Genomic DNA, 135,396 nt, shown 5'->3' with positions numbered 1-135,396 from the left:
GAACTTGTGGCTGGGCTTGAAAAGGGGTTGTCAACTCTTGATCCCCATACAATCTGACAGAGCTTGAGCAGTTTTGTAAGGAAGAATGGGGATAAATTGCAGTGTCCCGATGTGCAAAGCCGATGGAGACCTATCCACATAGACTCAAGGGTATAAGTGCTGCCAAAAGGTGTAATCTACTAAATACTGACTTGAAGAGGGTGAATACTTATGCAATCAATTAGTTTGTGCTTTATATTTGTAATTAATTTAGATCACTTCGTAGAGATCTGTTTTCACTTTGACACGTCTTTTTCTGTTGATCAGTGTCAAAAAAGCCAAATTCACTGTGAGTTAATGTTAAACGATAAAACATGAAAACTTCCAAGGGGGATGAATACTTTTTATAGGCATTTTATATTAAATAGTTAATTAAAAATAGTAGTACAAAACAGAAATAATAAAGTGAGGTAATGTTCAGGGGATCGATATCCATTTAGAAATCGGATGGCAGAGGAGAAGGAGCGGATCCTGAATCACTGAGTGTGTGCCTTTAGGCTCTTGTACCTCCCGCCTGATGGTAATAATGAGAAGAGGGCATGCCCTAGGTGCTGGAGGTCCTTAATTATGGATGCTGCCTTTCTGAGGCACCGCTCCTTGAAGATGTCTTGGTTGCTATGGAGGCTAGCACCCATCATTGGAGGTGACTAATCTTACAACTTTCGGTAGCCCCTTTCGACCCTTATGTATTTCCATTTTTGTGTCTTTTTTCTGTCCTTGTCCTTCTGAAGAACAGGGATCTGATTGAAGTATTTAAAATGAGAGTTGCAGGAGGAGGAGATGGAACAAAACATAGAATCGTGAACATAAAATTCAAATGATCTGAGAATTTTATTTTTATGATGTTAGGGTTTGTAATGGATTGTGAGAAGTCATAGTAGAATTCTTTCAGTTGTACTGTTCATAACAGTGTCTTATTAATATTTGAAAGAAAATAAAATTACAAGGCTGTGGGTAGGGGGCAAGGAAGTATCATTGGTTTGACTGATCAGCAAGGGGTGAGGGTGTGGTTGAGGGGCTGCACTGTAACCATGCATTTTTTTGTGTGTGTGTGATCTATGGTTCCTCCAGATATCCGTCTAGCTCTTTAACATTCAAGAATCAGATTGCTAGCGATGCTCCAATTTCCAAACTTAAGGTTGAAAAGCTTAATAAACATGAGAAAACTGCAGTTGCTTTAAATGTGAAATGAAGTGGTAATCCGTGCCTGGTGCTCACATGGAATTCCATGCTGAAGAACAGCACTTGATCTTAGACCTGACAAAATGTCCCAAGGTGCTGATTTAACTGTCAGATTTAATCCTGAGACACTAGGAAGTTACTTTTTTTTTAAAAAGGCATGGTCCAAAACTCCAATTTACTCTGCATTACTTTCCTTCCTTTAAAGGAGGAGCAGAATTATGGAACTTTGGGTTGCAACATGCTAGTACAACAGTGCTACTTCACTGTTCCTAAGCCTGGGTTTTGAACCTGGCTGTGTAGAGTCTACATATCTTCCCTGTGACTGTGTGGGTTTCTTCTGGGCGCTTGGAATTCCTCTCCCATCTCAGAGATATGCTTGTAGGTTTATTGGTTGTGTGTTTTCCTTGGTGTAACCACATAGTAAATGAAACAGAAAGAGAGAATTTGCTGGATACATGAGAGGGAATAGTATGCAGAGCCACAGAGAAATAAAACAATGGGAATTCACTGATTGGACTGCTTTACTGTTGGCAGGAAGTCGATGGGCTGAATGGCCACTTGTCATCAAGTATGAGTGATAATGCTGAAATGAAATTCAGAGGGCGGGCGTGCTGGAGAATTTGTGTAAATATGACTGTAAAGGGAGGGGTTTGAAAATGATTTAAAATATGAACTGGTATGTTTGTGATGGCAAATGTAATTGGTCAGTTTAGGATTTTAGGGAAAAGAGTTTTGGATGGGCTGCAGGGCACAAAGGACTGGAAAAATTGTCCGTAGTTTACATGGTTAAAGGATTCAACAGCAGATGAACTAAAGCAGAGCAGATTGGACAGCGTTATTTTTACTTTATTTAGAGATGTAGCCCATGTGACCAATTAACCTAATAACCCATACATCTTCAGATTGTGGGAGGCAACCAACAGAGTCACAGGGAGAGTGTACAAACTTCTTGCAGACAGAATTGAAACCTGGCTGCTGGTGCTTTAGTAGTGTTATGCTAACTGCTATGTTACTATGCCACTATAGGGCTGGAAATAGCCAGTGTTAGTGAGGCTTGTCTGTGGTTTTTTAAAAAACACCACAAAGTCTGCAGATGCTGGAAATCCAAATGCTGAAGCAGATGAAGGCAGAATCTATGGAAAAGAGTAAACAGTCAATGTTTCGGGCTAAGACCCTCCTTCAAAGTCTTTAAAACTCCTGAAGAAGGGTCTCGGCCCGAAACATCAACTGTTTATTCTTTCCTATGGATGCTGCCTGACCTGTTTAGTTCCTCCAGCGTTTTTTTGTGTGCTCCTGTGGTTTGAAAACTTGTCCTACTTCAAGGACACTTTTGACAGTACAATTAAACATAATTAATTGCTGCTCTACCTAGTAACATATAGCACACTCCATGCTTTTATTTCCCCGAAATAATATAACAAAGAACTAATTAGAGATTAATGTTTCTTTTATAAACAAACACAGCATCTATAAAATTATAGTGGTCTTTTGAATGTTATACTTATTAACACAGGAGATTCTGCAGAATCTGGAAGTCTTAAGCAAATGCTGGAGGAACTCAACAAGTCAGTCAGCATCTATGGGTGAGAATAGTCTTTGTTTTGGGCTGAGACCCTTCATCAGGACTGGACAAGAAGGGAGCATTCTACTCAGTGAAAGCTTTGAGAAGCTCTCACAATACCGTGGCATAGTTGCATATTGCTATTACTGTGCTAGCAAACTGCGTTCAATTCCTGCTGCTGTCTGTAAGGGGTTTGTATGTTCTCCCCATAACTGCTTGGGATTTTCTCCCACATTCCAAAGATGTATGGGTTAGTAGGTTAATTGGTCACATGGTGGAATAGGGCGCACCAGGTTCATTGGGCCGAAAAGGTCTGTTCCCGTACTGTATCTTGAAACAAAAGTAAATATCAGAACCTATTGCCACAGACCATTTAGGGAAGAGTATTATAAACTTCTGTACATTGTTATATTTCTCAAATAAAATGCAAGTTTGAATTGTTGCATCGTGCAGACAGATAAGGAATTAGCCAAAGCAAATGTGTCCCATTTCAACACAAAAGCAGTCTCCAAGTGTATAATTCTGACAATGCCCCAACAGCTGAATGCAGAAAAGATGTCTGACTTACAACAGGATCCCCTGCAGAAGATCTGAAGACGATTTTGATGCAGATGACCTTGTCAGTTCAAATAAAATCTATACTGTAGCCTCCTTCCATAATGCTCCATTAAACAAGAATGAATGGGTCATTCAAACTCTAAATCCGGATGTATTTTCTTAATGCTTTCCCCAACAAAGAATTAGAAGAATGTCCCAAGGAAACAGAAATCTGATTGTTCATTTTGGCAAAAATAGACTTTCATTGTCTACAGTGCCTTTCACAACTTTGGATCATCCCAGAGCACGTCGCAGTCGATGAAATACCTTTTAAAGTGTGATCACTGCTGTAACATGACATGTCCTAGCCAACTTGTGCACAGCAAGAGCCTGTTGGACATAGGTAATGTAAAATGCTGCAAGTGTAATTCATCTGGAAGCTACATGGCCCCATTTTGTTGCGTGGACCAGGCCCTTGTGCTGCTCCATTGTCTGTTACAGCCACTCAGAAAAGGAGGCACTAGAAGTGATGTTGAAGAGAACAGTGATATGGCAAGTGCGCTGAAATCTATACTGGCTTGGGGACTGGCCCCTCTCTTCAGTGCGGTCTCTGGTGTTTGCACCCTGACAAACTGGATTGCCTTAATCTGCAGTTCCAGGAGATGAACTGCTGCATCTTTGTTCTTGCAGAACTGTGGCTCCAGGATAATATCTCATGCACCATCAATCTTCAGGGGCTTGTGCTAATATTTTTTGTGACTCTATGTGCTACTGTAACTGTACTGGCAGTGTGTGACTGTATGTGCTGTGATTTTCTCTTTGGCCCTGGAGGAATGCTGTTTTGTTGAATGACAATTGAATTTGAATAAACTCCTACAAGCAACATGATAATGACTAGCTAACACACCCAAAATGTTGGAGGAACTCCGCAGGCCAGACAGCATCTATGTAAAAGAGGAAACAGTCGACGTCTCAGGCTAAGGCCTTTCATCAGGACGAAGAGTCTGCAGATTTTGTGTTAACGAATAGATCATCTCTGTATGCTTTGTTGTGATTTAGCAGGGAAGCTGTCTGTTTGCCAGGGTACAGGTTCTTGTCTACTGGAATAAACCCTTCTCAAACATAGGAAAGTCTGCAGATGCTGGAAATCCAAAAGCAAAACATACAAAATACTGGAGAAACTCAGCAGGCCAGGTAGCATCTATGGAAATGAGTAAACAATGTTTTGGAGACTCTTCTGATAGTATTTTCCTTATTTTCTTTCCTGTGAAATGTAGGTTTTGTATGGCAAAGCAAGGTCATAGTAAGTTGAAACAAGGGACTAGGAGAGCTGTCATATGTGACACCTTTCATATCTAGCAGAGAGGCTAACTTCTCAGTGATGGGTTTACTTTGAATTTACAGCACTGATATCATGAGCTCTGCATCAGACGCCTCCCAACCTCTAAACCCACCAACGTACTACATCCATTTCTCATGTTCAAAGTAAATTTATCAAAGTACATATATGTCACCATATACAACCCTGAGATTCATTTCAATGATGGGGCAAGTGAAGTTATCCTCTTTTGTTCAAGAGCCTGATGGTTGAGGGGTAGTAACTGCTTTTGAACCTGGTGGTGCGAGTCCTTGAGGCTCTTGTACCTTCCTGATGGCAGTAGTGAGAAGGGAGAATGACCTGGGTGGTGGGGATCCCTGACGATAGATGCTGCAGGCATATACAGTAAATTCAGGAAATATAATAGCATTACTGAAAGGCCATAACCAACAGGAGATACAAACAACCAGTGTGCAAATACAAAAGATAATAATAATAATAATAAATAGGTAAGCAATAAATATTGTATTTCACTATCTTTCCCTTTTATCACTTTGGCCACTTCCTCTGGTGACAGTTACGTATCCCCACTACTCTCTGAATGACTAAATATCTGCTGAATGTATTTGTGGATGGATAAGTGACTACCTGTTTATAGTCTCTAGCTTGGTCTTGTCCACATGGAAGCAAATTGTAATCTCCCTTGAACTTGCTGGTACAGAAAAAGTGGGGTGGATTGGTGAGGCTGGAAATTCTATTGTCCATGAGACATAGGACTGGAAATAGGCCATTCAGCCCATTGAGTCTACCCCACCAATCATGTCTAGTTTATGAAGCTCCCCACCAGGTTCGTATGGAAACTTGGCTTATTGCCAGCCCCGCCAACAGCCACAGGACACAGCGGCAAGAATGCTGCTTTTCATAAACCATAGGCGTCATGGGTCAGTGTGATTTGGGGCTCAAGCAAAGAGGAATGTTGCAATGTTCCAATTCAAGAAACCTTGATTTGAGCGAGTGCTGCATAAATCCAGTCCGTAAGCAATTGTTGGCCAGCAAGAAATAACAAATCGTACACTGCATATAAGTATAAAGAAAGTATATTTACAAATTTCAGCTTTATCAAACAGTTAATCAGAAAATGAAAAGGGGGAAAAAAAAGGGAAAACCTGCAAATGCTGGAAATCCAAGCAACACACACAAAATGCCAGAGGAACTCAGCAGGCCAGGCAGCATCTGGAAAAGAGTACAGTCGATGTTTCGGGCTGAGACCCTTCAGCAGTCCTGTATTCCTTTCGATAGATGTTGCCTGGCCTGCTGAGTTCCTCCAGCATGTTGTGTGTGTTGCCCAAAAAAAAGGGCCTATTACATTAACCCAGTCCAAATGTCCTCTGAAGTTGGAACTCATACTGGAATTGCCTTTAACTTGCACGCTGGATCCACAGTCTGCGTGAAAGCACACACATTCCGAACTTCAAAATCCATTTTGAAGAGGAGTATTGGCCCTTTTTTCTTTGAGCCATTCATCTGCACAAAGCTCTTTGTGCAACAGGGATGCTCTTTCCCATAGCATCCTCAGCCATCTTTCCTCCTGTCCTCTCTGTAGCTCCCGCCAAAAAAACTGCAAACCACACTGTCGCCACAAATCTCTCTCCATCCTGCTCTCTTGTTCCGCTGATTTCACCATCTTGAATGGCTGACACGATATTCCTAAGTTGAAGATCATAGCCCCTTCAAGCTGAAACCAAACATCTTAAAAGCAGAACACACTGCTTTTGCAGAACTACTAAAGTGAAATGCCTGTAGCATAGCAGTAGAAATCTCAACCAGGGCATTGCATTTATTATCTGCACAACCCCATTTTCCTGCCTTCCCCATAACCTTTGACACCTACTAATCAAGAATCTGTCAATCTCCACTTCAAACATATCCATTGACTTGGCCTCCACAACCATCTGTGGCAGTGAATTGCACAGGTTCACCAGCCTCTGGCAAAAGTTATTCCTCCTCTCTGAAAGGGTCGTTCTTCTATTCTGAGATCGAGCCCTAGATTCCACAATTGGAAACATCCTCCACATCCACTCTTTCTAGGTCTTTCAATATTCATCCATTGTCCACCCAGGGGGTGATGGGCATTGAACTTTTCACCACATTGTCATCAAGATAATACTTTGTTTACTCCTAAAGTGTTGTAATCGACAAGTCCTCAGGCCTGGAGTTCCATGTTGGAAAGGGGATTCAGTGGTCCCTACCTAACATCCCATTGAACTCTTTCATAAACTTAAAGACTTTGATTGGATTTCCTCCAGCCCTGTCTTTCTGATAGAACAAATGATAGGCTGAATGGTCTTGGACATGTAATCCAAGCTGCCAGTATGTGGACTGGGATTAGAGCAATCAATTGTATTAAAACACTATGCAGAGGTGGATTAGGAGCCTGAGCTTCCCACATGTCACTCTGCTTTTTACAGAGGTACTGAAAGGAAATTGGGGGAAAATTATCAGTGGATCCATCCTGGGTGACAGCTACAGACACCTGGAGATGCCGTCACTTATCCCTGCAAGCGTGACAAGTGCTACAACTCCTCCCTCATTACCTTTAAACAGGTCTGTTGGGGTCATCCATCGTACGTACATCGGTGAAGCCTGATGCAGATTAGGGAACCACTTTGTTGAGCTCCTTTGCTCTGTCTGCTACAAAAGGTAGGATCTCCTTGTGGCTATTCATTTCAAAATCATCTTCCCATTACTATTTTGACATGTCTCACCATAGCCACTTCTACTGCCAGAGTGAGGACAAATTCAGGTTGGAGGAGCAACACCCCCATATTTATCTGGATAGCCTCCAACCTGAGGGCATGGATCAATTTCTCCAACTTCTAGTAACTTCTTCCCCTGTATCTCCTCTCTTTTATCATTCCCCATTCTGGTTACCCTCTCACTCCTCACCTGTCCATCATTTCCCTCTGGTTTCCTTCCTTTCCTTTCTTCTATGATACACCCTTTCACCTTTTAGATTCCTTCCTCAGCTCTTTAACTCATTCACCTCTGCTCGCCCAGCTTCTCACTTCATCCCCACCTCCCCCACACACCCACCTTCCCCCTAACCTGGTCTCATCTGTCACCTGCCAGTTTGTAATCCTTCTCCTCTTTCCAACCTTCTTATTCTACTCTTTATTTATTTACTTATTGAGATAAAGCACGGAATAGGCCCATATGGGCCTTCAAGCCGCACTGCCTAGCAACCCCTCATTTAACCCTAGACTAATCAAGGGATAATTTACAATGACCAATTAACCTACCAACTGCTATGCCTTTGGACTGTGGGAAGAAATCGGAGCACCCGGAGGAAACCCATGTTTCATCCTCCTCCCTTTCCAGTCCTGATGAATGATCTCCGCCCGAAACATAGACTGTTTATTTCCCTCCATAGATGCTGCCGGACTTGCTGAGCATTTTGTGCGCGTAGCTTTGGAAATGCCTTCCTGGTTTAGTTAAAAGCGAAGCAGAGGAGCTCAATCTGTGTTTTGGTTATTGGGTATTATAAGACTATAAGACCTAGATGCAGCATTAGGCCATTTGGCCCATCGAGTTTGCTCCACCATTCCATCATGGCTGATTTATTATCCCTCTCAACCCCATTCTCCTACCTTCTCCCTGTAACCTTTGGCCCCCTTACTCATCATGGATCAATCAACCTCTGCTCTAAATATACCCAATGACTTATGACCTATTATAGGAAGCTGAATGTCGTTTATTACAGTCTGCAGTTATCCAAACTCTCAGCTAACTCTCTTCAAGCCTCTGTGACTCTGTGTGTCTGTATGGTTCAACCATTCACTAGCTAAAGTCTGCAGCAATGAAGGCTGCACACCCTGAGCCAAAATCAAGATGTATTGATTTCAGGAATTAGTTCATATTTGGCCAAGGTTGTGGTGTGAAATGAGTTTGGAAGAAGGGCTTTGATTTAAAGTGTAAAGATACCTCATTTAAAAAAAATATCGACTGTAAAGAGCAATGGGCATCTGAGGATGGGGAGGACACTGCAGAAATGCAAATCTTTGTACAACTGCAGACATGGGAACCAGAGAAATGTTCCCCTGGGTTCTGCCCTTGACTATAGAAGTACAGAGAGATCTATGGTCTGAAGCCATACCATATTGGGCTTGAATCTATTATCTGTCTGGATTTGGAAATGGCCCAAACTCTGGCACTGACACCCTTCATCCTGACATGTATAAATACCACACATAATAAAATGTGGATCTGGAAAGCTTTTTAGTATAAAAATGGCTTTTATACTATTAATAATTTAGTGTGACATTCATTGGTTAACCAGTGAGGAAATTTAGGATTATATCACTGTCACCATGGAATATATTTACACCTTGCTGCCAGGATATATTTTATTTAAATTTAGAGATACAGCGTGGAACAGCCTTTCTGGTTTAATAAGCTGCATCGCCCAGCGACCCCCCCCCCCCCCACCCAATTAGACTGTAGCCTAATCGCAAGACAATTTACAATGACCAAGTAACCTACTAACTGGTAGGTCTTTGGAATGTGGAAGGAAACCGGAGCATCAGGATAAAACACATACATTTGTGGCAAGAAATGTACAAACTCCATACAGACAGCCTTGGAACTGAGCTCCAAACTCTGACGCTCTGAGCTGTAATATGCGACTCTGACACCCAGTATAGATCCATGGTCTTTTGACAAAATAGAGATTTCTATAATAGGGAGCTGATATCAATGGGAAATTTACAGACAGGCTTAGAGCTGAAAATCCAATTTTGTACTTGAAATCAGGAGAGCCAGCAGCTGCAGACAATACTCCTGGAATGTACTATTAAATAATATATGTTGGACAAGCGGATATGTGCAAGGAGATTTGAAGTGCTTACATTTAATCAGCTGTCCTAATACATCCTCCTATGGCTTGACATTAATTTTTTTTGCCAAATTCTTATGATATATCTTGGGGTGTTTTACTGTGTCAGAAGTGCTGTATAAATACGGATCATTGTTGTGGGCCTGAATAAGTGGTGCATTAAGGAGATGTCAGTGAGGTACAAGGACCAGTTGATAACAAGACTAAATTCATGTGCTCTTGTTCAAAATTAAATAACCCTTTATCCTGCCTTGGAAAACTGAAAACATAAAATCCTGAACACCGTAAGGTATAGGAGTAGAATTATGTTATTCAGCTCCTCAAGTCTGCTACACTATTCCACCATGACTGATTTATTATCTCATGCAATCCCATTCTCTTGCCTTCTCCTCATAACCTTTGATACCCTCACTAATCAGGAATCTATGAATGGTAATCCATTATATTAAGTAAAAAGCAACACACACACAGAATGCTGGAGGAAATCAGCAGGCCAGGCAGCATCTATGGAAAAGAGTAAACAGTCGATATTTTGGGCCGAGACCCATCATTCGAGCTTCTGCAGATAGTCTCATATTAAGTAAAAAGTTGGGCTAATATTTCCAGCCAATATTACTGAGGATAAATATAAGACCCATAGACTGGGAACATAAAAGTCCCTTTCTACTCATCTCAAATTTGATAATTGTAGCAATATTTGTCATATTGCTTCCACTCGGCTTTTCTTTTGAATAGGCAGAGGTCCAGGTTGCACTTCACAAGTGAACAAGAACTGATAATATCTTTTAAAACCATATAATCCACAGTCCCCATCAGAGCTGTGAGACTTCCTCAGCACACTGAAAACGTTTCAGAAGTCAGGCTTAAGGTTTCGTATCATGTCCCAAGGACATACAGATTGATTTAGGGTAATTCTTCACTATAACTTGCTCCTAGTACATAGGAGAGTAGCAGAATCTGGGTGGTGTTGAAGGGAATATAAGAAGATAATAGGATTAGGGTAAATAGGTGATTGATAGTTAGCATTGGTTCTTTCTTTCTTTATTTGTACAATTTGTCTTCTTTAGCATGTTGATTGTTTATGAGTCTTTGCTTATGTGTAGTTTTAAAATAAATTCTACGATATTTCTTTCCTGCAAATGTCTGCAAGAAAATGAACCTCAGGGTAGTGTATGGTGATATAGACATATTTTGATAACAAATTTACTTTGACTCTTTTCCTCTGTGCTCAATGTCAGTAAGACCAAAGAGCTGGTTGTGGATTTCAGAAAGGGTAAGTCAAGGAAACACACGCCAGTCCTCACAGAGGGATCGGAAGTAGGCAGAGTGAGCAATTTCAAGTTCCTGGGTGTTAATATATCTGAGGCCCTAACCTGGTCCCAACATATCGTGCAGCTATAAAGAAGGGAAGACAGCGGCTAAATTTCATTAGGAGTTTGAGGAGAATTGCTATAGTTGTACCGTTGGGACAGGCTGCATCACTGCCTGGTATGGAGGGGCTACTGCACAGGACCGAAAGCAGCTACAGAAAGTTGTAAATCTAGTCAGCTCCATCTTGGGCACTATCCTACAAAGTACCCAGGACACCTTTAGGGAGCGGTGTCTCAGAAAGGCAGCGTCCATTATTAAGGACCTCCAGCACCCAGGGGATGCCCTTTTCTCACTGTTACCATCAGGATGGAGGTACAGAAGCCTGAAGGCACACACTCAGTGATTCAGGAACAGCTTCTTCCTCTCTGCCATCAGGATGGAGGTACAGAAGCCTGAAGGCACACACTCAGTGATTCAGGAACAGCTTCTTCCCCTCTGCCATCCGATTCCTGAATGGACATTGAAGCTTTGGTCACTACTTTTTTTAATATACAGTATTTCTGTTTTGGCACTTTTTAAAAAGTCTGTTCAATATACGGAATTGATTTGTTTATTTATTATTCTTTTTCTCTCTCTGCTAGATTATGTATTGCATTGAACTGCTGCTGCTAAGTTAACAAATTTTACATCACATGCCGGTGATAATAAACCTGATTCTGATTCTGATTCACTCAAATTTCTACAGCTATATTATATGTTGTAAAATTAGTCAGCCCCATCATGGGTACTAACCTCCATAGTATCCAAGGCATCTTCGAAGAGTGGTGCCTCAGAAAGGCGTTGTGCATCATTTAGGACCCGACTACCCAGGACATGCCCTCTTCTCATCAGGTAGGAGGTACAGAAGCCTGAAGACACCTACTCAGTGATTCAGGAACAGCTGCTTCCCCTCTTCCATCCGATTTCTGAATGGACATTGAACACTACCTCACTACTTTTTAATCTTAGGTTTTTTTTGCAGTACTTATTTAATTTAACTATTTAATATGCATATATACTTACTGTAATTCAGTTTTTTTCTACATAATTTAACTTGTATTGCAATATACTGCCGGTAAAGTTAACTCGTTTCACGACATATGCCGGTGATATTAAACCTGATTCTGATTCTGCCGTACTGTCCTACGTCCTAAAATAAACTTGGGATTCAAAGCTAAGTTTTACTGTTAGTTGTCACAAATCAGCGAATATGGGGATGGTGGCGAGCAAGTCTGATTCACGCCATCTTAACTATTTCTTCCCCCAGTCTAGTTAGCCCCCCACTCACCCCCTCTATTACCTAAGTCACTGCACTGTAAACACTTTAAACCACTTTTTATAATATTGTTTATATTGTAAATAGTGTTGTTATTTATCTATTTATGTACATTTTATTCTATATCCGTACTTTAACCTCTAAATTTATTATTTACATAATTGCTTAGAATTGATTTTTTGTTACCTGTCGCCCCAACACACTACAGCAAATTCCTAATACATGTACATGTATATGGCGAATAAAGTTGATGCTTGATCGTGAGAGATAAGAGTTTTTAATTTTCACTCGCATTGTTTTGAGGAGCGGCACCCGCAGAGGGGTCTGTTAGCAAGGAACGGGCCTTCGAAACGGCAGCAGCTCTTCCCTGCGGCCGCAACACTCGGTGAACAGCATTCCAGCGGGTCTGCACCAGCGTCAAACACAGGTCGCCAACTTTTTACTTAAAATAAACTAAACTTTAACCATAAGATGCAGAGAGCTGTAAACTCAGTCAGCTCCATCATGTGCACTAGCCTCCGCAGTATCCAGGACATCTTCAAGGAGAGATGCCTCAAAAGGGCGACATTCACCATTAAGGACCCCCATCACCCAGGACATGCCCTCTTCTCATTGCTACCACCATGGAGAATTTTACCGGAGCCTGAAGACACACACTCAACGATTCAAGAACAGCTTCTTCCCCTCTGCCATCTGATTTCTGATGGACGTTGAATACAACTTAACTACTTTAAATGTCTCTTTTGCACTACTGATTTAACTATTTGATATATATGCTTACTGTAATTCACAGTTCCTCTCTATTATCATATATTGCATTGTACTGCTGCCGCTAGGTTAACAAATTTCACGGCATATGCCTGTGATATTAAACTTGATTATGAGATGTGTGGGCAGTTTTTTTTTAAATACAGTGGTATGAGCCTGGAGTGTTTGCCAAGGATAAAGCGCAAGTATGGGGTGGTACACTTCTACAATAGTCGAAGGGCTTCCACACCCAACCTGGCCACCCCTCCCCAGTAGCGGAAGAACCCTTTTTGGTGGTCCTGTCCCATCGAGCCCTTGTGGTGGCTTCAGAACGTCCCTCAGCCCGAATGTCTGCTCCAACTACATCATTCAAGACCTTTCTCCGAAAGCCAGACTGGAAACTTCAATCAAATTTAAAAGAGAGGGCAGACCTTCAACTGGGGACCAATCACAGAAGGAGAGCTCGCCTAAACGCAAGAGGTTCTACATTTTTTGATTGGGTGGCTCTGGTGTTCTGATGTTCTCCTGCAGGCTGATTGGCTGGTTCAATGTCATGACAACTGGTCTCTCCTATTAACAAAATGTATGCGCCTGTTAGCAATAGGGTGCAATTAATAATATGTTTGGCACGAGACACTGCTTTTAAACAGAAATGTGCAGCTTGATATGATTTCCAGCTTTCAATATTAATAATTAATATCGATCTGTGCCCTTTCCCCTGCTATATGCAATGAAAGAAAAAACTCAATCAGCCTTTCTGCACTTTTCCAGGCAACGGCTGAAAATACAGCAGATTATGGAAATAATATTCCCTGAAATGTTTAAGAGATTTTTTCTCCTTCTAGAGCTGTGTCATGAGGAACAGCTACATGCTGTCGATTCATCTGGGCTGTCGTTGCTGTGAATTCAGACAGAATGCTTGATTAAGGATTAGCTTTATCTGTAACATATACATCAAAACATACAGTGAAATGCCTCATTTGCATTAATGACCAACACAGTCCAAATGTGTGTTGGGGTAGTCCGCAAGCGTCTAGTGCCAACATACCACGCTCAACAACCAGAATCAGAATCAGATTTATTACCATCGGCATGTGTCGTGAAATTTGTTAACTTCGCAGCAGCTGTTCAATGCAACACATAATATAGAAGGAAAAAAATAAAGTAATAGTAATAATAAATAAGTAAATCAATTACAGTATACGTATATTGAATAGATTAAAAATCATGCAAAAAAACAAATAATATATATGAATTGCTGAGTGTGTGTACCTCCTACCTGATGATAACAGTGAGAAAAGGGCATGCCCTGGGTGCTGGAGGCATGTCTTTCTTTCGCAATGGACACTGTCTTTCTGAGACACTGCTTCCTGAAGATGTCCTGGGTACTTTGTAGGCTAGCACCCAAGATGGAGCGGACTAAATTTACAACCCTCTGCAGCTTCTTTTAGTCCTGTGTAGTAGCTCTCCCACACCAGACAGTGATGCAGCTTGTCAGAATGCTCTCCACAGTACATCTATAGAAGGTTTTTAGTGTATTTGTTGACATACCAAATCTCTTCAAACTCCTGATGAAGAATAGTCGCTGTCTTTATTACTGCATCGATATGTTGGGACCAGGTCAGAGATCTTGACACACAGGAACTTGAAACTGCTCGCTCTCTCTACTTCTGATTCCTCTATGAGGATTGGTATGTGTTCCTTCGTCTTACCCTTCCGGAAGTCCACAATCAGCTCTTCCATCTTACTGAAGTTGAGTGCCAGGTTGTTGCTACAACACCACTCCACTAGTTGGCATCTCTCACTCCTGTATGCCCTCTCGTCACCATCTGAGATTCTGCCAACAATGATTGTGTCATCAGCAAATTTATAGATGGTATTTGAGCTATGCCTAGCCACACAGTCATGGGTATAGAGAGAGTAGAGCAGTGGGCTAAGCACACACTCCTGAGGTGCACCAAAGTTGATTGTCAGAGAGGAGGAGATGTTATCACCAATCCACACAGATTGTGGTCTTCTGGTTAGGAAGTTGAGGATTCAATTGCAGAGGGAGGTACAGAGGTCCAGGTTCTGCAGCTTCTCAATCAGGATTGTGGGAATGATGGTATTAAATGCTGAGCTATAGTCATTGAACAGCATCTTGACGTAGGTGCTTGTGTTGTCCAGGTGGTCTAAAGCCGTGTGAAGAGCTTATGAACCCTAACACATAAATCCTTGGAATGTGGGAGGAAAGTGGAGCTCCTGGAGGAGACCCATGTGGTCACGGAGAGAATGCAAAAAATCCCTTACAGACAAAGGCAGGAATTGAACCTGGGTCACCAGTGTGGTAATAGTGTTACTCTAACCACTTCCTACAGTGCTGCCCCCCTCCCCCCCCTTGAGTCTTGTGGGCAGCTCATCCTGGGCCATTTTCCTCCTCAACTACCCCAGTAGAAACAAAATCCTGTCATGCCCGCAGCATCTACTGTCCCTGCCATCCTGTCGCACGTCCCTCAGCCATCAGACTGGCTCAGACCAGGATCTGAACCTGGTCACTGAAACCTACAAATGGATCTGAGCAGGGAGGACATTCACCCAGATGTGGCGTACTGAACCAGGGGGTCGCAAGCTCCGGATAAGGAGGACTGAGACGAGAATTGTATTTAGTTAGAGGGTGGTGACAGTTTGAGGATCCCTACCCCTAAGGCCTGTGGGAGATCAGTCATTCAGTCCATTGAAAACATTTCTCAATCAATAATCAACTTTTCACCATATGCAATACATTTACATGTGTTAGGGATTTTCTAATACAAGTTCCTAATATATGTACTGCATTAAGGATGTTAAGGAGCTAAGGTAGAAGATCAGACATGATCTTGATGAATGCACTGCATATTCAAAGTACCAGATGGCCTAATCCTGGTTTTCATTATATTCTTGTTCTGCTTTGTACATTACGAAACCATCTTGTGTGGTACTCTTTGACGGCAAGCAATTGAGAAGACTTCCTGGCTCTTTGGAGTTCCTTGGTATAGAAATGATGGAGGATGTGGTTTCGGCTTGATTTTCTTTTTGAGGTAAAATGCGCTAAATCGAGAAAAATCTGGAGGTTTTTTTTTGGTGGTGGATAAGATAGGGGAAGTATACCTGCGATAAGAGTTCTGAGCCCCCAGTTGTCGGAAGGACCTTTTCCCAAGGTGATGTAACTTTAACTTTGAAACGAATAAACTTTTAGCACTAGATTATAAACACAAGAGGATTTTGTAGATGCTGGAAACCTTGAGCAACACACACTAAGTGCTGAAGGAAGTTAACAAGTCAGGCAGCATCTATGGAGGGGAATGAACAATCAATGCTTAGGGCTAAGTCCGCAGGTCCAAACTTCTCATCCTGGTTTCCAGATCTTTCCATGTTCTCACCCCTTCGTACAATCCTCTCTAAGCTTCTAGAAACCCGCCCTTTATATTAACTACTGTGCTATTTATGACCTTGCTTTGAGAGCTGTAAAATTCCCTTCCCAACATGGGTAACACCCTCCCAACCATTGAGCACATCTACACGGAGGCTTGTCTCAGAAAAGCAGCATCCATCATCAGGAGACCCCCATCTCCCAGGTCAGGCTCTCTTCTCGCTGCTGCCATGGGGAAAAAGGTAAAGGAGACTCAGGACTCCCACCACCAGGTTCAGAGACAGTTATTACCCCTCAACCCCTCACTCACTCCATCATTGAAATATTCCCATGAACTATGGACTCACTTTCAAGGACCCTTCATCACACGTTTTCAGTATGTATTGCTTATTTATTTATTATTATTATTTCTTTTTGTATTTGCACAGTTTGCTGTCTTTTGCACACAGGTTGAACACTCAAGTTGGTGCGACCTTTCATTAATTCTATTATGGTTATTATTCAATTATGGATTTATTGAGTATTGTTCATTCATTATGTGCCATGTCTTATGACATAGGCAATCATGGTCTTTCTGTGACCATGACTGTCCTTGGCAAATTTTTGAACAGAAGTAGTTTGTCATTGCCTTCTTCTGGGCAGTGTCTTTACAAGAAAGGTGACCCTAACCCCTGCCAGCCTTTATCAATACTCTTCAGAGATTGTCTGCCTGGCATGAGTGGTCCCTTAACCAGGACTTGTGATATGCACCAGCTGCTCATACGACCATCCACCACCTGATTCCATGACCCTGATCTGGGGGACTAAGCAGATGCTACACCTTGCCCAAGGGTGACCTATAGGCTAGTGGAGGGAAGGGGGACCTTACACTTCCTTTAGTAGAGATGTATCGCCACCCTGCCACTCAGTTGTTAGATATCCTATACATTCAAATCATTGTTTTGAAATTTAAAAAATGTTGACTGGGAAGGGAAATGGAGGGGAAGGATAGAATAAGGACAGGGTTCACTTTACTGCACTTCCTCTGTGACATTACAGTATGTACTGTGCAAAAGTCTTAGGCACCTATATATAGCTATTTGTCTACGTGGAGCAGACAGTGAGTTTGTAAATCTGGCGAGAGCAAAGGAGTTGTGAATGGCAAAGGTGGAGCGTCGCAGCAGGTGTGTGGGACAGGTGGCAGAGAAGGAGTGCCAGGGGCAGGGAGTGGCACGGTTGCAGACACACCCAGCCCTGAGACACCAGGCACGGTCATTTGATTCCAAACAATTGGCTTATTGATCATTACGGAATGTCTCTCTGATGCTTCCCGCTCCCTCCCCTCTCTCTTCCCCTTTTCCCAACCATGATTCCCCTTTCTCGGCCCCCTTCCCACTCTCAACCCACAACAGAGACCAATATCAGAATCAAGTTTATCATCACTCAGAAGTGTCATGAAATTTGATTTCTTTGCGGCAGCAGTACGGTGCAATATATTAAAATTATTACAGTATTGTATTTTCCGCATTTGTTTGCCTTGTTACTTTCTCAATGTACGTGTGTGTGGGATGTCACAAAAACAAGCTCATTAGCTTTATTTGTCACATGTACATCAAAACATACTTTGAAATGCATCATTTGCATCAAGACAAATCAGTGAGGACTGTGCTAGGCAGCCTGCAAGTGTTGCCATGCTTTCAGTGCCCACCACTCACTAGCTTAACCCTATTTATATGTCTTCGGAAAGTGGGAGGACACCAGAGCACCCGGAGGGAACACACATGGTCACGGGGAGAACGTAGGAACTCCTTAGAGGCAGCAGCAGGAATTGATCCCCAATCTTACAGCGGGTGCTGTGAAGTGTTGCACTGTTGCTACAATACTGTGCCCCCCCCCCCAAACAAAAGCTTTTCACTGTATCTCAGTACATGTGACAATAATAAACCAACTCCATTTCCAGGGGATGTTGAGGGAGAGAAGTTGAGGCAGAGGCAAAAGAGAAACAGACCACTAAAGAATGGGCTGATGACTTAAACGAGGAACATCAGTAAGATGGCAGTACTGCTATGACCCCTAGATGGAAGAGATGGGGCTGACAGGGAGGGTGCAGGCAGAAATGGTGTTCATGAAAACCCCAGGGAAAGAATTGGGGAAGTTGGGATATGAGTTGAGATTGTACAGAAATGTGAGATCATGGCCTTCCCTAGAATCAGCATCAGGTTTATTGTTGTTCTATGCAGTAGAACATTGCATAAAAATTACTATAAATTACAATAAGAAATAATACAAAATAAATGGTACAAAAAGAGTGCAAAATAGTGAAATAGTGTTCATGGGTTCATGAGCCATTTAGAAAACTGATGGTGGAGAGAAAGAAGTTCTTCCCAAAATGGTGGGTGAGCATCTTTTCCTTCAGTGGTTCCATTTAATATGAGAGAATGTATATAGTATACAACCTGAAATTCTACTCTTCACAGACATCCACAAAACTCAAGAAAAACCCCAAAGAATGAATGACAGAAAAGCGTTAGAACCCCAAAACCTCCTGTGTTCCACCCATAAGCAGCAGCAAAGCATCAACTCTCCCCTCTCTCCCTCAGCCCACCTGTCTCTGCAAAAGCATCAGCGCCCCCACCACTTGCCATGCAAACAATAGCAAAGCTCCCAAAGAGACCACGATCTAGACTCCGTCAAAAAAACTACTGTTCATTCTAATACTTTGTCATGCCACAATATCTCTCCCTCACTGATCAAGGAGAGAGCTGAATCACTTCTGCCACAGTGAGAGGGAGAGCAACATCGCAATGTTCAACGTTTCGATGTTATAGTCTGCAGCGTCTCTTATTTTGACAGCAGTGTACGCTGCTGTCTTGATTTTCCGATCTTCAGTGAAATTTCAGTCTGTGACACCGGCAAGGAATCAGGTCATCCACAGGCTGCACCCAGAAGGTGCACATCCTCCAGGCCTCCTTGACAATAGTAATGAGAAGAGAGCACGTTCTGCGTGGTGAGTGTCCTTAATGATGGTTGCCAACTTCTTGAGGCATTGCCTTTTGAAGATGCCCTCAGTGGTGAATAGTCTGGTGCCCGTGATGGAGTCTACAACCCTTTGCAGTTTTTTCAACCCAGTGCAGTGCCCCCCACCCCCACACCAGACGGTGATGTAACCAGTTAGAATGCTGTCCTTGGTGCATCTGTAAAAATTTGCAAGAGTCTTTGGTGACATGCCAAATCTCCTAATGAAATATAGCTGCTGCCCTGCCTTCTTTGTGATTGCACCAATATTCTTTCCTTTACCTAATCCATTAGTACAAAGACCTTAGCTAATGGCTGCAATGTGCTTGTGTGTTACATACTCTTAATATTGATCTCAGTGTTGGCTGCATGCTCCATCTGCATTTCAGCACTGATTTGGACACCTCTGAATTAGCAGCTGGTTGTCCTCCTTGAGGGCAGAATTAACTGGACGTGCTTTTTTCTTCACTTGCTGCCAATCCAAGCTTAAACACACCCGCAGCCCACCGCCCTCCCCCTCCCCAACAGCTGAGAGTCCACACTCGGCAGTCCTCCAAACTCCCACAACGATGGTGATAAGAAAGGGGAGGGGTGGAGGGTCAAAGGTCAGCCTGCCATCCTGTTGCCAGGATATTAGGGATCAGAGAGCAGGGGGCTTCTGGATCTGCAAAGACAAAGGAAAAATGTGACCTGTTAGCGTGACACTGAGATGTTCCCTATCACCAGAGTTAACGTGTAACCTGCACTTCCTTCAGAGATTGGATGTGTAACCTATTCTCAGTGGCCAATTTATTAGGTACCTCTGTACCTAATAAAGGGTTCACTGATTGTATGTTTGTGATCTTCTGCTGCTGTAGCCTATCCACTTCATGGTCCGACATGTTGTGTGTTCAGAGATGCTCTTCTGCACATCACTGTTGTACCATGTGGTTGTTTGTGTTACTGTCTCCTTCCTGTCATTTTGAACCAAGCTGGCTATTCTCCCCTGACTGCTCTCATCTATTTATTTATACTGAGATATAATGCTGAATAGGTCCTACTGGAATCTTCCATTTGCACCACCCAGCAATCCCCTGATTTAACCCTAGCCTAATCATGGGACAATTTACAACGACCAATTTACCTACCAACTGGTACATCTTTGGACTGTGGGAGAAAACCAGAGCATCCGGTGGAAACCTAGTCATGGGGAGAATGTACAAACTCCTTACAGGCAGCGATGGGAATTGAACCCCGGTCACTGGTACTGTAAAGGGTTGTGCTAACCACTGTGTTACAGTACCACCCTACATAACAAGATACTTTCATCCACAGAACTACTGCTCACTGGATGTTTTCTTTTAGTTTTTTGCACCATTCTCTAAACTCTAGTCCAGAAGATCCCAAAGGGTCAGTAGTTTCTGAGATACTCGAACCACTTTGTCTGACACCAACAGCAATTCCACGGTCAAAATCACTTTGATCACATTTCTTTTCCTTTCTGATGTTTTGTCTGAACAACCACTGAACCTCTTGGCCATGTCTGCATGCTTTTATACATTGAGCTGCTGCTGCATGATTGGCTGATTAGATATTTGCATTAACAAGCAGGTGTACAGATGTATGTAATCAAGTGGCTACTGAGTGTATTTTTATTTCTGTTAACACATAAAAAGGATGATGAATGATTCTATGGCTGTCATTGCAGGCATTGGCTAAGAGGAGAGGGTAGAAATAGAAGAGAAGCACGTAAGTTGTTTTTGAAAACTGAGTCAAAAGCTATTCAAAAATGGAACAGCCACAGTTATTCGGTTAAAGTTAAAAAAACTAAGGGGTGCAAAGGGACTTGGGAGTCCATGTGCAGGATACCATAAAAGTTAATTTGTAGGTTGAAGAAGCAAGGTTAGCATTAATTTTGAGAGGACTAGAATAGAAAAGCAAAGTAGTAATGTTGAGGCTTCAGGAGGCACTGGTGGGGCCTCACTTGGAGTATTGTGAGCAGTTTTGGATTCCTTATCTAAGAAAGGATGTGCTGACATTGGAAAGGGTTCGAAGGACATTCACCAAAATGATTCTGGGATTGAACGGCTTATCATATGAAAAGTGTTTGATGGCTCTGGGCCTGTACTCTCTGGAATTCAGAAGAATGAAACCTATCAAATGTTGAAAGCCCTTGATAGAGTGGATGTGGAGAGTATGTTTCCTATGTTTCCTAGACCAGAGGACAGAGCCTCAGAATAGGGGGATGTCCATTAGAACACAGATGAGGAGGTATTTCTTTAGCCAGAGAGTGGTGAATCTGTGAAATTTTTTACCCCAGGTGGCTGTGGAAGCAAGTCATTGGGTATATTTAAGGCATAGGTTGATAGATTCTTGATTAGTCAGGGCATGAAGATTTACAGGCAGAAGGCAGGAGATATGGGCTGGGAGGGAAAATGGATCAGTCATGATGAAATGGTAGAGCAGACTCGATGGGCCAGATGGCTTAATTCTACTCCTATGCCTTATGGTCTTACGCAATTTTTGAAAACATTTCATCTATCTAGCATCTGCTTTGTTCAATGTCTCATGCTTTCTGCATTGTTTTTAATCCTCTGTTTTTGTTCATCTCCTCTTGTCCATTTCCTCCTGACAGATCGACCACAATAAACAAACCATAGCCACATCTCTCCGCTGGTATTAACTCCGACAATATGTTGGTGAATGAAAACCAAAAGAGTTGCAGATGCTGAAAATCTGAAACAAAACCAAAACTGTTACAAACAGGCGACAGGTTAGACAGCATCAGTGGAAGGAGACAGAAAGTTAATATTTCAACACGGCAATATGCTGTGGTTTTTCTTGGTTGTCCGCCTATCACAGATACTCCATTTGTTTTCTCCGCTGTTCCCCTTTCAATGCAATTTAAATTTTCCAATTCTGAAGAAGTGTTGTCTCTTTCTCTCTCCTAAGGTGCTGCCCGATCAACTGAGCAGTTAAGATTAAATCAAGAGTGATTTAGAAAGAAAATGAATGGATATTTGTCTTTCAATATTCAGAATGAACAAGGCAAGTCCCGGAGTGGGTTCATCAGACAAACTCCTGAGCCTCATTAGTGGAACTTCTTGAGAAATAGAGTCAGAGTCCTGGTGGGCAAACCTGCTAGAAGGTTCTGGCAGGTATGCAGGAGTCCTGAACTTGTTGGAATTTACTCAATCTGGCTTTAAAAAATCCAGTTAATTTTAGAGATAATGGTACTGCTGTCATACATGGAATTTTACCTAGTCCTGCAGTAATTGTCCTGGACTGACCATTTTGAATCAACCAGATGCGGGTATGGAATCTCATATGAACCAAATTGGGTATGGAAGGCAGATATCCTCTCCTGACAGATATTAGAGGACTTGCTGAATTTCACAACAAAATGACTCGTGTTTTACAGAGGAAATGCATTCTAGAAAACCGTCTGTATCTCAATTTTCCATAATGTGAAAACTTGATAGAAATGGACATTTGCAGTTTATTTTGAACTTTGGATTGAGTTATATTTTCCTCAATAAACTCCAAGAGTGAATTTTTATTCTGTAGCTCAATTTTTTAAAAAAACCAATTTGTGAACATCTTTAAGTGCAATTTCTCATTGCCGAGCTGTCATAGAACATGGATACTCTGTAATTTGTGACAATCATCCACGGGACTCTAAGATTTAGGAGCAGAATTGGGCCTTTTGGCTCATTAACTCTGCTATGCCATTGAATTATGGCTGATTTTTCACAACTCTATTCTCCTACATTTTCCCCTTATTAGTCAAAAACCTACCAATTTCTACCTTAAAAACACCAATGACTTAGCCTCAACAGCCCTTCATGGCAATGAATTCCACAGATTCACTACCTCTGGCTGAAGAAATTCCTCCTCATCTCAGTTTCAAAGGGACATCCCTTTATTCTAAGTCTGAGCCCTCAGATCCTAGTCTCTCTTACTAATGCAAATGTCCTTTCCACATCCCATCTATCCAGGCATTACAGTATTCTAAAGGCTAATGATTCTATTTTTAAAATTAGTATTAAGTTAATTTAATCTTACAGCTCCTTTGATCATGTTTGAATTTGAGCTTCCAGGTCATTAGTGTTGACCTTGGGTTATACCTCAGGGACCACTACTCCACCATTATATTCTGCTGACTTTTCCATTCTCCAAACTTGTTCCCCTCATCTGGATTCCTGACAAAACTTCCTTGTTGTTTTTTTAAAAACAGGTTTCTGTGCATGTTGCAAAACAAAAATTAAAAAGGACAAAGGAAATTGAAAAGACTTCTGAATTTATGGAAGACATTCAAAAGATGAAATCTCATTGATAGATAATCTATTTTATTAAAAAATCTCACATTTCTTAAAAGATTTAGAAATATTTTGAAGGTGCAATACACGATCAAAGCAATAACCAGAGACAATGAACAGTTAGTGTTTTGAAGTTATATTCAGATAAAAGCTTGCAGAAAGAGAATGGAGTAACACACACAAAATGCTGGAGGAACTCAACAGGTCAGGGAGCATCTGTGGCAATGAATAAACAGTCGACATTTCACCTGAGACGTACAAAAAAGCTGGATGAACTCAGCAGGTCGGGCAGCATCCGTTGAACAGATTTTTCAACGGAAGCTGCCCGACCTGCTGAGTTCATCCAGCTTTTTTGTACGTCTTGATTTGACCACAGCATCTGCAGTGTACTTTGTGTCGACATTTCACCTGAGACGCTTCTTCAGGACTGAGAAGGAAGGGGGAAGAGGCCAGAATAAAAAGGTGGGGCAAGGGGATTGAGGCTAGCTGGAAGGTGATAGGCGAAGCCAGGTGTGTGGGAAAGGTCAAGTGGTGGAATGGAGAATGGAGTTGAACACAAGAAGCTCATTTGCTAGAAAAATTTGTATATAACTATACACACCCCTTTCAGTTTCAGATTTATTTCTCACATGCTCATGCAAACATACAATGAAATGTATCATTTGCTTCAACAACCGATGCCCCTAGCCTAGGGATGTGCAGGAGGCAGGCTGCAAATGTCATCACACATTCCAGTGCCAACTTATCATGTCCACAATGCTCAACAGAACAACGCAGACCACAACAAAACAGAACACAACGAGCACTGAAACAACACAAGCAAAAAAAAAAAATGCCCCCATTCCTCCCTCTCACCCACGCACACACACAGTCCTCCAACACCTGGAGAGGCCTGTCTTCTCCACCGTCAGATCTCTGAATGGTCCATGAACACCTCCTTACTATAAACGTGAGAAAGTCTGAAGATGCTGGAAGTCCATAGCTACATACCGTACACACAAAATGCTGGAGGAACTCAGCAGGTCAGACAGCATCTATGAAAATGAATAAACAGTTGATGTTTTGGGCCAAGACCCTTCTTCAGTCCTGAAGGAGAACCTTGCCCTAAAACGTTGACGGTTTATTCATTTCCATAGATGCTGCCTGACATGCTGACTACATTACTATTCCTTTTTTTTCAGAACTGTTTATTTATTTTTAAAATTATAACTTATAGTGAATTTTTTGTCTGGCATTATATGTACAAACACCACTGTATGTGTGTCAGTGATAATAAGCCTGATTGATTCTGATTCAGAGATGAACTTACTTCCACACAAAGAATGAGTGGGGCGGGTCCAATGGGCAGAGATGGTGTCTTTGGAACAGCACCCGTGAGGGAGGATAGAAATTACACTGGAAAATTAGGAGACCAGCTTTTGACATCTACCACCCCTCTTCAAGTGCTACACAATGCTCTGTGGCTGCAAAGGTTAGGTTAAGTCCATCGCCCTTACTGGGGCATAGGCAGCCAACAGCAGCTCGCCAGAGTCCTCTATCCTGAGCCAATCTTTCAGATTGTCCCTGGATGTAGCCCGTCCTCCTTAAAGATCTTTCCCCTCAGGGGTGTGGTCTTTGGAACTTTTATTAGCATTTCTGTAGCTCCGAATTTTTATGGGATGGGTTTGCTAGTCCCAAGCCCAACCCTCCTCCTTTTGCAGATGGGCTTGGGACCGTCCATGGTGGAGTTTGGCTGCTAAGGGGCGCTAGTAATTCCCTGCTTTAGACTATAAGACCATAAGATATAGGAGCAGAATTACACCATTTGGCCCATTGAGGCTGCTCCACCATTCCATCATGGTTAATTTAATATCCCCCTTAACCCCATTCTCCTGCCTTCTCCCTGTAACCTTTGACACCCTCGCTAATCAAGAACCTGCCACCCTCCGCTTTAAATATACCCAATAACTTGGCCTCCACAACCAACTGCAGCAGTGAATTCTACAGATTCATCTCTCTCTGGCTGAAGAAGTTCAAGGTTCAAATTTAATATCAAAGTACATATGTCATTATATATGTACTACCCTGAGATTCACTTCATTGTAGGCACTTACATGCAAATAAAGAAATACAACATAACCGAGACAAACAAACATCCAATGTGCAAAAGAAGACAAATCGTGCCAGTGATAAATTCCTCCTCACCTCTGTTATAAAGGGACATTCTTCTGTTCTGAGGCTGTGACTCTCCCACTATTGAAAAGATCCTCACCACATCCACTCTGTCTAAGCCTTTCAATATTTGATAGGTTTAAATGAGATCCACCGTCATTCTTCTAAACTCCAATGAGCAGAGGCCCAGAGCCATCAAACACCCCTCATACACGGACGCTTTCATTCCCAGGACCTCGACAGCCTTCATCATGCATTCATCAGAGAAGCGATTTGAAGGGATACAATTAAAAAGTAGAAGGGGAGCAAGTGAAGAAGCTTAAAGAGAGATTCCAGAGTTTTTTTTAAAAAGTTTCCTTCTTTGAGACCCAGTTTCCTGGAGGAAGCTTTTCTGTTCTGAAGGCATGAATATTGAGTGCTGGTTATTTTCAAGGCTTGTGAGAGGCCAGAATTGGAGGGGTGATAAATGCTTGGAGGTTGTGGAGCTGGAGGAGGTTACAGAAATAGAAAGCAGCAGGAGGTAGGTGCTGTCGTGCGTTAGTAATCCAGGTGCCTAAACCAAAATCCTTACTGTGGTAGTCATGGGATCAGGAACAATGACCGCAATACAGCACTGAAATTTTATAAGAACAACATCTTATTCACTCACAACCTTCAAGGAAGGCAATGTGCCATCCTTTTCTTCATACAGCAGGGAAACAGACTTTTCAGCCCACTAAGTCATGTCTTGGCCATTAAGGATCCTTCCGAAACAATCCTTCCATTTTATTCTACCCTCCCCCCCCCCCGCCATCCCATCAATTTACTGCAGATATACAAATCACAGCAGCCTAATAACTTGCACGTCTTTAGAAAGTGAGAGGAAACCCCTCCAATCACAGGGAGAACGTGCAAATTCCACACACGCACAGCAGCTGCAGTCAGGACTGAATATATCACTGCACCCGTGAGGCAGCATCCCTACAAGCTGCACCCTTGCCCTTACCTGGCCTGACCTACATTTATGTGACTCCAGACGCATCCCATGTGGTTGATGCTTAATATCCGGCAAGTGACTCACAGTTGTTTGCTCAAATAGAGAAGCACATCGAGTATTTCACTGGTGACCAACAAAAAGTAGTGGATACAGCCCGGTCCAACACAGCTAAAGCCTGTGAGCAGATTTACATGGAGCTCTGCTACAAGAAAGCATTATCTATCATCAAGGACCCCTACTATCCAGGCCATGCTCTCTCCTCACTGCTGCCACCAGGAAGAAGGTACAGGAGCCTCAGGACTCACACCACCAAGTTCGGGAACAGTTTTTACCCCTTAACCATCAGGCTCTTGAGGGGATAACTTTATTCATTCCAACACCAAATGCTTCCACAACCTCTGGACTCACTTTGATATTTATTGCTTGTTTGTTTGTTTGTTGGTTAATTTATTATTATTATTATTTAAATTTTTTTGGATTTGTAGAGTTCGCTGTGTTTGCACATTGGTTGTTTGTCCGTCTTTGTCATTTGGGGTTTTTCATTTATTCTATTGTGTTTACTGCGAATGCCTGCAGAATCTGAATCTCAGGGTAGTACAAGGTGACGTAGATGTACTTCGATAATAAATTCACTTTCAACATTGAACTTTGGAAGGTGACTAACCATCAGCGTCTCGGGGACAAATGGGGGTTTGCAATAAAAGATGAAGATGACAGATGTCATGTCTGTATTGGTGGGTCTGTGAGTGAGTGAACAAGTGCCTCTGTTTGGGCAGCTGTGGGTGAATCCATGGGTACGTGTGTATCCGGCTAGGTGTCTGTGAGGGGGGAAATGTCTGTCTGTCAATTTGGATGAGTGTGGGGTGAATGTGCGTCTGCTTGTTAGGAATTGTGCGGGGTGTCAGAGCCGTCTCTATTTCCTGAGGAGACTGAGGTCCTTTAACATCTGCCGGACGATGCTGAGGATGTTCTACGAGGCTGTGGTGGCCAGTGCTATCATGTTTGCTGTTGTGTGCTGGGGCAGCAGGCTGAGGGTAGCACACACTAACAGAATCAACAAACTCATTTGTAAGGCCAGTGATGTTGTAGGGGTGGAACTGGACTCTCTGACAGTGGTGTCTGAAAAGAGGATGCTGTCCAAGTTGCATGCCATCTTGTACAATGACTCCCATCCACTCCATAATGTATTGGTTAGGCACAGGAGTACATTCAGCCAGAGACTCATTCCACCGAGATGTAACACTGAGCGTCATAGGAAGTCATTCCTACCTGTGGCCATCAAACTTTACAACTCCTCCCTCGGAGTGTCAGACACCCTGTGCCAGTAGGCTGGTCCTGGACTTATTCCCACTTGGCATGATTAACTTATTATTATTTAATTATTTATGGTTTTATATTGCTGTATTTCTTCACTATTCTTGGTTGGTGCGGCTGTAATGAAACCCAGTTTCCCTCGGGATCAATAAAGTATGTCTGTCTGTCTGTGTGTATGTGTGCACGTGCGTGTGTGTATGTGTGTGTAGGAGGGAAGGGGGGTGAATCTGTGTGTGTGTGTGTGTCTCTCTCTCTCTCTGAGTGGCTGGGTGTGGGGTGTGCATGTGTCCCTTTGTGTGAGTGGGTGTGGGGTGCGTTGTGTGTCTTTGTGTGGATGGGTGTGTGTGTGTGTGTGACTGTGTGGGGTGTGGGTCTATCTGGGTGTGTGTGTCTATCTGTGAGGGTGGGTGTGTGTATGTGTGTGTGTGTGTGTGTGTGTGTGTGTGTGTGTGTGTGTGTGTGTGTGTGTGTGTGTGTCTGAGTGTGTGGGTGTGTGTGTGTGTGTGGGGGGGTATGTGTGTGTGGGGTATGTGTGTGTGGGGTATGAGTGTGTCCCTTTGTGTGAGTGGATGTGGGCTGCGTTTTGCATGTCTTTGTGAGGGTGGCTGTGTGTAAGCGTGTGTGTGTGAGATTGTGTGGGGTAGGGTGTGTGTGTCCCTCTTTGTGTGAGTGGGTGTGCGGTTTGTGTGTATCTGTGTGTGTGTGTGAGACTGTGTGGGTGGGTGTGGGGAGTGTATCTCTCTGAGTGGGTGGGTGGGGAGTGTGTATCTGTGAGTGTCTCTCTGAGTGTGTGGATGTGGGGTGTGTGTGCCTCACTGTGCAGGTGTGTGTGGTGTGTGTATGTCTCTGAGTGTGTGGGTGTGGGGTGTGTGTGTCTTTTTGTTTGGGTGGGTGTGGGGAGTGTATCTCTCTGAGTGGGTGGGTGGGGAGTGTGTATCTGTGTGTGTCTCTCTGAGTGTGTGGATGTGGGGTGTGTGTATGTCTCTGAGTGTGTGGGTGTGGGGTGTGTGTGTCTTTTTGTTTGGGTGGGTGTGGGGAGTGTGTGCCTCACTGTGCAGGTGGGTCTGTGAGTGAGTGAACGAGTGCCTTTGTTCAGGCAGCTGTGGGTGAATCCATGGGTACTTGTGTGTCCAGCTAGGTGTCTGTGTGGGGGAAATGTCTGTCTGTCAACGTGGATGGGTGTGGGGGTGAATGTGCGTCTGCTTGTTAGGGATTGTGCGGGGGGTGTGTGTGTGTGTTGGGGGTTAGGGAGTGAATCTGTGTCTGCGGTTGTGGGGGAGGATTGTGTGTGTCTGTCTGTGTGTGGGTGTGGGGTGAACTTGTGTCTGTGTGGGTGTGGGGAGTGTGTGTCTCCGTGTGGATGTGTGTGGGGTGTGTGTGTCTCTGTGCGTGTGTGGGGTGGGTGTGGGGAGTGTGTGTCCCTCACTGTGTGGGTGGGTATGGGGTGTGTATCTCTCTGAGTGGGTGTGCGGTGTGTGTGGGTGAGTGTGTGGTGTGTGTGTGTGTGTCATTGTGTGGCTGGGTGTGTGTGTGTGTGTGTGTGTGTGTGTGTGTGTGTGTGTGTGTGTGTGTGTGTGTGTGTGTGTGATTGTGTGGGTGGGTATGGGGTGTGTATGTCTGTCTGAGTGGGTGGGTGTAATTGTGTGGGTGGGTGTGGTGTGTGTGTGTGTGTGTGACTGTGTGGGGTGTGGGTCTATCTGGGTGTGTGTGTCTCTCTGTGTGGGTGGCTGTATGGGTGAACATGTGGGTCTGAATGTGTGTGTGTGTGTGTGTGTGTGTGTGTATGTGTGTGTGTGTGTGTGTGTGTGTGTGTGTGTGTGTCTTTGCGATGTGAATTGAAAATGCCAGAAGGTCCATTTACCTCCAAGTCCAGCCCTGCTTGATTGATTGATTGGTTTCAATGCTGTATCACTGGTGTGCTGGGAAATCATAACATCACTGCCCATTTGGAAGCAGTGAGTGCTATTCCTGCGGTTAACAGTATCAGCCTCTGCAAAGTTATAGCACGCAAACCTTTTAGATGCTTCACGAACGGAGAGAGAGAAAAAGAATCTGATTATGGCTCAGAGAGCGGTGGGGCAGACAGACACACCAGCTTGGTTTGCCTGCATGGGATCTGGCAGCCCGAAAACCCAGCAGAAATTCGGTGAGACGGTTGATGGTGCCTTGGAGAATAAACCTCTGAATCTGGCTACTTTGGGTTGTGGCTGGTGCATGCAAGGAACGAGCAGGAAAGAAACAGAGGCTTCTCGATACATAGCATCTGCAGGCAGCAGTGTGCAGAAGTCAGATATTAGCAGAGCAGCTCGTCAGAATAAACGTTTTCAAAATGCAGACTTAAAGGTGAGAAAACCCATTCCCTTTTTCTGCACGGCATATTATTATTGCAGTACCTTTGATATTTTGGATGCTGAATCATTGCTGTCTGAGTTAATGCTGACAGTGAGTATTCGCAGCCTTAAATATTAAGTATTTTAAGCAAAGAACTGTGCTTACAAATATCCTGACACTGGTTGATTCGCAACTCTCTTTAACTAGTCTTGTCTAACATGATTGGTACATATGCCATGTCAATTGACACTCCCTTTACCAGGAAGACAAAATTGATAAGTTGGATCAATGGGGTGTCTATCTCATAACTTTGGAATATATTTATTGTTCAGTCTTTTGAAGGCTGCTGTCACCAATTATTGTAACCAACTGGTTCCCATGATGTCCATGGCAGTCTGTTAGTATTGGCCATGGTTCTTGTCTCCAGTTAGGTTCAATGTCAGATGACTTGTTATAAAACCATAAGGCATAGGAGCGGAGTTAGGTTATTCAGCTATTGAGGCTGCTCCAACATTCTTTAATGGCTGATTTATTTTCCCTCTCAACCCTATTCTTTTTCCTTCTCCTCATAATCCTTGATGCCCCAACTAGTCAAGAACCTATCAACCCCTGCTGTAAATATACCCAATGACTTGGCCCCACATTTGTCTATGGCAATTAATTCACCACCCTCTGGTGAAAGGAATTCCTCCTCATCTTTGTTCAGGATTTACATTAAAGGCTGGGACAAATGCTAGGGGCCATGTTTAAGAAGATTGATGCTACAAAAATTGGCACTGCGTTTGATAGTGGGGAGATAGATTTGGGCTTCAGGAAGATTTGGAGAGGTGTCAGATATTGCATTTAGGATGGAAAACTGCAACTGAACAGAGCAGAAGAGATTCTACAGATGCTGGAAATCCACAGCAACACACACAAAATGCTGGTGGAACCTCGGCAGGTCAGGGAGCATCAATGGATAGGAATAAATAGTCGATGTTTTGGGCTGAGACCTTCCATCAGAACTGAAAAAGAAGAGAAGAAGAAACCAGAACAAGACGGTGGGGAGAGAGGGGAAGGAGTACAAACTGGCAGGTGATAGGTGAAACCAGGTGGGGGAAGGTGGTGGGCGAGGGAGGGGGGATGAAGTAGGAAGCCGGGAGGTGATAGCTGGAAGAGGTAAAAAGCTGAAGAAGAAGGAATCTGATGAAGATAGTGGACCATGGGAGAAAGTGGGCCACCAGAGGGAGGTGGTGGGCAGGTGAGGAGAAGAGAAGGGGTGGCAGGGAGCCAGAATGGGGAATGGAAAAAGAGAGAAAGGGGAGGAGGAGAAATTACTGGAAGTTAGACAAATTAGTGTTTCTGTCATCAGGTTGGAGGCTCCCCATATGGAATATGAGGTGTTGCTCCTCCTCTGCGTTCTACATAATATTGCTTTAATGTTTATATTTACTGCAATATTATCCATGTAGCTTACCGCAAATAAAAAAAAGAGTTTTTAGCCTGCCTTTTAGGAGCTTCTGAGGCAGTTTTCAGTCAATACAATCATACACCCAGCGGCTATTTTATTAGGTACACCTGTTTATTCAATAATACAAATATCTAATCAGCCAATCATGTGGCAGTAATTGAATGCATTAAAGCATACAGACATGGTCAAGAGGTTCAGTTGTTGTTCAGACCAAACATCAGAATGGGGAAGAAATGTGAATGAAGTGACTTTGACCATGAAATAATTGTTAGTGACAGACAAGGTGGTTTGAGTATCTCAGAAACTGCTAATTTCCTGGGATTTTCACTCACACCAAACTCTAGATTTTACAGAGAACGGTGCAAAAGTATTACTTCAGTGAGCAGCACTTCTGTGGGTGAAAATGCCTTGCTAATGAGGGAGGTCAGAGGAGAATGGCCAGACTGGTTCAGGCTGACAGGAAGGCGACAGTAACTCAAATAAGCACACATTACAATAGTAGTGTGCAGAAGAGCATCTCTGAATGCATAACACATCGAACCTACAGAAGGTACTTAATAAAGTGGCTTCTAAGTGTATGTATTAATAGTAGGAGTAGGCACTTGGACCTCTTGATAGTATAGGATGGGCCAAATGGTTTTCTCCTGTACAGTGCTGTTGCAATAATTCTGCAACACAGGCTATTTAAAATTCTTATTTCGTAGCTCTGGCTTAGAGCTTTGCTTTCCTCTCCCATTCTCTATAGCATTAATTCCTAATTAATTTCCTTTCACAGTGCGGGCTGCGTCACTAAATGGTTTAGTTGGCAAAGATTTTTTTTAATAGAGGGCCATTAAGGCCTTTTCCCTGGGCACATTAGCCACATCCATTAGTCGTTAGGGTTATACAACATGGAATCAGGGATTCTGGCTCAATTTGTCCATGCGGACTAAAGTGCCTTTCTGAGCTAGACCCATTTGTCTCCTTTTGACCCACATCCCTTTAAACCAGGGGTTCCCAGCCTGGGTCCACGGACCCCTCAGTTAATGATAGGGGTACATGGCATAAAAAAAATAGGGAACCCCTGTTCTAAACCTTACCTAAACGTACTTATTCAAACTGTTTTTGAACATTGTCATTATACCCTCCACAGGAGACAGCCTCAGTCTATCCGGCCTCTCCTTAGAACTCAAGCTGTCCAATCCCAACAACATCCTCATGAATCTTTTCTGTGCCATCTCTACTCAATTATATCCACAGTATGCTAACCAGAATTGTGTGCCTTATCCAAATGCAGGCTCAAAAGATTATTGCACTTCATGGTATTGTATGCTTGAAAACCATGTTGTCAACCAGCTCTACATAAGTTGATGCTCTGTAGTTGCCAAGAAAATTTTCAGCAACATCCTTGAATGCCTTTCATGTGATTTTTTCTGGACCCACCTGAAGATCTTTGAATTGCCTGTCATTGATGACCTGTTTGATTTGTGGGCCAACAAAAATGTCTTCCTTTCTCTTGGCATCAAATATTCTGACGTGAATTATGAATTGAAATAACAAATAAAGGTGATTTCAAAAATAGTGCATGATAGGGAAATTTCATGGTGATTTTCATGATAAGCAACCCAAAATCCATCAGATACACCCAAAAGTATTCAGGAAGTAAAATCTTCGTTGTCCAGTGTATTCAAAAACTCTGTTGAGGGATTGGGTTACTGTGAAAGTTAAAGGGAAATGGGATCTTCTGTGAGCTAGAATTGACTTGACGCCTGAAGTGGCCTCACTCTATCCTTTAAGGAAATATGGTGTTATCTGTTCCACTGACTTTTCAGGAAGAGAGTTCCAAATACTGTCATCCCATTGAGAGAAAGCGATTCTGAATTTAATATGATGGGAGATCCCTTGTCTAATTTTGACAAACCAAAGTCAAACTTTCAGACTGGATATTGTTCAAGATGAGGCAGAGGAGATTTACCAGGATATTGCCTGGATTAGAGAGCATGTCTTATGAAGAAAGTTTGAGAATGCTAGGGCTCTTTTCTTTGGAGTGAAGGAGGATGAGTGGTGACTTGATAGGGGTGTACAAGATGATAAGACACACAGATTAAATGGACTGCCAGTGCCTTTTTCCTAGAGTGGAAATGGCAAATACGAGGGAACATAATTTTATGTTGATTGGAGGAAAGTATGGGGGGGGGGGGGATGTCAGAGTTAGTTTTGGGCCGAAGGGCCTGTACTGTGCTGTAATGCTCTATGTTCTATTTAACTTAACCATTTTGCTTTTATTTATATTTCTGATTATTGCCCCTTCACATTCTCCCTTAACTTGCTAGCTGACTTGATCACCTTGTTGGGTTGAGTCATGCAGAGGTAGGGCAGATCAAATAAGGATGGCAAATGTTCTCAAATGGTTGCATCATCGTCTGGCATGGGGGGTTGAGAGTGTGGAACAAGTTCCCAGCACAGGTGGTGCATGTGAGCTCGATTTCAACGTTTAAGAGAAGTTTGGATTGGTACAGTACATGGATGGTAGGGGCATGGAGGGCTATGGTCCTGGTGCAGGTTGATGGGAGCAGGCATTCTAAATGGTTTGGCACAGACTAGATGGGCCAAAGGGCCTGTTTCTTGGCAGTACTCTTCTATGACTCTATAACTCTATATGACTCTAGTGCTTTCCAGAAGGGAATAGATGATTAGGTCCACCAATTGCTACAAGTGTGCAGGTTGGCCAGATTTGTAGTCTGTTTCAAACATTGATGTCAGGTTTGATCCCAGCCAGTGGTAGTTTGGAGTTACTCTGCCTCTACAGTACACAAGGGGGGCAGTTGTAAGATCAGTTTCTGCCCTTCTTCCAGTTATTCCTAATTTAAAGTGACTCCATGAAGAGCAGGAGCTGTCCATGGTGATATCTATTAATATTCACCACCAAAGCAGGAAGAGGCACTGTTTTTAACCCTCTTTTACCCAGGGAGCCTGGGCCAAATGCCCCCATCTTGGCTGGCAATATCTTTACCATAACGACAGTGGTGGTTCAGGAGGTTCAAGAGGGCAGCTTACAGCCATTATGTCGAGAGCATTCACTAATGAGCAATACGTTCCTGAGACACCAGATGTGGCTGGTGCTGATGGAGCTTTATGTTGTCTGAAATAAATTCAGAGTTATGATCTGGAATCCCAACATAGTAGCTAAGGACATTAAATTCACAATTCTTCCCCATTCTGATGTTTGGTCTGATTGACAAATGAACCTATTGACCATATCTGCATGTTTTTACGCATTGAGTTGCTGCCACATGATTGGCTGGTTAGATATTTGCATTAATGAGCTCGTGTACAGGTGTACCTAATAAAGTGACCACTGAGTATACATTTACCATGTAGTAGGAATTTGTTATGTTGGCGCGACATGCAAGAAAAACAAATGACATTCAACAACTATAAACAATAAAGAATTATATAAAAATAAAATTAAAGGTTGAAGTACCGATATGGAATAAAATGTGCAAAAATACCAGCATGTATTGTCAATGCTTGTGTACAGCTCTGTCCCTTTACGACTCTTTCTGAGGTCTACCACTTGATTACATCTCCCATTATATCACCTCAAGGGGGCATGGCCGTTCTGTCACGGTAAAACTACCACTGTGGACTGAGGCGAAAATGGAAAAACCTTGTTGAAAATGTGCATGATTCTTGGGAATCCCAGCTCACGGCTGCTGGGAGTGGAGGGTCCTTTGGTCCAGGACCCATGATCAGGTTCACTCCTAACCTCAGCTGCTATTTGTGCGGAGTTTTCATGCTCCCCCTGTGACTACATAAGCATCCCATGTAAGCAGCACAGGGAGCTCATCATCTACTTAAGGCACCCATCTGCTCTGTATTCAAAAGCTTCTAAGGGTCCTGCATTGGCTTTCAAAGTTCAAAGAAAATTTTATCATCAAAGTACATATACGCCACTATATAAAACGCTGAGATTCATTTTCCTGAGGGCAAATCTATAGAATAGTAGCTATACAGGATCAATGAATGATCAACCATAGTGCATAAGACAACAAACTGTGCAAATGTAAATATAAATAAATAGCTATAAATAACGAGAACTCGAGATAATGAGATATAGAGTCCTTAAAGGAAGATCATTGGTTGTAGGAACATTTCAATGATGCGGCAAGTGAGTGTTATTATCCTCTTCTATTCAAGAGCCTGATGGTTCAGGGGTAGTAACTGTTCTTGAACCTATTGGTGCGAGTCTTGAGCCTTCCTGTACATTCTATCTGATGGCAGCAGTGAGAAGAGAGCATGACCTAGGAGATGGGGGTCTCTTAAGATGGATGCTGCTTTCCTCTGATTGTGTTTCATACAGATGTGCTCAATGGTTGGGAGGTCTTCACCCGTGATGTATTGGGCCAAACCCATTACCTTTTGTAGGATTTTCCGTTCAAAGGCATTGGTGTTTCCACATCAGGCTGTGGTCCAGCCAGGCTTTCAGTGGTCACCTCAGGACACACAGAACCAAGGGGAATCAAATTGTCTTCCATGCCTTGGAACTGCTTCAGAAGAAGGGGTGTGGTGCTGGATTAACAGACCCCTGTGGACACCATACCGAGGTTATGGGTGCTGGGTAATATTGGTTGTTGTTGCATCAGGTTGCTTAGGCGCCATTTGCACATAGGTCCCAAGCTTGGAGGTCTGGTGAAAGAGGACCATATTGACAAGGGTTAAACAGTCAAAGGTCAAACCCTGGACTCTGCTCCCATTGTGTCTGCAGTTTTCAATTCGCCTGTCATTTACAGTGATGCTGTCATTTTGATTTCTGTGAGAGCAAAGTCGATGTGTGCAACAGAAGGATGCAAGAAAAACTACCCGGATAAGAGGAACCCCACCCTTATTCCGTTGGGGCAGCGATCTGTCTGCGCCTTTGTGGGCTGGAAGATCTCGCTTCCACACAATGCTGGGGGCGAAGCAAGTACTCGCGCTCACGTCCCGTTGATTGAAACCAATCGCAGTGGCGGGGAGGCTGGGCTTGCGTTGGTGCTGGGTGCGGCAGGGCGCATGCTTGCAGCCGCAGCCTGGGCTAATTGCATTTTTGCTGTTGCCTCTCCCAGCTGGAAGCGGCTCGGCATTAAAAAGGGGGAGGCTGCAGAGAGGGGGGGAAAAAAAAAGAAAGGAGAACAGGAATAAAGGCGTGCAATTTTTTAGAAATATATATTTAAAAGCAAAAAAAAAAATAATTGGAAAAGTCGTGAAGCTGCGGCGACAATCGGAGCTTGCAACACAGGAAAACCTGCATTGAATTGCAAGTAATCACAGCCATGTCTTACCAAGGGAAGAAAAATATACCGCGTATCACGGTGAGGAATCGGAGGGCTTTTGTGAAATCTGTTGTCTCGCTTCCTTTTTTTGTGTATTTTCCACGCTGAAGCTCTTCAGTGCTTGCAGAGCCTGGGGGTGGTTTAAAGGGACGGTCCGACCCGCACGGTTTCAGCGCAGTTAAATTTTTTTTTTCACGTCCTGGAACCAAGGACAGCGACTGTGTAATGCTTTGAAGCGATAATGGCGGTGTCTGGAAGTTTTTTTCCCTCCCCCCCTCTCTGTCTACCCTTCCCTACAGTTGTGAATTAATAATCGGAGAAAAATATTCCCTGGGCTCCGTCAAATCGCAGACAATCCTTCTGAGAGAAAGAACTGAAAATGTCTATTGTGCAAAATTATATATTTTGAGTCATTCTCCCGTTCTCCTCCTCAAATGCATTGCAACAAAGGTATTGAGTGGGACCTATTTATATTGGAAATTTTAATTTTTTTCCGAAAAATAAATTAGTGCGGCTGTATTTTGAATTTTAAGAGCGCTGGATCATTTGTTATGTCTGTTGTAAATATGAAGGTGTGGAATATTCTGGATTGGGACTATATGCCAATTTTTCTGCATTGAATGTCCCCTCATTCAGTACAAATGCATGGTAGGCTTGAATAGCCACACATGGAATATAATAGAAACTGGTGAACAGAGGCAATTTGCTAGATCTTTTCTTAATATGGAAATATTTTGGCTTATTTTTAAGTGAATTCGAATCTGTTCCATTATTATAATATGTCAGGAGCCAGAATCAATATTAAAATTTGTTTCAAATGAATGGTTATTAATTGATCTCTTTCAGAGTGAGCGTATGCTGGTGAAGGGTGGAAAAATCGTAAATGACGACCAGTCATTCTTTGCTGACATTTATGTAGAAGATGGATTGGTCAAGTAAGCTGGCTTTATTCTGCTCCAGTAGGAATTCAGTGTGATAAATCAGTCCTTTATTAGAAAATTGATTATATTTAAAAAAAAGAACTTTCTTTTTGTGTGCCTTAGGCAAATTGGTGAGAATCTGATAGTGCCCGGCGGGGTGAAAATTGTCGATGCCCACGGAAGGATGGTTATACCAGGGGGGATTGATGTCCACACCCGCCTACAGATGCCCAGCAAAGGGATGACGGCTGCTGATGACTTTGCCCAGGGAACAAAGGCAGCCCTGGCTGGAGGCACGACCATGATTTGTAAGCTTTGATTTCTATTTTCTTCCAAAATTTGCTATCTTTAAGAAAAAGCGTGATCCCTTTAATGAGTTAAATGCACTTTGAGCAAATGTTTGAAGTCGTTACCCAATTGCATTAAATAAATTAGCAAACAGCTTGGAGAGTGTAACAATGGATCAAATATGGTGTAAGTGGGGAGCGTGCACTGTGTAAATACATGGTTTGTAAAATGCACCTGTGCTCATCTCCTGCAGATCACCGCTCACTGTGCCCCGCATGATAATTGCATTCAGAAAAATAAACAGTCTAGATTGACTAATGTTTCTCTTCCAGAGATTTTATATCTACATTTTAAAAATAAAGTCATTCCTCTGTGGTTTGCATCCTTTCCCATCGCTCTGGAAGCTAAATGTGAGATGGGAACAATCAGTTGGAGCTGCCAAACTTCTTGATTGTATAACTTGGAGTTCAGATGATTTAGGGCAGTCTTATTGGAGCTTAAGAAATTGGGAGGGGATTTCAGTATGAATGGAGCAAAACTATTTCTGTTGGTTGGTGAACGTAGGACTTGGGGATGGAATCCATACGTTCATCATCATTATGTGCCGTGTCGTATGACGTGGGCGATCGTGGTCCCATGAGCATGATAGTACTTGCCAGATTTTTCTCCGGAATTGGTTTGCTATTACCTTCTTCTGGGCATTGTCTTTGCAAGACGGGTGACCCCAGCCATCTAATGAGGTTGTCTGCTTGGTGCCAGTGGTCACAGAACCAGGACTTGTGATGTGCACCCAGTTGATCATACGACCACCCACCACCTGCTCTTATGGCTTCACGTGAACCTGATCAGGGGTGGGGGGTAGGGAGCTTGCTAAGCAGATGCTACACCTTGCCCAAGGGTGACCTGCAGGCTAGTGGAGGGAAGGAGTGCCTTACATCTCTGATAGGGAAGTACCTCCACCCAAGATCCATAGGTTAGAACCAGTTATTCGGGAATGGAATGAGAAGAACACACATGCAGGTAGAAATTTGGAACTCCTCTTCTGCCAAAGACCAACGACACAACACTATTAAAGTGCCTGCAATCCAGGTTCAATTCCCACTGCTGTCTGTAAGGAATTTGCACATTCTCCCTGTGATAGTTTGGGCTTTCTTTAGGTGCTTTGGTTTCCTCCCTCATCCCAAAGACGTATGGGTTAGAAGGTTAATTGATCACACGGGTGCAATTTGGCGGTGTGGGCTCACTGGTGCTATGATATCGTGCTGTATCTCTAAATAAATAAAATACTTTGCAGTTGCTAATTTACAATTTGGGACAAGTTATTGCTGACCAAAGACACTAAAGTAAATCAGGAAGAGGAGGGTAGCATTAGGTTTTAAGAACAGCTTACATGATTGAACAGTCTCCAGTTCCCAGATTCCATTCCAGCTGATGTGCAAACGTAGGGAGAGTTAGGTGCGCTAAATTCCTGGGAGTTAACGTCATGGACGACCTCACCTGGTCCCTTGATATCAGCTCCCTGAATAAGAATGCACAACAGTGACTCCCACTTCTTGAGGAGATTGAAGCAAGTGAGCCTTTGTGCAACCCACCTCCCCCACTCCATCTTAACTGAATGTTACAGGAGCACCATTGAGAGCATCCTGACAAACTGCATCTCCATCCGGTATGGGAACAGCAGAGCATCGGACTGGAAGTCCCAACAAAAGACTGCGAGAATGGTCGAGAGGATCATGAGGGTCTATCGACCATCTGTTAGGGGCATTTATCAGGAGCGCTGCATACACAGGGCCCTTAGTATTATCAAGGACTCCCCCCCCCCCCATTCCATTCAGCATCCTCTTTGACTTTCTACCATCAGGCAGGAGATTTGATGCGTCAGAACGGTCAGGATGTGAACCAGCTTCTTTCCTCAGGCCATTAGGCTTCTGAACTTCCTGCTGCATGTCATTCGAAATGTCACTGGATGATTTGCACTGTGCCCTGCAATATTTAATTTATTCACTTTACTTGTTTATCTATGAGTAATTCTAACTTGCCTAAGTCATTGTTTGTTATGTATACTACTGTGCTTTACACCCTGTACTGGAGAACCATTGTCTCATTTGGCAAGACACTTGTATATAGTTAACTGACAATAAATGTGACTTAACTAAATATTGAACGGTTAGCAAACCATTTTGGATCTGTGTAACCAAATGTAATCCTGACTTGTGTGTATGAATGTCACGTCTGCTGGCTATAGTGTTGGCGTTCAGTTCCTGAACAGGATACTCCACAATAAAATAAGCATAAAATACTGGAAGTGCTCTGCCGCTTGGGCCACAAATTTGGAAAAGAGAAACGCTTAACGTTTCAGGTTGCGGACCCTTTGTCACGTGGGGGAAGGGGATTCGGGATGAATCTTGGCTGTCAATGGAAGACAGCAAATTACGCACTCTGTGCAGAGGTTAACTTTGTGGACTGTGAGAAGGTGCGAAGTACAAGGTGGAATTAACGTCAGAGGTGTGGATAGTCTTGTGAGCACAGACTAGATGGGCCGAAGGACCTACTTCTGTGCTGTAGTGTTGTGTGACTCTTGGAAGAGCAGCCTATCTGAAAGTCCTGTTCAGAATGGACTCTTTGCTGTCCTCAGAATCCCCTCTCATTGTATTTGCTTGATTGATGGAGGGGAGATGGGAGGCTGTGGAAAGGCCTGTGTTTAGTATAAATGTCTCTGAGAAAATGGCGACCTTCCACCTTCTTCGGTCGCTGCAGTCCACTTGGTGAAGAAGATGCAGTGGTGCACATTCTTTTGCTACTTGGCACAACTGACTAATGTGCTGAACCATTTCAGAGTGCAGTTACAATTCATCCATGTTTGTCCAAGGCCCCCATTGTGCATAGACTAGATGGGGAAGGAAGGCTGAAAGAGCTTGGCAGGTCAGGCAGAGTCTGTGGAGGGGAATAAACAGTTGATGTCTTGGGCTGAGATCCTTCAACAAGGCTTGATCATCAGGCCCTGATGAAGCATCTTTGCCTCAAACATCAACTGTTTATTCCACTCCCTGCTGGCGGGTTCCTCCAGCATTTTGTGTATATATGGGTTGTTTTGGATTTCCAGCATCTGCAGGTTTTTTTTTGTGTTTATGAGAAGGAAGGGAAGCTTCCTTCCCTTGGAGGATGGTGGTCCAAAAACCCAGCAGGTTCACCAGTCTGCCTGAGGGTTTCAGGCCACCATTAGGAGCAGCGATCTGTTCATTTCAGATTCATTCAGCTTGCTGAACTTACTCCAGCTAGTCAACGAGTTTTCTTCTTTTTTTCCCCCCAGTACAGTGGTATAATGACTAGGCTAGCATAGCCCTTGACTAACTGTGCTAGTAATCATCTGGGAGCATGGCCCCAGGTGGTAGGGTCTGTCAGAGATGCCACTTAGAATCAGGATCTGAGACTTGAACACTGATGAAAAACTGAGCCAGGGATTTGGATGCAGGGATGGGAGCTGAGGTTTTTAAAAAAAAAGTTCAATTACTTTTTGACGCTGAGAATGTTATTGACAATAAGTAGCCTAAAGCTCACTGAATTCAGTCAAGAGTTGCTTTCCCCTAATGTAATCAAAACTTTGGAAACCAGACAATATATCACCTCTGGTGTGGTGGCATTGTAGCATTTTTTCCCCCTCATTGGCTCTGAGGGTTTTGCCAGGGATAACTTAGAACTATGATGGACCGAATGGCCATTTATCTCATGGAACTGCGGACACTGCAGGGCCACCTTGGCCATCTGCGGTTGGGCAGCAAGGGGTTTGAGCGAAAGGTCTTGGATGGTCAAGTGGGTATGAGAGTTAGCTTCTGCTGTATGTGTCAGCTTTGACCCTAAGCCTGAGTTGTCTTTCAACGAGACAGGGTACTGTACTATACAAGCAGCTGGAGGAGCTCAGCAGATCAGGCAACATCTATGGAGAGAGATGGACAGTTGATGTTTCAGGTCAAGATTCTTCATCTGGAAAAGCAGTGCAAAGAAAGGGTCATAGACCAAAACCTCAGCCATCCATTTCCCTCCATAGATGCTGCCTGACCTCCTGAATTCCTCTAGCACTTTGTGTGTTGTCCCAGAGCCAAGCATCTGCGGTCTGTTCTGTATCCAAGCAGTCAGGGCAGCAGGTGGTTCTAATGTCTCTTGTGTTAAAGAGAGGCGAATATTGGAAGTCAATGCTCCCTCTAGTTCTTGTTACAGTTGTGGAGGCCAACCATTGCTCAGAGCAGGAAGTTTTTTCCTGGCCTGAAAACTGCTCGGCACTTAATATTAACATTACATAAAAGAGAACTCCAGCTGTGTGGTGACAAAGGCTATGTGCATGAGAACATTTCAGCCATTGTTCCTGCAGAGCTGAGAGGGAACAGTGTTGGATGTAACTGCAGTTTAGTAGCAAGGTTGGGTGAACTAGGGCTTTCTCTTTGAAGAAGGAAGAGGGGTGACCCGATAGAGGTGTATGAGATAATAAAAGGCATAGTTAGATTGGACACCCAGTGCCTTTTCCCTAGAAATGATTAATATGAAAGGGATGATTTTTAAGGGGATTGGAGGAAAGTATAGGAGGGATGTCAGGCGTAGGTTTTGTATATATGTCATGGTTGGGGAAAAGGAGAGGGGAGGGAGTGGGAAGCACCAGAGAGATATTCTGTAATGATCAATAAACTAATTGTTTGGAATCAAAGGACCTTGCCTGGCGTCTGCACCCACGCCACCCCTTGCCCCTGGCACTCCTTCTCTGCCACCTGTCCCACACTCCTCCACCCTCACCATTCCTATCATCCCTTGCTCCCACCAGATTTACAAGCTCACTGTCTGCCTCACGTTGACAAATGTAGTACTGTGTAAAAGTCTTGGGCACCCGAGTGATATAAATATTTCCTCAGGACTTTTACACAGTACTGTAGATTGGGAGCATAAACACATAGATGGCATAAAAATGGGGGCTGTGTGGGGGGAAGTGTCCAGTTGATCTTGGCATAGGTTAAAAGGTTGGCACAACAACGTAGGCAGAAGGGCCTGTACTGTGTTGTAATGTTCTTTGTTCTTCATGACAATGAAGCCTAAATGGCCGTCAAGGTCTAACAGCCTCTCAATTTTGTACAGTGGGTGAGAATGTATAGCTACTTGTGCACATGGAATAGAACCTCAGCAACAGTAAATGCCTCTGTCAAAGAGCGGGAGAAAAGGTTATAGTCCAGAATTAATTTCAGTTAGTTTGAGTAAAGATCATCCATTGGCTATTTCCAGTTGTCTGATTGGTGGGTTGCTATCAATGGCTGGAGTGGTGGTTACCTATGGGTTTGGTTACCCTCTGGTTTGAGCCATTCCAGTGGCTTCTGTAGAGAGGAAGCACATTTCAAGTTCAAGTTTATTGTCATTTTTATTATTGAAGTATTTACGCATAATAGAACTCTGAGATTTGTCTTCTCCAGATTGCCATGAAATAGAGTAAAAAAAAACACCTGGAAGTCATTGAAAGAAGACATCACCCCTCCCCACACAAAAAAAGAAAATGGAACAAAACTCAAACCCATCACAGAAAAACTAATAGACTGCCCACCCGGAAAATGGTGACTAGAACATTAAACCCTTTCCAATGCCAAAAAAAACTCAGTGACAATAACATTTAATCCCCAAACCCCACTCTCTCACACAAAAAACTGACAGATTGCCCACACGGAAAAACACAGACAAAGACATTAGCCCTTAAATACTCAAGCCATCACTCGCACAAAAACTAACATATCACTCGCTGGGAAAACGGCAACAAGAAAGAAATCACAGAAAATATGGTCACTCAACCGTACAAATGTGTATCACCAAATGAAACAACATTTCTCTGGACCAAGGTACACAAAGCAGTGCATGTAACTTGTATGCAACCACGGATATCTCAAAGTTTGTTTGGGGAGCTTTTAACCTTCTTCCCTTTGTTCCTAGTTCTACTGTCCTTTCTTATAAGATTCCTTCAGATCTTTACCTCTTCCACTTATCATCTCCCAGCTTCTAACTTCATTCCCCCTCCCTCACCCACCACACCTTCCCCCTCATCTGGTTTCACCTATCACATTCCAGCTCATACTCCTGCTCCTTGTCCCACCTTCTGTAAAGAAAAATTATTTTAAAGTTTGTTATGTGTCTTTTCCTGGTTCAGCTCAGGATATTTGCAAACAAAAGCAACAAGCATGCTTAAGGCACCAGAGAAACACTTTATTAGATGTGGCTCAAATGCAAGATAGAAAGAAAAAAAAACCAAGTCTCTATCATAGTAGCAGTACAGAAGTCAAAGTAATTCTTACCATTCAATAAGCAAGACGATCTGGAGGGGGCCACAGATCCGACAACCTCATACGTAGTTTGTGTGTGTCTCTGTCTCTCTGTCGACGTACATTCCCAATCTTCACACTAACTGCCAGCTGTGACTCTTCTAGCACCAAGCAGGTGCCCCTTTTATATCCTGCAAAACCCCTTACACTGGTACTGTTCCATGCATTTGGCACCTGCATGATAACCTTGCCTTCCTGTGAAAAACATGTTTTTCGCCATTTTCCACTGTTATGGCTGTAGACCTGTCCTCCCTTAACTTTCTCAAAGCACTGCTGTGGGCGTATTCTCTTGTACTTTGTCAAAACAGTCCCTCTCAAAGGTTACAGCACTTTGTCTTTCAGGCTTCTGTTTTATTTTGGCGTATACCAAGCAGGAATCACATTTAACATTTCCTTAATTTATCATTGGTACATTGACAAAAATTGCAGTAAGTACAAATCGGCTGGAGTTACTATAATATAATTAAGCAGTGGGATTGTAATTCGAATTCTGAATAAGCAATAAGCTACAATAAACTGCATTTTAAGTACAACTAGATAGATAGATAGATACAACTAATATTATGATTAGTTCACGTCCACTATTCGCCAGTCCCCAAACTTTATTTTGAATAATACGAACCCAAAAGCAGTTAATCCTGGTTAAATTTCACAGATGTGTTGGAGGCATTGTTGCACTGGAGGACGTCTTCTCTTTCCGTAGCCGGTCTTTGTGTGTTCTTTTTCATAGTTCAGACGGTGACCTCTGCTTGGCAGGGAGGGACCATTGGCCAGATTAATTCCAGGGCTGTTATTTCACCTGAAAGGAAGCAAAATATCTGTTATTATCGAGTCTTCACAAAATTTGAATAATTTTCGACTGGCCAGTATATCTCCCTGTTCAAACACACCAGATGGTCTTGTACCGATACCCTATAAGTGTTACTGTCTCTGTTTTTTTCACAATCGTCCCCCCTTGGAAACTGGGAAGTTTGAAATGTGCATCCATCTTTTCCTTTGCAACGTGGGAGCCCTCTTTTCAGTATCTGTTTCCTCCTCCGGTTGTGGGGTACACTTCATCATTCTGGCCTTTGGTGATTCTTGGGGTAAAGGTCTGTTGTTTAGATTGCACAAGGCTTGGGATAGTATAGTCAGTCAGTGAGTTGGTGTGAATAAACAAAGTTGTTGTTTTAAAAGTCCATTCATTCGTTCGATTAGCCCTGATGCTTGGGGAGGGGAGGGTGTATCAGGGCATGTCTTATACCCAATGAATTCCTCTACTGACAGCCCAATCTTTCGTGGCCTGCCCCAAGAACTGAGGCCTGTTATCTGACTGTATTTCTTGAGGGTCCCTAGATCAACCAGTTAACTTCTGCAATCCCTTCAGCTTATGAATCTGGCCAGTTATTGTGCAAGGAATTACCATTAACAGCCCTGAATAGATGTCAGCCATGGTCAGCGAATACTTGCTACTGTGGCAAGGGTTTGATGTAATCAATCCGTGATTCTAGGGCTGGACCAGCCTTAAGCAGTCAGCTTCTCGGGAAGTGCTCTTTTAACCTGCCGACAAATATTACATACAGTAATAACTTCTGTCGTGTCTACCAGTAGTCGTATACCTTATTGTCCAGCCCACTCGATGCACTCCCAAATTACCAGCCATGTTATGTGCTCGCTGTCCCACCGCACGGAATTCTGGGGTGCTGAATCGACGTATCCGATTTAACGGGTCCACTTTATTATTAAAGGCAGTGGATAGAGCGGTGTCTTTCTGGTGAGAATTCTACATGGAAAACAGAGATCTTCATTTTTCCAAAGAGCCTCTGCCCACAAAGGCTTTCCTTGTTTCTACCAGCTCCGTTGTTGGCACCCTGTCGTCTACACCGCCATTCCGTTCGCAACGGCCCCGTGAGTCTGTGTGTGTGTGAGAATGCTGAGAAGTGTGAGGTTCTACATTTTAGCAGGAATAATCCAAATAGAACATACAGGGTAAATGGTAGGGCATTGAGGAATGCAGTGGAACAGAGAGATCTAGGAATAACAGTGCATAGTTCCCTGAAGGTGGAGTTTCATATAGATAGGGTGGTGAAGAAGGCTTTTGGAACGCTGGCCTTTATAAATCAGAGCATTGAGTACAGAAGTTGGGATGTAATGTTAAAATTGTACAAGGCATTGGTAAGGCCAAATTTGGAATATTTTGTACAGTTCTGGTCACCGAATTATAGGAAAGATATCAATAAATTAGAGAGAGTGCAGAGACGATTTACTAGGATGTTACCTGGGTTTCAGCACTTAAGTTACAGAGAAAGGTTGAACAAGTTAGGTCTCTATTCATTGGAGTGTAGAAGGTTGAGGGGGGATTTGATCGAGGTATTTAAAATTTTGAGAGGGATAGATAGAGTTGACGTGAATAGGCTGTTTCCATTGAGAGTAGGGGAGATTCAAACGAGAGGACATGATTTGAGAGTTGGGGGCAAAAGTTTAAGGGAAACACGAGGGGGTATTTCTTTACTCAGAGAGTGATAGCTGTGTGGAATGAGCTTCCTGTAGAAGTAGTAGAGGCCAGTTCAGTTGTGTCATTTAAGGTAAAATTGGATAGGTATATGGACAGGAAAGGAGTGGAGGGTTATGGGCTGAGTGCGGGTAGGTGGGACTAGGTGAGATTAAGAGTTTGGCACGGACTAGGAGGGCCGGAATGGCCTGTTTGCGTGCTGTGATTGTTATATGGTTTTATGTGCAGCTGACTCGTTTCATGCTGGAATGGTAAGGTGATTGCTACCAGTTCAGTGAGCTGCGTCCGGGTTCAGCATGGCAGCTGACACCGGCTTTCCAGCAATTGGAGCCGTCCAGAAGCCAGATGTGGCATTTGTCCGCTTCAGACAACTATTCATACGCTACTCCCCCAGGAGAGGGAAAAGGTTCAAAGGTTCATTTTACTGTCAAAGTATGAATCCTGATGTTCGTTTTTTCCAGGTAGCCATGAAATACAGAAAGAGCATGTGAGCTGTTGAAAGAAAAGATACCAACCTCCCCCCACAAAGAAAATGAAAAGAAACAAAACTCCAAGCTCCTCACCCCCTTGCTCGCACAAACACTATCAGATCACCCACAGGGAAAATGGCAGCTAGAACATCAAACCCCCCATCCCCCTCCCTCGCAAAAAAAGAATCGCAGCCAAAGCATCAACCCCTCTCAACCCCCTCTCTCGCACACAAAAGCCAACAGATGGCCCACACAGCAAAACACCAACATGAACATCAGACCCCAAATCCCTAATCCCTCCCTCGCACAACAAACTAACATATCTCCCACCTGAAACCAAACCTCCCAACCCACCACTTGGCAACAAGAAACACAGAAAACTGAAGGAGACCAATATAAACTACAGTCCAATAATTGTATAAATCTCAGAATTTTGAAAAAATCCGTCAGCATCTAGGAGAGCTGATTTAGTCCTTCTGTGAAGAGCAACCACCAGCCCGTGGCCTTCCAAGTACCACCAACCCAGCTACCGACCTGTGGCCTCTGTGGATAGCAGTCGCTAACCTCCTCTGCATTCGCCTTGATGCTTCAGTCTTCCCCGGATGCTTCAAAATGGAGTCGATCATGTCTCTGGTCTTCTCCTCGAGGCAACACGTGCTTGTGTTCCTCTCCGGGGACAGCAGAGCGTTAGATCATTCGATCAACCTCCAAACTGCACATCGTAGGCTCCAATAGTTTCCAAAACCCAGTCAAGAACATGCAGAAGAAGTAGAAAAATTGAATTAAATGAAGAGATTGGCTACCTGGAAGATGTTGCCCAAGGAATCGTTGTTCACTGCTGCCATCTTGACTGGGAGGTACTGGTGTGGGGGGTTCGGCAGTTTTAGTACAGTTTCTGTCCACAGGCATTTGGGCTACACTTTTGTGTAATTTGATGACTCCCTCCGAGCCCTTATTTGCCCGCTGTGCGAGGTACCACTTCTGTTTCACAGCAGTGGCTTGTTGCGCCCTCCCCACCCAGCTAGTGGAGCTCTCCGAGAGCACCCATGTCAGAATGGAGAGGTCAGGTCTCGTGATCACCTCGCTTCCCTGAGTGGAGGCCTCCGTTTCCACCACCGCCCAGTAGCGGGCTAGAAGCTGTCTTTCAAAGTGTGTGCATCATTTGTGCATCAGGCAAGGTGTGGGACCAGAATCCTCTGAATCAGAATCAGGTTTATTATCACCGGCATGTGTCGTAAGATTTGTTAACAGCAGCAGAAGTTCAATGCAATACATAATATAGAAGGAAAAAAGCACAAAATAAAATAATAATAATAATAAATATATCAATTACAGTATACGTATATTGAATAGATTAAACATTGTGCAAAAAACCAAAATAATATATATTTAAAAAAAGTGAGGTAGTGTCCAAGGATTCAATGTCTGTTAAGAATTGGATGGCAGAGGGGAAGAAGCTGTTCCAGAATCGCTGAGAGTGTGCCTTCAGGCTTCTGTACCTCCTCCCTGATGGTAACAGTGAGAAAAGGGCATGCCCTGGGTGCTGGAGGCCCTCAATAATGGGCGCTGCTTTTCTGAGATACTGGTTCTTGAAGATATCCTGGGTACTTTGTAGACTAGTACCCAAGATGGAGTTGACTTAATTTACAACCCTATGCAGCTTCTTTCGGTCCTGTGCAGTAGCGGAATGTTCACCCCATCCTGCATTTGCCTACACTCCATATAGTGGTGTTCTGGTGTATGAATACTTGTAGCTCAAAGGGCAGTCCGGGTGAGCCAGGGGCGGGGCCTGAGCCACTGCTTCCTTAGCAGCCTTGAAGACCTGTTGTTGCTCTGGACCCCAGTCAAAAGTTGCTTTCTTCCTAGTTACTGTATATAAGGATATACATGATGAGGGGAAAGTTAGAGTTTGAAGTCAAAGGAGGGGACAGGAAGCATTAAGAGTAATGCAGGCAGTCTGTCCAACTCACCAGGAAATGTTTCAAGCCTTGTTAAAGGCAGGGGTGGATCAGGAGAGGATTGATGGTATGCCCGGGGGACCATGTACATGTTATGGAAATGACATTGTGGTAACACAAACGGTGTGCCTGGTGTCCCTCCCCTGCAAGGAGAGTCCATTACCCAGTCTGTAGTGCAGGGAGAGTCACAGACAGAGACCAGGAGCACAAGGGTCGATTCAGAATGGCCCATATCCTCCCTCCCCCCACCAAACTCACGCATAGGGCTGGGGCAAAAGTCCCTGAGCAGTCAGAGAAATGAAGCCTCTCCATCGGGGGAACTCGAGGCCTTACATAGCTATTATTTTGTGGTGGGGAGGATACACATTGGCATGGACTAGAAGGGCCTGTTCCCGTGCTGTAATTGTTATACGGTTATATAGATCATAACAGGGTGGTTTGGTGTGGTTTATAGCTGAATAGCCCAACAAACCTTTGGGTCTCTTGCTTATTGGTGGGGGCAGCCGTTCTGATTTTCTGATTTTGTACTTTGTCCAAGATTGCTGAATATCCTGAGGCCCACTGGACTATCTGGCTCGGCCCCTGTGTTTTCTGTGGATTCACCACCTATCCTCAGTCCCTCGTGTGGCTTACCAGCACGTCCAGGGCTCTGCTACCCCTTCGGGGGTATATTTAAAGGGAAGTTGATAGATTCCTGATTGGTCAGGGCATCAAGGGATCAGTGATGATGAATTTGTGGAGCAGACTCGATGGGTTGAATGGCCTAATTCTGCTCCTATGTCTTATGGTCTTTCCCCCGCCTCTGTGGACCCTCTTACCATGATTCATCGAAATCGTGGGCTATTTGTACATCAGACAGGAGAGTATGTGTATCGAGATCTTGCCCCATCAGCTCATGATAGAGGGTAGGGCCATGCACATACCCCTGAGGCAATCTGGGGAAAGTGTACTGCTTACATCCCCATGTGAAGGCAAATTTGTCCCATGACTGGCGACGGGAATGGGAAAAGAACGTGTTGGCCAGATCTATTGGAGCGTACCATTTCTAGTCTCTCTCTGACATCCTTTCCACTGAGGGCACTACGTCTGGAACAGCAGCAGTTAACAGAGGGACGTACTTATTTAACTGTTGATAATTGACTGTCGTCTTCCAGCTGCTGTCTGATTTCCTCGCTGGCCAGACAGGACTGTTAAACTCAGATGTTGTCTATCTGATTGCACCTTGTTTTAATAACTCTGCTGCGGTGTCTGAGAGCCCGTGTGTCATCTCGGTATTTGCTATTGTTTCACACAAACCATGGTGGTACAATACGTGGAGGTATTGTAAGAGGCTCCCAGCTTGCTATCCCCAGTAAAACAGTTGCTTTCAAGATGCCAGATATGAACTTCCCCAATTTAGTCTGCACTGTCCGTCCCTGGAGTGCATTCATTCCAATTATATTTTCAGATAATGCAGCTATCAGTACTCGGGCCTCCAACAGCGGTCACTCCCCAGAGGCCAATTGGACCATTGTTTCCCAGGCTTTTCCTACACTTCCTTCTAAACCCTCCACTCACCCCAGAGGCCTCTGATGCTGGTCAGGGTTTCCGCTTATGACTGAATGTTCGGCAGCCGAATATTCAGTATTAACCTTTTGTCTGTTGCCACCTCCCCACCACAAAGTAACAGCTATGTAAGACCTCGAGTCCCCCCCCCATGGAGAGGCTTCATTTCTCTGACTGCTCAGGGACTTTTGCCCCAGCCCTATGCGTGAGTTTGGTGGGGGGAGGGAGGATATGGGCCATTCTGAATCGACCCTTGTGCTCCTGGTCTCTGTCTGTGACTCTCCCTGCACTACAGCCTGGGTGATGGACTCTCCTTGCAGGGGAGGGACACCAGGCACACCATTTGTGTTACCATAATGTCATTTCCATAAGGTGTGCATGGCCCCCCTGGGCATACCATCAATCCTCTCCTGATCCACCCCTGCCTTTAACAAGGCTTGAAACATTTCCTTGTGAGTTGGACAGACTGCCTGCATTACTCTTAATGCTTCCTGTCCCCTCCTTTGACTCCAAACTCTAAATTTCCCCTCATCAACCTGCCTGAATGCCTCCATCCCCTCTAGTGCCTCACCATAGGGTGTCCCACTTACATCCCCAAGAGGCACACCAGCTTTCCCTTTAAATGCGAGGTCACACAGTGATCCATCCTGTTCGCATGCCCCTTATTCAATATCTCCTCATCTGGGCCGTCCCACCTCGACCTGCGGTAAACACCTATGTGTGTAACTATAGCCCGAAGCATTGCAATTCCTCATCTGCAGTGTGCCAAGATGCACCTTGCTGTCTGAGGCTACTGCAGAGGGATAAATCCTTCATACTGTGCATCTGTCATTCCGCATTGGATTATTAATACCACTTTGTGTAGAGAGAGGGAGTAAGCTATTCACTTCCTCCTTCATCAAATGCAGCGTGCTAGCAGCCGTATCCCACAGCAAGTCAACCGGATATCAAGACATTCTCCGCTCCTCTGCACATATTTGCCTTGAATGGCCCCCTTTACCTCAGTCTTCCATGCCCTAGTCTCTCTTTCCTTCTGTGTCATCTGACCACCCTCCCCATCCCGTGTCTGTGTAATCTTATGACACTGCACTGTATTGCCGAGTCCTCACAAGTAATATTTGGCTCAGGTTTCAGTGCGGTAGCGGTCCTGAGGATCTCCCACCGAGTATCAGTGTCCTACCAGATATCGCCATCCCAAATGTTGGGATCTGACCCCTCGGCCATTATTGATCTCGTTGCGATAGGATCTGGCCGCTGATCACTCAGCTTCGTCCTGTGCTCTTGCTGTGCTCTCAGCAATTTACACGCTGGGGTGGTTTGCTGGGGTTTAGGCTCTCTCAGCTAGTTCATGGGTCAACCCAGCTCATTCAGCTGAAGTAAGATTTAGCTGCTGTAAGATTCCAGTTCTGTCATTAGCGGCAGACAGTCTTTGCTCAGCAATCCTGTACATGTCAAGTACAGTTTTCAAAGCAAGCTGCAAGATCCAGCAGGCCATTCCATTAGATGCTTCCCGTTTGGGGAAACCCTACCTTATTTGGCAGAGTGCCTGCTGTGCCCAGGATGTCACCTCTTCTGTTCTCCAACATGAAGGAGGGACACCCTCAGACAACGTGTTGGCCACTGCAGCAAAACTATGGATGGTGTCTGCCCACCCTGGGACCTTCGACTTGGTCTCATCCTCGGATGAGACTGCTGTCTGTGAAACATGCTACTCAGTATGCCAAACCCTGCTCGCAGCGCCAATTGTAAATGAAAATCATTTAAAAATTCCTTATGTGTTCTTTCCTAGTTCAGAGGGTATTCGCATATGTATGTATATGCAAGCAAAGGAGATGACACACACGTTCAAGGCCACAAGAAAACATTTTATTAGAGCTAGTGCAAAGGCAATACAGAAAGAAAAACCAAATCTTTGTGTAGTAGTAGCACAGATGTCAAAATAATGCTTGCCGCTCACTAAGCAAGCTGACCTGGAGAGGGCCACAGATTCAACAACCATACATGCAGCCTATGTTTTTCTCTGCCCCTCTGTACATGTGCTGACTCGGTCTCTTGGTCCCACTCGATGTGCGCCCTCTCTCTTCTTAGCACTTGTCACCAACTGTGAGCTGGCCTAGGGCAAAGCTCTCTTCTTCTTGCACCAGGCAGGCGCCCCTTTCATACCCTTCAAAACCCCTTACACTGGTACTGTTCCTTGCATTTGGTACCTGCACACTGACCTCATTTTCCTGTGATAATCATGTTTTTCACCAGCTTCCACTGTTATGGTTGTAGACCTGTCCTCCCTTAACTTTCTCAAAACACTACCGAGAACTGGTTCTCTTGTAAGTTGTCAAAACAGTCCCTCTTAAAGGCAACAGCACTTTGTCTTGCAGGCTTCCATTCTATTTTAGCCTATACCGAGGAGGAATCATATTGAACTTTTTCCTTGCGCCTTCTTATTCAGGTTTCAACCTCTTTACAGTACTGACGAAAGCTCTCAGCCTGATACTTAGACTGTTTAGAGATGAAGATGAGCTTTATTTGTCTCATTTGCATTGAAACACAGTGAAATGTGTTATTTTGCATTAAATCAAGTCAGTAAGGAGTGTGCTGGGCAGCCTGCAAGTGGCGCTATGCTTCAGGGCCAACATAGCATATGCACACAGCCCACTAACCCTAAGCTGTGCGTCTTTGGACTGTGGGAGGAAACCAGAGCGCCTGGAGGAAACCCATGCAGTCATGGGGAGAATGTACAAGCTCCTTACGGAGAGTGACGGTATTCCAGCCCGATCATGTACAGCTGGCATTATAATGCACTGCACGACTGTCCCACCTCCTGCTCATTCCTCTCCATAGATGGTGCCGAAACTGCTTTCTCCAGGTGCATGTTGCCGAAGATTTCCAGCACCTGCAAAATCACTCATGCCTGTGATTGCTTTTTGACACAGCTTTGTTCGATAAAAGAGGATAAATTGGTTTATGAAGCCATGGTACATGGTTCCACCTCCGACTTAAATCTGGTTTGACCAGCATCTGGAATTCAGTCACTTACTATTTCATCTCGATCTCCAGTTCTGACCTTCACTACTCAGAAAGGACCGAGAGAGAGAGAGGTGGAAGAAATGAAACAATAAATCTTTAAGTGACTGCATCTTGAAGAAAAAAAAACATGTATTTTCAGTTCGAGTGATTTTCTGACCTCGAGGATCAATCCTCTCCTCGATGTAATTGATTAAGGGCAATAAATCAGAGAGGTCATGGGTTAATGCAGCTGGCAGTATTAGACAGGTGTAAACAGTTTTCATCTTGGATGGTTCTCGATTAGTGAGGGTGTCAAAGGTTCTGGGGAGAAGGCAGGAAAGTGAGGTTGAGAGGATAAATCAGCCATATTGGATGGCAGAGCAGGTCCGATGGGCTGAGTGGCCTAATTCTGCTCCTATATCTTAAGAAAGGGTGGTGGTCAGGGAAAGAAACCCTCTCCACAATTTATAAAACTCTTGGAGGAGCACTTGGGTGAATTTTGTATGTGTGGATGTGATTAGGCAAATATTACTCAAGTTTTCACTTTGGGACTTTCGGATGTGTGAGTTATGACACTGAGCTTGTTTTCAGTCTTTCCCATAGTCTGAATGTGTTCCCTCCATGACAGCAGTGGTTCCCAACCGTTTTACGCCATGAGTCCCTATCATTAACTGAGGGGTCTGTGGACCCCAGGTTGGGAAGCCCTGCATGAGAGTAACCGAGATGTCAGATGCTCCCTTCATTGTTATCCCTTCAGGATGCATTGGGAATTGAACCTTCATTATCCTTGGTTGTACAGTTGTGCCGGAGTTAGTGCTGCTGTTTCTCAGCATTCCAGTTTGATCCGGACTTCCAGTGTGCATTTTGAATGTTCTCCCACTATGAGGTGGGGTTCTTCTTCCCCACCCCAGCTCCCACACTCCAGGTTCCTAAAATGAGCTGCTAATTGCCTTCTGTAAATTTGGGATGCGTAATTTTATTTATTTATTGAGATACAGCGTGGAATAGGCCCTTCCTGCCCTTCAACCCGTGTCACCCTGATATCCCCGACTTAACTCGCCTAATCCTCGGACAATTTACAAAGACCAATTAGCCTACCAGCCAGTAGTTCTTTGGACTTTGGGGGTCAAACTGGAGCACCCTGAGGAAACCTACGTAGTCATGGGGAGGACGTACAAACTCCTTGTGGGCAGTGGCAGGAATTGAACCTGGGTTGCCCATACTGTAAAGCATTGTGCTAAACATTATATGAATCAAGGGAGTGTTCATTAGTGTTTGTGTGTGAAAATAGAGTACAGAGGAATAAAAGAGAGGGCAGTGGGACTCACACAAAATTCTCGTGGAACACAACAGGCCAGGCAGCATCTATAAAGAGAAGCACTGTCGACGTTTCGGGCCGAGACGTAGAAACATAGAAACATAGAAAATAGGTGCAGGAGTAGGCCATTCGGCCCTTCGAGCCTGCACTGCCATTCAGTATGATCATGGCTGATCATCCAACTCAGAACCCTGTACCCGCTTTCTCTCCATACCCCCGATCCCTTTAGCCACAAGGGCCATATCTAACTTCCTCTTAAATATAGCCAATGAACCGGCCTCAACTGTTTCCTGTGGCAGAGAATTCCACAGATTCACCACTCTCTGTGTGAAGAAGTTTTTCCTCATCTCGGTCCTAAAAGGCTTCCCCTTCATCCTTAAACTGTGACCCCTCGTTCTGGACTTCCCCAACATCGGAAATAATCTTCCTGCATCTAGCCTGTCCAATCCCTTTAGAATTTTATACATTTCAATAAGATCCCCCCTCAATCTTCTAAATTCCAGTGAGTATAAGCCTAGTCGATCCAGTCTTTCTTCATATGAAAGTCCTGCCATCCCAGGAATTAATCTGGTGAACCTTCCCTGTACTCCCTCAACAGTGCTTCTCCTTATAGATGCTGCCTGGCCTGCTGTGTTCCACCAGCATTTTGTGTGTGTTACTTGAATTTCCTCTGGTTTGGAAGTGGGACTGATGGGATTACTCTGCTGAGAGCTGATATAGACGCAGGTGGGCCCCTTATCTAAGAGAGGATGTGCTAACGTTGGAGAGGATCCAGGGGAAGTTCACAAGACTGATCCAGGGATGGAAGGATTAACATATGAAGGGTGTTTGATGGCTTGGGGTCTGTACTCACTGGAGTTTAGAAGAATGAAGGGGATCTCATTGAAGCATATTGAAAGGCCTAGATAGAGTGGACATGGAGAGGATATTTTCTCGAGTGGGAAGTCTAGGACCAGTGGTACAACTTATGAATAGAAGGACATCCCTTTAGAACAGAGACAAGGAGGGATTTCTTTAGCCAGAGATTCAGATTCGGTTTATTGTCATTTAGAAACCACAAATGCAATGCAGTTTAAAAAATGAGACAACATTCCCCCAGAATGATATCACAAAAGCATATGACAAAACAGACTACACCAGAAAATCCATGTAACATTTGGCAATCCCCAATCCAGTGTCCGGAGAGGCTGTTGCGTATTAATATCGCGCTACCGTCTAGTGTGTTCCCCGGAAAGGAGCTCCAAATCCACCAGACAAAAACAAGACCAAAAACTAAAGCTACAAGACCTGCACAAAACCACATAATTACAACATATAGTTACAACAGTGCAAACAATAGAATAATTGATAAAAAAAAACAGACTATGAGCACAGTAAAAATAGTCTAAGATGTTAAAGGACTGTAAGTTCGAAAGAAATCACCACACAGTTTCCACAAGTCCCCAGGGTCCCGACAGACTCTCCATCCCACGCCGGCGGCAGAAGGGAATACTCCCGCTATGGACTTCCACGGTGCCGCCCGACTCAGCCTCGCAGACGCAGCACACAATGGAAGCTCCATTGAAACCAGCCTCGCAGACGCAGCACACACTGAAAGCGACCTGAGTCCGTCGAAAAGACTCTGAGTCTGTCGAACCTCCGAGCCGACGACCATCCCCTCCGGCACAGCTTCTCTGAGCTCCATCCTCTGCTGAGTGTATTAAGACGGCCCCGCCAACGGCCATTGGCAACGCGACCCCGAGGACCGGGGGCCTGTTCTTCCCAGCAGAGTCCCGGACCTCACAGCAGCAGCAGCAGCAACGAAGAAGGTCTTCCTGGAATTTCCCGATGTTTCTCCGTGCTTCGTCCGTTTCCAATCGGTGGTGAATCTGTGGAATTAATTGCCACAGTTGGCTGTGGAGGCCAAGACATTGGACATATTGAAAGTGAAGGCTGATAGGTTCATGTTTTATCAGGGTGCCAAAGGTTTTGGAGAGAAGGTAGGCGAATGATAATAAATCAGTCATTATGGAATGGTGGATCCGACTTGATGGTCTGAATGGTCTAATCTGCTCCCATGTCTTTTGGTCAATGGGTGGAATGATGTCCTTGTGGTAACTATGTTTTGCCTCCCTCAATAACAGCACTGACAATTATATAAGTGTCTTCATAAGGGATTGTTTCCTCTTATGTCTCATAAGGCTGTCTTTGGTCAGAGAACAGGTCGATTACAATCCTTCAATTGAAGAGCCATCATGTTTTTTCTTTCTGTCCATCCATTCATCACTTCTCTCCCAAAAGCCGTCAAGCTCCTTGTCCAGAGGGTGTGTTTTCCCATTAGACCAGATAGAGGAGCAGAGTTAGGCCATTTGGCCCATGAAGTCTGCTCTGCCATTTCATCGTGGCTGTTCCAATTTTCCTCTCAGCCCTAATCTTCTGCCGTCTCCCCATATCTCTTCACGCTCTTGTCAATCAATAATTTATCAACCTCTGCCTTAAACACTTGGCCTCCACAGTTGTTGTGGCAAAGAATTCCACAGATTCACCACTCTCTGGCTAAAGAAATTCCTCCTCATCTCTGTTCTAAAAGGACACCCCTCAATTTTGACGCCGTGTCCTCTGGACTTAGATTCTCCCACCATAGGAATCATCCACTCTACATCCACTCTTATCAAGGCCTTTCACCATTTGATAGTTTTCAATGAGGTCACCACTCATTCTTTTGTATTCTAGTGAATACAGGCCTAGAGCCATCAAATGCTTTTCATATGACAAGCTATTTAATTCTGGAATAATTTTTGTGAACCTCCTTTGAACCCTCTCCAGTTTCAGAACATCCTTTCTAAGACAAAGGGCCCCAAACTGCTCACAGTACTCCAAGTGAGGCCTCACCAGTGCTTTATAAAGTCTCAACATTACATCCTGCTTTTATATTCTAGTCCTTTTGAAATGAATACTAACATTGCACTTGTCTTCCTCACCACAGACTCAACCTGCAAATCAACCTTTGGGGAATCCTGCACAAGGACTCCCAAGTCCCTTTGTATCTCTTTTGTTTTGTATTTTCTCTCCATTTAGAAAATAGTCAACCCTTTCATTTCTTCTACCAAAGTGCATGACCATACACTTCCTGACACTGTAATCCATCTGCCATTTCTTTGCCCATTCTCCTAATCTAATTCCTTCTGTAGCCTCTCTACTTCCTCAAAACTACTTGTCCCTCCACTTATCTTCATATCATCTGCAAGCTTTGCAACAAAGACATCGATCCCATCAGCCAGATCATGGACATATAATGTAAAAAGAACTGGTCCCAACACGGACCCCTGTGGGACACCACTAGGTACCAGCAACCAGTCAGACAAGGTTCCTTTTATTCCCACTCTTTGAGTCCTGCCAATCAGCCACTGCTTTTTCCGTGCTAGAATCTTTTCTGCAATACAATGGACTCATGAGGCTGCTTAACAAGCTATGTGGGGCGCCTTGTCAAAGCCCTTCTGAAAATCCAAGTACACAGCATCAACTGATTCTCCTTTCTCTATCCTGCTTGTTATTTATTAAAAGAATTCCAACATATTTGTCAGGCAAAATTTTCCCTTGAGGAAACCATGCTGACTACAGCCTATTTTATCATGTGCCTCCAAGTACCCTGAGATCTTATCGTTAGTAATCGACTCCAACATCTTCCCAACCACTGAGGTCGGACTAACTGGCTGATAGTTTCCACTCTTCAAGCTTTCTCCCTGCTTGAAGAGTGGAGTGACATTTGCAATTTTCCAGTCCTCTGGAACCATTCCAGAATCTAGTGATTTTTGAAAGATCATCACGATCTCTTCAGCCACCTCTTTCAGAACCCTGGGGTGTACACCAACTGGTCTAGATGAGCTATCTATCTTCAGACCTTTCAGTTTAGCAAGAACCTCTTTAGTTATCGTAACTTCACACCCTTCATGAAGCCTGACACCTGAAGCTTACACCATACTGCTAGTGTCTTCCACAGTGAAGACTGATGCCAATCTTCGCCTGCCATTTCCTTGTCCCCCATCATACCTCTCCAGCATTGTTTTCCAGCGGTCTGATGTCCACACTCGCTTCTCTTTTACACTTCGTGTATCTGAAGAAAGTTTTGGTCTCCTCTAACATTATTGACTAGCTTACTTTCCTATTACATCTTTATCTTCTTCATGAATTTTTAGTTGCCTTCTGTTGGGTTTTAAAAGCTTACCAGTCCCACTAATCTTTGCCCTATTGTATACCCTCTCTTTGGCTTTGATGTTGTCTTTGACTTCTCCTGTTAGCTACGATTGTATCATCTTTCCCTTACTTCTTCCTCTTTGGGATCCTGTGCCTTCTGAATTGCTTCCAGAAATTCCAGCCCTTGCTTTAGTAACTTGGAATGAATTCTCCTGCTCTTCAGTCAATTATCCCTTCATGGGGAGGTGAGCAGGTAAACATCACGGGTGTTATCAGTAGTTACTGCACTCTCTACAATGTTGAGTCTTGAGTTGTGTTCGGACTAGGCCAAGTAAGGACAGCTGCTTTCCTTCTCCAAAGGATATTGGTAAACATTTTAACCGACTGTAGTTTTATTGATGTAAATCCTTGAATTGAACTCCTGAGGTGGCGTGGTAGGATTTGAAATCGTGTCACTTGGATGAGATTAGGCTGTCAGTCCAGTGTCTCATTGTTGTGCTACTGTACTGCTCTGCCTGTGCACAGTTAACATGAGCCATTGTTCATTTCAGTTGACCACGTGCTGGTGGAGTCTGGGGTCAGCCTGATCACAGCGATCGAGCAGTGGAGAGACTGGGCGGACAACAAGTCCTGCTGTGACTACTCGCTCCACGTCGACATCACTGAGTGGTACAAAGGCCTGCAGGAGGAGATGGAGTTCCTGGTGAAGGAGCACGGTGAGTCTGTGGGCCAAGGAAGAGCCTCGAGTGTCAGCGTGAAGGGGAAAACACCCTGAGGCCTGCATGGGTGGGGGAGGGCTAATTTTAAGGTGTTTGGATGAAAGCATAATGGGAGTGGAATGTCAGAGTTAGGTTTTTTAATGGAGTGGTGGGTGTATGGGATGCGTTGCTGGGGTTGATATACGTGGCAGATACATTAGGGACATTTAAGAGACTCTCAGATAGGCACATGGATGAAAGAAAAATGGAAGTCTGTGTCAGAGGGCAGGGTTAGATTGATCTTAGAGTAGGTTAAAGTGCAGGCACCCTATCATGAGTGGAAGGGCCTTTGCTGTTCTATGTTGTATGCAAGGTTGTGCAGAGAACATCTCTGCACTTCAGTGACATACCCTGCTTGTAAAAAAAAAAGGAAGGGGTCTTTGTAATTGAGGGTGTAGGCATCGCAGAGTTGTACAGCCTGGAAACAGGCCCTTCGGTCTGATACACCCATCCCAACCAGATTCCAACCTAAGCTGGTCTAATTTGCTCTTGTTTGGCCCATGTCCCACAGCCATCCCTTTGCATAGGTCGGTGATCGAAGAATTTAGACTCGGTCACTGTGCACTCCACAGCTTCTCACTTCACTAAGTTTTGATGCTGAGTATAAACACTTGGGTGGAACTGACACATAAAGTGCCAGAACCCCACCCCGGCAGGTCAGGCTGCATCTGTATGAAGAGTTACTGCTTTGGGATGAAGACCCTTCATTAGTGCTTGAGTGGAGACTGCGATGGAGATTTCTTTAGAGTGTGCTGCCGACTGGAGCTTTGCAGCCAATGCAGGAAGTCACTACAGGGAATGCAGCAATTAATATGCACATGGGCAAGCTCCAATTTAAAAAAAACATGGTTGTTAATGGGTTGTCTGTGAAATGAGGAATAAGTACCTTAAGCTTGGTTGAGTTGGTGACGACGTTTCTTCTGTAGGACATCATCTCCAGCAGTGTAGCATTTCCACTACTTCACTGAAGTGTGGAGCCGGCATCACTGAAGTCATGGCTCTGGAAGGGGGGACTTGCATCTATAACCTGTCTGACTCCGGGGAGATGCAGTCCCACGGGCCAGTGCGGAGAGCTCAACATTAAGGATTGTCCTGTGAGTTCAGTTTGGAAATGGGACATTTGAGCTCTCGAGTTGAAAGGCTAGGCCGTTTGGTCTATCTCATCCATGCCAATGGAGTTGTCCTTCGAGCTAGCTGTAGTGGTGTTTATATGTAGGAGGAGAAGAATGTAGAAACTGCGTAAGCATTCTGTTTGGATGCTTAACGGCTTAGTTGGGCAACTCCTCTGCACGTGACTACAGGAAACTGCAGAGAGTTGTGGACACAGCTCAGCACATCACAGAAACCTCCAGCCCTCCCCTCCATGGTCTCTGTGTACACTTCTCCCTGCTTCATTAAGGCAGCCAACGTAATCCCAGACCCCACTCATCCTGTACATTCTCTCTTCTCCCCCCTCCCAAAGTTCAAAGTACATTTATTATTGAAGTATATGTATATTATACAACCTTGAGATTTGTCTCCTTACAGGCAGCCACAAAACAAAGAAACCCATTAAAACGAAAGACCATTATGCACCCAAAGTGCAAAAAAAAAGCAAACCGTGCAAACAAAAAAAGTGAGCAAATAACATTAAGAAATAAAGTCCACGAAAGTGAGTTCACAGCTACGAAGCCAGCCACAGCGGATCCAGAAGCCCTTTAGCTGCAGGCCACAGCCTCAATTCAGTGCAGAGATGAGTAAACTGCGCCAAGCAGGGAGCTGAACACCAGCCAGTTCCTTGCCTCTGGTCCCGACACCAGATCTGGCCTGGCCAAGCAGTGGATCATTCACTGCTCTCAGTCTCGGACCCAGCTCCAACACCCTGATCTTTTCAATCTGACCTTGTGCTTAAATCAGCCAAACACTGGGTCGTTCCTCGCTCTTGGAACTGACCCTACTGCTTTGAATCGCTCTCGGGCCTGGGCCTCATCGATTAAGCCCGTACCCGTTCCAGCAATGGCCAAACATTGGCTCGATTCCCCGCTCTCGGGCCTGAGCCCCGCTGCCGCCATTCAGCCTGTAGTTGCTGTGGCGCAACCATCCCGCACCTTCCAGACTTCAGTTCGCACCACAAAAATGCCAGGTTGTGCAGGCGTTCCAAAAACTCAACTCCGAATAGGAAGTTGCAGGCTATTGATCATAGTTGATCAACAGGCAGAGATGCAGAAGCGTGAAAACAGGCACCTCCAGACTCAAGGACAGCTTCTATCCCACTATTATCAACGGATCTTTACAATCAGATGGACTCTTGGCTTCACAATCTACCTTGTTATGCATTATCTTGTACTTTATCATTTACATACACTGCATATTTTTTGGTGGCTTTTACACTTTATTCTGCATTGTTGTTGTTCTGCCTTGTTCGGACCAATGCATTGTGCGGTGATTTGATCTGTATAAACAGTATGCACGACAAGCTTTTCTCTGTACATGTGACCATACCAAAGGTAGTTTCTTGCTATCAAGAGTCCATGGTTAATGTAGATGATTGAAGGGAGGGAATACAAACACCCTAACAAGATATAACCCAGAGAAAACTGTTGCAATTCAGTGTACATGCAACCTTGTATTCCTATAGAACAGGGATTCCTTTAGCCAGAGGGTGGTGAATCTGTGGAATTCAATGCCAAGGATGGATGTGGAGGCCAGCTGAGTGGGTACATTGAAAATGGAGGTTGATAGGTTCTTGATTATTTATTTGGCAATACACGGTGGTGTGGGCCCTTCTGGCACAATAGTAAGGGAGTCAAAGGTTATGCGGAGAAGGCAGGAGAATGGGGTTGAGAGTCCTGATGAAATGATGGAGTAGACTCAATGGACTAAATGGCCTAGTTCTGCTCCTATGTCTTGTAGGATCGCCATTCATTGGTCTATCATTGCATCTGCCCAAGATTGTAATGCAGTTTATTGACTTAACTTCAGCCATCCAACAAAATCATCTCCTACTTTTCCCACTCCTTTTCACTAGGTGTGAACTCTTTCCTTATCTACATGGCTTACAAAGAACGCTACCAGCTCTCCGATGCCCAGGTGAGATCACAACGCTGATGGCACAGCCATTCTGGAAAGCATCGTACCTCTCCTCGGTACCTCATCTGGTAATTGGCTTCCTTTGTGTTCTGACAGATGTACGAAGCTCTGAGTGCGATCCGTGACGTGGGTGCCATCGCCCAAGTTCATGCTGAAAACGGTGACATTATTGCTGAGGTACGGCAGCTGGGATGGGTCAGGGGCGGGGGGGGGGGGAAACGTCAGTGTACGGTTATCTGAAACAGATGAGGTGGAAGTGAGACGCTGCCATCTCCATTTTATAGTTCACTGGATTGATCAGATGGCAGTGGACTTGCATTAAGTGGAGATTTCATCTGGTCTGTCCTGAATAAGATTCCCATCTAAGATGATCCGATTTGTCTGCGTTTTGGCCCATATGCCTCCAAACCTTCTCTATCCATGGACCTGTCCAAGTGTCTTTTAAATGTTCTTAATGTACCTCCCTCAGCTACTTCCTTCAGCAGCTCATTTCATATCTGGACTGCCCTCTGGGTGGAAAAATTGCCCCTCGGGTTCCTATTAAATTTATCTGCATTCACCCTAAATTTACCCCTTCTACTCCTTCATTTCCCCACTCCTGGGAAAAAGGCTGTGTGCATCCACCCTAAATGTCTTGGCACAGACTAGATGGGCCGAAGGGCCTATTTCTGTGCTGTACTATTCTATATATGCTGTGCACAATCTTATACTCCTCTGTAAGAGAACTTTTTACTCTCCTACACACCAATGAATATAGACCCAACCTGCTCAACTTCTCTACGTAAATTGGTTCATCAAGTCCTGGAAACGTCCTTGTGAACCCCCTCTGCATGTCAAATTTCCTGTGGCTGGGTGACAAAAACTGAAAATATGGCCCAGGTCTTGTCCAACAACAACATAACCTCCTAGCTTCTACATTTGATGCCTTGACTGATGAAGGCCAGCATGCCGAACATCTTCTCCACTACCCTGTCTACCCGTGGTGCCACTTTCAGAGAACTGTGTGCTTGTATTCTTATGTTCCTTGGTTTAGCAACACTCCCCATAACCCTACTGTTCACCATGAAAGTCCTACCCTCATTTGTCTTCCTAAACTATAACACTTTGCACTACCTCACTTGCTTACTGCCCATTACGCTGCTGGCATTTAGTGTAACAGTGAAGGTCCTCCATCTCTGTCTGTCCATACATTCACACACAGGTGTAGAAGGAATGAATGTTCATTGATGTTTCCGTAAGTTTTGTTTTTGACCAGTCAGGATTGTTAACCCTGAACTGAACTCCTGAACTTGGAGGACTGGTGGACTGCTCTTGGTCTGGCCTCTACCCTTTGACCTGTTCATGAGTGACCCTACCAAGAGTCAAAGTGCAAGGCCCTGACTCCAGCCAACATAGATATCTGGGTCATTGAGGCCTACAAGCCTCCAAACCCTATGACAAGGGACAACCCTCTTGGAGGACCTTGCACTAACCTGATTTAAATTCCATTTGCCATTTCTCAGCCCACTTACCTAGGTGATCAAGATCCTCCTCTCACTTCTGATAGCCAAGAGATGGTTGGTGGGGAAATAGGAGATGTTCATACGATGAGAGGATCAAAGCTAGATCCTTCAGCTATTGGACTGATCGCTACTGATTTCCAATCCAACTCCACCGACCTGTACCTCCGATTCTCAGATGGATCTGAATTCACAGTAGAAATTGATCCATAGGTTGGCTTTAACTTGGTGAACTTTAGAGGGCACTGAGCACTTCCAGGCATTTATTCTGAAGAGTTTTCACAATGTCTTTGTAGAAGACGGGTGAACTTTACGTGACTGAGTAGTCAATAGGAATACAAGGGAAAGTAGTGTTAGGGGAGTCAGCACTGTGAACTTGCTGTGCCATTCTGTAGAAACTAAATTGATTTGGCTTGTCTACTTTCCTTCCTTATACCATACCTTTGATATCCTCTTAGTTTCCCAGGATTTGGTCCGTCACAAAGGCATGGAACATAGAAGCAGGACCTTTAGCTCACCAAGTCTACGCTATCAACCACCCATTTCCACCTGTCCAGCAATAATCTCATTCTCCCCACCTTCTCATTAACTTCCTCCATATTCTACAACTCGCTTGCACTCCAGAAGCAATTTACAGTGGCAAACTAACCTTTGAAGTGTGGGAGGAACCTGCAGCATCCAGTGGAAATCCACATGGTCACAGGGAGGGCGTGCAACCCGAGGTCAGGATTGAACCTGCATCATGGGGGCTGTGAAGCAGAGACACTATTACCTCTGCCACTGTGATGCCTTTATTGTTTATTCAACTGCCTTGAATATATTCTACGATTGAGCAACCCTTTGCCTTCTGCTCGCGTTAGGAAGAGGATCATTCAGATCTAGGAAGCAATTTGGTGAATGGTTGTTCAATTCTTTTCAGAGTCTATATTCTTCATTGGGTATGGAAAACTGAACTCTTCATTGTACCTGAGGTGTGGTGTCATGATAGTCCAATGTAATTGCCCACTTAATCCCAGGTCAGCTCCCTTTGTACAACGCTAACATTGTACTTGTATTCCTAACTTTTTGCTCATGAGCAGTTTATGAGGGTCTGTTTTTCAGATGCAGTCATGTGGGCTTCCTGAGAGTTTATGGACCTGTATTTGTCCAAGGATGTGAAAAGTATTCTATTACGCTCCTGACTGTAGTGCCTTTGGGATGTCAGGACATCCCAACGTTTGACCTGCCCTTGTAGCCAGGTTAATAATGATCCCATGGACATTTATTAATGCCTCCCATTTCCATAATACCTAGAAAGAAGACATTTGGCCCATTAAGTCTGTACTGTCTCAGAGAAGTCCCATCCTTCTCATTCCTGTACTTTGTTTCCCTGTGACCTGTTGTCCCTTATGTGCCCATAAGCTTCGCCCAATTCTCCTGCAACTCATCCACACTAGGGACAACTTACAACTTCCCATCAACCTACCAGTGTATCTTTGGGATGTGGGAGAAACTGAAGAATCCAGAGGAAACCTGTGAGGTCATGGGGAGGACCTGTAATCTCTTTGCAACAACTGAGATTGGGATCAAACACAGGGTCACTGGTGCAGTACGGCGGCAGTAATGACTGGTGCCATCTGCTGTGTGCCAACAACAGATGTCAAGTAGGAGGCAGTTGGTGCCTGGCATGTGGCCACTTATAGATAGATACTTTATTGATCCCAAAGGAAATTACAGTGTCACATTAGGATAATAAGCACACAGATATAAATATTAAAAGAGAAGTAGAAGGACTAAAAAATAAGTTACCACAAACAGCCTGACAGGAGGGGGTCACCACTTCCCTGGCTATAAGTTGACTCATTATAGAGTCTAATGGCTGAGGGTAATAATGACCTCATTTAGCACTCTTTGGAGCAGCACAGTTGTCTTATCAACCCATGTCTGAATGTAGTGTAGGTCTTTCTGCATATAGGTGTGGGCTGCTTTATTGCTGATGAGCTGTCACTGGAACTGTAATAATACACGCTCATCAGATGTCATTTTCCACTCCTCCACCCCAGCTTCTGATCTTGTAATGGACAGAAGGTCAATGGCAAAGCAGCTCAAGATGACTGGGCCTAGGACAGTTCCTGAAGAGCTCCAGCGGGGGTGTCTTTGGAGGGAAAAGGAAATTATACAGACAAAGTTTATTTTTCACATGTACGTGGGAACGTACCGCAAAATGCGTCACTGGCATCAATGACCAGCAGAGTCCTGAGGATGTGCTGGGGGCAGCCCGCAAGTGTTGCCATGCTTTTGGCGCCAACATAGCATGCCCACAGTTTCCTAACGCACACGTCTTTGGAGTGGGAGGAAGCTGCAGCACCCATAGGGGGGAATGTACAAATTCCTTACAGACAGGTGGGAAATGAACCTTGATCAGCAAGCCTGGCACTGCAAAGCATTACTTTAGCCATTACGCTACCGTGTCACTCTATGCAGACAGCTGACGTTTTGGGCTCAGGTCGTTCACCGAGACTGGCATTCGCCAGTCAGGTGAAGGACGTCGCCCCGAAATGCCTAATGACCGTTTCCCACTTGCCCCTTGCCCCCTACCCCGGTACACACTCTTGCTGCCTGACCCACTGAGCTCCTCCTGCAGCTTGCTTTCTGCCTTCAGATTTCAGTAGCCGTAGTCCTTTCTTCTCCAGCAGTCCTAATACTATTGCAAGCCTTGCATTGACTGTACCTTAACCCCTGTGCTTCCCATTCCAGGAACAGCAGAGGATCCTTGCTCTGGGTATCACTGGGCCCGAAGGCCATGTGCTGAGCCGACCAGAAGAGGTAAGTGTTTATCATCGGAGAAGCATGTTGAAACGGGCTCGTCAGTCCACTGAGTCTCGGCCACCATCGAAGTCCCATTTACACTAATCTTAATTTAATTCCCCCACCTTTCAAATTTATTGTCATTCTTGATTACACGCATGCCAAGGAGAACAAAATAATTATTTCACGAGATCTAATACAGCCTAAAAAAACACATAAAGAAAACTATAATTTTAAAAAAACCTCTAAATATAAAAGCAATCCTATAAAACTTAATGTACAGGTAACTTCTGAGTGTGGCTATATATTGTATATGTAAAATTACCTTGTGTACATGGATACTCTCTACTGCCTGTTAGGGCAGCAATGAAAGTCCTCCATTTCTGGCGGCGTTCAGAACTTCATTCATTGTGTCTGTAGCTCGGTTTGCACTACTGTCAGTTGTGCAAGTTCCAGGTGGAGACTCAGGAATACCATCACACTCGGATGTAGAAAGATTCTTCATTGCAGTTTCCGTAACAATTTTGCTTTACCATTCAGGGTTGTTGGCCCTGAGCTGAACCCCTGAACCTGGTGGACCAGTGGGCTGCTCTTAGTCTGGTCTCTACCCTTTGACCTGTTTGGCATGGGTGACCCTACCAAGAGCCAAAGCATAAAGCCCCGACTCCAGCCAACATAGCTCTCCGGGTCATTGAGGCACGCAAACCTCCAAATCACAACATAGTTGTGGCCCTCTTGGAGGATATACATAGACTATATGTATATAAAGAGATGGCAGTTTCCACAGTTCCCTTCAGAATTTATTGTTCACACACACATTAGGGGGCGACTTAGATCAGCCAATAGATCAATATAATGTGTGTGAGAAGGTTCGGACTTTACAGAGACTGGAGGTGAGGGTTGGACTCAGTACCTCGAGTTTCACTGCTGTGGATATATTACACAAAATGCTAGAGGAACTCAGCAGATCAGGCAGCATCTATGGAAATTAATAAACAGTGGAAGTTTCGGGCTGAGGCCCTTCTTCAGGACTCTCGAGACTCGGCCTGAAACATTGACTGATTATTCACTTCCATAGACGCTGCTTAACCTGCTGAGTTTCTCCAGCATTTTGTGCGTGTTGCCCTGCCTTTCCAGCATCTGCAGACTTTCTCTTGTTGTGGATATATTAGTTGTGTCACTATGTTGCCCTATTGACTTTCTGAATTATTCATTGTATCTGAATGTTATTGCTGTTTGTTTCCAGGTGCTAGGACGACTGTACCACAATATTCTGAATTTTTCAACCCATTTGAATGATAACTGCTGTTTTCATTTGTCCTTTCAGGAAGGATAATCTTACAGTTTCCCACATTATGCTTTAAAGATTCAAAGTACATTTATTGTCAAAGTATGTATGCAGTATAGACCCCTGAGGTTCATCTTCCTGCAGACAGCCATGAAACAAAGAAACACCACTGTCAAACACCCAGCACACATAAAAACAAGCAAATTGTGCAAACCACAAAAAATGAGCGAATGACACACAGGATATTAAACAGCAAGCCGCATAGTCCTTGAAACATTCTAGGAATGTTCACAGTTTATTTCCATTCAATTTAGTGCTGTGTCATTTGTTGACTGCACCTCAATTAAAATTCTGCACCATAGCAATAAAAACATGAATATAACATGAATGGCAGAGACCTCTAAACTGGAGCCTAATCCGCGCACCGCGCCGATCAGATCTTGCCCAAGACCTTGCACCTTCCTCTGGCAGGCAGAGAGCAAGGGGGAGAGGGAGACCGGTCAAGCGCAGGCAGTCGGCACTAATCACCCGCTTGCCTTCTGCTTCTGTCCTCGTTGATGGAAATCTTGTTCAGCACTTTAATCAATGAGAACTAGAGCTGATTGTGGGTTCATGCTCTGGCGTTAGGCCACACAGTCCATTCTCTATCATGGTAAATTCCCCTGGAGACAGTAAAAGTGCCAGATCGCTCAGTTGCCCCAAAAAGCATGTGATCAAAATGTACATTCATCAGTCCTTCATCTTTCCCCTCTCTTATCCATATCCCTTTGCAGACTCTTTAATTTCTCCTTGAATCTCGCAAACTACACTTTCTGTGGTCTTGGTAAAGCAGCCAGCATGATCCATTACCTTGCCCACACAGCCTGGATGCTATCTCTTCATGATCCTCTCCCCTCCCCACCCAGTCGGGCAGAAGATATAAAATCCTGTATCACCAGGCTCAAGGACAGCTTCTGTCCCACTGTTACAAAACTATTGAATGGTCCCCTGGTGCTATAGGATGGATTCTTGACCTTGCAGTCTTCCTCATTATGGCTTTGCACCTTATTGTCTAACACTATACTCTGCATTCTGATCTCATTTTCCCTTGTACTACCACAGTGCTGAGGTAGTGAAATTATGGATTGCATGCAAAACCAAGTTTCTCCTTGTACCTATACGGCACGGCAGTGTAGTGGTTAGCACAAGGCTTTGCCGTACTGGCGACCCATGATCAATTCCCACCCACTGCCTGTAAGGAGTTTCTACATTCTTCCTGTGACTGCGTGAGTTTCCTCCGGGTGCTCCGGTTTCCACCCACAGTCCAAAGACGGGCAGGTTGGTAGGTCATTGTAAGTTGTCCCACGATTAGGCTGTGATTAAACCGGGGGAATTGCTGGGCAGCTCAAAGGGCTGGCTGATCCTGCTCAACACTATATCTCTATAAATAAATAAAAATGACAATAATAAACAAATTTACCAATTTAATGATTATAAAGACTTGAGTGTCCAGCATTAGTCCCTGTGGTACCAGACCAGCTACTGTAAGTCAATCTGCAAGTAATCCGTTCATCCGGACTGACTGTCCACTCTCTTATCCCAGCCATTGTATTTTCTCCGACGTCAGTGTATCTGTGCAACAATATCTAACGTGGCCTCCGATGCAATGCTTTCTGGAATTCTAAATGCACTCACTACATCTGTTTGTTTCACTTTCAGTGTGGAGTCAGGTTGGGCAGACCAGTCTAATGATGGACTGAGTGTTCTCCCTTGGTTATGGATGTTGGGACCATAAGACATCGGAGTAGAATTAGGCCATTCGGCCTAACACATCTGATCCACCTTTCCATCATTGCTGAATTGTTATCCCTCTCAACCCATTCTCCTGACTTATCTCCATAACCTTTGACACACCTACTAATTAAGCTATTAACCTATGCTTTTAATATATCCACTGACTTGGCCTCCAAGCTGTCTGTGACAATGAATTCCTCTGGTTAAAGAAATTCCCCCCCATCCCTGTTCTAAAGAGACATTCTTCTATTTTGAGGCTGTAACCTCTGGACCTAGACTCCTCCACTCCAGGAAGCACCTTCTCCACATTCACTCTATCTAGGCCTTTCCACAGTTGACAGGTTTCGATGAGATCTCCCCCCCTCCCCCCCCCCGTTCTAGAAAGTAGAGGCTCAGAAAATGTTGGCAACATGCTGTCATCAGGATGTTCTCTGTATCTCCACAGGTGGAGGCGGAAGCAGTGAATCGGGCCATCACTATAGCCAATCAAACTAACTGCCCGCTCTACGTGACCAAGGTAATGAGCAAGGCAGCAGCTGATATCATCGCCCAGGCCAGGAAGAAAGGTGAGTGGTTGTGATGCTCAGCTAAATTCAGACTCAGTGTTTTTGAATCCCATCTTGAGATCTTGTGAAATAGTGATACAAGTATTAAAATAGATTGATTGCAACCTTTTCTGTTTTTGATTCAGTAGACAATCTCTCCATGATCACCTCCCTTTCTGCAACTGTGACACTGTCCCTAATTAGAAATGCCACTCCTCCACCTCTTCTACCTCCCTCCCTATCGCTTTAGAAACATCTAAACAGGGATTCCCAACCTTTTTGATGCCTTTAACTGAAGGGTTGGTGGGCCCCAGATTGGGAACCTCTGATCCAAACTCTGGACCATTCAGCAGTTGTGATTGTATAATTATGGTTCAAGTTTTTACATGACCATAGTGATGATAAGGACTAATTCTTTTTTGAAAAGAATGAACAAGTGAATGTACACTCAGTGGCCACTTTATTCAGTCTTCCTGTACATCTTGTTAATGCAGATATCCAATCAGCCAACAATGCGGTAGCAACTCAGTGCACCAAAGCATTCATTCATGGTCAAGAGGTTCAATTGTTCAGATCAAACATTGGCATGGAGAAGAAATGTGATCGAAGTGACTTTGACTGTGGAATGATTGTCGGTGCCAGATAGGGTGGCTTGAGTATTTTAGAAACTGCTGGTCTCCTGGGATTTCCACACACGACTGTCTCTGACCTTTACAGAGGATGTGCAAAAAAACAAAAATCACCCAGTGAGCGGCAGTTCTGTGGGCAAAGTGGCCTTGTTCACGAGAGAGGTCAGAGGAGAATGGCCAGTCTGCTTCTAGTTAACAGGAAGGCAATAGTAACTCAAATAACTGTGTTACAATAGAAGTGTGCAAAAGAGCATATCTGAATGCACAACCCACTGATCGTTGAAGTAGATGGGATACAGCAGTGGAAGACAGTGATTTTTGAGTTTAGGACATATACAGTTAGCATTAACTTTGGCTGCCTGTCTTCACATCAGAAAATGTATTGTGGATTTAATTTGTAGTGCAGCTCTGAACAATGCATTCCTAAAAGCCGTGAATCCCAGACCAGACAATGCTGATTAAAATTCATCTGCATGTCTGTGGTGTGGATGTGGATCCAGCAGGTGTGAAGGTTGTATGTAGTTTCAAAGAAAGCACTGTCCATACACTGTAAATATGGAATTGTCCTTTGATGTTTGGCACATAAAATATTGAGCCCCACGTTGGGCCAGGAGACCTTTCAAACGGAAGAGTCTCCATATGGTTCCTGCTGTACCTTGTTTTGTCGAATAAAGCAGTTCCTTGTATCTACCAGTAATTTTCTCTGATGACTTCATTCACGCAACAACAAGGATCATGACCTTATCCAGAGTGGCTACTTCATTAGCTACAGGAGGTAGCTAATAAAGTGGCCACTGAATGTACAGTATTTGGCTGCCAAATATATAGATTTCTGAAGGGCATTCACTAACATTCCCAAGAATAGACTTTCAATAATGCAGCTGACGCTTAAGAAATTGAAAGTAAATTATTTGTCTCTGAAAATTTGTATGGGCTGCAGCATATGGAGATTACAGATACTAGTTCTGGGCTCTCTAAGTAGCAGGAGGTGCTGCATTAAGGTATTCCACAGAGATCTGTCCAGGGACTGTAGTTACTAAGAACTTGGATGTCAGAGTGAAAAGTTACATACTTAAATTTGCTGGTTGGTGTAATTGTTAACCTGTGGAGGGAAGTATAAAATTATAAAGAGATGTTAATAGTTTCAGAGTGAAAGACAGAAACTTCCTGGTTCCCTTGTGTCCTGGAAGAGAGACATGCAATTTCAAAGCAGCTGTTGTATCCCCTTCAGAATATTTCAAGTACTTTATGGCCAAGGTATACTGTCGGCATATGTTGTGAAATTTGTTAAATTTCCAGTAGTTGTACAATGAAATACATTGTACTGAAAGAAGCTGCAGAGAGTTGTAAATCTAGTCAGCTCCATCTTGGGCACTAGCCTACAAAGTACCCAGGACACCTTTAGGGAGCGGTGCCTCAGAAAGGCAGTGCCCATTATTAAGGACCTCCAGCACCCAGGGCATGCCCTTTTCTCACTGTTATCATCAGGTAGGAGATACAGAAGCCTGAAGACACACACTCAGCGATTCAGGAACTGCTTCTTCCCCTCTGCCATCCAGTTCCTAAATGGACATTGAACCCTTGGACACTGCCTCACTTTTTTAAATGTACAATATTTCTGTTTTTATTGCATGTTTTAAAAAATCTATTCAATATATACAAATGTTTGTATATACGGTAATTGATTTATTTATTTTTTCCTCTTCTATATTATGTATTGCATTGAACAACTGCTGCTAAGTTAACAAATTTCATGTCACCTGCCGGTGATAATAAACCTAATTCTGATAATAAATATAGGGGGGAAAGTGAATGACAGCAAATGTATACATGTCTATTAAATAGTTAGGTTAAAATAAGTATGGCAAAAAAAAGCAATAAAAACTTCGTGCGGTAGTGTTCAATGTCCATTTAGAAATCAGATGGTAGAGGGGAAGAAGCTGTTTCTGAATCGACGTGTGCCTTCAGGCTTCTGTACCTCCTTCCTGATGGTAACAATGAGTAGAGGGCATGTCCTGGGTGGTGGGGCTCCTTAATAATGGATGCTACCTTCCTAAGGCACTGCTCTTTAAAGCTGTCTTGGATACTATGGGGACTAGTAGCAATCATGGAGCTGACTAATTTTACGAGCTTCTGTAACTTTGATCTTGTGCAGTAGCTCCCACCCCATACCAGACAGTGATACTGCCAATCAGAATGCTCTCCATGATAGATTTGTAGTTTTCGAGTGTTTTAGTTGATAAACCAAATGTCCTTAAACTCCTGAAATATAGCTGCTGTCTCGCCTTCTTCATAGCTGTGTCAATATGTTGCGCCTAGGTTAGGTTCTTAGAAATATTGACATCCAGGAACTTTAAGTTGCTCACTCTCTCTACTTCAGATCCCTCTGTGAGGATTGGTTTGTGTTTCCGTATTTTACTCTTTCTGAAGTCCACAATCAGCTCTTTGGTCTCGTTGATGTTGAGTGCAAGGTTGTGCTGTGACACCACTCAACTAACTGATATATCTATCTTCTGTATGCCCTCTCATTTCCATCTGAGATTCTGCCAACAGTGGTTGCAAATTTATAGATGGCATCTGAGCTGTGCCTAGCCACACAGTCATGGTGTAGAGAGAGAGTAGAGCAGTGGTCTGAGCACACATCCCTGTGGTGCACCAGAGTTGATTGTCAGTTAGGTGGTGATGGTATTTCTAACCCACATTGATTGTGGTCTTCTGGTTAGGAAGTCGAAGATGTAGTTGCAGATGGAGATACAGAGACTCAGGTTCTGTAGCTTTCTGATCAGGGCTGTAGGAATGATGGTATTAAATGTTGAGCTATGGTCGATATGTCAGGATGCTTTTTAGATACTTGCATTGTCCAGGTGATCCAAAGCTGTGTGGAGATCCAATGAGATGGTATCTGCTGTAAACCTATAGTGGCTATAAGCAAATTGCAGTGGGTCCATGTCCTTCCTGAGACAAGTGCCCAACAAGAGCAGCATGAGCTGCCTTAACGACTATCGTCTCAGTGGTATTCACATCTGTGGTGATGAAGTGCTTTGAGAGGTTGGTTATGGCTAGAATCATGACCAGCTTCTCAAAGCATTTCATCACCGTAGATGTGAATGCCACAGTATTATAGTTATTAAAGCAGCTCGTGTTGCTGTTCTTGGGCACTGGTATATTGTTGCCCTTTTGAAGCTGGTGGGAACTTCTGACCATAGCAATGAGAGATTGAAGATGTTTTTTGAGCACACCTGTCAGTTGGTTGGCACAGGTTTTCAGAGCCCTGCCAGGTACTCCCATCGGGCTGTGCTGCCTTGCGAGGGTTCACCCTTTTGAAAGACAGCCTGACGTCAGCCTCTGAGACAGAGGTCACAGGGGTCACCAGATGCTGCATGTGTCCTCATAGCTGTGGTTTTATTCTCCCTTTCAAAGCGAGCATAAAAAGGATTGAGCTAATCTGGCAGTGAAGCATCGCTGCCATTTATGCTATTGGGTTTTGCTTTGTAGGGAGGAATGGCCTGCAAACCCTGCCAGAGTTGATGTGCATCCATTGTTGCCTCCAACCTCTCTTGGAGTTGTTTCTTCTCTCTTGAAGTAGCCCTTTGCAAGTCATACGTGGTTTCCTTATACAGACCTGCCTCAGATCTAACATTTAGCAGACCATGGCTTTTGGTTTGGGAATCTACAGTGGGCACAGACTCATCCACACAGACTTTAATGAAGTCAGTGACAACTGTGGCATTCTCATCCAGACTTGCAGTCCACCGATTCAAAGCAGTCCTGTAAGTGCCCCTGTGCTTCCCTGGACCATACCTTCTTGGAAGTGTTGGAAAGCCACCAACTGCCATGCACAGTAAGATTCCACACCATATTGGCTGGTTGTTCAGTCTTAATCTGAAAGCAAAGTGATGTTGGGGATCTGAAAGAGATTGCTGGAAATGCTCAGCAGGTAAGATGGCATCTGTGGAGGAGGAAAGGTCAGTTAGTATTTCGTGTTGATGACCTTTCACTGGAACTGAGAATTTGAAGGTGTGGAGGAAGGGGGACGTTGCTTATGTTGCATAAAGGGTGGAGATGAGAGATTGAGTGCCTCTAGCACTGATCCTCTTGAGGGGGTGGGGGGAAGGAGTGCGTTGGTGATGGGAATCTTGGGGGTTGCATAACTTAGGAGGAGATGAATGAATTGAATTGACTTATTTCTTACATCCTTCATATACATCAGCAGTAAAAATCTTTACATTACGTCTCCATCTAAATGTGCAATTTATAGTAATTTATAATAAATAGTATGTACAACAGGACAGTCAGTATAACACAGAAGTACAATTGTAGCAGCGTGAATTAATCCGTCTGATGGCCTGCTGGAAGAAGCTGTCCCCGGAGCCTGTTCGTCCTGGCTTTTATGCTGCTGTACCGTTTCTCGAATGATAGCAACTGGAACAATTTGTGGTTGGGGTGACTCGGGTTCCCAATGATCCTTCAGGCCCTTTTTACATACCTGTCTCTGTAAATGTCCTGAATAGTGGGAAGTTCACATCTGCAAATGCGCTGGGCTGTCCGCACCACTCTCTGCAGAGTCCTGTGATTGAGGGAAGTACAGTTCCCATAACAGGCAGTGATAGAAATGTGAGAGGAATAATGTGTGAGCTAATGGACTAGTGTCTAGAAATCAATCTGTGTATATTTGTAAGACAGACGGTGTTGTCAAGGATACCTGCCACTTTGACCCATCCATTTTGTCTCTTCTGGGAGAAGACCAGACATAGCAGTGGGGAAGAAGCTGTTCTATCGGACTCCTGAACCAAGTTCCTCTTTCACATCCTCTTCCCCGTCTTTGGATCTTAATTCCACCTCTCTGGGTTATTCTGCTATTGCCACGTCAGTGTTCTTTTTGCCCTTTTTCAGATTGCACTGCAATCTTTGTACCATCCTGTTTTGCGTTTGTCCCTATACTTGGTATTGCCGTGTACACTGTTCACGTTGAGCTTCACGCAAGCAAGGAATCTGAGAGTAATCTAATGTAACCTGTCATTCGTAAATACTAAGCAACACACACAAGAGGCTTGAGGAGCTCAGCACGTCAGGCAGCTTCTATGGAAATGAATAGATAGTCACCGTTTTGGGCTGAGACCCTTCTTCAGGACTAAATACTGGCACCTTTAACAGGCCACAGGCTGAACATCTTGTACCTGTACTGAAATTCCTCAAATTATGATTACCGGTATGAATATTTCTATTATGCCATTGGCTGTTTTGTGCTAAGTCTCCAGCTCCTGAAGTAGTTTTTCTCTATAGCCAGTAGTATTTTCACTGCATCGGAATGCCAGCATCAATGTTCCTTTTTTATCAATAGTCTTTTCAATTTATGACATTTTGCTCAGTTAAATGTCTTCCAGCCATGTCTTCCTTTTGTAGATTAATGAATGGCTTTAGCTGAAAGATGACACCACTGGGCATGCAATGTTTCAGAGTCTGAAGTGAGTGCATACTACCAGTCAAACCGGTATAGTCAGGTCTATAGCAATGCAGTTAGCTGTGAGTGGCCCCTTTGCCGCTCCTTCCTGATTCAGGGACTTGATTTGTTCAATAATGGTGTGTCAAGCACCCATCCCAAAGCCAACCATTTCCTCTGCAGCATCTTCAGGTCTGCCCGAAGCCAGTTGTCTCACTTGAAAGAGTGCCATTTAGCTGATTAGAGCCAAAATGTGCATGCTTATACCATACTAAACAGGGCCCTGATGAGACAGCATCTGGAATATCAGCGAATCTCAACACAATCTCTGCTTGCAACAGGAGGTTAGCAAAGGTTCGATATATAGATTTCTGGTGTGGCTGGTGTGGTGAACTACATATACCTGTCTGGACACGCCCCCCCGCTGACTGCTCCTGTGGCTCCGCCCACGGACCCCGGTATAAAGGCGATTGGGGACTCCGCCCCGGTCTCAGTCTCCAGGATGCAGTGTGGTGGTCAGTTGCTGCTTGTTCTTTCTTCCAGCCAATAAAAGCCTATATCTCGCCTCACGTCTCCAAGAATTATTGATGGTGCATCAGCTGGTATGTCTCACGGGAAGAGGTTTAATCAGAGTCTGCACAGTTTAGAAAAGTAAGAGGCAATTTTATTGATGTGTGTAATTCTAATGGATCTCAACAGGGAGGAAGGGAGGAAGTTTCTCCTGACTGGCATGGCTAGAAACTGCATGGTCTCAACTTAAGTGACCTGCCATTCTGGGTAGAGAAGATCCCCCAACCCACAACTAAGTAGAGGGCACTGAATCTATCAAATTCCCTACCCAAGAGAGGTGGGAGGACTCTCAATGAATATATTCAAGATTGAGAGTAATGGATTTTAGATAAGAAAGAATGAAGAGAAGTGAAGCTGAGTTAAATAGTCATGATCTTGCTGGTTGTCACAGTAGGGAAGAATTATGATTGGATTATGGTGGTGGTGTGAAGAAAGGACAGAAAGTTACTCCATTGACAGTTCCAGAGCTAGAAAGCATTGCTGGAAACAAGGTTCCATTCCAACATGTTGGTCCGTAGCTTCCTCTTGTGCCACAATGAGGCCACCCGAAGGGTGGAGGGACGCCACCTTAGATTCCATCTGGGTAGCCTCCAGCCTGATGGCATGAATATTGATTAGAGAAATCAATATCAATATTATAGAAATCAAACTGGAAAGAGATTCCAGTTAAACAAAAATATTCCGTCCCCTCTCCCTCTTTTATTCCTCGTACTGGCCTCTTACCTCTTCTCACCTGCCTATCACCGCCCCTGGGTAGCCTCCAATGGTCTACTGTCCTCTCCAATCAGATTCCTTCCTCTCCTGCCTTTACATTTCCTACCCACCTAGCTTCACCTATTATCTTCTAGCTATCCTCCTTCCCCTTTCCCCACCTTTTTATTCTGGCATCTTCCCTCTTCCGGTCCTGAAGACGGGTCTCGGCCTAACAAGTCATCTGTTTATTTATTTCTATAGATGCTGCCTGTCTTATTGAGTTCCTCTAGCATTTTGTGTGTGTTGCTCTGATGGAAAAGTACAGGTGGTCATATAGTTTTAATGGTAAGACTCTTGGCAGTGTGGAGGATCAGAGGGATCTTGAGGTCCGAGTCCATAGGACGGTCAAAGCAGCTGCGCAGGTTGACTCTGGTTAAGAAGGTGTACAGTGTATTGGCCTTCATCAATCGTGGAATTGAATTTAGGAGCCAAGAGGTAATCTTGCAGCTATATAAGACCCTGGTTAGACCCCACTTGGAGTGCTGTGCTCAGTTCTGGTCGACTCACTACAGGAAGGATGTGGAAGCCATAGAAAGGGTACAAGGATGTTGCCTGGATTGGGGAGCATGCCTTATGAGAATAGGGTGAGTGAACTCGGCCTTTTCTCCTTGGAGCAACAGAGGATGGGAGGTGACCTGATAGAGGTGTATAAGATGATGAGAGGCATTGATAATTGATAAGTGGTGTAAATTTGGTTGGATTGTGCGTGTGGGAGTGGTGGGCAAGGCAAGATGGGGGGGGGGGCTGTGGCTTGCATTTGCCATGCAAAAGTTAAACTATAAAGAAAAAAAAGAAAAATAACAACTCTACACCCTAATCCAACAGTGACCATGTTAGGAGAAAATCAAGTGCCCAGTGCTTGAGAGATACAGCAGAGGAGGAGAACATTGTCCATTTGTATTGTGCTGGTCATTCACAAAGAACCCCTCAAGTTTTGTCCTATAACCAGCTCCCCCTGCCTTGCCCCCGAACTCCCACACACACAATCCAGCACAAGTCCCTGTTGGACCACCTAATTTACACCACCTATCAAGCACTAATCAAAAGTCATCCCATTTTATTCCCCCCACCTCCCAAGATTCGACCACTCACCTACACACTATGATAGCGTGGAAGTTAGCGCTACGCTGTTATAGCTCGGGGTGTCGGAGTTCAGAGTTCAATCCTGGTATCCGCTGTAAGGAGTCTCTGTACTCCTTCTCCGTGGAGTGCATGGGTTTTTCCCCAGTGCTCGAGTTTCCTCCCACAGTCCAAAGACGTACTGTGTAGGTTAATTGGTGATTGTAAATTGTCCTGTGAGTAGTTTTGGGTTGAAGTGTCGTTATCGTGGTTGCTGGGCAGTGCAGCTGGAAGGGTCTATTCTGTAAATCAGGAGTTCCCAACCTGGGGTCCACAGAGCCCTCAGTTAATAGTAGGAGTCCATGGCATAAAAAAAAAGTTGGGAGCCCCCACTCTACAAAATAAATAAATAAAGGACAATTTACAATGACCACTTACCCTGCCAACCCGCATGTGCTTTTGATGTACGAGGAAACTCGGGGTGAACTGGGAAACTCCACACAGACAGTAGCAGAGATCAGGATTAAACCTGGGTTGCTGGAGGTATGAGGCAGCAGCTCGACAAGCTGATAAGCTGTGAAGTCTCTGGATTCGCAGTTGGCCACAGCATTGGTTTGTGCACTGGAGACTTCAAAAACTCTCCTGCATGAACAGATTTCCCTCCCTCCCCTCTGGTTTTGCAGAGATTATTTTTTCTTTGCCTTCTGGTAACCGTGCCAGATGAAATAAATTTTTCCCTGCTAATCATGGACTCATTGAAAGGTAAAGACAGATCCCCGGTCAGCAGCTGAAACTGTGGCTGTTACATGGACTCTTGGTGGTGTTCGGGATGGCAGTAGGCATTTAATATATTGCCTGGCTTTTATGGGGTGGGTGTTGGGTACCCCATACAGGAGGATTCTGTTCAGCTGTAATAAGCACAAGCATGGTTATTGGTTTATTTTTGGTAACGTGAAAAGCTTGTTTTGCAAAATGTTCAAACAGATCTAATCATTCCCCAGTGCATTGAGGCAGAACAAGGTGAATCAGTAACAACGCAGAATAAAGTGTAACAGCTACAAACAAAGTACAGTGCAGATAAATGAAAAGATGCAAGATCATAATGAGATATGTTGTGAGATCAAGAGTCCATTTTATTGTACAGTGGGTCCATTGAATAGTTGTATATCAGTGGGCTAGAAGCTGTCCTCGAGTCTGCTGATAATGTGCTTTCAGGCTTGTTTTGTCTTCTCCCCGTGGGGGAGGGGAGCAGAGAGAATGCCTGAGGTGAATAGCTTCTTTTATGAGGCAGTGAGAAGTGTGGACAGAGTCCACAGACGGATGTGCTGAGCTGTCATCTGCATTGCAGTGGCCATACCAAATTTATTAAAAGCTGCCAATGTCATGCATCTCAAATGGCCTCTGACATCCAAGTCCAGCTCTTGGTCTTTACATGTGGCCTAGTTACTAAGCTACTGGAACATTTGGACAGCAAAGGTGCGTATATCAGGATTGTCTGTAACCCGGCATTCAATACTATCATCCCCTTGAAACCGGTCAAAAGCTCCAAGACCTCGGCCTCAATAACTCCTCAAAACTAATAAATAAGCTTCAAGACCTTGGCCTCAATACTTCCCTGTGCAGTGGGATCCTTGATTTTCTCACGTGTAGACCCCAGTCAGTTTGGATTGACATCATCCATAACTTCCACCTGCTCAGGTACACCACAAGGCCGTGTGCTTAGCCCCCTGCTCTACTCACTTGACACTTAGGACTGTGTGGCTAAGCACAGCTCCAAGCCATAATTTAAGTTTGCTGACGATACCACTGCTGTAGGTCGAATCAGTAATGGTGATGAATCAGCATAAAGGAGGGAGATTGAAAGTCTGGCTGAGTGGTGCTAAATAATCACCTCTTATTTAAAGTCAGCAAGACCAAGGAGCTGAATATTGCCTTCAGGAGGAGGAAACCGGTGATCCATCAGCCAGTCGTCATTGGGCCGTCAGAGATAGAAAGGATCAGCAACTTTAAATACCTTGGTGGTGTTATTTCAGTGGACCTGTATTTAAGTGAAATTGTGAAGAAAGCACAGCAGCACCTCTACTTCCTTAGAAATTTGCAAAGATTTGACATCTAAAACTTTGACAAACTTCTGTAGATATGTAGTGTAGAGTATATTGACTGGCTGCGTCATAGCCTGGTATGGAAACGTGAGTGCCCTGGAATGGAAAATCCTAGAAAATGTAGTAGATGTGGGTAAAGCCTTCCCCACCATTGAGCACATCTACATGAAACGCTGTCGCAGGAAAGCCTCCCATCACCCAGTTCATTCTCTCTTCTCACTGCTGCCATCAGGAGGAAAGTACAGAAACCTCAGGACTCACATCACCAGATTCAGGAACAGTTATTACCCCTCAACCATCAGGCTCTTGAACCAGAAGGGATAATGATGCACCTTCACTTGCCCCATCACAGAAATGTTTTCACAACTTATGGACTCATTTTCAAGGACTCTTCTTCTAATGTTCTTAATATTTATTTCTTATTTATTTATTATTATTTTTTCCTCTTTCTTTTTGTATTTGCACAGTTTGTTGTTTTTTGCACACTGGTTGATTCTGTTATGATTATTGAATTTATTGAGTATGCCCTCAAGAAAATGAATCTCCTGATTGCATATGGTAGCATATATACATTTTGACAATAAATTTACTTTGAACTTTGAAGCCTGGGGGAACAGTTTCTACTGACAAGAAGGGACAAACGCAGATTATTGTTGCCTTAAAACCAGTTGCTTTGGGCAAATGGGACTCTTCAGCTGTGGTTGGCAGATCATCAAGGAGAAGGAAAGCTCTGATCTGAAACCTTCACTGCCTTGCTGCTAGACCCACTCATAGGAAGGCTTTGGGAGTAAACCCGATGGAAAAATCTGGAACTGGAGTCCCTAAGGCTGTGCAACATTGAGTTCAGTGCTGACTGGCAACTCCTGCAACACTGCAGGTGCCAAACTGTATAGTTCTCTGCCGTTCCTTGGGCGTGGGCAACAGCTTGCTCTCCATATTGTACTGCCCTGGCTTGCATATCGCATAGACAGCTAGGATGCAATATTCATGGTCGACACTGACCAATGGAGGGCCTCGATGTTTAGATGTGCAAAGTCCCTTTGGTGGAGCAAACACAACAAAGATAGCTGAGTAGAGAGAATGGATGGTAGTCCTTTTGGAAGAAAGGAAGTAAAGTCATAGACACAAGATATTCTGCAGATGCTGGAAATCTTCAGTAATGCGCAGGTACAATGCTGGAGGAACTCAGCAGGTCAGGCAGCATCTATGGAAGAAAATAAACGTTGACTGTTTAGTTCGCTTTCCATAGATGCTGCCTGATGTGCCGAGTTCCTTCAGCATTCTTTGTGTGATTTACTCAGGAGGTAGTCTCAACTCAATGGTGGCAGACTGTGGGATAATGATCGATGTTTGTGACCATAATAAAGCAGCCAAATGAAATGAGCAGTGTCTCATTTGGCTGTATTCATGGGTATTCATGTATGGTTGAATGATAATTAAACTTGAACTTGGCCTCTGAGTTGTCAACAGATCCATAAAGGGAAGGCAGGAGTCGGAGCTGGATTGTATGAAGGCAAGAGCAGGAAATTAGGAGCAAAAGTAATGAAATTTGCACACCGTATGACTGAAGGAGACCATACCTGATCCAGATGGGGAAAATAGGGAAATGCTGTTCCATTAGCAGGTATATTCAGAGATACAGGGAACAAGTGAGCAATCTACTCTAAGGTGGTGGAAACAACTTGCCAAAGGGAACTGGACAGACATCTGCAGGAAAATTATTTACAGAGAAAGAATGGGGGGACAGAACTTACAAGTTCAAAGAATATTTATTATCACAGTTTATATGAAGTTTACAACCCTGAGATTCATCTTCCCCCGCAGACAGCCACAAAACAAAGAAATACTATGGAACGCATTCAAAGAAAAATAGCAACTCCCTGCGCAAAAGAACAAATTGGGCAAATGCCAACAGGAACATCACCCCTCCTACACGCACAAAAAAAAATTGTGCAAATGGTAACTAGAAAGAGCGAAAACACATAATATTAAACACAAACTCAATAGAGTCCATACTCAGTTCATTTCAGTTCAGCGTTCATTATTTGCAGGCCATCTCAATGTGAAGTACAGTCCAATCCACAAACCGCAGACCCAGAACTTCAGTATCATCATCTGAGCGTATCGAGGGCGAGAGAGACCATTCGAACTCGGGGACCTTCCCTTGGGAGCTGTGAGCAAGAGTGAGAGAGAGAGCGCGTCACATGCAGACTCCTTCCTCTGGCATCAGCTAGCGAGTGGCTGATAGACTGTGCTGAACACTCGCTCATCTTCCACACTCACTGCAATGTTTTCAATCTTCCTTGATGCTTTAGTCAGCAAGAAATGGAGCCAATCATGGACTCATGTCCTGTCTCTAGGCTTCTTGGCCTTGAGTCTGCTCACCTCCCAGAACTTTCTTGGTGACAGCAAAGTGCCAGATTGCTCAATTGGTCTGAAAACTCGTCATTTACAAACTGTAGATCACAGGCACCAACAGTACCAGAGCTATATTTGAACAAAAAAGAAGACGTCAAAGAAGTGAAAGAAACAGCTTTGTGGACCATCTGGAGGATGTCGCCTGTAGGAGCATTGTTCTCTGGTGCCATCTTCTTCCAGTCCTTTATGAGTTGAATGGCCTTTTCGCTACACCTCTGTGCGTTTTGAACAAAAGCTTAAATTTTATCAATTACTTTGAAATCCACAATGAAGTTCTCAAAGGATCACCGTGCACATTTACATGTATTAGGAATTTGCTGTGGTCTGTTGGTGTGACATGCAAAAAAAAACCAACATTTGACAATTATAAAGAATAAGTAATTCTATAAAAATAATTGTTTTTAGTTCAAATGAAGGGTCCAACCCATTAATGCATTGAAGGAGTCCTGAATAATTGCCTGCTTTATTCTGATCAGGGAACCTCCCTGATGAAGTATCTGCTCTTGACATCACTGGACAGGTGAAGCAGAGACTCAATGATCAGCGAAATTCTGTCCTTTTAACTTAAGGTCTATCTGGATGAGCATTAGAATTGGAAGGGTTAAAAGTTCATAGACCGGGTGCTGGTAAATGCGATTAATGATGGTTGATGTGATGGGCCTGAGATGTTTTGTGCTCTGTAACTCTGATTCAGTGATTCAAAGCCTTGATATAAACATTGACATTTTCCCAACAGGTACAGTTGTGTACGGAGAACCAATCACTGCGAGTTTAGGTACCGATGGATCCCATTATTGGAGCAAGAACTGGGCAAAGGCTGCTGCCTTCGTGACTTCCCCTCCACTGAGCCCCGATCCGACCACCCCAGACTATTTGAACTCCTTGCTGTCCTGGTATGTTGAACTTTGAACTTTAAACCTGTTAAGCTGATTATTTCCACAGCAGAAATGAAGTAATCAGTTGAAACAGAATCTACAATCAAGGTGTTCTAGGGTTAACATTTTGGACTATCTTCACTCAACCATTTCCGTTGCAATGACAAATAAAAAAGATCTAGGTGTGGTGGTAAAATGGTTCTGTTTCTGGGTGGTTTACAGAAGGCTGGGCTATTAGTATAGAGGTACTAGTTTCAATAGTTTACCCCTTTCAGCCCTACTTCCCACCCACACACCCCTACTCCATGTTGAATTTTAAATAGGGTAAACTAAGTTTGGTGCATTGGCTATGGAACATAATATTTTGTTGTTTAAAAAAAAAATCAATGTTATTTATTAGTGATCCTTGTCTTGTTTGGTCTACGTGACTCCCGATCACAGCAATATAGCTGAATCTTCATGATTACTTTGCTCCTGAAACCCGTTAGTTGGTTACATTGGGAGGTGGCAGCTCCTAAGATCATCTCCATTTGGACACTAGGTCATCAGGGCATGGAATGAGTCCCAAAAGGCTTCTGATGGAAATTACGACATTAAAAAAGTAAGGGATGTAGATAGGAAACCTTTATACAAAGGCTTATGGAGAAATGGTATTGATAGGGTAATATTGACAAAGGATGCACAGGTTCAAATCTGGGAAGGCCAGTGTGATGAGACATTTTTCATTGATTGGATGGAGCATTTGGAATGGCATTTTGGGGGTGGATGTGGAAAGGCACTGGGTACTAACAAAGTTCCAAGAGATTCGGCACATCCTGGCTATCTTGAGCAATGCACACAAAATACTGGAGTAGCTCAGCAAGTCTGGCAGCATCTATGGGGCAAAATAAACAGTTGATGTTTCAGGTCAAGAGACTTCATCAAGACTGGTGAAGGGTCTCAATCTGTAGCGTTGACGATACCCTTCACTAGGCCTCTTTGAGGGTTTCGACCTGAAACATTGATGAGACCCACCCCTCCTTCACCTGTCCTCATTGAGGGTTTCAAACTGAAACATTAACTGTTTATTCCTCTCCATAGTTGCTACCTGACTTGCTGAGTTCCTCCAGCATTTTGTGTGTGTTGACCAGTAAGGTCCCGGTTAGTACATGAATGATTTTGGAGGAGGGAATTATGCTGCCCAAGAACAACATTGGGGGTTTGTGGAGGTTGGGTTTCGGAGTGGTGATGCATTTGCTCCTGCAGCAGAACTCACAGACCCGTGTGTGTGAATTGGTTCCTAATTCACTTTGTCACTCACTGGCTCAAGGTCGGCAAGTCTATGGGGATGCTTCCCTCTGCCTTTTCAGTTCACAGCAACCCAGGCATTGTTGGACCGTCTGTCCTTTGTGATAAATTGGTTGAGCCCAAGTTTACTGAACTTTAAATGATTACATTGAGAGAGATTTGAGATTATTGACAGAATAATTGGTCTAGAACTCTTTCCTGAAGCCTCAGGTTAACATATCAAGAGTGTTTGATGTCTCTGGGCCTGTCCTTGCTGGAGTTTAGAAGAATGAGGGAGGGTCTCAATGAAACCTATTGAATATTGAAAGGCTGAGATAGAATAGATGTGGAGAGGCTGTTTCCTATAGTGGGGGAGTCTAGGACCAGAGGACTCAGCCTCAGAATTGAGGGATGCCCGTTTAGAATGGAGATGAGGAAAAGTTTCCTTAGTCAGAGGTTGGTGAATCTATGGAATTCATTGTCACAGACTTCTGCAGGCCAAGTCATTGGGTGGAGGTTGATGTTCTTCATTACTCAGGGCGTTGAAATGTTATGGAGAGAAGGCAAGAGAATGGGGCTGAGAGGGATAATAAGTCACCTGTGATGGAATGGCGGAGCAGATTCGAGGGGCTGAATGGTCTAATTGTGCTTCTATGTCTTATGGAGCCAAGGGGCACAAATCTCTGCACAGGAGTGTCATTGGGTTGTGAAGAGAAGCAACTTTGGCACACAGGAGTGTAAATGTTTGCACTTCCTTAGCCTTGATCTTCTGCTGTTGAATTTACTTGTGTGAGGTTGATGGGCTGTTAGGATCAATGGATCTGGGAATTGGTGAAGAGATGGACAAAGTATGGGATTGGCCATGACCTTCTTGGTGGAGCAGGTGGGATACTCAAGCTCCTGGATCTGTCCTTCCATGCCCTTAATAGGGGGTGTGCCAATTGTTCAAGTTCCAAATTTATTATCAATGTACAAAAATGTAACCATATACAACCCTGAGGTTCATTTTCTTGCAGGCAAATTCAATAAATCTATGATAGAATAACAATCATAATAGAATCAAAGATGGACTGCACCAACTTGGGTGTTCAACCAGTGTGCAAAAGACAACAAATTGTGCAAATATAAAAATAAAGAACAAATAATAATAAATACGTAAGCAATAGTTATAAATAACATGAGATGAAGAGTTCCTGAAAATGAGTCCATAGGTTGTGGGAGCGTTTCAATGATGGGGCAAGTGAATGTCAGCATGTGCAGTGTGACCCCTCCACCCATTGAGTCTTGTCACTTCTTCCTCCAGTGGTGATCTGCAGGTTACCGGCAGTGCTCACTGCACCTTCAACACCTCTCAGAAGGCTGTAGGGAAGGATGACTTCACCATGATTCCAGAAGGCACCAATGGGATTGAGGAGCGGATGTCCATTGTGTGGGACAAGGCTGTGGTGAGTACCTGAAGGCATCACAGAACTTTGAAGTGTTGTGGAGGATCCTGAGAGAAGGTGGGGTGTGGTCATGAGGATGGCCTTCATGGGAATGATTAAAGGAATTACATTGAAAGGGAGGTTCTAATGCGGACATCAATGAGACAACTTGCAGGGTTGGAACAGCCGTGCATAGAAGGTCAGGATATTGGAGATGACTCTGAAAGGGTGAAATGTTTCTGCAAAAGCTTTTGTGGAAAAAGACACTGGGACTTGGAAGGTGGAGTCAGTACTGATGTCCCAGTTAGCAGTTGGGCAGTGATGCAGCCTGAAGATGGTTACCCACAGTACAAGTCAACTGGGTCCATACCAAAGGACACGGCTCCTGCAGTCCATGTTCTTAGCATCAACTTTCTTTGTCATTTTGGAGAACAGGGAACATCTGTTTCCAGCCAGAATAGAAAATTAAGGAAGGCAAGCAAAGAATAGTACAAGTCCCCTTATACCAAACTGCTGCCTGTTGTGGTGTCTCTCATGTGCACTGCGATAGGGAGTGGTGCCTGCAGTACTGGTAATTTCCTTGAATGAAACTAGTATCATTTGCATTAAATTGTGTTTGCAGAAAGTAAAATGTTGGCAGTTTGCATATTAATCGATGTGGACAAGTTACATCAGTGGTGGGGTGGAACATCAGTATATGGATATTTAGAACTAGAGATCATGGGTTAAGGGTGAATGGTGAAATATTTAAGAGGAACATGAGGGGAATCTTCTTCACTCAGAATGTGGAATGAGCTGCCAATGGAAGTGGTGAGGTCTGTTTGCAACATTTAAGAGAGAATTGGATAAGTACGTGGATGGAAGGGTTATGGAAGGCTATGGTCCAGGTGCAGATTGATGGGACTAACGAATCATAGTTCGGCACAGACTAGATCAGGGGTTCCCTTGCTTAATGGTATTGGTCCATGGCATGAAGTAGGTTGGGAACCCTTGGGCTAAGTGTTTCTGTGGCTGTGGTGTTCTATCACTCTATCAGTATAGACTAGTTTGTTCAATTTCCTGTTTCTGGGTTGTAATTGCTTCATGTTTGAATGTAACGCTGCCTGCAGATAGTGAATGACACAGCACTAGATTGAACTGAACTGTGCTGAACTGAATGTCCTTGGACTCTTTCGATTTTGTGTTTTATATTCTGAGTTTGTTGCCATTTGTGTGATTGGTTGCTTTTTTTGCAAGTGGAGGTGTTTGATGTTTTTCTTTGAATGGGTTCCATGGTTTTCTTTGTTTCATGGCTGTCTGAGGGGAAAACAAATCTCAGTTGTATACTGCGTACGTACTTTGATAATAAGTGTACTTTGAATCTTTGGATTGTTGGGAATATTATGCATTGAGTCTAGTATGATTTTTCTCTGGGATATACCTGTACACAGGATCAGTGATCCCTGTGGTTACTATGATCAAAGAATTATTAGATGTGGGAGAAGGCACTCGGGTGGAAGAACCCTTTACCATGTGCATCCCTGGTGTGATACACTGTGTATTAATTGGGCATGTGTAAAGTGGTAGCTGTAAGGCTACGTTGGCAAACTCATCATACCCACACAGATGAGTTGACAACCGCTCTCAAAACTCTGAACTGTTTAATCCATCTGCTGTTGACTTGTTAAACCCAAGCTTCATTTAGAACGTGTTTTAGGCTAATGGTACGGGAAATATCATGTTGGCTGGTCCAGTGTCCAAGGTTTGGGATTTGGTATCTGAAATGTTGTCGTAGGATTAGCATAAGCTCTACCTGGTGTTCACCTTGTGACTGCTTCATGCTGCCATCAGGAAGGAGGTGCAGGGGCCCGAAGCCACACACTCAACAACTCAGTCACAGCTTTTTCCCCTCTGCCATTTGATTTCTGAATGGATATTCAACCTAGGAACACTACCTCACTACAATTTTTTATTTAATATATGTACCGTAAAGAGGAGTGTTTGAGCTGAGAAACTGTGGCTGCTCAAGACAACTGTAGTGTCGCTTTCAAAAGATCTGAGTTGAATTCAGATTGGAATTCCTTGCTCTTGTGAAGCTTTCACAGTAAACATGATAGTAATAAATACAACAATAAATAGAGCAACAAGTACAAAACTTAACAGCAGTGTGGATATCACCATCACCACCATCGTCACCGCCACCATCACCACCACCACCACCACCACTATTATTATCACCACCATCACCATTATTACCGTCACCGCTGTCACCAACACCACCACCATCACCATCATCACCACCGTCACCACCACCACCACCATCGTCATCACCATTATTACCACCATCACCACCAACACCATCACCACCACCACCACCACCATTATTACCACCATCATCACCATCACCACCACCACCATCACCATTATTACCACCATCATCACCAACACCACCACCACCACCATTATTATCACCACCATCACCATTATTACCATCACCGCTGTCACCAACACCACCACCATCATCATCATCACCACCGTCACCATCACCATCATCACCACCGTCACCACCACCACCACCATCGTCATCACCATCACCACCATCATCTCCACCACCACCACCACTATTACCATCATCACCACCACCATCACCATCACCATTATTATCACCACCATCACCAACACCACCACTATTACCACCGTCACCATTATTACCACCGTCACCATCACCATCATCACCACCACCAACACCACTACCGTCACCACCATTGTCACCACCACCACCATCATCATCACTGCCATCATTGTCAGCACCACTACCACCATCAACATCACCACCATCATCATCAATATCACCCTTATTATCCTCATTATGCATCGTGTCGTATGACGTGGGTGATCTTGGTATTTCGTTGACCATGATTGTTCTTGGCAAATTTTTCTGCTAAAGTGGTTTGCCATTGCCTTCTTCTGGGCAAGACAGGTGACCCCGGCCATTATCAATACTCTTCAGGGATTGTCTGGTTGGCATAACCAGGACTCGTGATGTGCACCAGCTGCTCCCATGGCTTTATGTGACCTTGACTGGGGGTTTGGGGGTGTGGTGTGCTAAGCAGGTACTACATATGTTAACTCTTTCATTCCCAGGATTATTCAAGGGTGAGCTACAGGCTTGTGGAGGGAAGGAGCACCTTACAACACCACCACCCCTCCACTCAGGGAAGTGTAAGGTCAGACACATTGGTAGAAGGAATATAGACACAGACTATTTTCTAAATGGGGAGCAAATTCAGAAATCGGAAGAGCAGAGGGACTTTAGAGCCCTAGTGCTGAATTCCCTAAAGATTAACTTGCAGGTTGATTAGTAGTAAGGGAGGTAAATGCAATGTTAAAGTCCAAAATAAATTTTATTATCAAAGTGTGTGTGCGTGTGTGTGTGTGTATGTCACCATATACAACCTTGAGATTCATTTTCATACTCAGCAAATCTGTTGAATGTAACTGTAACAGAATCAATGTTAGCATTCGTTTCAAGAGGTCTGGGATAGAAAAAGCAAGGACATAATGCTGAGACTTCATAAGGCATTGTACAGACTGCACCTGGAGTATTGTGAGCAGTTTTGGGCCTTGTTTCCAAGAAAGATTGTGCTGACATTGGAGAGGGTCCAGAGAAGGTTCGCAAGAATGATCCTGGGAATGAAAGAGTTAATGTATGAAGAACATTTGATAGCTCTGGGCCTGTACTTGCTAGAGTGTAGAGAAGGAGGGGGCGGGGAATCTCTTTGAAACCTACCGAATATTGAAAGGCCTAGATAGAATTGACATGGAGAGGATATTTCCTTTGGTTAGGGATTCTACAACCAGAGGGCATAGCCTCAATATAAAGGATGTCCCTTCAGAACAGAGGTGAGAAAGAACAACTTTACCCAGACACCATAAGACACAGGAGCAGAATTAGGTCCTATCCGCCATTCAATCCTGTCTGAATTATTAACCATCTCAATCCCATTCTTCTGCCTTCTTCCTGCAACTTTAACACCCTTACTAATCAAGAACCTATCAACCTTCACTTTAAATATACCCAATATACCCAGGCTTCAACATGAGCCTGGAGCAGAGAAGAGTACCCAGACAGTGGAAGACATCCTGTATTGTCCCGGTACCAAAGAAACCACAACCAAAGGAGTTGAATGACTTCAGACCTGTTGCCTTGACGTCGCACGTGATGAAGACCATGGAGCGGCTGATAATACAGAATCTGAGGCCACAAACCAGGCACGCCCAGGATCCTCTTCAGTTTGCATATAAGGAGAAGGTGGGAGTGGAGGATGCTATCACGTATTTGCTGCACAAATCACTCTCTCACCTAGAGGGGGTCAGTTGTGCTGTGAGGATTACATTCCTTGACTTCTCTAGTGCCTTTAACACCATCCAGCCCAAGATCTTAAGGCACAAACTAACGGAGATGGGAGTAGACTCTCACATGGTGGATTGGATAGTGGACTACTTGACAGATAGACCTCAGTATGTGCGGTTGGGAGACTGTAGGTCTGACACGGTGGTCAGCAGCACAGGGGCGCCGCAGGGAACCGTACTCTCTCCGGTCCTGTTCACCCTGTACACATCAGACTTCCAATATAACTCGGAGTCCTGCCATGTGCAGAAGTTCGCTGATGACACGGCCATAGTGGGGTGTGTCAGGAATGGACAGGAGGAGGAGTATAGGAAACTGATACAGGACTTTGTGATATGGTGAAACTCAAACTACCTGCGTCTCAATATCACCAAGACCAAGGAGATGGTGGTGGACTTTAGGAGATCTAGGCCTCATATGGAGCCAGTGATCATTAATGGAGAATGTGTGGAGCAGGTTAAGACCTACAAGTATCTGGGAGTACAGTTAGACGAGAAGCTTGACTGGACTGCCAACACAGATGCCTTGTGCAGGAAGGCACAGAGTCGAATGTACTTCCTAAGAAGGTTGGCGTCATTCAATGTCTGTAGTGAGATGCTGAAGATGTTCTATAGGTCAGTTGTGGAGAGCGCCCTCTTCTTTGTGGTGGCGTGTTGGGGAGGAAGCATTAAGAAGAGGGACGCCTCACATCTTAATAAGCTGGTAAGGAAGGCGGGCTCTGTCGTGGGCAAAGTACTGGAGAGTTTAACATCGGTAGCTGAGCGAAGGGCGCTGAGTAGGCTACGGTCAATTATGGATAACTCTGAACATCCTCTACATAGCACCATCCAGAGACAGAGAAGCAGTTTCAGTGACAGGTTACTATCGATGCAGTGCTCCTCAGACAGGATGAAGAGGTCAATACTCCCCAATGCCATTAGGCTTTACAATTCTACCGCCAGGACTTAAGAACTTTTTAAAAGCTATTATTAATGCTTTTTGAGATGGTGATTTAGATGCATATCATATTTTTTTACTGAGTTAAGTATTAGTTTTGCTACAACAAGTGTATGGGACATTGGAAAAAAAAGTTGAATTTCCCCATGGGGATGAATAAAGTATCTATCTATCTATCTATCAATAACTTGGCCTCCATAGCCATCTGTGGCAATGAATTCCACAGATTCACCACTATCTGTCTAAAAAAAAAAAAAAATCCTCCTAATCTCTGTTCTGAAGGAACATCCTTCTATTCTGAGGCTGAACCTGGATTCTCCAGTATAGGAAGCATCTTCTCCATGCCCACTCTATCTAGGTCTTTAAATATTTGAGGGGTTTTAATGAGGGCACCATCGTAGCATAGCAGTTAGCGCAACGCTATTACAGCTCAGGGCAGCTAAGGGTTTGTACAATCTGTCCATGACTGCGTGGGATTCCTCTGGGTGTTCCAGTTTCCTCCCACAGTCCAAAGAGGTACCAGTTCGATTAATGGGTCATCATAAATTGTCCTGTGGTTAGGCTAGTGTTAAAGAGGTGGGTTGCTAGTCCTCTCGAAGTGAATGGTAACAATGTATTTGATTTCCTTATCACCACCTCAGCCTGCAGACTTTAATGGTGGTGAATCTGTGGAATTCATCGCCACAGTGGAGGTTGATCGGTTCTTGATTAGTAATGGTGTCTAAGCTTATGGGGAGAGGGCAGGAGAATGGGATTGAGAAGGAATTATGATTGAATGGTGGAGCAGACTTGATGGGACAATTGACTCGTGTCTTATGGTCAAACCTGGGGTTTCTGGTGAAACATGCAGTTCAAAGACTGGGGGCCAGTGGGGGAAGGGCTGTACGATGAACTCCTGTCCCATCGTTTCGGCCTGCAGTCAAAGAGTGACTCAGCTCTAACCAAAACTAAGCTGAACATTCCTGACTGTATTGATGACTTAGTGTTTTGATGTTTTTATATTTGTGTGTTGGGGTTGATGTTTGCCTGTGAATGGGTTTGAACAGGTTCCATGATGTTTCTGTGTTTTGTGGTTGTCTGTGGGAAGACAAATCTCAGGGTTGTATACTGCATGCGTACTTCGATAATAAATGTACTTTGAATCTTTAATCTCTTAGCTCTTCATTTCCAGTGACTGAGTCTGAGCTTTGCTGAGATGTTTCCTGTTTTGTTTTAAATACCCAGGTCTCTGGCAAAATGGATGAAAACCAATTTGTGGCTGTGACCAGCACCAATGCAGCCAAGATTTTTAACCTGTACCCGAGGAAGGGCCGTATCGCTGTGGGTTCGGATGCAGACCTCGTCATCTGGGATCCTGACATCGTCAAGACAATCACTGCAAAGAATCATAACCTGGTGGGTTGTCCGGGTTCTGGCTGCAGTTCATGCAACGTCACATGAGCATGGGGTCTGTGAGCTTCGGCACAAGCTATTATGTTCACTGCTCATTTATACAAGGACTGTACTCAAATACTGACCAGGACTTGTGCTGGAGTTGCTCCGTCTCCTCTGCCAAAAGAACAAAGGAAATGGAACATCACTGTACAGGAACAGGCCCTTTGGCCCACATGACTCTGATGAGCATGATGCCAATTTAAACCGTACCTGGTCGAAATCCCTGAATTCGCTACCTGTTTGAGTGTCTGTTTAAAAGCCCTTCGTCGTAACTGTTTCTACCACCTAGCTGAATGAGGGGAGATTTGATAGAGGTATATAAAACTCTTTTGGTATAGAGGGTAAATGCAAGCAGGCTTCTTTTCCACTGAGGTGGGGTGAGACTACAACTAGAGGCCATGGGTTAAGGGTGAAAGGTGAAATGATTAAGGGGGACCAGACGGGGGGTGCAGTTCTACCCTCAGAGTGATCAGAGTCTGGAAGAAGCTGCCAGTGGGAGTGATGGATGTGGTTTGATTTCAACATTTAAGAGAAGTGTGGGGAAGTATATGGATGGGAGGGTAGTGGAGGGCTTTGGTCCAGACACAGGTCGATGGGACTAGGCACATTAATAGTTCGGCACAGACTGGATGGACAGAAGGGCCTGTTTCTGTGTGGTAGTGTTCTATGCCTTTATGACACCTCTCCATTGTGTGTGTGTGTGTGTGTGTGTGTGTGTGTGTGTGTGTGTGTGTGTGTGTGTGTGTGTGTGTGTGGAAATAAACCTACCACATAAATCTGTTTTAAACTTCCCCCTTCTCCTAAAGCCGTGCCTGCCCTCTAGTGGGGGCGTGGAGAAAGACACTGACTACTCACCCTATCTATGCCTCTCTCATTTTGTATGCCACCCCTCAGCCTCCAGAGAAAATTGTCCAAGTTTATCCAGCCTCTCCTTACAGTCAGTACTCTGTAATCCAGGCACTGTTCTGGTGATTCTCTTCTGCACCCTCTCTACAGCCACCCCACTATGTTGCTTTTACAGGGGTGATTTAATGCTAGTGCACGTCCACTTTCTCTCTTGTTGCATCCAGGCAGTGGAGTACAATATCTTTGAAGGGATGGAGTGCCGTGGTGGACCTTTGGTTGTCATCAGCCAAGGGAAAATTGTCCTGGAGGATGGAATAATGCATGCTTCCGAGGGCTCTGGACGCTACATCCCCAAGAAGGCATTCCCCGACTATGTGTACAAGAGGATTAAAGCAAGGAGCAAGGTAAAGGGTTTTCTGTCCTTTATTTTTCAGGAATAGCTTTATTTGTGACAAGTACATCGAAACATTGAGTGAAAAGCATCGTTTGCATCAACAGCCAACATGGTCCAAGTATTTACTGGGGGCAAGTGTAGCCATGCTTCTGACACCAACATAGCACGCCCATGATTTACTAATCTTTATAATCTGTACATTTTAGGAATGGGGGTTTCCGGATGAAAACTCTATGTGGTCGTAGCTAGAATGTGCAAACATCCTTGCAGGCAGAGGCAAGTGTGCTAGCTGCTATGCTGCCCCCAACTTTACTGGGGTGAGAATGCATTGCTGTCAGTTTCTAGCATTTTGTACGCAGTTGTTCAGACTGTGTGTTTTGCCCTGAGTGAGCAAAGTGTCTGTGCTTTCCTGTCTGGAAAAGTTCCCTGTAATTGGAGACCAATCCCACGTTACCCGTGGAGACAGCTGCTGTGCTGATAAATAATTCATCTGTTAGAACATAGAACAGTGCAGCAGAGAGAGAGGCCTTTCAGCCCATTGTGCCGGTGTTGACCACAGTGCCAATCTAACCCATTGGCTTGCAAATGTTATAAGACCATAAGACGTAGGAGCAGAATTGGGCCGATCAGCTCATCGAGCCTGTCCCGTCATTTCATCATGGCTGATTTATTGTCTATCAACCCCATTCTTCTACCTTTTCCCCACAACCTTTGGTGTTCTTCCTAATCAAGAATCTATCGGCCTCAACTTTAAATATACCCAAAGATTTGCCCTCCTCAGCTGTCAATAGAAATTAATTCCACAGATTCACCATCATCTGGCGAAAGAAATTCTTCTTCACTTTTGTTCTAAAGAAATGTCATTCTACATTGAGGCTGTGCCCTCTGATCTTAGACTCCCTCACTGTAGGATCAGTTCCCTGTCTGATCATGGTCTGATTAAATCTCTGTCATATCTACTTCTTTTAATTTTTTTTTATTGAAGTTCATCATCAAACATTTCCATAAGATGTATTTCAGACATTGTACATATATATCATATAATCATATATATCACAAATCTTCACAAAGTATTTATCTGAGGTATACACTTATCTACTTCTACCATTTTCTCTGGGTGTGCCCTCTGAACCTCGGCTCCCCCACAATAGGACCAGTTCCCTGTCTGATCATGGTTTGATTAAATATCTGTCCATATAACCATATAACAATTACAGCATGGAAACAGGCCATCTCGGCACTTCTAGTCCATGCCGAACGCTTACTCTCACCTAGTCCCACTGACCTGCACTCAGCCCGTAACTCTCCATTCCTTTCCTGTCCATATACCTATCCAATTTTACTTTAAATTACAATACCGAACCTGCCTCTACCACATCTACTGGAAGTTTGTTCCACACAGCTAGCACTCTCTGGGTAAAGAAATTCCCCCTTGTGTTACCCCTAAACTTTTGCCCCCTAACTCTCAACTCATGTCCTCTTGTTTGAATCTCCCCAACTCTCAATGGAAAAAGCCTATCCACGTGAACTCTATCTATCCCCCTCATAATTTTAAATATCAAGTCCCCCCTCAACCTTCTACGCTCCAAAGAATAAAGACCTAACTTGTTCAACCTTTCCCTGTAACTTAGGTGCTGAAACTCAGGTAACATTCTAGTAAATCTCTTCTGTACTCTCTCTATTTTGTTGACATCTTTCCTATAATTTGGCGACCAGAACTGTACACAATACTCCAAATTCGTCCTTACCAATGCCTTGTGCAATTTTAACATTACATCCCAACTCCTATACTCAATGCTCTGATTTATAAAGGCCAGCATACCAAAAGCCTTCTTCACCACCCTATCCACATGAGATTCCACCTTCAGGGAACTATGCACCATTATTCCTAGATCACTCTGTTCCACTGCATTCCTCAATGCCCTACCATTTACCATGTATATCCTATTTTGATTAGTCTTACCAAAATGTAGCTCCTCACACTTATCAGCATTAAACTCCATCTGCCATCTTTCAGCCCACTCTTCTAACTGGCCTAAATCACTCTGCAAGCTTTGAAAACCAGCTTCATTATCCACAACGCCACCTACGTCTTTCACCTACGTTGGCAGCATATTCCAGCCACCTGCCACTCTTAAAAACAAACTCCATAAATGTCTTTAAAACATTCCCCTTTTCATCTTAAGTGAAAGCCCTCTAGCATTTGACTCTTCTGCCCTGGGGGTGGGGGTGGGGTAGAGAAGAGAAGTGGTCCACTCTATCTGTGTCTCTTATAATTTTATATCCTTCTCTCAAGTCATACCTGAGCCTTCAGTGTTTCAGAGAAATCAATCCAAGTTTGTCCTTTCTAGCTAATGTTCTCTGATCCAGCCACCGTTCTGGTGATTCTCTTCTGCATCCTCTCCAAAGCCTCCACATGCTTCCTGTAATGCGACAACCAGAACTACACATACTACTCCAAGAGCCCCCTAGCCAGTTTTCTACGATTGCTGTCGTTCTGTGCTAGCTTTCACTTACTTTAAGATAAACCGTGGTCTTTCTATCTATTCTTCACATAAAGGTTGCTTTTATTTGTGCGACGTTGATCAGCAGTTTAGTTCCAAACCCAACGGAAAAACTTTTTCACCCAGAGAGTAGTGGATATGTGGAATCCTCTGCCCCAGAAGGCAGTGGAGGCCAATTCTCTGGATGCATTCAAGAGAGAGTTAGATAGAGCTCTTATAGATAGTGGGGTCAAGGGATATGGGGAGAGGGCAGGAACGGGGTACTGACTGTGTATGATCAGCCATGATCACAGTGAATGGCGGTGCTGGCTAGAAGGGCCGAATGGTCTACTCCTGCACCTACTGTCTATTGTCTAACTGTTGAGCAGGAGACAAGGCCACTTCTCTGCTCCTTCTACCCAAATACAGTGTTGATAATCATTTAAAAAAACAAACAAACCTGCTGTTGCTGAAAATATGAAGTAAAGTAAGAAAATGTTGCTGGCATTTTGCCAGCAGGTCAGGCAAGTTCAAAGTATATTTATTATCAAAGTATGTATACATTATACAGTCTTGAGATTCGTCCCCTAAAAGGCACAAAACAAAGAAATTCAAAAGAACCCATAAAAAAGATCATCAGACACCCAATATGCTGAGGGAAAAAAAATCAAATCATGCAAACAGTAAATGCAAGTAAATAGTGTTCTGAATTGAAGACCACAACGACAGTTGACCCCAGACTCTTAGTTCAGTTCAGTGCAGAGTAGCAAGCTGAACCTTACCTCGGGCTATGACACCCTGACCTTTTCAATCTGGCTCGGCACTTAAATTTTCCAAACTTTAGATTCAGTCGCATCGATAAGCTCTGGGGTGTGGACCCTGGATTCGGCCTGTACCCGACCTTTCCGATTCTGCCCTTCAGTTAAATTGATGTCCAAACATTGGGTTCAGTTGCTTCAATATTCTGTGGGGCCTGGACCCTGCCACCTGGATTTGGCCTGTAACCGACCATCTTTTCAATTCGGCCTGGCATTTAGATCGATCAAACCTGAGGCCTTACACGCTTATGGCTGCAACAATGTCGCTAGCCAGTTGTTGAGACTCAACAGCACCATCTTAAACCAGCACCTGTGGAAAGAGAAACATAGTTAAGTTTTCAGATTTGGCAAGGGCTCTTCGACCTGAAATGTTGACTGTTTCTCTCACCACGTGTGCTGTCTGACCTGCTGTGTATTCGTGCATTTATTTGTTTTTTGTTACAGCAACAGATGTTCCTTAACAGTCTCTGGCAAGAAAGACTCCCATTTCTGCCCTGACTCTTATAATCTTGAGACCACAAAACATTTTAACATCTGATGGGGTCCTTCAATCCCGAAAGCACTGCAGGCAGGTTCTACAAAGCAAACGACCAAATGATGGATTTTAGTGTGGATGACTGAGAGAGAACTGTTGGTCAAGATGATGGGGTTATTTTCTTGCTCTTAAAGCAACACAGTGAGCTCTTCTGCACACCCCCATGGGCCTCTACCTGCCATCAGAAAGGAGACAGACCTGCCAGGTTGGGGACATTTGTGAAGCTCGATTTTCCTTGCTGCTAGGAGAAGCCTGTATAAGAGGCTGTTCATTCAGGGCCTTACTTTATTTTGAGTCTTGGTGGGAGAAAGGGGGCACGTAGTGTTGACCGAAAGCAGTGGACAGATGTGCCCGTTGCCCTGATTTAGGGTGTGTAGTTTTACCCATCCCCCCGTGAGTGAACTTTAACCCTGCATCTTTTTCCCCCAGTTAACAGAACTGAGAGGTGTCCCCCGGGGTCTCTATGACGGACCTGTCTGTGAGGTTTCAGTGACTCCTAAATCCGTCACGCCCGCTTCCTCTGCAAGGACCTCACCTGCAAAGCAGCAAGTACCCCCTGTTCGGAACCTTCACCAGTCAGGATTCAGTTTGTCTGGTAAATGTGTGTTTCCTCTTTTTATTCCGTCTTGGCATTTAAAATTATGTTTGCATTAACAAAATGTCTGACATTGGTGTTGGGAGTTAGTTGGGTTCCCTTGCATTATTAATCATGGAAGGTTAGTGTGCAGGCGTTGCATTGATTTATTATTGTCACACGTACCAAGATACCGTGAAAGGCTTGTCTTGCGTACTGCTCATACAGATCAAGTTGTTACAGTGTATTGAGGTAGAACAAAGTGTAAAACCCACCAAGAAATAGCTGTGCAGGTAAGCAATGAAGATCATAAGGCAGCAGGGTAGCGTAGTGGTTAGCACAACGATTTACAGTGCCAGTGACCCAGGTTTAATTCCCGCCGCTGCCTGTATGGAGCAGGCAGGTTTATAAAGACGTGCTGGTTGGTAGGTTAATCGTCCTGTGGTTAGGCTAGGGTTAAATTGGGGGTTGCTGGGCAGCACAGCTCGAAGGGCCAGAGGGGCCTGTTCCACGTGGTGTCTCAGTAAGTAAATAGATATGTGAGGTGAAGAGTCAATCTTAACATGCAAAAGGTCTATTCAAAAGTCTGATAGCAGTGCGGTATTGTTCAAGTTTAATTGTCAGTTGGCTATACGCGGATACCCATGAATACAGCCAAATGAAACAGTGTTACTCCGGGGCTAAAGGCACACATAAGATACCAGTAAAATACAGCCACCCCATCCAGCAGGGATAACATTGCCTTTGTCAGGAGGTGTCTAATGGGGAACACGGGACTTGGGGATCCAAGGGGGAAGATGGACACCAACAAAGAGAGGGCGGCTGGCTCCAACCGCAGAGCGGGAAAGCACCTACTGAAGATCTAGGACAGGGGATCCTAACTTCTTTTTATGCCATGGGCCCCTACCATTAACCGAAGGGTCTGTGGAACCTAGGCTGGGAACCCCAGATCTTGAGCTTTACACCTGCAGCCTGGGACATTGTGGTCATCTTGCTTTGGGAATTGGCCAGTTCACTGAAGGAGGTGGCATCCATCATTAAGGACCCTAACCGTCCAGGACATGTCCTCTTTTATTGCTGCCATCAGGGAGGAGGTACAGGAGCCTGAAGACACCCACTTAATATTTTAGCAACATCCTCTTCCCCTCTGAACGGTCCATGAACCTGTGACTGCTACCTCACTGTTCTTGTTCTGCATTGTATTTTTTTTATTGTAGCATAGTAATTTTTTTTGTCTTGCACTGTACTGCTAGCACAAAGCAACAAGCTTCACAAAATATTTAACTGGTACTCCTGATCCTGAGGAGAGCCCTCTGTCTGGTGGTCAGCTGTAAATGTGCAGGGGATTTGACCACTGATAGATCGTGCAACTTTGGCCGGGTCCAGAGAATATAACGGAAGGCTGGCACTCCCGTTCCAATTGGCACCAACCTCCAGAGATGGCATCGACCCGTTCCGCCCTTGCACCTATACAGCAGGGAAATAGGCCATTTAGTCCACCTCAACCATTGTGGCCACCAAGATGGTCACATTTGCCTACGTTTGGCCAGTATTCCTCCAAGCCCCTCGTACTTGTGCACTAATCCAAATATCATTTGAATACTGTTTTTGTACTGGTCTCAGCCACTGTAATCTTAACTCAAAAGTTTGAAGTAAATTTTTTATCAAAAGTACATACTGTATGCGTTTCCATATACTTTCTACTACATTAATTTTCTTGCAAGAATTCACAGTAGAGCAAAGAAGTTGGAAGGTCGAAAGCACATTTATTATCAATGTATGCAGTATACAACCCTGAGATTCATCTTCCCACAGACAGCCACGAAACATCAGGGAACCCGTTCAAAGAAAAACATCAACCCCCACCACGTGCAAACAAAAAAAAATCACGCAAATGGCACACAAAAATAGCAAAACACAGAATATAAAATCCAAAATTGAAATCTGCAGGTTGCCCCGATCAGAATTGGCCAAATTAGCAACAAAGAAAGGAGTGGCCAAAAACCAGAACTACAACAGAATCAATAAAAAAAACACTACACATAAACAAAGACTAACAACGACTGAAGTATAAAAGAAGACAAATTGTGTAAACACAATAAATAGGTAACTAAATGATTGGTAGATACTAAGAACATGAGTTGTAGACGCCTTGTAAGTGTATTTATAGTTTGTGGAACTTTTGGACAGTTAAGTACCTAAGAGCTGTCACCGATGTGTTAGCGGGGAGTAAGTGTCCCACTTTGTGCAGACCTAATTCCTCCTCTCCTTCCCGCCAGGTGCGCAGGTAGACGACAACCTCCCTCGCCGCACCGGCCAGCGAATTGTGATGCCTCCTGGTGGCCACGCGAACATTACAACGCTCGGATGATCGCCCCGGTCGTTCACTGGTGCTGGTGAAGCTATCATCGTTCCTTCCATTTTTTTGTTTTTTTTCTCTTGTTTTTATTTTGGAAGAGCCTGTGACAGTTACTGTGGACAAACAATCCTGGGCTCACACGTACCTTTGCAGTGTTACATTAATCGACAACTTGTTGCCGTGAGGGAGCTTTGCGCTCTCTCTCCTCAAATCCATGTTCTGATGTGACGAGGTGCCCCAGGGTAGCTGGCTAATTTAACAAACAAAGCACCTTGAGTGAGGGAGGTAGGAGTGAATTCCAGAAAACCTCTGTGCAATTCTTGTGGCAGACGTGAGAAATCTGAACCGGTGGGGAGGAGGGGTGATGTCCAGACAATGTGTGTGTCAGACCCCAGTCTGTTCTCAGTAGATACAGTATGAGATGCACAGTATAGTATTTGCATTTTAATTAGAAATAATTTTACTCATTGATTCATCACTTTTATTAAATAATACATATTTACTCAATTTTCTTATTTAAATTTCACTAGGTGTGATGAATATTTGTCTCCATAAAACTTGGTGCTTATTGAAAAGCAGGAGGTATAGGAATTGTAAAACTGAGATGGTGCCTGTGTATAAGGCTGGAAATTGAAAGACTAATTGATGTTGGTTTACATTTTCAATTTTGGCTGCTTGGACAGTGGAGGAAGCTTTGAATCCCCTCTATCACTCAGCTTCAGTATTCTTCCTCAGAAGACTATTGGGAACAGTTTGATCCTAAGCTAGAGAGTAACCATCACATGGTGAGGTATTACGTGTGTGTTTGCGTGTGTACACACAGCAGAAAAGTGACGCGACTAGTCAGTGGTGACCCATGTGAGGCCGTGCTGGAAACCACAAAGATGAACCTTTAGATAATAAAGTAATGGTCACAGAATGCTGAGTTTCTCAACAGGTCAGGCAGTATCTAAGTAACGTTGATGTTTTGGGCCGAGACTCTTCACCAATCCTGATGAAGGGTTTTAACTTGATAGAATCTTGATTGGTCAGGAATACAGGGAGAAGGCAGGAGTTTGGGGCTGAGGGGAGTAAAGGATCAGTCATGATAAAATGGTGGAGTTAAATGGCCTAATTCTGCTCCTATACCATATGGTCATGATGATTTGACTCTTTAAGGGGTTCCCAACCTGGGGTCTACAGACCTCCTTGCTTAACGATAATGCTCCATGGCATTAAAAAAAGTTTGGGGACTACTTCTCCTCACCAATCCTGATGAAGGGTCTTAGCCTGAAGCATCAACTCTTTCCTTCTTTCCATAGATGCTGCCCGATGTACTGAGGTCCTTCAGTATTTTGTGTGTTTTACTCTGGATTTCCAGCATCTGCAGAATCTCTTGTGTTTACCTTTAGATAATAGGACACTCTAGGTAACAAGCTTACACCTTCAGTCAGTTTTCATCCAGAAGAAGTGGGAGGAAATTTCTCCTTCCTTGTATGTGGTGAGTGCAGGTTTTAGCGATATGATCCATCTTGGACTCTGCCTTGAGAAAGTCTGTTCCATTAGGACCAGGTTTCAAAGCAAGAATTATAAGAATGTGTAACAATATTGTGTGTGTGTGCGCAGTGCATGCTATATATAGAGAGAGAAAGAAGAGTTTCTATCCTGAGGTATCTTCCTAGCTCTCTGTGGTTTGTGCTGCCCCCTCTTGTGGTGCTGTCTTACTTTGATCTCCAGCCAATGGGAATTCACTGTTGTCTTCCTCTCTGGGTGCTTTGGTCCACTTTGGCCAACTTCCATTTTGAATTTTTCAGACCGCCAGCTAACAGCAATGTCCATTGATAGCTAGTTTGAGTTTATCACCGAAAAAGCCTCCTGCTACCTGGGCAGTTTTGTAGGTTAATTGACCGCAGTGACTTGATGCTCTGAAACTCATGGCAATTATGAAATGTAGTCTTGATGGATTTTTACATACAAAACCCTGTATTGCATTTTCCTGAAGAGGTGGGAACCAATGTGAGTAGTTGCATTACTGTTGGAAGGGTTAAGGATAATGCCCTTGTCTGTTTTGTCCCCTCGTACACTGTTGTGTTGAATGAAGTTGTGATTTGTTCCTTGAGAGAAGGCTGAAGACGAATAAAGTTTTACTGACCTGAACTCACAATAAAACAAATTGCTGTTTGACCGTCTAAATGTGGTGGTGTTTGATGCTGGATTCTGGAGGTGTGCCTGACCAGTGCCTTTGGGTTAGGCAGCATGCAAGACATTTACGTCCTAGGCCTTGCTCATCCTGAATCCTCAAGTTCAAGTTTATTGTCAATCATCCATATGCATGTAGGTTTATTTAAAGATTCAAAGTACATTTATTATTAAAGTATATATGCAGTGTACAACCCTGAGATTCATCTTCCCACAGACAGCCACGAAACAAAGAAAACCCAGGAACCCATTCAAAGTAAAGCATCAGCTAAACAAAACATTCCTCTGGGGCCAAGGTGCAAAACACAGTACTTGCTTATAGTCACATTTAGTACATAGGCTAACAATAAAGCACAGTGCAGTTCATACAAAATAATATTAGCGCATTTCCCTCAGTAGCGGGGCCTGAAGATTGATGGTGCATGGGATGTTGTCCTGGAGCCACGTCTCTGTTAGAACAAGGACGGAACAGTTCCTCATCTCACTCTGGGTCAGTTATAGAGGAAGATAATCCAGTTAATTTTCCAGGGAACAAACTTTGGAGAGCATTATTGAGGGGAGAGCTGGCCTGCAAAGGTTAGCCTTTTAACCTAGCATGGATTTCAGTGTACTTGCTGCTCTTCTGTATTCTCTCAGGGTCTTGCGATCATGAGGGTCTTGTGGGGTGGCATGGTAGCGTAGTGGTTAGCTCAACACTTTACAGTACCAATGACCCGGGTTCAATTCCTGCCACTGCCTGAAAGGAATTTGTACGTTCTTCCTGTGACCATATGGGTTTCCTCCCAGTGCTGTGATTTTCTCCCACAGTCCAAAGATGTACTGGTTCAAGGGTTACTTGGTCATCTGTAAATTGTCCCATGATTAGGCTGGGATTAAATCTGGGGATTGGTAGGCAATGTGGTTGAAAGGACCAGAAGGGCCTATTCCGTGCTGAATCTCAATTGAAAAAAATCAAAAACGTGAAAGAAAAACACTTGCAGTATTTCATAAACATGAGAAATTCTGAAGATGCTAAAAATCCAAAACAATGCATGCAAAATTCTGGAGGAACTCAGCAAGTCAGGAAGCATCTGTAGAAATGAATAAACAGTCACAGATTCAGGCTGAGACTCTTCTTCAGGACTGAAGAGAAAGGAGGAAGATGCCAGAATGGGGGGGGGGGGGCGGGGGAAGGAGGGGAAGGAGGATAGCTAGAAGGTGATAGGTGAAGCTATAAGACCACAAGATATAGGAGTAGAAGTAGGCCATTTGGCCCATCAAGTCTGCTCCACCATTCAATCATGGGCTGATCCAATTCTTCCAGTCATCCCCACTCCCATGCCTTCTTCCCATACCCTTTGATGCCATGGCTAATCAAGAACCTTCTATCTCCTCCTTAAATGCACCTATTGACTTGGCCTCTACAGCCCTCATGGCAACAAATTCCACTGATTTACCACCCTCTGACTAAAGTAATTTCTCCGCATCTCTGTTCTAAATGGACGTCCTTCAGTCCTGAAGTCGTGCTCTCTTGTCCTAAACTCCCCTACCAAGGAAAATAATTTTGCTATATCTAATCTGTTCAGGCCTGTTAACATTTGGAATGTTTCTATGAGATCCCTCCTCATTCTCCTGAACTCCATGGAATAGAGCCCAAGAGCTGCCAGCGTTCCTCATATGGTAACCCTTCCATTCCTGGAATCATTCTCGTGAATCTTCTCTGAACCTTCTTCAATGTCAGTATATCCTTTCTAAAATAACGGGTCCAAAACTGCACACAATACTCCAAGGGTGGTCTCACAAGTGCCTTATAGAGCCTCAACATCACATCCCTGCACTTATATTCTATACCTCTAGAAATGAATGCCAACATTGCATTCGCCTTCTTCACCCCGACTCAACCTGGAGGTTAACCTTTAGGGTATCCTGCACAAGGACTCCCAAGTCCCTTTGCATCTCTGCATTTTGAATTCTCTCCCCATCTAAGTAATAGTCTGCCCGTTTATTTCTTCCACCAAAGTGCATGACCATACACTCTCCAACATTGTATTTCATTCGCCACTTCTTTGCCCATTCCCCTAAACTATCTAAGTCTCTCTGCAGGCTCTGTTTCCTCAACACTACCCGCTCCTCCATCTACCTTTGTATCATCGGCAAATTTAGCCACAAATCCTTTAATCCCATACTCCAAATCATTGACATACATCGTAAAAAGCAGCAGTCCCAACACCGACCCCTGTGGAACTCCACTGGTAACTGGCAGCCAGCCAGAATAGGATCGCTATTTCCCAATCTCTGTTTTGGGCCAATGTTCTATCAATGCTAGTAACTTCCCTATAATTCCATGGGCTTGTATCTTGCTGTGCATCCTCGTGCAGCACCTTGTCAAAGGCCTTCTGAAAATCCAAGTACACCACATCTACTGCATCTCCTTTGTCTACCCTACTTATAATTTCAGTAGGTTTGTCAGGCAGAATTTTCCTTTCAGGAAACCATGATGTCTTTGGCCTATCTTGTCATGTGCCTCCAGGTATTCCGTAATCTCATTCCTAACAAACGATCAGGCTAACAGGTTTATAGCTTCCTTTCTGCTGCCTCCCACCGTTCTTAAATAGTCGAGCAACATTTGCAATTTTCCAGTCATCCGGTACAATGCCAGAATCTATTGATTCTTGAAAGATCATTATTAATGGCTCCACAATCTCTCCAGCTACTTCCTTCAGAACCCGAGGGTGCATTCCATTAGGTCCAGGAGATTTATCCATCCTCAGACCATTAAGCTTCCTGAGCACCTTCTCAGTCATAATTTTCACTGCACATACTTCCCTGACACTCTTGAATGTCTGGTATACTGCAGATGTCTTCCATTGTGAAGACTGATACAAAATACACATTCAGTTCCCTTGCCACCTCTGCGTCTCTCATTGCAATATCTCCAGTGTCATTTTCTATTGGTCCTATATCGACCCTCAACTCTCTTTTACCCTTTATATACTTAAAAAAACTTTTAGTATCTTCTTTGATATTAGTCGCCAGCTTCCTTTCATTATTCATCTTTTCCTTCCAAATGACCTTCTTAGTTTCCTTCTGCAAGTTTTTAAAAGCTTCCCAATCCTCTATCTTCTCACTAGCTTTGGCTTCTTTGTATGCCCTCTCTTTTGCTTTTATTTTGGCTCTGACTTCAGTTGTCAGCCATGGTAGTGTCCTTGTTGCATTTGAAAATTTCTTATTTGGAATATATCTGTCTTGCATTTACCTCATTTTTCGCAGAAACTCCAGCCATTGCTGCTCTGTTGTCCTTCCTGCTAGTGTCCCTTTCCAGTCAACCTTGGCCAGTTCCCCTCTCATGCCATTGTAATTTCCTTTATTCCACTGAAATACTGACACATTGGAATTTAGTTTCTCCTTCTCAAATTTCTAAGTGAACTCAATCATATCATGATCACTGTTCCCTAAGGGTTCCTTAACCTCTCTTATCATCTCCAGATCATTTGTACAACCTCCAATCCAGCACAGCCGATCCCCCAGTGGACTCAACAACAAGCTGTTCTAAAAAGCCATCCCTTAGACATTCTACAAATTCTCTCTCTTGAGGTCCAGTACAGGCCCAGTTTTCCCGATCCACTTTCATGTTAAATTCCCCAACGATTATCATGCCATTGCCTTTCTGACACATCTTTTCTATCTCCTGCTGTAAGTAGGAAAGTTAAAGAGCTGGAAAGAAGACACCTGATAGGAGAATGGACTATAGGAGAAAGAGATGGAGGAGGGGACTCAGGGAGGTGATAGGCAGATGAGAAGAGGTAAGAGGCCTGAATGGGGAATAGGAGGGGGGAGGAAAGATTTTTTTTACCAGAAGGAGAAATCTATAGTCATGCCATCAGGTTGACAGTTATCCAGGCAGAATATGAGTTGTTGCAGCTTCACGCTGACAGTGGCCTCATCCTGGTCCAAGAAGAGGCTGTGAACTGACATGTTAGAATGGGAATTAAAATATTTGGTCATGCCAAGTTCCGCTTTCAGCGGATGGAGCGAAGGTGCTCGACGAAGCAGTCCCCCAGTTTGCACAGTTTGTCTGGTTTACCGTGCTTCCGGTTTTTTCTTGTGGTTCTGTCCATAGTGTGTCACCGACTCAGTCACACATGAGAAGTTGGAGGAACTCCGCAGGTCAGTACCACCTATGGTGGGGAATAAAGAATTGATGTTTTGGGCCGTGATTGGAAAGGACGGAGGCAGAAACCCGAATAAGAAGGTGGGGCTTGGGGAAGGAGTGTAAGCTGGCAGAGGGAGGAGGGTGATAGGCTGAAGGAGGGGGAATCCGATTGCAGTGGAGAGTGGACCATGGGAGAAAGGGATGGAGGAGGGGAACCAGAGGGAGGTGATGGGCAGGTCATGAGGGGGAGGAGAAAAAGGGTGTTTGGAGGAAGACAGAGGGGAGAGTTTACCAGAAGTTAAGAGAAATTGATGTCCATGCCATCGGGTTGGAGATTACCAGACAATTATGAAGAGTTGCTCCTCCAATGTGCATTTAAGCTCAAAATGACCCCGGATGTCATTAACCCCTGGGTCATCACCTGACCATTTCTGTCCCCACTTGTACTGGGGGAGTTAATTTAAATTTCTCTTCTGTTGGAGTAATTCAAAAATCAAAGTTGGAGCTGGTCCATTAACAGCAAGGTGATTTATTTCAGAGCTCCTGAAGATTGACCCACAATCTTTTCTGGTCTGTTTTACCCTACGTAGAGTTTTGGCACACGCGCTGTTACAGTGCTTAGCACACACGGTCAATGTACTTTAAACATACTGTAATCAGGAGCCTAATTTCCAGCTGGTGTGTCCTGTTTGTTCAGCAGTTATAGTCCACAAGTTTTCAACAGTATGTTTATTGCAAAACAAGAACATCATGTTGCTTGGGCAATTGCAGCTGAATTTACCTTACTCTTAATCTGCCTTCCTAACTCTATTAACTTGCCTAACTAACAATATTTACTTACCTAACTGTAAATCTGCCCAACTCTATTAACCTACCTACATAACTCTTTACCTGCCTAACTAACTTTATTAACCTGCCTGCCTAACTCTTTTAACGTAATTCCTAATCTATGAATTTACCTGTTAATCTCCATTACTCCATTAACCTACCTAACTCTTAACTCCATTAACTAAGTAATTCCATTAACCTACCCAACTCTTGAACTGCCTTATATTAACCTACCTAACTAATTTTATTAACCTAACTCTATAACTAATCTTATTAACCCATCTAACACTACAAAGCTGCCCAATTATTCATCTTACAGTTCTGAACCTGCCTGATTAAATTTTTTCCCTTAACTGCCCCTCCAACAACTTTCTTTAAAGGTCTGTCAACCTTATGGAAAGTGCCCCCTAATGATTAAACTTACCAATGCTTCTTCCATGTGGTTACTGTCCTGTCCTGGCTGGGGTTCTTGGGCCATGTGAGGGAGGATAGAGTATCAAAGAGCACATTACAGGAACTGGCCCTTTGACCCACAATTCTGCACCGACCACACTGCTGTTTGATCCTGATACTTTTGTGATCCAAAGGAGAGGTTCTTTGGAAGTCAGGAATGTGGTATGAAACTTATTATTGATAATTTGTTAAGTATTACAAGTCTGGAAAGGGTCCAGGAAAGAGGAGCCGACAGAAAAGGAAAAGACAAAGGGAGAAAGTGGGGTCCGGGTAAGAGAATGAAATTTTGTAACCTCCTGGACACAGGCTTCAGCTACTGGATGGGTGCATCATTCTAGAGCAGGGTCTCCCAGCTTAATGGTATTGGTCCGTGGTATGAGGAAGTTTGGGAACCTCCGATCTGGAGGGAGTGACCACTTGGATGGGCATTTGAGCAGTGGGTTCATCCTGACTAGTGGATTCGGCCCAGTACATCACGGGTAAAGCCCTCCCATTGAGCACATCTATATGAATCGCTGTTGTAGGAAAGCAGCATCCATCATCAAAGATCCCCACCATCCAGGTCATGCTCTCTTCTTGTTGCTGCTGTCAGGTAGAAGGTACAAGAGCTTCAGGACTCGCACCACCAGGTTCAAGAAGAGTTACTACCCCTCAACCATCAGGCTCTTGAATAAAAGGGGATAACCACACTCGCTTGCCTCATCATTGAAGTATTCCCAGAAACAATGATCTCACTTTTAAGGGCTCTTTATCTCATTATCTAATGTTATTTATATTTGCATTTGCACAGTTTGTTGGCTTCTGCACTCTGGTTGATCTTTCATTGACCCTGTTATAATCAATATACTACAGATTTGCTGAGTATGCCCTCAAGAAAATGAATCTCAGGGTTGTATACGGTGACATATATGGACCTTGATAATAAAATTTACTTTGAACTTTGAGGTGCATTGAACTTTGGTGGGCATTGGTCTTGGTGACTGAGGTGGATCATATCAAGGTAAAGTTTTATTTATCTTCTTTAATATTGTATTCAAAGTGAGTGGCCATAAAAGTAATGGAGGCTAGGGTGGTGGTATTCTCCTCCTGCAGGATGTGGGAGATCCAGTGTTCTTGCAGGGGGTGTGTGCAGATGCAGCTCCTGTCAGACTGTTTAAAGCAGATGGAGTTACGATGGACTCCCTGTGGAACACCTGTAATTAAAAGCTTTTTCCCTTGAGAGAAGGCTGAAGATGAATAAAGTTTTACTGACCTGAACTCAACAATAAAACAAATTGCTGTTTGACTGTTTAAGTGTGGTGGTGTTTGATGCCAGATTCTGGAGCTGCACCTGACAAATGATTTTGGGTTGGGCAGCATGCAAGGCAGGCACGTCAGGCTCATCCTGAATCTTCAAGTTCACGTTTATTACCAATCATTCCAAATGCATGCAGATTCAAAGATTTAAAGATTGAAAGTACATTTATTATCAAAGTATGTATGCAGTGTACAACCCTGAGATTTGTCTTCCTCACAGACAGTCATGAAACAAATAAGATCATGGAACCTGTTTGAGAGAAACAGCAAACCCCTAACGTGCAAAAAAAAAGTGCAAAACACAGAATATAAATAATCAAACCACGAAGTCCAGGAATGTTCAGTTCAGCTCAACCTAGCACTATGGTGATCAGTAAACTGTGGGTGGCAGAGTCAGCCCACCCTGATTAAAATCGCACAAAATAGTAACAAAAAGAGAGCAACCAGGAAGACATCAGAAACATGGACTACGTTGTCCACTCCACAAATCACCTCGATTTGTGAGGAATGCAGAGAATGACAGAAAAGAAAGGGAGGAGATGGGTTCCTGCATGGTAGGACAGAATGATAGTATTCAATGGCATTACCATCACTGTCAGGGATGGTTGTAGAGGCAGATACTTAGGGACAATGAAGAGACTATTAGGTCGGCATATGGATGAAAGAAACACGGAGGTCTATGTAGATGGGGAGGGTTAGATTGATCTTGGAGTAGGCTAATAGGGTCAGCACAACATTGTGGGCCAATAGGGCTGTACTGTTCCATGTTCTGTTCAGGACATGGTTGCCCGTTTAAAAGGCACCGCATCCACAGTCTTTCATATGCACCGCCAGTGATGCACAGTGGCGATAGTTTCTACCACCTACAGGATGCAGTGCAGCCACTTATGTGGAAAGCTTAGACAGCACCCTCCAAACCCACAACCTCTACAGGTAAGGGCAACAGCAGAAATAAAAAAGTACTGGGATGCCAGCACCCTCCAAACTGATTTGGAACTGTGTTTCTGTTCCCTCACTGTCGTTGGGCCAAAACCCTGGAGTCTCAGCCATCATTGTGGGTGTGCCCACATCTCAGGGACTGCAGCGGTTCAAGAGGGCAGTTCACCACCATCCTCTCGGACTGCGGAACCCACGTTCATCGAATGGATTAAAGAAAGCACTATGGCTGCGTTGTGTCCCATCCACAAATTGCAGTGCAGTCACCTAGTCAGGCTACTCCAAAAGCTCCACCTAGTCCCACAACCTCAGCCACCAAGAAGAGCAAGGACTTCTGCCGCCTGTGTGAAGATCACGGAAAGGAACAGCAGGCTGGAGGGGCTGAATGGACTCTGGCATTGAAAAGATAGACAAATCCAGAGAGAGAGAGAGAGAGCCTGGAGCTACAAGATCGATCCCATATACAGATGGGATGGACCATATGGAGAGGGTAGAGACGTTTGACTCCCAGTGTTGGATTCTGGAGCAGATTAACTTGGATGAGTTTAATAGAGCAATGTACAAAGGCGCTCCTCCAAGAGGATCACAATGTTCTCGTAGGGTTTGGAGGTTTGCGTGCCTCAGTGACCCAGAGAGCTATGTTGGCTGGAGTCAGGGCTTTATGCTTTGGCTCTTGGTAGGGTCACTCATGCCAAACAGGTCAAAGGTTAGAGGACAGACTAAGAGCGGTGCATCAGTCCTCCAGGTTCGGGGGTTCAGCTCAGGGCTAACAACCCTGACTGGTAAAACAAAACTGTTACAGAAACAGCAATGAAGAATCCTTCTATATCTGAGTGTGACGGTATTCCTGATTCTACACCCGGGACTTGCATGACTGACAGTAGTGACAACCGAGAGGAAGCTACTGATGTGATGAAGGGAGCCCTGGTGGTCGCAGAGACGGAGGACCTTCAATGTTGTCCTAAGTAATGGCCAGTGAGTAAGTTAGTAAGTACATAAAGGCACTGAAGGAACTTAGACAGCATTGACGAAGGGAAGTGGACAGTCAATACTTCTGGTTGAGACTCTCCATCTGGACTGAGCTTGAGACTGGCTTTATTTGTCACATGTACGTTGAAACCTACAGTGAAATGCATCGTTTGCATCAATGACTAACTCAGTCCAAGCATTGTCCTGGGGCTGCCCCCAAGTGTCACTATGTTTCCTGCACCAACATAGCATACCCACAACTCTCTAATCTTAAGTCTTTGGAATGTTGGAGGAAACCAGAGCACCTGGAGGAAACCCAAACGGCACAAACTCCTTTCAGGGAATCAAACCCCAATTAGTGATAGCAGTAAAGCATTATGCTAACCACTGCAGCACTGTGTGGCTCTCAACTTGCACCCAACCTTGTCTCATTTCTGGTCTCAACCTGAAACGTCAACTGTCCACTTCCCTCCGCAGAAGCTGCCTGACATGCTGGGTTCCTCCAGCATTTTGTGTGTGTTGCCCCGGATTCCGGTATCTGCAGTCTCTCACATCTCCAAGAATCTAATGGACCCTTGTACCTGGAATGATGAACAATGACATGTTACCTGCAAAGTATGGGCCAGGCCCAGAAGAAAGGAAATCCAAATGTTAATGTTCGATTGAAACAGGCACAAGGGTCAAGATTGGAGTAATAATTGTTCATGATAGCTTGTGTGTGAAATTGAAAGTTGATAATTCTGACCAGTTAATACAAATCTCATTCAGAAGTTACATACACAAAATGCTGGAGGAACTCTGCAGATCGGGGAGCGTCTATGGCAATGAATAAACAGTTGTTGTTTCGGGGCAAGACTGAAAAGGAAGGGGAAAGACACCGGAATAAAAACGTGGGGGAAGGCAAAGGAGGATAGCTGGAAGGTGATGGGTGAAGTCCAGTGGGTGGGAAAGGCAAAGGGCTTGAGAAGACGGAACCTGATAGGAGAAGAGAGTGAACCATAGGAGAAAGGGAAGGTGGAGGTGCACCAGGGGAGGGTGATAGGCAGGTGAGAAGAGGTAAAAGGTCACAGTGGAGAATAGAGGAAGAGAGGAGACTTTATGATTTACTGGAAGGAGAAATCGATATTCATGCCATCAGGTTGAAGGCTGCCCTGGCAGAGTATAACATATTTCTCCTCAACCCCGAGGAGACCATGGACTGACATGTTGGAATGGGAGTGAGAATTGTAATTAACACATTTGACCACTGAGAAGTTCTGCTTGTGTCGGATGAAGCACAGGTGCTCGACAAAGTGGACCCCCAATTTATGATGGGTCTCACCGATGTAGAGGAGGCTGCATTGGGAGCACCGGACACAATAGACGACCCCAGCAGATTCACCTGGAAGGACAGTTTGCTGCCCTGAATGGAGATGCGGAGTTTTTTTTTGCTGACTTCCCTGTGCCTATTTCCTTACTTCTGCTTATTTTTATGAAAACTGAGCTTCCTCTCCAATCACCAGCTGTGATTACAGTCCTGGGCAGGTTATATAGTATGGAAACATGCTCTTCAGTCCATTGTATCCATCCCCCCAACCATCAGGCACCCTTTACATCAATCCCATTTTCTCCTTGTGTCCCCATTAGCCGCCCCCCAACCTACATACTAAGGATAATTCAGCATGTCTCTGGGACGTGGGAAGGAACAGGTACTTCATGGAAAAATGCACATTGTCAGAGGGAGAGTGTACAAATGCCACACAGAGAGTAACAGAGGTCCAGGTTGAACTCGAGCAACAGGAGCTGTGAGTCAGCAGCGCTCACTTCTGCATACTGGAATGTCAACTGGACATCCGTATCCAGAGGCTGCAGTGGGATTGCCAGAATGCTTTCTGCTTTTCCCCGAGCAAACACGAGGAAATCTGCAGATGCTGTAAATTCAAACGACAACACACACAAAATGCTGGTGGAACACAGCAGGCCAGGCAGCATCCATAGGGAGAAGCGCTGTCCACGTTTCGGGCCGAGACCCTTCGTCAGGACTAACCGAAAGGAAAGATAGTAAGAGATTTGAAAGTAGTGGGGGGAGCGGGAAATGCGAAATGATAGGAGAAGACTGGAGTGGGTGGGATGAAGCTAAGAACTGGAAAGGTGATTGGTGAAAGTGATACAGAGCTGGAGAAAATGCTGTGTTCCATCAGCATTTTGTTTGTGTTGTCTGCTTTTCCCTGTTGCATTGACACACAGGAAACACCAGAGGGCAGCATTGCCCACGAGCAGAGTTGGCCTGACTCTCGCAATGAAGGTGAAGTCGATTTCATTCTCATAGGCACAGGTGCAAAGAATGAACTTTCAGCAGCATCGCGTGCAGAGAGAATCGAATAAGCAGTGTTCAAAAAAAAACCAAAAGCATCCAGGAATGTGGAAGGGTGATGATACAATAATACAAATGTTTGTGGAAAATTCTATCATCGTCATCATCACTACGTCGTGTCATTTGTCGTGGGCGATCATGGTCTTTCATCTGTCTTTAAACTGTGAGGTGTCATTGTCCATGAGGAAGACCCCTTCATACTGTTGTTCTTATTCTTTTCTTGACCCATAACCATGATTGTTCTTGGCAAATTTTTTTTTGCAGAAGTGGTTTGCCATTGCCTTCTTCTAGATGGGCCGTGTTTTTATAAGACGGGTGACCCCAGCCATTATCAATATTCTTCAAAGCTTGTCTGCCTGATGTCAGGGGTCGCATAACCAGGACTTATGATCTGCACCGGCTGCTCGTACGACCATCCACCACCTGCTCCCATGGCTTCACGTGACCCTGCTCGGGGGAGGTGGGTAAGCAGGTGCTACACCTTTTGGGCCAGCGGAGGGAAGGAGCACCTTACTCCTCCTTTGGCAGCGATGTATCTCCATCCCGCCACCCAAAACTGCATCAAACTTTGCCTCCATTGTTCGCTGAAGGAGGAGGGTGTTAGGGTTAATTCGAGACTGCCATTACAGGTCAGCAGTGGCTCACGTAATATTAGGAGACCGGAATGCGAGGGAGGGGGGAAGCGAAACTGGGGATTCCGCTACACCGAAACTACTAGTGTCACGCGATTCAGTAAACAAAAGAAACAGGTAACTCGTGAGTGTATGGCATCGGGCCAATAAGATGGACACAAGTGCCCGATATTACCTAATATGTAGCGGGGGGTTGTGCTGGGGGGAAAAGGGGTATAAATAAGAGCAGATTGTAAGGGGAAGAGAGAACGCGCCTTCTCCAGCGACTCCGTGGATTCGCTGTGCCAGTTACGAATTCTGCAATAAACCCAAGTTTAGTAATATTCCGGTGTTGGTTGTCTCTCTTCCTAAACGAACACAGGGCAGAATTTCAAGCCCAACAAGGGGCATAAGTGTTACGCACCCAGCAGCAATAGAATTACACCTGGAGTCTGGTTTTGATGTTAAAACCACTATCTTTATTAGTAACTACTTGTAATATCGTAACTTAAACAAGATAAATAAAAGTTAACGGTGTTATGCAGGTATGTAACTGTGTGGCTTCCAAGGTAACAAGCTTGGAAACAAAGCTTAGAGTCTTATGAAGGTAAAATAGGAAAGTTCAGATGTCCACGAAGTGAAGGATGGGAGAGAGATATTTGTAATCCAAGGGTAAATGTAGAGAGATGGCGATTATGTCGAATTCCACTGGTAATCGAAGACCGTCATGGAAGACCTTGTCTGTTGAATCAATCCAAAGTCCACTTAGATATATCACCAGAGTGATCTGTCACAGGCATGTCGTCTTCAAGTGATCACCACATGACATAACCAGGCAAGGGTTAACTTGGAGTGGTCCCACAGGACATTCCTAAATGCACTCCTTTGGATTATATGAAGTGACAGACACATATTCTGAAGCAAACCCTGCCCCAGCATTTACTCAGACTATGAGAGTAGCTGTTCTGTCTCTCTCATTCCAACTGACTGTCTCTCTTTCTCTCTCTGTGAAAATCAGAGGTCAGCCGAGAAAGCTGGTGGCTGACGTCATAGTCAGTCCTGCCTCACTCAGGGGTGCTCTTAAAGTGACAGTCCACCATGTGAGCCCGCAGGCTCGTAATGACAGGAATGAGTATGGGGGGCGGGGGTGGTGGAAGGGTGGGGGAGAGTATGAGAATATGGTATTGAGAAAGAGGATCAGCCATATTGCTTTAGAAAATGGCCGAGGCTTGAATAATCTGTTCCTGCCTTTCTAAAGGCGTGTTCCTCCAAAAGTACTTTCCTCAACAAAAGTCAATACATTTCAATTCTTACATATTAGAGTATGTAGATTAGGTCTTGCATGATGCAGGAGTGCCCTTAGAAGTTGAAAAGTGAGCAAAAATTCTTCAAGCCACTGTTGTGAGACTTGAGGTTGCTAGAATGTCTCAATTTTTCTTATTCAGCCCTTGATGTGACCATTTGGGTTTTAACCTTTGAGGTGACCCTCTTCTTGTACCTCCTTCATGTCCTGACTCCAGAAAGGCAGTCATTACATAACCCTTAACCATATTTTATATGTTCCTGATTGCCTGAATGATAAAAATCTATTTTTCCAATGTGTAGCCTCAACAGCGATGTGACTAAGGCTTAGAAGATGTTGACAGGACCACATGATGTTTGTATGGCCTGCCTCTTTCAATTAAATGGTTTAAAGAGGAATTACTGACTTCACACTTTGAAGTGATTTAAGACCAGATCAAGGTTAAATGTCAGAAAGTGATTCTTTTCCCAAATATTGTGGGACTCTTGAGCAAAGTTGCCGATTCACTGAAAATCTTCAATTTGGAGATGGACCTGATTCTGTCTGGTCTACAAATCGTCTTCTGGTGAGGTACTGTGGACAACACACCAGGTCTATCACCAAAAAGCCTCAGGGTGGAATCTCTCAAATACTTTTCCCCACTACTCTATAAAGCCAGATGGAATTCGATCTGGAATAGTGTGAAGTGATACACTTTAGAAGATCAACTGTGGGGGAAGAGTGTGGGGTTAATGACAGAATATGTAACAGTGTGGAGGAAGACAGGGCCTCCAGCTCCAAGTTCATGGATCTCTCAAAGGTTGCCATGCAAGTTGTTAGAGTGGTTAAGAAGGCTTATGGTGTCAGGGGATTGAGATCAATTGCAGCTCTATAAAATGCTGTTTAGACCACACTTGTGGTATTGTGTTCAGTTCCCGTCACCTCATTAAAGAAAGGATGTGGAAGCTTTAGAGCAGTGGTTCCCAAACTTTTACTTATGCCATGGACCAAATACAGTTAGACAAGGGGTCCAAGACCCCAGATTGGGAAACACTACTTTGGAGAGTGTTCAGAGGAGATATATCAGGATTCTGCCTGAATTACAGAAGGTCTCTGATGATGAAAGGTTGAGAGAGCTAGATTTTTCTCTTTGGAGCAAAGGAGGATGAAAGACAACTTTATGTAGAGGTGTATAAGATTATAAGAAGCATTGAAAGCGTGGACAGCCAGTGGTTTTTCCCCAGGGCGACAAAGGCTAATGCCAGAGGGCATACTTGGACAATGAGTGGAGGAAAGTTGAAGGGAGATGTCAGGAGTAGCTTTATTTTACACAAAGAGTGGTAAGCGCCTGGACGAACTGCTGGCAGTTATGATGGTAGGGACTGATACATTTGGGACATTTAAGAGACTCTTAGGTGCATGGAAGAAAGAGAAATGGAGAATCCTGAGCTGTGCAGGAGGGAGGGATTAGATTGTAGATTAAAAGTTCAGACAACATCGTGGTCCACAGGGACAAAGGAACTGATTGTGGACTTCAGGAGGGGTAAGATGAGGGTACACACATCAACCCTCATAGAGGGATCAGAAGTGGAGCGAATGAACAATTTCAAGTTCCAGGGTGTCAATATCTCTGAGGACCTAACGTGGATGCAACCTATCGATGCAACTATAAATAAGACAAAACAGTGGCTATGTTTCATTCGGGGGTTGAGGAGATCTGGTAAAAACAGCAAAAACACTCGCAAGTTTCTACAGATATACCGTGCAGAGCATTCTAACTAGCTGCATTACCGTCTGGTATGTGGATTGTCAGGATCGAAGTAAGCTGCAGAGCATTGTAAAACTAGTCAGCTCTAATATGGGCACTATCCTCTGTAGTATCCAGGATATCTTCAAGGACCGATGCCTCAGAAAGGTGGCATCCATCATTAAGGACCCCCACCACCTAGGACATGCCCTCTTCTCATTGCTACCATCAGGAGGTAGAGGAGCCTGAAGGCTCACACTCAATAATTTAGGGACACATACAACATGCTGGAGGAACTCAGAAGGTCGGGCAGCATCTGTGGAAACGAACAGTCAACGTTTTGGGCTGATTTGACGGGAATTCAGGAACAGTTTCTTCCCCTCTGAATAGACATTGAACCCATGAACACTCCCTCACTGATTTTTCATTTCCTAATTTTTGCACTACTTATTTAATTTAGCGACTTAATATATACATACACCTCTGTAATACACGGCTTTTTTCTCTCCATTATCATGTGTTGTACTGTACTGCTGCTGCAAGGTTAACAAATTTCACAACTTATGCTGGTGATATTAAATCTGATTCAGTTCGATGTTCTATCAAACATCCCAGTGGTGTGCAGGTTCAGAGATTAATTAGCTGCTCGAAGTTGTTCCTGACGAAGGGAAGAATCCGGAGGAGTTGATCGGAACGTAGGAAGAGCAAAACTAATTAATGTAGGATTCTTGTGCGGATCCAGTGGGTTGAAAGACCTGTTTCTGCACTGGGTGACTTTTTAACTACACCTCATAATATCTTAAATAAATGTGACCGGTGCCACATTTCTCTACTTCCCTCACAACATGTAGAGGAGACGGAGTACAGAGTTATAGAAAAGTACAGCACAGAATAGGCCCTTCAGCCAAAGCTATTTAAACTGCCTTCTCCCATTGACCTGCACTGGGACGATAGATCTTCATACCCCTGCCATCCATGTACCTATCCAAACTTCTCCTAAATGTTGAAATCGAGCTCGCATGCACCACTTGCACTGGCAGCTCATTCCACGCTCTGATGACTATCTGAATCAAGAACCATGAATATCCCCTCAATAGAACCATAGAACACTACAGCACAGTACAGGCCCTTCAGCCCTCCATGTTGTGCCGACCCATATAATCCTTAAAAAAAGTTCTAAACCCACACTACCCCATAACCCTCCATTATTCTTTAATCCATGTGCCTGTCCAAGAGGCTCTTAAATACCCCTAATGTTTTAGCCTCCACCACCATCCCTGGCAAGTCATTCCAGGCACTCACAACCCTCTGTGTAAAAATCTTACCCCTGATGTCTCCCCTAAACTTCCCTCTGTTAATTTTGTACATATGCCCTCTGGTGTTTGCTATTGGTGCCCTGGGAAACAGGTACTGACTGTCCACCCTATCTATGCCTCTCATAATCTTGTAGACCTCTATCAAGTCCCCTCTCATTCTTCTACGCTCCAAAGAGAAAAGTCCCAGCTCTGCTAACCTTGCTTCATATGACTTGTTCTCCAAACCAGGCAACATCCTGGTAAATCTCCTCTGCACCCTCTCCATAGCTTCCACATCCTTTCTATAATGAGGTGACCAGAATTGAACACAATACTCTTAAGTGCAGTCTCACCAGAGATTTGTAGAGTTGCAACATGACCTCTCTACTCTTGAACTCAATCCCCCTGTTAATGAAGCCTAGCATCCCATAGGCCTTCTTAACCACCCTATCAACGACCTTTGAACCACAAGGTCCCTTTGAACCTCAAGCTCCCCTTAAACTTTTTGCCTTTCACCCTTAACCCATGACCTCTGGTTGCAGTCGCACCCAACCTCAGTGGAAAAGCTTGCTTGCATTTACCCTATCTATACCCCTTATAATTTTGTATACCTCAATCAAATCACCTCTCAATCTTCTATGTTCCAAGAAATAAAGTCCTAACCTATTCAGTATTTCTTTATAACTCAGGTCCTCCAGACCCGGCAACATCCTTGTAAGTTTTCTCTGCGCTCTTTCAACCTTATATACATCTTTCCTGTAGGTAGGTGACCAAATCCGCACATAATACTCCAAATTAGGCCTCACTAACGTCTTATACACCTTCAACATAACATCCCATTTCCCGTACTCAGTACTTCGATTTATGAAGGCCAGTACTTTTTTGCAGCATTGAAATGTCTAACACCAGAAGGCTTGCATTGTAGATGAGAGGGGGGTAGGTTCAAAGAGGATGTGAGGGGTAAGTTTTTTACTCAGAGAGTGGTAGATGCCTGGAAGGCACAGCCTGGTACGGTGATAGAGGCAAATACCTTAGAGGCTTTTAAGAGACGTTTAGATAGGCCCATGAATATGAGGAAGATGGAGGGATATGGACATTGTGTAGGTAGGAGGGATTAGTTTTGAGATTTTCTTGACGAACTTTTTTAGTTGGTAAGGCAGGAGATTGTGGGCTGAAGGGCCTGTTCCTGTGCTGAACTGCTGGATGTTCTAATTCTATCCATTATATGTCTTAAACCCGCATTCTGTGTGACATTGTTTCATTGCTATGCTTTGAGAGACACAAGAGGTTCTGCAGAAGCTGGAAATCTTGAGCAACACACGCACACACTCACACACACACACACACACACACACGCACACGCACACGCACACGCACACGCACACGCACACACGCACACACACACACACACACACACACACACGCACACACACACACACACACACACACTCACACACACACACACACACACGCGCGCACACACACACACATTCAGACCCACATGTTCACCCACACACACACACACACACACACACACACACATTCAGACCCACATGTTCACCCACACACACACACACACACACACACACACACATACACACACACACACACACACACTCACACACACACACACACACACACACACACACACACACACACACACACACACACACACACACACACACTGTTGGAGAAACTCAGCGGGTCAGGCAGCATCTATGGAAGGAAATAACTAATCAACTTTTCGGGATGAGGTCCTTCTTACCAACCTCTATATATACACACACACACACACACACACACACACACACACACACACACACACACACACTGTTGGAGAAACTCAGCGGGTCAGGCAGCATCTATGGAAGGAAATAACTAATCAACTTTTCGGGATGAGGTCCTTCTTACCAACCTCTATATATATATATATATATACACACACACACACACACACATACACACACACACACACACACACACACACACACACACACACACACACACACACACACACACACACACACACACACACACACAATGTTGGAGAAACTCAGCAGGTCAGGCAGCATCTATGGAAGGAAATAAATAGGTCTCGGCCTGAAACATTGTCTGTTTATTTCCCTCCATAGATGCTGTCTGGGCAGCTGAGTTCCTCCAGCATTTTGCTTTAGATTGCTTTGCCCTCATTCAAAGAGCCTGATGACTGAAGGTTGCAGCCATTTTGAAAATTGAGTTGTTGGGCTCCCATTGGTAGCCAGTGTAATTCAGTGCAGACTGTGGCTTTGCTCCTTGGGCTAACATGGTTTGTATTCATCAGTCTCATCGTGGTTCCACCAGCAAAACCACAGGAGAGGCAGCTTCAGCCTTTGACAACTATCGAGAGCAAGACTGTGGGAATGAACTGAGGAGAAAAAGAGGAATTGCTCCTTTATAAAGATAGTCATACTGGAACCAATGTTCAAGAAAGCCATTTATTTCCCCATGTTCTCCCAGCAGAGTAATCCCTTGCATTTTTAGTATAATTTAAAAAAAGATCCTTCCTACACTAATGCCTTTTACATGCCTTTCAGCGGCTTTCATTTATTTTCATTTAAAATTACATGTATCTGTTCTCAAACTAATAAAATCACTAAAGCCCTGGTGACATTGAACACGTTGGATAAGCTCTGAGCAACCTCTCCATTGTTAGCTGTGTTCAGTTATAATCTCTCTTGCTTCTGCATTGGAGTGTTTTGTGCTTGAAGCAACAGTCAAATTGCCCAGCACGACACTGGCGCCAGAGACACTGCCTCAAGAACATTCCGTGTGTACAGAAAGGTGTTGGGAAAAGGTCAGCAGTATCAAGAAGGATCCCAACCACCCAGCCCATGGACTCTCTGTCCCACTCCCATCAGGAAGGAGGCAATGTCACTTCCATGCCAGGACTACTGGATTTTCCCCAAGTAGTGAGGCTGATCAACACCTCCACCCACTAACTCACCCACCACTACGTTATCATTTCCTGTCAGAGTCACCTTGTGTACAGACACTAGCCCCACTTAGTGGACATATAATCAATCAATGTATCTAATCTATCTTACGCTTTTTCATTTCTCTCTACTGCCCGTTACGCCTTTGGCGTTTAGGGCAGCAACGAAGGTCTTCCATCTCTGCCGGCGTTCGGGGCTTCTTTCAGTGTGTCAGTAGCCCATTTTTCACTACTGTCAGTCAGCTGAGTGCCGGGTGGTGACTCGGGCATATCATCACGCTCAGATGTAGAAGGATTCTTCAGGGCTGTTTCCGTAGCAATTTTGTTTTACCCATCAGGGATGTTAGCCTTGAGTTGAACCCTTGAACCTGGAGGACTGGTGGACCACTCTTAGTCTGGCCTCTACCCTTTAACCTGTATGGCATGGGTGACCCTACCAAGAGCCAAAGCATAAAGCCCTGACCCCAGCCAGCATAGCTCTCCGGGTCATTGAGGCATGCAAACCTCCAAACCCTTCGACAAGGTTGTAGTCTTCTTGGAGGATATTTACATTTATTGTTTTTTTTTAAAATGACTGTGTTCTTTAACTTAACTGTGCTTTATTTTGGATCCGGAGCAACGACTGCTTTGTTCCCCTTTACACTTGTGTACTGGAAATGACAATAAACATTTTCTGAATTTTGAATCTTGAATCATGAATCTCATTATGTCCTCAGGAAGATCGCACAAGAAGGAAGTGTAAAATATTTAGTTCCTCGTGTGACCCATCAGTAATATTCACTCAGTTTTTCTTTCTTAGCAGACGACCGCTGGCCATTTCCAGCATTCTCATTTTGAACACAAGGTTCTGCAGCAGTTTTCAGTCAGTAGTAAAGGAGATGGATGCAATTCAGAACATAAAGGCAAGGATATGCTGCTGAGGCATTGTAAGACCGCTTTGGGAGTATTGGGAGCCATTTTGTGCCCTGTATCTAAGGAAGTGGGTGGCAGATGGGAGATACATCTCTACCAGAGGAGGTGTAAGGTGCTCCTTCCCTCCGCTAGCCTGCAGATCAGATGTAGCACCTTCTTAGCCCCCTGATCAGGGTCACGTGAAGTCATGGGAGCAGGTGGTGGATGGTCGTATGAACAACTGACGCATATCACAAATCCTAGTTGCACGACCACTGACGCCAGACAGACAATCTCTGAAGTGTATTGGGGTAACTTCTCTTGGAAAGCCACTGCCCAGGAGAAGGCAGTGGCAAACCATTTCTGTAGAAAAATTTGCTAAGACCAATCATGGTCATGGATAAGACCTTAACCACTCACATCATATGACATGGCACGTAATGATGGTGATGATCTCAGCATGTACCAGACCTGGAGATGGTCCAGAGAAGGTTCACAAGAATTATCCCAGGAATGAAAGGAAGAAATACAAAGAGCAATTGACGTCTCTGAGCCTGTACTTAGTGGAGTTCAGAAAGAGGAAGGGAGATCTCATTGAAACCTATGTAGTCCTGAAAGTCCTAGATAGAGTGATGTGGAGAGGGTGTTTGCATTAGTAGTAGACCCTCAGCTCCGAAGGCACAGCCTCTGGATAAAGCAACATCCCTTTAACACTGAGATGAAGACAAATTTCTTCAGCCAGCGAGTGGTGAATCTGCGGAATTCATTGCTAGAGGGTTGCAGAAGCCAAGTCCACAGGATGGGATTATTTAAAACCAAGATTGATAGGTTCTTGATTGGAAAGGGAGTTAAGGGTTACGTGGGCAAGAAAGGATAATGGGCCATAATGGGTAGAACAGACTCAATGGAAAAATGGCCTAATCTTGCTCCTGTAGCTTATGGTTCATAGCATATTCTTTGTTAGTTCTCCAATATTACATTATGACATAAAAGGAGGCCATTCAGCCTGTAAGTCTTGTACTGGCTTTTAAACTCATCCCCATTCTTGTTCTCTGTAGCCTTTTCTCTCTCACATCTCCAGAATTTCCCTCTCTTTCATCTGTCTCTCACCTACACTAAAGGTAATGTAGAGCAGTGAATTTACCTCCTTCTCTCATCATCAATCTATCACCCAGATGGTTCCATAGACATAGGGATCAACTATCAACCCTGTTCTCACCCTATCAGTGGCATTTCCTATGCACTATTCACCCCTCTCCAAATCTAACCACCTTTCTCACTATCCCAGTTCTGATGGGGTTTGTCTTGGACTTTTGAAATGTTAACTCTGTTTTTTTCTCTCTCATCAGATGCTGCCAGGCCTGCTGCGTGTTTCCAGCATTTTCAGTTTTTATTTCAGATTTCCAGCATCAGCACGCTTCAAGTTTAATTCACATGCTTAGCAGAGACATTGATGGAAGGTAAATTCTGGTCTGGGGCAGAAAGCCTCTGGTCTTCTTTGAAACACTGTAATACAATTTCTTTACCACCAGAGGGCAGATGGAGCTTTAGCTTGATATTTTCTCCAAGGCAGTGGCACCTTGTACACTACAGTACTCCCTTGGAACTGGGCTGGGCTAATTCCAAGGAACGTAATTGTCGACTATTTTGTTGAGGGCCTAAAGTCCCAAAGGAATTTCTTTCCTTAAATGGCATTCCTGAATCAGATGGGTTTTTTAGAGCATACCAATAGCTTTCATGGAAACATAGAGAAAATCCCTCATGGATTAACACAGCCCAAATGGTCCATGCAGACCACAGTATCCTCTCATTTGCCCACATTCAACCCATAACCTTTGCAAGCTCCTTCCCCTCCATGTACTTATCCAAATCCCTCTTTAAAGTTGCAATTATACCTGCCTCAACCGGTTCTTAGCATCAATAATTGTCACCTCATCGACAATTCCCTGTCCTATAGTTGGATGTGAACTCAAATCTGCCAGATCGTGTATAGGTGAGAGTTCGAATCCAACTAGGGAACTAGGGATGAGTTCAAAAGTCAGAATTATTAATGCTGAGATTATTAACTTTGTTTTATTAAAATGAATCCTGGGGTTGTACTCTATATGGTCTCTCTCTCTCACACACACACACATAAATATATAGATACTAAATTTACTTTGAACTTTGAAATACAAAACATTTAAAAATTAAAAAAAAATTCCATTTAGGCCAGAGAATGCTAGCAGATGGTTGCGCCTCTGACTGGAGGCCTGTGGCTAGTGGTGTGCTGCAGGGATCAGTGCTGGGTCCATTGTTGTTTTTCATCTACATTAATGATCTGGATGATAATGTGGTTAACTGGATCAGCAAAGTTGCAGATGACACCAAGACTGGGAATATCTAGGACAGTGAGGAGGGCTATCTTAGCTAGTAGTGGGATCTGGACCAGCTGGAAAAATGGGCTGAAAAATGGCAGATGGAAGTTAATGCAGATGAGTGTGAGGTGTGGCACTTTGGGAGGACCAACCAGGTTAGGTCTTACACGGTGAATGGTAGGGCAATGAGGAGTGTGGTAGAACAAAGGGATCTGGGAAAATAGGTCCATTATTCATTGAAAGTGCCATCATAGGTAGAGACGGTCTTAAAGGAAGCTTTTGACACATTGGCCTTCATGAATCTAGGTACTGAGTACAGGAGGAAGGATGTTCTGTTGAAGGTTAAGACATTGGTGAGGTCTAATTTGGAACGTTGTGCGCAGTTTTAGTCACCTACCTACAGAAAAGATGTAACTAAGGTTGAAAGAGTACAGAGAAAATTTACAAGGGTGTTGCTGACTCTGGAGGACCTGAGTTATAAGGAAAGATTGAATAGGTTAGGATGCTATTCCTTGGAACCTAGAATAGAATAGAATAGACCAAGGAAATGGTGGTGGACTTTAGGAGATCTAGGCCTCATATGGAGCCAGTGATCATTAATGGAGAATGTGTGGAGCAGGTTAAGACCTACAAGTATCTGGGAGTACAGTTAGACGAGAAGCTAGACTGGACTGCCAACACAGATGCCTTGTGCAGGAAGGCACAGAGTCGACTGTACTTCCTTAGAAGGTTGGCGTCATTCAATGTCTGTAGTGAGATGCTGAAGATGTTCTATAGGTCAGTTGTGGAGAGTGCCCTCTTCTTTGTGGTGGCATGTTGGGGAGGAAGCATTAAAGAAGAGGGACGCCTCACGTCTTAATAAGCTGGTAAGGAAGGCGGGCTCTGTCGTGGGCAAAGTACTGGAGAGTTTAACATCGGTAGCTGAGCGAAGGGCGCTGAGTAGGCTACGGTCAATTATGGAAAACCCTGAACATCCTCTACATAGCACCATCCAGAGACAGAGAAGCAGTTTCAGCGACAGGTTACTATCGATGCAATGCTCCTCAGACAGGATGAAGAGGTCAATACTCCCCAATGCCATTAGGCTTTACAATTCTACCGCCAGGACTTAAGAACTTTTTAAAAGCTATTATTAATGCTTTTTGAGATATTGATTTAGATGCATATCATATTTTTTACTGAGTTAAGTATTGTATGTAATTAGTTTTGCTACAACAAGTGTATGGGACATTGGAAAAAAAAGTTGAATTTCCCCATGGGGATGAATAAAGTATCTATCTATCTATCGATTAAGAGGATATTTGATAGAAGTATACAAAATTATGAGGGGTGTAGAAAGGGTAATTGCAAGCCAGCTTTTTCCACTGAGGTTTGGTGGGCCTGCAACCAGAGGCCATGGGTTAAGGGTGAAATGTGAACATTTTAAGGGGAACATGGAGGGAAACTTCTTTGCTCAGAGAGTGTGGAATGAGCTTCCTGCACAGGTGGGTTTCAACGTGTAAGAGACGTTAGGATAGGCACATGGATGGCAGGGGTATGGTCCCAGTGCAGATCAATGGAAAGAGAGAGTTTAAATGGTTTGGTAAGGACTAGATGGGCCAAAGGGTCTGTTTATGTGCTGTACTTTTCTGTGACTCTATTATAACAGGCTCTCAGTTGATTTGTCCTGGAGCTATAACGAATGCAATGCTGCTTCAGTCATACTTGCTTATGATATCGTGAGGCCGCATGGGTCTCTGGCTCTACGCTAACTCGTGGAACAAACCCATCACCTTATTCACTGTCCTGTGACCTATTCTCTCTCACATACCCATAAGCATCCAATTATTGGGGGGGGGGCGCGGGGAGGGCGCAATTTACAGCGGCCAGTTAACTTGGCAATCAGCACATCATTGGAATGTGGGGGGGGGGGTACGGGATCAAAACCATAAGGAAGGATGTGGAAGCTCCACATGGATAACGCTCAAGGTGAGGATGGAACCTGGCTGACTGGAGCTGTGGTGCTAACCATTGCAGCTTTATTACAATCCAACATGAAGAAGCAGTTGTATATAGAACATAGAACACAACAGCACAATACAGGCCCTTCGGCCCATTATATTGTGCCACCCTTTTAGTCTACTCTAAGATCAACCTTACACCTCCTTCCCACATAGTCCTCTGTGTCACGTACCCCGTGACCGGGTTAAGAACCAGCAGAAGTGGAAAACACTTTGGAGTCTGTTATTACTAGTAACTAATAGTGTTCATTAGTAAACTAAGCAATACAGTACAATAAAATGCGAATATATGAAATAGGTTAGCAATGATATATACAGAAGTGTGGAAATAGAAACCAGGCCCAGGCTCTTTCAGAGCTAGGGGTAAATGGATACAGTCTTATGATATGATGCAGAGTTCAGTTCATTTGAGTTCAAGGTAGTTGTTTGAATATCATTAGAGAGAGAGAGGTGATGTCATTGCCGTCGATCTTCCCGTTGTCTTCCTGTTGTGGTCACCGACTATGACCATACCACGTACGACCGTTTTTTAGTGGTGGACCTGTCACCCAGGCGAGGGTGGACACACCAACAGTTCCCCACCGGTGGCACCTTTACACTCTGTGAGCCACTGATCGATTTCTCCGAATCAATCCTCTAAAACCCCCACCTTCACGTGGGTGCACAAAGCTCGTTCAGGGTCCCATGGTGCGTCTGCCTGTGTCTTAGCAGACCTGCTTTTTATCTCCACGTGCTGGACACCAGCTGTCCATCAACCGGCTCTGCCCTGCTTTCTCTGCAGGAATCTTAACACACAGGCAAAGTGTCCTTGGAGAAAAGTAAACAATCATCCAAGGAACCATAACATTAAATCTTGTCTCTCTCTCTCTCATTTGCACTGGATGCCTCCCCCCCTCTCAATAGCAGCACAAACAGTGTCCAAAAGCCAGTCTCATTCTCCTGACATTTTAAAGTGATTGTCCACAGAAAATATGAACTCGAGGGGTACATAACATCTGTTTTACTATCATCCAGATGCCTACCAGAATTGGGTTTAGTATCACGAGGAAATCTGCAGATGCTGGAAATTCAAACAACAACACACACAAAATGCTGGTGGAACACAGCAGGCCAGGCAGCATCTATAGGGAGAAGCGCTGTCGACGTTTCGGGCCGAGACCCTTCGTCAGGACTAACCGAAAGGAAAGATAGTAAGAGATTTGAAAGTAGTGGGGAGAGGGGGAAATGCAAAATGATAGGAGACCGGAGGGGGTGGGATGAAGCTGAGAGCTGGAAAGGTGATTGGCGAAAAGCTCTTAGCTTCATCCCACCCCCTCCGGTCTTCTCCTATCATTTCGCATTTCCCCCTCCCCCCACTACTTTCAAATCTCTTACTATCTTTCCTTTCGGTTAGTCCTGACGAAGGGTCTCGGCCCGAAACGTCGACAGCGCTTCTCCCTATAGATGCTGCCTAGCCTGCTGTGTTCCACCAGCATTTTGTGTGTGTTGTTGATCGGGTTTAGTATCACTGGTTTATGTTGTGAAATTTGCCATCTTTGTGGCAGCAGTTCAATGCAATACATAATAATAAAAACTGTGAATTGCAGTAAATACATGTATGTAAAACAGTTGCATTAAAGAAGAAGTGCAAACAAAGCAGTGAGGTAGTGTTCCTGGGTTCAATGTCCATTCAGAATTTTGATGGCAGAGGGAAAGAAGCTGTGTCTGTTTTGCTGAATGTGTGGCTTCAGGCTCCTGCACCTCCTTCTTGATGGCAGCAATGAGAAGAGGGCATGTCCTGGGTGATGGGGGCCCTTAATGATGGATGCTGCCTTCCTGAGGCATCGCTCCTTGAAAATGTCCTGGATGCCACAGAGGCTAGTGTACAGAGGCACAGTGCCGATTTAAAGAGTTGCTTAAATGCCCCTATTGTATTTGCCTCTACCACCACCACTAGGGTGTTCCATGCACCCTGTGTGAAGAACTTGCGTTTACTTGCGATCCACAGCCTGACAGCTTGCGGCTCTGCTTTCCCTGATGATTCCCAGATACCATCATGTCCTGGAACTTACCCAACATCTGCTGTTGCAAAAAAAATTAATTCCCAGCATCTGCCAAGAAATAAAATCTGATGACTAGCTTAATAGCCAGTTTTCAAGGTCAATGGTGAAGATTTCGATATTAGCTCCTTAATTAACGAGTCAGCAATTGTCTATTGGTGATTGATTTCAATAAGCCAGCTGAATGAAACAAGGTGAGAATGTGAGTTAGTGAGCAGATGGGGCTCCCAACAGTTCATGCGTGCTAAGTGAAAAATCAGGTTCAAAATCAGGTTTATTATCATTTGCACGTGCTGTGCAATTGGTTTTGTGGCAGTAGCACTGTGCAATACATTAAAACTAATTACTATACATTCCTGTACCTAATAAAGTGCGTGTTCATGGTCTTCTGCGGCTAAGCCCATCCACTTCAAGGTTCAATGTGCTGTGTGATCAGAGATGGTTCTCTGCATATCACGGTTGTAACTTCTGGTTATTTGAATCATTGTCACCTTCCTGTCAGCTTGAACCAGTGTGGCCGTCCCTCTCTCGTTAATAAGGTGTTTTCACCCACCGAACTGCCACGCGTCATCTGTTTATTCGCTTTTTACACCTTTTTCTGTAAACTAGAGGCTGTCATGCATGGAAATCTCAGGAGATCAGCAGTTTCTGAGATACTCAAACCACCCCATCTGGCACCAACAATCGTTCTACAGTCAAAGTCAATTAGATCACATTTCTTCTCCATTCTGACATTTGGTCGGAACAACAACTGAATCTCTTGACCATGTCTGCATGTCTTCATGCATTGTGTTGCTGCCACATGATTGGCTGATTAGATATTTGCAACAACAAGCAGGTGTACAGATGTACCTGATAAAGTAGCCACTGAGCGTCTGTTGTGAAATTTGTCGTTTCGCAGCAGCAGTTAAAATATTACTGTAAGCTGCAATAAGAAATTAAAAAATTATAACTAGGTAGTGCAAAATAAAGGAGTCTGAAGACCCACACTCAGTGTTTCAGGAACACCTTCTTGCCCTCTACCAGTAGTGTTGGCATGTGGCCAGGTGGTTAAGGCGTTCGTCTAGTGATCTGAAGATTGCTAGTTCGAGCCTTGGCTGAGGCTGCGTTTGTGTCCTTGAGCTCTGTGACGATACCGGTGCCAAGCTCTATGGGTTCTCTGGCCCTTCCCTTGGACAACATTGGTGGTGTGGAGAGGGGAGACTTGTAGATTGGGCAACTGCCGGACTTCCATACAACCCTGCCCAGGCTTGTGCCCTGGAAACTTTCCAAGGCGCAAGTCCATGGTCTATTGAGACTAACGGAGGCCTACACAGTTTTCTGAATGGTCCATGAACCCATGAAAACTACTTCACTTGCATTAATTATTTATTTTTGTGCCTGATAGTAATTTTTATGCCTCGCAGCACTGGCTGTGGCAAAACAACAAACTTCATGACGCATTTAAATTCTGATTCAACAGCAACCATTGCCCCCCCCCCCCCTTTCCTACATAATGGTTGATATAGCAATGTACATCATTACAGAAGGAGGTTTAATCCTAGCTTTTAATGACTTGGAATTTTATTTTTCCACTTGGGTGAAAATGTTTTTAATTAAATTTCTCCTGCGTTCACTGGTTAGTGGTTCATGAACTGAATCAACAAAATACAGAATATATGTTCAACACACACAAAATACTGGAGTGACTCAGCAGGCCAGGCAGCATCTATGGAAACAGTCGATGTTTCAGGCTGCAAACCTTCAGCAGGACTGGAGGGAAAAAGGCTGAGGAGTAGATTTGAAAGGTGAGGGGAGGTGAAAGAGAAACACCAGATGATAGGTGAAACCAGGAGGGGGATGGATGAAGTGAAGAGCTGGGAAGTTGATTGGTGAAAGAGACAGAAGGCCGTGGAAGAAAAAAAATGGGTGGAGGAGCACCAGAGGGAGGCGATGAGTGGGAAAGGAGATAAGGTGAGAGAGGGAAAAGAGGATGGAAATGGTGAAGTAGAGGTGGGGTGGTGGGGGGCATTATCAGAAGTTTGAGAATTGTTGTTCATGCCATCAGGCTGGAGGCTACCCAGACGGAATACAAGTTGTTGTTTCACCAACCTAAGTGTGGCTTCATCTCGACAGTGGAGGGGGCTATGGATACACATATGGGAATGGGAATGGGTAGTGGAAATAAAATGGGTGGCCATCGGGAGATCCCGCTTTTTCTGGCGGATGCTCGCAAAGCGGTCTCCCTATCTACGTTGGGTCTCACTGACACACAGGAGGCCAAACTGGGAGCATCCGACACAGTAAATGACCCCAACAGACTCACAGGTGAAGTGTCGCCTCACCTGGAAGGACTGTTTGGGGCCCTGAATGGTAGTGAGGGAGGAGGCGTAGGGGCAGGTGTAGCACTTGTTCTGCTTGCAAGGATAAATGCCAAGAGGGAGATCAGTGGGGAGGGAAGAATGGGCAACGGAGTCAAGTAGGGAGCAATCCCTGCGGAAAGCAGAAAGTGGGGAGAGAGGGAAAGATGTGCTTGGCGGTGGGATCCTGTTGGAGATGGCGGAAGTTGCAGAGAATTATGCGCTGGATGCAGAGGCTAGTGGGCTGGTAGGCGAAAGAAGAACCCTATCCTGGGTAGTGTGCCGGGAAGATGGGGTTGAGAGCAGATGTGCATGAAATGGAAGAGATGCGGTTGAGGGCAATATTGATGGTGGAAGAAGAGAAGTCCCTTTCTTTGAGAAAGGAGGGCATCTTCTTAATTCTAGAATGAAAAGCCTCATCCTGAGATTAGATGTGGTGGATGTTGCCGTGGTACTTAACTGAAGCAGTACCAGAGGTAGGGATGGAGGTGCAAGCCTATGGAGGTGGTGTGTAGAGGTTCTGCTGGCTGCTCGCTCAGCAGAACCTACTCTTTCCTTGGAATAACAGGGGCATCAAAGAGGTGGTCCATCAGGACCATCACAGAGGCCACTGAGCAGACCTACAGATCACGAGGTGTGAGTCGTGGGCCCGTGGACTAATGCTTCTGGGACACAAGTCGGGACCTGATCAAGCCTGACTGGTTTGCCTGGGCGACGGTGTCTGATGTTGAAAGGCCCGAGACACCCGATGGCCCCAGGTTACATCACTGACGATGTGTCCCATCCCATCCTAGGATGTATCTCAGCATCAAAAAGTGGCACCCATTTCCACTGGCAGCACTACCGATGAGGAAATGCCATCATGTAGTGGGCACCACCTTTCCCAATTGGACCTGTGGGTGTAGTGGAACTCGTGCCGGGGAAATCCCCTCATGAATTCACCATCATTTTATCTCTTGATCGTGACCCGAAGCAATGGTTTTTCTACAGGTTCCAAACATCCTACCTGCCATATTGACTGCTGTACGCTAACTCCCCATTATCCTCTAGCTCAAAATTCAAGCGTTCAAAGTAAATTTATTATCAAAGTACACATATGTCACTATATACAACCCTGAGATTCATTTTCTTGCAGGCATTCACAGTAAAACAAAGAATTACAATAGAATCAGTGAAAAAACTACACACTAACCAAGGCTGACAAACAACTAATGTGCAAGCACAAATCAATCTTCCATCCTTGGACTCACTTTACACCGCACGCTGTCGGAGCAGTGCTGCCAGGATAATCAAGGACACGACCCACCCAGCCAACACACTTTTTGTCCCTCTTCCCTCCGGGAGAAGGTTCAGGAGCTTGAAGACTCGTACGGCCAGATCTGGGAACAGCTTCTTTCCAACTGTGATAAGGCTGCTGAACGGATCCTGACCTGGACCTGGGCCGTACCTTCCAAATATCCGGACCTGTCTCTCGGTTTTTTTTGCTCTACCTTACTTTCCCTTTTCTATTTTCTAATTATGATTTATAATTTAAATTTTTATTATATTTACTTCGATTTGTACTCCAGGGAGCGCGAAGTGCAGAATCAAATATCGCTGTGATGATTGTACGCTCTAGTATCAATTGTTTGGTGACAATAAAGTAAAGTAAAAAAATAATTTTTTATCCGTTATGTGCCGCGTCATATGACGTGGGTGATCACAACCATGATTATTCTTGCCAAATCTTTCCACAGAACTGGTTTGCCATTGCCTTCTTCTGGGCGGTGTCTTTACAAGACGGGTGACCCCAGCCATTATCAATATTCTTCAGAGATTGTCTGCACGGTATCAGTGGTCCCATAACCAGGACTTGTGATATGCACCAGCTGCTCGTACAACCATCCACCACTTGCTCCCATGTGACCCCAATGCAAGGGTGGGGGGGGTGCTAAGCAGGTATTACACCTTGCCCAAGGGTGCCCTGCAAGTTAGTGGAGGAAAGGAGCCCTTACACCTTCCTTGGTAAGAGTCGTACCTTCACTCTGCCACCCAAAAACACATTAATCATAACACCAATATCAAATAATTAAGTAAATAACACTGAGAGCGTGA

The 135,396-nt window shown here is 44.3% G+C and overlaps 1 protein-coding gene across 4 annotated transcripts; it reads left to right on the top strand.

The window, feature by feature from the left end:
- Window positions 1-30,190: 30,190 nt before the first annotated feature.
- LOC140734865 (dihydropyrimidinase-related protein 2) lies at window positions 30,191-104,797 on the top strand. Of its 4 annotated transcripts, none has more exons than XM_073059486.1 (14): window positions 30,191-30,365; window positions 37,941-38,029; window positions 38,138-38,322; window positions 60,153-60,317; window positions 63,367-63,428; window positions 63,525-63,605; window positions 67,664-67,732; window positions 71,221-71,341; window positions 85,028-85,184; window positions 87,736-87,877; window positions 94,407-94,577; window positions 95,687-95,866; window positions 100,122-100,293; window positions 102,546-104,797. In XM_073059486.1, exons 1-14 carry the CDS (start codon window positions 30,237-30,239, stop codon window positions 102,635-102,637), a joined length of 1,815 nt encoding a protein of 604 aa, XP_072915587.1. In that variant the 5' UTR covers window positions 30,191-30,236; the 3' UTR covers window positions 102,638-104,797. The 4 variants fall into 4 exon arrangements, with proteins under 4 accessions (XP_072915587.1, XP_072915597.1, XP_072915606.1 ...); XM_073059496.1 differs by having other exon boundaries at window positions 30,192-30,365; window positions 100,122-100,287; XM_073059505.1 differs by lacking the exon at window positions 30,191-30,365 and adding an exon at window positions 36,724-37,133.
- The last annotated feature ends 30,599 nt before the right edge of the window (window positions 104,798-135,396 follow it).

Source organism: Hemitrygon akajei, chromosome 1, assembly GCF_048418815.1.
Source record: "Hemitrygon akajei chromosome 1, sHemAka1.3, whole genome shotgun sequence".
NCBI classification, from domain to species: domain Eukaryota; kingdom Metazoa; phylum Chordata; class Chondrichthyes; order Myliobatiformes; family Dasyatidae; genus Hemitrygon; species Hemitrygon akajei.
The sequence above is the reverse complement of the archived record's forward strand: the minus strand, read 5'-3'. Positions and strand labels throughout refer to the sequence as shown.

Bases quoted from the DNA above. Each gene is read 5' to 3' on its own strand.
- LOC140734865 (XM_073059486.1), top strand. From the start codon at position 30,237: ATGCAAGGAACGAGCAGGAAAGAAACAGAGGCTTCTCGATACATAGCA. The intron at 63,429-63,524 runs GTGAGATCACAA...GTGTTCTGACAG, and splicing joins ACCAGCTCTCCGATGCCCAG to ATGTACGAAGCTCTGAGTGC. The intron at 71,342-85,027 runs GTGAGTGGTTGT...TTTTCCCAACAG, and splicing joins CGCCCAGGCCAGGAAGAAAG to GTACAGTTGTGTACGGAGAA.